Source organism: Barbus barbus, assembly GCF_936440315.1.
Source record: "Barbus barbus genome assembly, chromosome: 22".
NCBI classification, from domain to species: Eukaryota; Metazoa; Chordata; class Actinopteri; order Cypriniformes; family Cyprinidae; genus Barbus; species Barbus barbus.
In genome coordinates this window covers 26,144,853-26,257,352 of record NC_136750.1, presented here as the reverse complement: position 1 = coordinate 26,257,352, position 112,500 = coordinate 26,144,853, and the positions used below count along the sequence as shown (strand labels likewise).

General features: G+C 36.6%; 2 protein-coding genes and 1 pseudogene across 6 annotated transcripts in view; 1 reads left to right on the top strand and 2 right to left on the bottom strand.

Moving 5' to 3' along the window:
* Positions 1-3,492, bottom strand: part of LOC306888429 (SH3 and multiple ankyrin repeat domains protein 3-like) — a 211,001-nt gene extending 207,509 nt beyond the window's left edge. For all 4 annotated transcript variants that reach the window (XR_013785750.1, XR_013785751.1, XM_079446722.1 and 1 more), the window contains exon 1: positions 3,409-3,492. The gene's annotated coding sequence lies outside the window, so the exon portion shown is untranslated. The remainder of the gene's footprint in view (positions 1-3,408) is intronic.
* Positions 3,493-26,868: 23,376 nt separating this feature from the next.
* On the top strand, positions 26,869-101,402 carry LOC306888698 (arylsulfatase A-like; annotated as a pseudogene). The gene is made up of 8 exons: positions 26,869-26,948; positions 49,695-50,303; positions 91,022-91,210; positions 97,042-97,248; positions 97,408-97,626; positions 98,835-98,985; positions 99,058-99,182; positions 99,276-101,402. The product of its transcript is annotated as an arylsulfatase A-like (transcript).
* A 6,119-nt stretch (positions 101,403-107,521) lies between these two features.
* LOC306888482 (C-Jun-amino-terminal kinase-interacting protein 2-like) overlaps positions 107,522-112,500 on the bottom strand; it is a gene marked incomplete at its 5' end in the record, with an annotated part of 25,863 nt that continues 20,884 nt past the window's right edge. Inside the window, 8 exons of the mRNA XM_079446820.1 lie at positions 107,522-108,242; positions 109,199-109,297; positions 109,434-109,504; positions 110,042-110,164; positions 110,284-110,393; positions 110,596-110,768; positions 110,964-111,039; positions 111,794-112,500. The exon at positions 111,794-112,500 is cut by the window's right edge and continues 1,630 nt beyond it. Of these exons, the coding sequence (XP_079302946.1) occupies positions 108,170-108,242; positions 109,199-109,297; positions 109,434-109,504; positions 110,042-110,164; positions 110,284-110,393; positions 110,596-110,768; positions 110,964-111,039; positions 111,794-112,500 (1,432 nt within the window). The 3' untranslated portion in view covers positions 107,522-108,169. The remainder of the gene's footprint in view (positions 108,243-109,198; positions 109,298-109,433; positions 109,505-110,041; positions 110,165-110,283; positions 110,394-110,595; positions 110,769-110,963; positions 111,040-111,793) is intronic.

The window sequence follows — 112,500 nt, the reverse complement described above, 5'->3', positions numbered from 1 at the left end:
ATAAAATTAGTTAAATAAAATGAATGATAGAAAGAACACCAGATAGAACATACAGAATGATATATAGACAGAGATAATGACAGAGATTGGATGGATGGATGGACGGACGGACGGACGGACAGAATGATGGAGAGGCAGACAGAACGATAGAATGACAGACAGACACACAGGCAGGCAGGCAGGCAGAACCACAGAACGCCAGAAAACAGACAGAACCATAGAACGACAGACAGACAGACAGACAGACAGACACGCAGGCATGCAGACAGAACCATAGAACTACAGACAGAAAGACAGGCAGACATACAGACAGAGCCATAGAACGACAGACAGAGTCATAGAATGACAGACAGACAGACAGAACCATAGAACTACAGACAGAAAGACAGGCAGACATACAGACAGAGCCATAGAACGACAGACAGACAGACAGAGCCATGGAATGACAGACAGACAGACAGAACCATATAACTACAGACAGAAAGACAGGCAGACATACAGACAGAGCCATAGAACGACAGACAGAGCCATAGAATGACAGACAGACAGACAGAACCATATAACTACAGACAGAAAGACAGGCAGACATACAGACAGAGCCATAGAACGACAGACAGACAGACAGAGCCATAGAACTACAGACAGAAAGACAGGCAGACATACAGACAGAGCCATAGAATGACTGACAGACAGACAGACAGACAGACAGATAGAACGATAGAACAACAGACAGACAGATATAGATTGATTCAATAATTCTTCAGAAATTAGCTTTTTTGACTGTGGTAGAAGAAGAGTTTAGTTCCCAGAATGCATTACCTGAGTTGTTTTTCTTTGAATTGCAATTCAGTAAATTCCTTTTCCTCTCTTTTGAATTCAAATTTCAGTTTGCTTCCTGGTAGTTTAATTCTCCCCTGATGCACATCATCCTGACTTACAAGAGAGCAGCTGAAAACAAGCCAATAAGAATACAAGAGAGTGGAGAAAAAAACTTAGCACTGCCACCAACATCTCAAACACCATTTCAACCATATTTTTCGACTCATTTTCTTGGAAATCAGTGCAAAAGTGTCCGCTAGCCCTTCTTACTACTTCATTTCAAAGTAACAGGCCGTCGCCTGCAGACTCGAGCGCCGCCGCTAGAATAGAGTCATCATGCAGCGCAGTCAATTCAGAATGCGTTACATTTGCTACCTTTCAAATACACTTAATTCACACACTTTAACTCCAGAGGACACGGCTGCCTTCCCAAACAGACCAATAACAGCTCGGAGTCACGTCCTTAGCGGCGGTCAATCAGATCAATACCGCACGGGGCCCCATACAGAGCGCTCATTCTTCTCATCTTCACGTAATGACCTAACACCCGCTCCTCCACGGAGAGACGGAGGGGAAAAATGAGAGGTTCCTCCTCTCTGCGCTCCCACTGGAGGAAATTAGGCAAGTAAGCAATAGGATTTGAAAGGCTATTGTTGTCGGCATGGGCTCCGTTTCAACAGAGAGACTGAAACAAAATAAACTGCTTATTACTCAGCATTGAGGACCCTTGGAAAAGCGGCATGGTGAGAACACACGCAAACAACGTTTTAACATTTGTAAACTGACAGAAAGGCGCACAACAACTGGTTTTCAATGAACATCTACGTATTAGCATTCATGGACGATATTTAGGCTCTGTAAAGTGAACTATTGGACTGTACTTGTAACACAGGGTCAATAGGAAGTCGCATCAGATACAGAAACAGTGGGCTTTATTCTCCAGAAATTGCTCATTTTAGGGCAGTTAGTAAAAGAGTCACAGGTCTTTCCAAAGGAACCTTAATCTCAACAAGCATAACATTAAATAAAACATTAGGCTGTAATTTGCCATAAAAACACAATGAATGCTAAACAGAACTAGAAGTGGAACTCTAACTGGGATGCAATCACTTGAGGTTTGTCTCGAGCAACTTGTAATTTGGCGCCACTAGCACAGCATCAAAATGTTCAAAATCATTTGTCTAAAAGATGTTTAAACAAAATACTGAGTTTTTGTTAGATATCTGTGATATGTACATCTATAATAAACTGATAGGGGTGGGAACTGTAAAGAATTTATTGACTCTGGTTCAGATTCCTCTAACGATTCAAGTTACTTTAATGAATCTTTTGGTACGAATACATATTTGCAAAAATGCAGTTCCTTTGTCAGTAAATTAAAAACAAAACAAAAAAAGTTACAAGGATCTTTTATATTACATTTTAGTGAATGCATTCCAATAACGTATTAACTATAACTAAGTTAACCCTTAACTATACTCAACTATATATTAGCTAAAAATATATTAAACCAAAAGAAATGGCGATATATTTTATTCATTAATAGTTTTAAAATACTGCTGACAAAGGAAATAAATTATGCACATTTTTATAGGCTTAAAATGATAATTCACTTCATTTTTATTTTATTTTTCAATCTAAAGAGATGCTCCCTTTTGTCAGAAGGGTAAGGAGATTCAGCTCCAACAATGCAGTGGACAGCACCCCTCTGTCAATCTGACTGTCCATCGGCAGGGATACAAAAATGCAGAAGTGCAAACCTTAGTTTTAACAAAAGCCCTGGAGCAATTTGCGTCACTGCCAAACAAACTAGTAGGAGCCGATAAAATGGAGAAAGAGTACACATTGTCCATATACTACAGATATATTGGTTGAAAATTGGCAAACTTGAACTGCATGTGTTCACTGATTCACTAAAAAGAACTGAATAATTTGTAATTCATAACTTAAAGTTATTTGTTTTGTAATCAGACTATATTGGTTGTGCTATATACTTCTGAATCACTAAAAAGAACTGGCATATTAAATCATTCATGCAGGATTTCAACTACATCGGTCATACTGTTTGATTTGGTAGCTGTGTTGTGGTACCACTGAATAGTAGTGCAAAAAAGTTCAGTTTCTTCTGTATATGCATTGCCAGAAGTATTGTTTTATTTAAAATGTAACTGGTTCTGAATACGTTTATGCTTCCCAACCCTATTAATAAGCAGAAAGGACAGCAATGTGGGTAGCTAACAACAGCATACATTACACAGAACCCAGATGAGACGGGCCAAAAAAGACTTCAGTCACTGTCAAATTAGCATATTCTCATGAACTAACAACACAATTCTGATAATGAGAATATGCCACCATCATTGTCGAGTGTACTGAACAATATTGACACATAGCATCAATCAGATCCCCCGTGAAAATAGATGATGTTCTTTCTCTATGATGTTCTCTAGAGCTCTGTTACATTTGAACCAAGATCACGTAGCTTTGAAGAATGGCAGTTTAAACCAATCTTAAAGCGAGTGCAGCCGGACATGTTGATTAGTATGGAAGTTGTGTTCATACAGGCTGAGCGGAGAAACTAAATCTGACCTTGCAGGCACACTGCTTTAATCAGACATTAATTAGCAGATGAGCTCTGACGAGCTTTCCCCCTCTCGTCCTCTTGTGGGTGCTGCTCCGGCATATTGTGGGCATGAAATGAAAGCAGAAAAATACACACACACACACACACACACACACACACACACACACACACACACACAAACACAGTGATGATATATGAGCTAGGATATAAGTGGGGCTAACAAATATTCAAGATTTATTTCACAGTCCAATAGAAATGCATTAGAACGCTGGTGGAGCAAAACATCTACTTAATGAAATTAAAATCAAATACAGATAAGCAAACAAGCAAAAAGAGACTGAGATTGCGTTCATGCTGTGGCAGCCATATACATAGCACAATAATAAAATGTATTTAAACTTAAATAATTAAAACTTAACTTTAGTAAAAAGTTAAAAAGAACAGCATTTATTCAAAATAGAAATGTATAAGTCTTAAAGTCTTTAATATACTTTTTAAATAATTTAACACATGCTTGCTGAAAAAAAAATATTAATTTTATTTAAAAAAAGACAGAAAAAAAAATTACTTACGCCAAACTTTTTAACAGTAATGTATATTGTTACAAAAGATTTCTATTTTAAGTAAATGCTGTTCTTTTTTTTCCGAAAATTCAGCTTGCCATCACAGGAATTAATAATTTTTTAAAGTATATTAAAATGCAGCCTGTATCTATTTGATCAAAAATACAGAAAAAAATATATAATTTTAAATAAAAATGTATTTCTGTGACGCAGCGCAGAATTTTCAGCATCATTACTCCTGTCTTCAATGTCAGGTGATCCTTCAGAAATCATTCTAATATGCTGATTTATAATCAATGTTGGAAACCGTTGTGCTACTTCATATTTTTTTTGGGACCTGTGATTTTTTTAGGATTCTCTGATTAACAAAAAGTTAAAAAGAACAGCATTTATTTAAAAAATAAATTTTGTGTTACAATATACAATGCTATTCAAAAGTTTGGGGTCAGTACATTTTTTCTTCCTTTTAAAAAAAAAAGAAAAAAGAAAAAACGAAATGAACGAAAATGCCTTGTTGATGTCAGAGGTCAGAGGAGAATGGACAGACTGGTTAGAGATGATAGAAAGGCAACAGCAACTCAAATAATCACTCGTTACAACCAAGGTATGCAGAATACCATCTCTGAACGCACAACACGTCGAACCCTGAAGCAGATGAGCTACAGCAGCAGAAGACCACACCAGGTGTCGCTCCTGTCAGCTAAGAACAGGAAACAGAGGCTACAATTCGCACAGGCTCACCAAAATTGGACAATAGAAGATTGGAAAAATGTTGCCTGGTCTGATGAGTCTCGAATTCTGCTGCAACATTCAGATGGTAGGGAGAGGAATTTGGCATAAAGAACTTGAAAGCATGGATCCATCCTGCCTTGTCTCAACGGTTCAGGCTGGTGGTGGTGGTGTAATGGTGTGGGGGATATTTTCTTGGCACACTTTGGGCCCCTTAGTACCAATTGAGCATCGTTTAAACGCCACAGCCTTCCTGAGTATTGTTGCTGACCATGTCCATCCCTTTATGACTACAGTGTACCCATCTTCTGATGACTACTTCCAGCAGGATAATGCATCATGTCACAAAGCTCAAATCATCTCAGACTGGTTTCTTGAACATGACAATGAGTTCACTTTACTCAAATGGCCTCCACAGTCACCAGATCTCAATCCAATAGAGCACCTTTGGGATGTGGTGGAAAGGGAGATTCGCATCATGGATGTGCAGACGACAAATCTGCAGCAACTGCGTGATGCTATCATGTCAATATGGACCAAAATCTCTGAGGAATGTTTCCAACACCTTGTTGAATCTATGCCACGAAGAATTACGGCAGTTCTGAAGGCAAAAGGGGGTACTAGCAAGGTGTACCTAATGAAGTAAAAAGTGCTGTACTGACCAATCAGAACTTACAATCAAAACTATCCTTTTTATAAGACATCTGCTATATTATGATACTGTATATCCAGGCTTCATTGAAAAAGTATTATCATGATGATATACCGGAGAGTGTCCTATGTATGACATCTGCTCTCACCTGCCTCATTACAGCAACACACACATCACAGAGGGTCCTGATGGTGAACTGCTGGTGAGTTGGATCTGGCAGCTGTGTACCTGGGTCCCACTGATACAGACCACAAGCTAATTATAGAGAATTATTCAGATTTATCTGTCTCACTCTCTCGCTCTCAGAGCCAATGATCTCATCAACCCTCTCTTCTCAAAGTTAATCGCCAAACTGACTTTTGATTTAATTGCTCAAGTACAAGTCTCACTCAAACAAACAAATAAACACGCTGTTAAATACAAACATAACTAACATTGTAATGCATTATAATGATGTAATAGTGTAGCAAATTAGCTCAAAGTGAGATGAACATAATTAATCATAACGGGTTGTTATCAATTATATATTCATCTTCAGGAAATAACTGTAGCATTAATAGTACAATCAAATGATTTGTTCGTCTGCAGTATGGACAGTTTTAATCGTCTATTGACGAAAATGATTTCTCTGGCCACGAAAAATTAATTTCCTTACTAATACATCGCTCATAGAGCATGTAACACCGGAACGTTGAAGTGACCTCATTCTGTGAGCCGCAGACACAGACAACCAAGTGTGAATACATATGGATGCTTATTAAACTACACTACAGGGGAACATGTAACATTGAACTAAACACAAACATACACACATTAAACATAGATGCCAACGGAAGGAAGGCATGGAGAGAGAGAGAGAGAGAGAGAGAGAGAGCATAATGGCAGGATTTGCTCATCAGCTAAACACAACCTGTTAGACCCATCAAAGAATTACATCACCTTAATCAAAAGGGGTCGAAGCCTAGAAGCGCATCTAAATAGTTAACAAGCGGTTACATGCATATTGGTTTTGTTGATGCTGAGTAAAGTGTCCTGGTGCATGTATAATGCGTAGATCCTTGATGAATTCCTTTAGTGAAAAGCTTCGTCATTCCAGCCATGGGTTGATTGGTCCGAAGTTAAATCGCCAAAGTTACTGAACTCAAAACTGCCAGAAGCTCGGCCTCCCCCCTGAAAGGGGAGTCGCGAGGTTTCCATGGTGATGTGTGTCTCCAGGGCACTGAAGGTAAAAAGAAGAACTCGCCTTTTGGGTGTGAGAGAAGTTTTACTGGTTTCCCTGTAACACCCATTTTGGTTAGTTTGACCAATAACAAGGCACATAGTGGCACTTTCCCACTTTCAGCTGGAAAGTGTTTCTTTGTTCCACTTGACATCTTATTTGCATGTTTTATGACTGTTCCGCTCAATCGGTGTAATTCTTCCCACAGTACAGTAAAAATCGTATGATGTATTTCACGTTCACATAGTATACATCATTGTTTGAGAAATAAAGAGCAGATCATTTTGACATCAAGAAAGAGACATCTAACATATATTAAACCGGAGATCCATTCATACACTTGAAAATTAGTGTTTACAGCTTACTAATACAAATAATGAATGGCAACTAGGCTAATATAATAAGGAAACATACAAACAACACATGCATATACCAGATACATTTGTAACTGATTAATTATGGTCTAAAGAAAGAAAATGTCTCTATGTCTGTGTTATGTATCTTGTAATCGTGGGGGGTAGTCCACTGGCCAGCCAGGCCTGGTACCGAGGGTCATTTAGTTCTCTTGGAATGTGTTTGAAGTCCGATGGAGAGAACAGATAGTCAATTCTGTTTAGCATATGTTTAGCATAACTGTTAATGAAATGATATGCATGCACACATACAGTGTCCTCCAAAAGTTTAGAAATGCCCTAGGCAAACTTGGTTTTTGAAAGATATTAGCATACATCCTTATCATTTAGCGATGACTTTGCATTGATTAAGGGCTTTGAAACTACAAAATTATGAAAACATACTTCATGAAATAATTTTATGAATCCAGAGCTTAGAAAAATGGTAAAATACTACAGCTATAAAGCTATAAAATACCATATTTATGACATACAGTACAAACTGTGATCTCATTGGTCAGTTGTTTTGTCAATCAATCAGGTAAACTACACTACCATTCAAAAATTAATAAATAATTAAGATTTTGTCAGGATTTTAAAACAAGTCTCTTCTCACTAAGGCTGCATTTGATCAAAAATATAGTAAAAACAGTAATAATGTGGGCATCAAAAAAAACTTTTTTCTTTGCCAATACAGGAATTAATTACATTTTCAAAATATATTAAATAAAACAGTTCTTTAAAATTCTAATGATATTTTACAATATTACTGTTTTTACTGTATTTTTGAACAAATAAATGCAGCCTTGTTGATGGGAAAAAAAAATAAATAATAATAATAATAATTGACCAGTAGTGCATAACGTTTTTCAGACCCGGTAATCTTCAACTAAAAATCCTGTCTTGAATCTAATCCTGTAATTAAACTAACTGCACTGCTTATATATTGCCATTATAACTATATATAATAAAAAATAATAATTATTGCTGGTCATCTATTAAAATTCCAAGACTTTATACAGATAAGGAATTACATTGACATTGTCTAAATCCTTGTTTGCATTTCTAAACTTCTGGAGGACGCTGTATATCGCACAGTCTGCTTCAGCTCATACCGGATCACTCGGGTCACAATCTGGCAAGATACAATAACAAAAAAACAGGGGAATAATATCTACAGTATATGCACCAGCTCCAGATGCTGGAGAAGGTTGTCATTGGAAAATATAGAAATGAGTGAAGCTGGTTTTAACACTGTTAAGGTCAGTAGTAGCCGGGGCAGATTCACTTAGCCTTTTAATTCAGTCTTCACATCCCCAGGCATACACAAACACACACACACACACACACACACACACACACACATACATACAGCTCATATTGTAAAGCTCAGAAATGCTGGTGGGATTTGTAACAGTGCCATGCGGCCGGAGGTGCACAGACACACTAACACACTAATGAACTCTGCTGCTGACCAATAAATCAACTTCTCACCCACAGCTGAACAACTTCACATGTCAGATTCAAGGCCTCCAGGCACATGTAAGGATATAATGAGGTGAAGAATGCAGCAATAAGGCTAGAAAATACACAACTGTCTGTCTAAATGACTTAATAGTGCACTAATTTGTACATAACAGAGCTATCACACTGAAACCAGCCAATGGCACTTGCATAACTATTACCATTGCTCTTATTTATGGTTAGGAATGCTTTAAAAAAAAAATTTTTTGTCCCTGACACTAAATGTTAAGCATCTGCAATTAATTCAGCTCAAACGGCTTAAAGAAAGTTCACCCAAAAATAAAAATTTGCTAATAATTTACTCACCCTCAAGCCATCGAAGATGTAGCTGAGTTTCTTTCTTTATCAGAACAGATTCAGAGAAATTGAGCATTACGTCACCAGCGGATCCTCTGCAGTGAATGGGTGCCGTCAGAATGAGAGTTCAGACAGCTAATAAAACATAACAATAATCCACAGTCCAACAACTAATGTCTTGTGAAGCGAAAAGCTGCATACTTGTAGGAAACAAATCCATCATTAAGGTGTTTTAACTTAAATAGGAGTTATATGAATGAGAAATATTTTGATAAATGACAAAGACTCCATTCAAATAGTATTATACATAATTACAATCTCAAATGTTCTATAAATGCTTATACTTAAAAAGTTTAACAATACCATTGATACCTTTGTCCAACTGACCTAATAAAATGTTCTAGAATGTTTTACTACTTTGAATGTGCCATTCAAAATCAAACTGACAGCAACAATATCACATTGTCTCTGATTGGTGTCTCTACATTGTAAACGTGCTCTTGCATTACAATTTGACCCTAACAACAACCCAGAACACCTTAGCAAATATCAACCTCGAAGTAATGTGCTTAGAATCACTCAGTAGACAGAAGACTTCTATTTAGTACATTTACAATAGATTAAGGTTTAATATCCATGCCAAGAAATGGTGTAACAATAGCCCCACGTCCAAAAAACACAGTAATACAAGGTACAGTTTGGCACTTTTAGTGGTCTATTTATTTCTTTCAGAAGTAAATTATCAAAAAATAAAGTGTGAGTGTTAAATAAATTCTATTTTGTAACTTAGCACTTGTTTTTACTTAAGTTATAAAAGTGCCTGTTTTCCATCTCATCTTACATGCTTATCAGTTAACAAAGTCCCTGATCATTACCACTACCATAAACACTGTCTGCAACCAGTTTACTTAAAATGTCAAAAACAAACATCCGTCTCTCTCACCTCTCAACGAGCACTGACAGGAAAAGCTAAAAAAACACAATTAGCGCTGAAGAGCGACTAGCAGCTCTATTATGCAGAAATGCTAATCCATCTCCCACCGAGTCGGCCGTGTTGGAACAATTAACGAGTGGAGGGTGTAATTCCTGTCTTTGATATTGAGATTTTGCAGAGGAGGGACTTTAATCAAGATCAATTGCTTCAAAGCAATCAGGCATTTGCCTTGTTTTGTCCGAATGTTTCACTCCAAGTCTCTCTAGGGATTTTCTACAGGAGAAAAAAAAAATAAAAAGGAGTAATTGTTTCTTTCTTCTTCCTTTACTAACACTCCAGCCAGTTCAAATGTACAGTAAAGATATAAATGGGAAGTCTTAGCTGAAATTGTACAAATCAGCAAGCTAAAAAAATTGCTAGCATAAGCTATTCAACCACAAATGAGATTTCTTTAATCTCACAGCAGTTTCTTCTAGATACCAGACTACATTACTTTAAAGGAGTCTACCACCCAAGATTACAGTTACAAATATGAACCGCGTCCAAAAGGTAAAGGGGGAGGTGTTTCCACAATTTATAGCAATATTTTCAGTATTTCTCAGAGGTCGGGTTTCAAGTATAATTTGTTCGAAGTAATGGTGCTTCATATAACGTTATCCAAAGAAACAAGTGTTAATGATAAATCCCCTGCGATGTTTGTACTGGCTACTGTAAACAGACCACCAGGGCACCATACAGACTTTATTAAAGAATTTGCTGATTTTCTATCGGAAGTAGTGCTGGCTGCAGATAAAGTCCTAATTGCTGGTGATTTTAATATCCATGTTGATAATGAAAAAGATTCACTGGGATCAGCATTTATAGACATTCTAAACTCCATTGGTGTTAAGCAACACGTTTCAGGACCTACTCATTGTCGAAATCATACTCTAGATTTAATACTGTGATATGGAATTGATGTCAGTGGCGTTGAAATATTGCAGCAGAGCGATGATATCTCAGATCATTATCTAGTTTTGTGTATATTCCATATAGCTAAAGCTGTAAAGCCAGCTCCTTGTTGCAAATATGGTAGAACCATCACTTCTACCACAAAAGACTACTTTATAAATAATCTTCCTGACTTATCTCAATTCCTCAGCATATTCAATAGCTCAGAACAACTTGATGTAACAGAAACTATTGACTCTCACTTTTCTAGCACTTTAGATACGGTTGCTCCTTTACGCCTAAGGAAGATTAAGGAAAGGGTCCAACACCATGGTATAATGAGCACACTTGGGCCCTAAAGAGAGCAGCCCGGAAAATGGAGCGCAGCTGGAGAAAAACTAAATTAGAGGTATTTCGTATTGCTTGGCGAGAAAGTACCTTATCCTACAGAAAAGTATTAAAAACTGCTAGATCTGCTTACTTTACGTCTCTTTTAGAAGAAAACAAACACAACCCCAAGTATTTATTTAATACAGTGGCTAAATTAACCAAAAATATAACATCAGCATGTGCAGACATTACCCAGCAGCAGTAGTAATGACTTTATGAACTACTTTACTTCCAAGATCGAAACTATTAGAGATAAAATTGTAACCATGCAGCTGTCAGTCACAGTATCGCATCAGATAGTGCACTGTAGATCCCCTGAGGAACAATTCCACTCATTCTCTTCTATTGGAAATGAAGAATTGTATAAACTTGTTAAATCATCTAAACCAACAACCTGTATTTTAGACCCTGTTCCATCTAAGCTCCTAAAAGAGGTGCTTCCATAAGTAATAGATCCTCTTCTGAATATTATTAACTCATCATTGTCATTAGGATAAGTCCCAAAAACCTTCAAACTGGCTGTTATTAAGCCTCTCATTAAAAAAATACAACACGACCCCAAAGAATTAATTAATTACAGACCGATCTCGAATCTTTCTGTCAAATATATTAGAAAAGGCAGTATCATCACAACTATGTTCCTTCTTAGAGAAAAATGACATATGTGAGGATTTCCAGTCAGGTTTTAGACCATATCATAGTACTGAGACTGCTCTCATTAGAGTTACAAACAACCTGCTTTTATCATCTGATCGTGGTTGTATCTCTCTATTAGTGCTACTGGATCGTAGCACCGTGTTTGACACTATCAACCACAACATTCTTTTAAATAGACTAGAAAATGATGTTGGCATTAGGGGAAGTGCACTGGCATGGTTCAAATCATACTTATCTGACCGCCATCAATTTGTGGCAGTAAATGAAGAGGTATCATACCAATCACAAGTGCAGTATGGAGTACCTCAAGGCTCAGTACTTAGCCCCTTACTTTTCACACTTTACATGTTACCCTTGGGAGATATCATTAGGAAATATGGTGTTAGCTTTCACTGTTATGCTGATGATACACAACTCTATATTTCTTCATGACCTGATGAAACTTACCAATTTGCAAAATTAACGGAATGTATAGTTGATATCAAAAACTGGATGACTAGCAATTTCTTACTGCTAAATTCCGAAACAACAGAGGTGTTAATTATTGGACCAAAAACTTTTGCATGTAATAACCTAGATCACTGTCTAATACTTGATGGCTGCTCTGTAAATTCTTCGTCATCAGTTAGGAACCTAGGCGTACTTTTTGATAAGCAATCTTTCCTTCGAAAAACATGTTTCTAGCATTTGTAAAACTGCATTTTTCCATCTTAAAAATATATCTAAATTACGACCTATGCTCTCAATGTCAAATGCAGAAACATTAATTCATGCATTCATGACCTCAAGGCTAGATTATTGTAATACTTTATTGGATGGTCGCTCTGCACGTTTAATAAACAAACTCCAGCTGGTTCAAAATGCAGCAGCTTGAGTTCTTACTATAACCAGGAAGTATGAACACATTAGCTCGCTTCTGTCAACACTGCACTGGCTCCATATTAAACATTGGATAAATTTTAAAATCTTGCTAATTGCCTATAAAGCTCTGAATGGCACCTCAGTATTTGAGTGAGCTCTTATCGCATTGTAGTCCTTCACGTCCGCTGCGATCTCAAAACTCTGGCCATTTGATAATACCTAGAATATCAAAATCAACTGCGGGAGGGAGATAATTTTCCTATTTAGCACCCAAACTCTGGAACAATCTACCTAACACTGTTAGGGAAGCAGACACACTCTGTCAGTTTAAATCTAGATTAAAGACCCATCTCTTTAACCTGTCTTACATATAATCGCATTTCTATAATTCAAATCAGTTAAAGGATTGTTAGGCTGCATTAATTAGGTCAACCGGAACCGGGAACACTTCCAAAACACCTGATGTACTTGTTACATTGTTAGAATAATGGCATCTACGCTAATATTAGTTTGTTTCTTTCTTATTCCGAGGTCACCGTAGCCACCCAGATCCAGACTGTATCCAGATCAGATGGTGGATCAGCACCTAGAGATGACCTCTACAGCCAGGACACCTAGATGAGCCCCAGAGACTGATCCCCAGTGAAGACCCTGTCTCCAAGACGGCCATTGGGACAAGACCAGAGGAACCAGACGAGTCCTTTGCACGATCTGATTCTGCTTTAGCCTAGATTTAAACTGCTGATTTTGTCTGGCCAGAGGAGAATGACACTATTTCGACAAACTATTTCCCCGTCTAAATACTGAAAAGCTGATATAAAGCCACCCAGCTTTATATCAAGGCGATGTAAAGCTGCTTTGACCCAATTTGCATTGTTAAAAGCGCTATACAAATAATATTGACTTGACTTGACTTGACCAGTGGAGACTTTGGTTACCTCTTCTGCTTCTCGGTAAATCTCACGTGTGTGTCTCCTCCAGAATGTCAGAACAGATATCAACAAAGTCTTAAAGTGATAGTTAAAAATTTAAACTCTGTCATCATTTACCTCAAGCTGTTCCAAACTGAATTTCTTTCAGCTGTTGAACACAAAAGTCTATATTTTGAAGAATGCTGGTAACCAAACAGTTGATTTTAGCCACTGTATGAAAAAAAAAAAAAAAATGAATGGCTACCGTCAACTGTTTGGTTACCAACATTCTTCAAAATATTTTCTTCTGTGTTCAGCAGAAGAAAGAAACTCATACAGGTTTGGAACAATTTGAGGGTGAGTAAATGACAGACTTTTCATTTTTGGGTGAACTAGACCTTAACTATCCCTTACACTTTGCTCTGTTGTGACATGATACACAAAAGATCTCAATATAAACTCACCCAAGACCACATAAATTTTTTATAATTTTTTACTAATTAATTACTAATTTAAATTTTAATGAAGAACTGTGGGGGGTGGTGATGGCGCAGTGGATAAGACACATGCCTTTGGTGTGAGAGACCCGGGTTCGAATCCACTGTGAGACACCAATGTGTCCCTGAGCAAGACACTTAACCCCTAGTTGCTCCAGAGGCGTGCGACCTCTGACATATATAGCAATTGTAAGTCGCTTTGGATAAAAGCGTCAGCTAAGTGAATAAATGTAAATGTAAACTGTCATTATTTACTCTCACAAGTTGTTCCGAACCTGTATACATTTCTTTATTCTGCTGAATTCAGATATTTTGGAGGTAACCAAACAGTTGTTGGTAACCATTGACTTCCATAGTATTTTTTTTCACAGTGGGCTCTAACATTCAACATTCAAAAAATATCTTCTCTTGTGTTCAGCTGAAGAAAGAAATTCATACAGGTTTAGAACAACTTGAGGGTGAGCAAATGACGACAGAATTTTCATTTTTGGGGGTGAACTATCCCTTTAAGTGCCCTAAGCTATGAAATTGCCAACTCAGAGCAATATTTTCCTCTAGGATGATTGTTTTTGTTAGTCGAAAAAACTTCACCTAGACATGTATTTAAGAAACAAAATACCAAGTCTAAAGTGTCCCAGCCATTGAAGCAATAAGTAAAAATGGTCAATGGGTAATGACTGTTGAAATCACTCCCCAAGGGCTTGTAAAGGCTATACAGGTCTGCTCGTGACACATTCACAACACTCGGTGTTACAGGGCACAACATTAAAATCATCTTCTGCCGTGCACAGGTTCAAACCTCACTCGGAGCGAAGGCCAGTTATAGACTCTGGCACAAATCATGAGTTTGCACCTGTGCACTATTAACTGCACCCTCCCTGAGGACCATTTACTCGGATGGGGCTTTTAACTCAGTCTTTAGAGAGGAGTCTGTTCAGATGAGTTATTAAACCTTTCTGATTTCTTCCAGCACTCCATCTTCATGCCTTTCTTCAGCAAATTAAAGAGTTATAGTAAACCGAAAGCTGCTATTAAGTCTATTATGTTAAATTACTTAAATGCATTTACTCTCTCTTTCTCTCTCAAAATATATCTCTATATGCATGTATCTATATTTGACACTATCATTCCAAAATTGCAAGTTTGCCATCACAGGAATAAGATTCACTGTAAATTTATATTAAAATATAATTACATTTTATAAATATATTAAATATAACCTTTAAACTGTAATAATATTTCATAATATTAATGTTGTATACTGTATTTTCAAATAAATGCAGCCTTGGTGAACATAAAATATTTTTTGGGGGGAAAAATATGATTTAATTCAGCAAGGATGCATTCTATTAATAAAAAATGACAGTAAAGACATTTATAATGTCTCTCTCAAATATAGGTTATTTTGCTGAACTTTCTGTTCATCAAAGGATTCTAAAAATGCATTATGGTTTCCAAAAAAAATAAAAAATTCAACATTGATCATGATAGAAAGTTTCTTGAACAACAAATCAGCATATTAGAATGATTTCCGACGGACCATGTGTCCTTTATGTAATATAATTATATAAAATATAAAACATTTTAAAATAAACTTCTAATAAATAAACAGTATCTAAAATATATTACAATTTAAAAATACATTAAAAGTTATTTTAAGTTGTGATAATATTTCACAAATACTATTTCACTTTATTTTTGATCCAATAAATGCAGCATAATACAATTTGTGAGACAAAAACAATAGTTACTTTACTTTTATATATATTTTTTTGGTAACACTTTATAATAACGTCCAGTTATAAGTCATTTATAAGTGATTAGTTAATGATTAACTAATCATTTACAAAACATTCATAAGCGATTAATAAGTGATATGCTAACAATTTGTGTATGTTTTGTTAATTCATTTAAAAGTCATTTACAAGTAATTAGCTAATGATGAACTAATCATTTACAAAACATAACTATACATTCATAAATGATTAAGTAATATGCTAACGATTTATAAATCTGTCATAAGTTATCTTTATAAATAACATCATGAAATAATTAAACACATCCTTAGTGGTTAATAGTTACTAGTTAATATATTATTAATCACTTATAGATCATTGAAATGTCAACATTGTACTATTATCTCAATAAACATTACAAATCATTTACAAAGCTTTCTGCATCCCCTAATCTAAAGTGTAAACTAATCATCAGTTGTAAATGTTTTACAAACCTTCCAGGTTACAGGTTGTTTGTGAATATATATATATTTACGCACACACGACTGGAAACCATAAAGTTTGTAAAACATTTACAACTGATGATTAGTTTACACTTTAGATTACACTTTAGCTTTGTAAATGATTTATAATGTTTATTGAGATAATAGTACAATGTTGACATTTCAATGATCTATAAGTGATTAATAATATATTAACTAGTAACTATTAACCATTAAGGATCTGTTTGATTATTTCATGATGCTATATTTAAAGATAACTTATGACAGATTTATAAATTGTTAGCATATACTTAATCATTTGTGAATGTATAGTTATGTTTTGTAAATGATTAGTTCATCATCATCTAATCACTTGTAAATGATTCAAAACTTATTCTACAAAACATAGATAAAAATATTAACATATCAATTATTAATCATCTATGAATGCATAGTCATGTTTTGTAAATGATTAGTTCATCATTAGCTAATTACTTGTAAATGACTTTTAAATGAATTAACAAAACATACACAAATTGTTAGCATATCACTTATTAATTGCTTATGAATGTTTTGTAAACGATTAGTTAATCATTAACTAATCACTTATAAATTACTTATAACTGGACGTTATTATAAAGTGTTACCATTTTTTTTAAATATAATTTTAAGAATGTCCCCAAAAGGAGGTTTTGTCAAGTTTAGTTCACTTCTGGGTACAAAACTGTGCCTAAAAATTGGTTGAGTATGCACACACAGAGACAAAATGACAGACATTTCCATTTTCCTCTCTCACTCACTGTTTCTCTTTTTATCTCTCTTTTTGCTATTACGGAGGCCGGACCTTGGAACAGTTATTTAATTTAAATGCCATACAGTCATGTTGAGATGGATGGAAGTAATACCACTGATAATGACTTTGATAATGAAAGACTCTTAATCCGAAAAGTCAGAGAGAACTTGTGTGTTTTTGAAGAGCGAGACCAACCAGCAGCTCAACAGACGAGCTGAGTGTGTTTATATTCTGCAAATGGAACGTCTCTCGGACTGCTGGATTTCTGTGAATTGAAAGGTATCACGAAACGGCCACTCCATCCTGCTGCACAGAGAGAGGCAGAGAGCGGTCACATCGTTCAGTCCTAATGTGCTTACGGAGCCATGCATTCATTAACGTCTAAAACAGCAGAAAGAACATTCTCAGCTTCAGAGGGGGAACCGAATCAATTTATTTCTATTCCATTTATTAGCATTAATTCACACAATTGAACAGGCAGGACAAAGCCATTTTCTCCTCGCATAACCAGTCCCCAAAAGGAACAGAAGAGGAACAATAAAACAGAGATGATTATGCAAATTGTACCAACAGGTATATCAACTAAAAACTATGAGAGACATAATCCATAATGAGACAAGACATAATGGCTCAGTTCCAAAATCCAGCAAGCTGCCCAATAATTGCGTGTATTATCTCTCTGATCACTGTTTGGCTCATCTCATACCGATCTACAGGAAGAAACTGAAATCAGCTAAACCCGTTTTAAGGACTGTTAAAAGATGGACTAATGAAGCAGAGCGGGCTTTACAAGCATGTTTCCACCTCATTGATTGGAGTGTTTTTGAAGCTGCTGCCACCGATCTGGATGAGCTCACAGAGACTGTAACATCTTATATCAGTTTCTGTGACTCATCTAACGTACAACAACGACAAACTGTGGTTCACTGCAAAACTCAGACAGCTCTGTCAGGCCAAAGCAAATGCTTACAGGAAGGGGAACAAAGTCTTGTATAAACAGGCCAAATACACACTGGAAAAGGAGATCAGAGTGGCAAAGAGGAATTATTCTGAAAAAATAAGGATTCAATTCTCTTCCAGTGTGGAAAGGTCTGAAAGAGATCACCAACTACAAGACACCATCCCCCTGCACTGTGGAAAATCAACAACTGGCAGACGATCTGAATGAGTTCTACTGCAGGTTTGAAAAAACACCACACACCCGCTCTTAACACCTCCAGCAACCCCCCTCTCCCCCACATCTGCAATTCAGATCAGCGAAGACGAGGTGCGCCAGGTCTTCCGGAAACAGGCCCAGATTGTGTTACACCAGTCTGTCTGAAATCCTGTGTTGACTAGCTGGCCCCCATCTTCACACAGATCTTCAACAGATCACTTGAGCTGTGTGAAGTCCCGTCATGCTTCAAACGCTCCACCATCATCTTCACCATCACCATATAATGAGAACACTATTGTAATAACACGCTGTGAATTTTTAGAGTTTAGTTGCCGTGTTTCTTCACGTTGCGTGAAGAACGCATCCACAAAAGGAGTTCATTCAGAGCCGCGCAGACACGTTCATGTATTCGGGGCATTTTGTGCAGATTGTATAAATAACGAAGTGTATTCTATATGCGATAAATGATAAGTTAAGTCCCACTGATTATAAACCTGCTATTAAATACTTAATTCTACTGGTCATCTTCAGCGCATGCAGCTCAAAACAGAAATGCAGAACATTAATAACTATGTTATATACATAACATTATAATGAGAGCACTATTGTAAAAAATGTTGTGAATTCTTAGGGTTTCGCTGACGTTTAATGTTAACCATCTTTTAATCAAAACACAAAACATTATTTACCCCGTTTGTATCTGCGGGTCGTCCGTTACACATTTTCCCTGTGTGTTAACGTTAGTATTTATGACTGTGTCTGACTTGACTCTTGGTAATGTATTTTGCCCCGCCCCCAAACATATGAGTTGACTATCAGTCGAATATCGGCAAGATTCGAAAATTCCGATTTGACTATGAAAATGCTTAGTCGAGGACACCCCTACATTATTTTATCTTTGTTATTAAAAAATAAGAAAAAAGATACACATTAGAAATACACATATTATACAAATAAAACAAACAGTGCTTTATTTTCAGGTACAATGGGCATAGCAGGAGCATTCAAGAAATTGAATGAACAAATATAAAAATAAAACACTATAGATTGATTCCTATTAAAGCAACTGGTTTTTTTTTTCAGTCAAGAGTAGTGAGGTTTTTTTTTCTCTGTGTTTTGTTGTTTTAACATTAAAGAATAAAAATTCTGTCAACTGTCTGTCGATTCTGTCACAGTGTCTTATATTTATACCATCATTTACTCACTCAAAATTAATTTTTAATTTTAAGTTTCTTCTTCTGCTGAACATACATGCTATTGTGAAGAATGTGGAAAACCAAACAGTTGCTGGTCCACAGTGACTTCCATAGTATTTATTTTTTTCCTACTATCAAAGTCAATGTGGACCAGCAACTGTTTGATTACCCACATTCTTCAAAATATCTTCTTTTGTGTTCAGCACAAGAAAGAAATTAATACAGGTTTGGGACAACATGTGAGTGACTAAAAAATGACAGAAATTTAATTTTAGGGTGAACTATCCCTTTAATTACAGTAGGCAGCATGATTAGTTCTGTCCCCGAGCTAATATACAGGCACGCATCCGTTTTTCCCTCAACTGTTTAGCTTCATTTTAGACATAAAACCAACTGAATCTATATGTTAACCTTGTGTGTTTTGACAGTAGTAGCTCAAAAGATAATTTAGTTGAGTAATCAGGCGCTGTTAGACAGGCTTTTTAGTGCGTGCGCTTCAGGTGTACGGGCTCAGAAAAAACGCAGGTAAGACCAGCGTGTGAATGAAAAGTTTAACTTGCAAGGCTCTTAAACACATGCAAATAATGTACTTTTGTGATTGCGAATAGGTGGAGTGTCCTGTGAGAGTAACTCTACCGCTGAGTTAACACTGAATGGATGTAGTGTTGTACAGTATATTGAGACTGCGGCGTCAGAACTACAACTGATGGAATGTGCGCTGTACCACGATACTACAATATTTCTTCAAAAACAGATCGTGGAGACATTTTTACCATACACGATCAAAAATCGTCATATCGCATACCCCTACTCTGGACCCCTCACATCCAGCACACTCCCTCTTTGAACTGTTGCCGTCTGGTCGATGCTACAGAGCTCTGAGCACCAGAACGGCCAGGCACAGAAACAGTTTCTTCCCTCAGGCAATCCATCTCATGAACCCCTGACAATAACTGGAAGGAATACACACTATTTATACACTTATTTATTTAACACACATACTTAGTCTACATTTCAATTTGCACATAATATACCTGTACATACAATTGTCAATTTGTATATTTTTATTCCTTATTTACTTGTTCTATTTTTTAATTCTTCTTTTTATTATCTGTGTTTTTTGTTCTGTCACTGTCATTCTGTTGCACTGTGGAAGCTTCTATCACGAAAACAAATTCCTCGTATGTGTAAACATACCAATAAAACCTCATTCTGATTCTGATTATTGTTTTTTTATGTTTCGTATAAATACTGTCACATCTAGGATTTTTATATAATCATACATACATATACGCACTGACTATACAAAACAAAAAAAAGCCATTATGAAGTGCACTGACTCCTGAGTCTCCAGGCTCTTCTGTGATTGATAGCTTCCTGACCAATAAGCATCACTCTCCTATGGCCTCCATCAGCGAGAGTCAGAGGTTGTGAAGTAGGTCATGTTTGCCTGACACGTCCAATGGCATTTCTATGGTGACGGCTTGTTAGAAAGGGCTGTCAGGCTGGTGTGACGCAGCCCTGCTCCACCACTGAATGCTGTCTTGCCCCATTTAATGCCCTTTCTCTCAGTTGAACGCTGATGACATGCAAACTCTCCCATGGCAACCAATTTAGACGCCTCGGAAGAATCCATTTATCAATTAATAATGCCTAATACTTGATGGAAGGATACCAAGTATTTGAATTCCTGCTTGATGTGAGTCACTAATGAACGCAGAAAGTCTTTCAAAGAGACACATGCCACAAAATGAATCAAAGCGATTTATCCTTTATGTGACTTCTAGTTCAGCCATCATTTGCTCAAACTCTTGTCATTACAAAGATGTATGACTTTCTTCTGTGGAGCGCAAAAAAAATTAAATTAAATACAATTAAATTTAATTTAATTTAATTTTTATTTTAGTACCTTAAAATAAATAAAATAATTTGCAAGTTAATACAATTTAATAATTTATTTAACAATAAATACAATTTAAATAAAAATAATATTTAAAAAAAGCACATTACAAAATTACTAAAACATACTAAAACTACAATGATAATAAAAGCTAAATCAAAATATTAATAAATGATAATACATTTTCTATATTGATTTTTTACAGGTATTTTACTAGTATTATGAATTATGCATTTTATCTGGTTGTGTTTTGGGTTTAAACAGAAAAGGTACTGATAATATTCTGCCTGAACATTGTTTTTCGACTCATTTTTTCTTACATTGTATAAATGCCATATAAATAATACTAAAATAACACTGATCATAAATTCTTAAAAATGATGCTTCTGTTTCACAAGGTTCCAAAGTTGCGCAATACATTCAAAAAACATCATGCCATGTTTTTAATTGGCTTCCTTCTTTATTAGTCATGTGTTAAAGAGGCTCCACTTAACACCAACAGAGTTCAATTAAATCTAATAAAACACCTGCATGCACGCGAACGCACACATGCATGCCTGAATGCACAAACAACAAACGACTGTGTTCTGTCTGTCTGTCTGTGTGTGTGTGTGTGTGTGTGTGTGTGTGTGTGTGTGTGTGTGTGTGTGTGTGTGTGTGTGTGTGCGCGCAAAAAAAAAAAAAAAATGCGAGAGTGAGAATATTGTCTCATACTTGCTGCTGGACTCAAAATAAGTACGCTAAAAAAGCTTGACATCAGCATGTGTCCGTGTGCAACTTGAGACTATAGTACAGGTGAGAAGCACAGCGTGCTCACGTTCCCTGAGTACATTAATGGTGCTAATAGGATTACGCTTACCATCTGTTCCCTGTAGCATGATGCACACTATAAATAGCACTTCAGCGGCAGGAGACTATGGGATAGCCCAGGTACTTCCTTGCCATAAAACTGATCTCCTGTGTGACAAGAAAGATCAGGGGTCAGGGTTGATAAAAGGTGAGCCAAATTAGACAAATTAAACAGCATCTACTAGCTGCGTAGCTACAGATGAAGTGGCCTTAAGGTGTTTTTCAACACTTAAAGTCAACATGAAACCCATTTTTACTTCCCCAGTGTAATGTATTACCAAGTGCCAGAAAAAAAAAAAAAAAAAAAACCTTAAGAGTAAGTGTTTGATTTTATGCATTGGGAATTCAATAGCTTTTGAATGAAAAGAGACAGAGTTATCAAAAATAAACAAATATTATATTGCATTGTAGTCAAATCATAATTCAAATGGTCAATAAAAATGGCTTCCCTATGTGGATAAAACAAAATATATAAACTAGCCTATATAAAATAACAAAATTAAATTTAATAAAATTAAATTAAATATTGCATTGCCTTCAAATCATAATTCAAATGATCAATAAACATTGCTTTCAGATGTGGTTTAGCTAAACTACACAAAAAAAATTGCACTGCATTCAACTCAGAATTCAATTTCAATTTCAATTTCAGATCAATAATTTATTCCCATGTGGAATATATAAATAAATAAATAAATAAAATATGGTCCAGACAAACTTATCTGAGATAAACTATAAAACTGCTCAGAATAAGACCGAGAACATGTATATAAAGTAAAAAGATTAAATTTTTATTTCATATTAAGTGTGAATATGTGGGTGAAAGCAGAGCTGAGGGGCTAGCTTTGGCACAAACCCAATATTTTCCATAGAAAGTCATTGCTGGATGATTCTTAGACATTGCTGTGCCTGTAATGCAGCTATGGGCCGTTCGGGGTAATTACCGGAGCTCAGATAGGTTAGGCTATCCTCCAATAGTTTTGACCTAGAGCCAGCAGCATTGCATTCAAATCATAATTCAAATGATTGAATCAAAAATCGTCTCTCCATGTGGATTCCATGCCAGCCATCTATCTTGTGTTTAACAGCTTAGAAAGAGAGAAGAGAACCACAATATGTCTTGGTGTTTAACAGACGGGCCGTGCAAAACTCAATCAGAGTGCAGTGACTGCATCAAGCTAAATAATTCACAGCCAAAAGAAGCCTGTTCACCACACTGTCCCATCACTCTCCCTCTCACACACAACTTCTGTGTGTCTGTCTTTCCCTCCAAAGAGCACATCAGAAACTCACTGTCACACTGTGATCTACACAGCTGTCAAGCACCTTCCACAGTCCACCAGCCACTACTGAGACTCTCCGTCAATGCAAACAGGTGCAAAAGCAACTTTTGCTACATCTGCCAGTGGACAGTAAAGTTAGAAATATGACTTGATATCCTGTTCCCAATCTATATACACATAGACAGATAAAAACAACAGGGGTAGAGAGGAAAATCAGATGCGAGATAAAAACAGCATTTCATTACAATATCATTTTGCAATACAATTTTTTTCATTTTTCTCCTGAATGCTGGAAAAACAAACGTTGGCATATGCCAGCATCATACCATAGAGGGTTCATAAGTTCCACCTCATTCTTAGACTTCACTGACCACTAGAGGGAATAAACGAGGCAATCAGACACTCACATCACCATGAGTTATCTTGACTTAACAGGATATTACACTGACTATAGTAGCCTGTACAAACAGCTTTCAACTGTTTAACTGGTGGTTAAACAACAGCAGGGTCAGATCATTTCATTACTCTTTAGATCCTTTCCATGGCCGCCCACTTCACAGACAGGCTGATTCACAAGGGCATGTTCATAGATAATCGCTGTTGGTATTTCCTGTTAGGATTTATGTAATGCAAGAGGGAAAACATGTTCTTTTCTTTTTGACAAATTTATAGTTTTTATGAGAAACCCAAGTGTTTCTCAGCTTAATATGTCACTTTTTCCTCGAGAGGGGTCATGAAGAGCTATACCACGAAACTAAACAAAACAATTGCATTCAAATCATGATTCAAATGATCAACAAAATTGCTTTCCCAATGTGAAAAAATGCATGTTAATGCATGAATTCTGAACTAGCAAAATTGCAAATGTTTTTATTCCCATTAACTTTAAACACTATGAAAAATTTCATTAATTTAAATAAAGCTGAAATAAATCTGAAATAAAACTATCCATCCATCCATGCTGATTCCTGAGATGAAAACCTTAAGTAAACATCTAGTCATGTTCCTTTAATATATTTTAATAATAATCATTAATCATAATAATAACAATAATGATTTTGCATACTTCATTAAATAAGAAAAAATTGCTCTGACAATAATTTTATTTTTTTTGGCATACTCCATTAAATGTGAAAACAGTTGCTCTCTGACCGCTTTACTGTCACTGGCCACACAATGTTAATAAACAATCAGCAGAACAATTAACTGACCCCTAGGCTATTAAACCCACCAGCTGCCATGTCATTTGACCTTTATCTCTATATAGAGAGAAAAAGACAATGAAAGAAAGTTACTGAGTAATTGTAGGAAAAAGAGGAGCTTTTTAAAACCTCCAAGACAGACAGAGAAGCGTACAGAGAATATGATACATACAATCAGTGACTGGACACCAGACAGAGCGAGAAAATGGAAAAAGGAACACAAGAGAGAAGAGTAAAGATGGAAATAATGGGCCGAGCAGAGAACGGCACTTTATCCTTTCATAATATTCCAATCTGTTTGTGTGAAAGGGAAGTCAGAGATGACGGCATGACAGAACACACACAAGATCACTATAACCGTCTAGCACATTGCCAAACACACAAATATACACACTTGCAGAAATATTCATCACCAATTGCTGTATGCCGTCTGTGATGTGAAAGTACTTTGGAGGAAATGAAAGTTTCTTCTCTACGCTTTCCTTTACAGGGAGCCATCCAAATGAGACACTAACATGAGACATGCTGACAGGGCCTGCATTCAATGTGCAGGTGAGTAAGAAAGCTAGAAATGTATACAGAGCGCACAATGCTGATATTTCATTGCTTGTTTTTACCAGGCTCAACACAGCAGCTTTATCACTTCTTACCCTGATCCTGGAGCTGTGATTAACCGGAGCAATTCAACTTGACCTTCACCCGATTCTACTGTAGTGGACAATCAACCTGATCGATTTCAAGAAAGCCTTCTAACAAGGCAAGTGTAAGCCAAGTGATTTTTCTAGATAAACTACTGTTCAAAAGTTTGAGGTCAGTCATTTATTTTCAAAGGAATAATACTTTTATTCAGCAAGGGCACAATAAATTAATCAAAAGTGAATGTAGAGACTTGCGTTGTTACAAAAAAACCTATTTCAAATAAATGCTGTTCTTAAATTTGAACCTGAAAAAAAATGTATCACCGTTTCCACAAAAACCTAAGCAGTAAACCGTGATAATGACAAAAAAATGTTTTTTGAGCATCAAATCAGCATATCAAAATGATTATTAATATTTTCCATAATTTCTGAAGGATCATGTGACACTGAAGACTGGAAGTAATGATGCTGAAAATTCAGCTTTGCATCACAGGAATAAATTACATTTGAAAATATATTCAAATAGAAAACAGCTATTTTAAATTTAAATATATTTCACAATATTACAGATTTTACTGTATTTTTAAATGAGATAAATGCATCCTTGGGGAGCATAAGAGAGTTCTGCAAATAAATAAATAAAACCAAAATAAAATAAAATAAAATGTCAAAATAAAATTTCATAGAAATATATTAAATAATAATAATAATAATAATAATAATAATAATAATAATAATAATAATAATAAATACTTTTTAACAAACCGGGACTTGCAAACAAGTTCTTTATAAAGTAACACGACATTTACCATTATTTTTGACCATTTTCATTCTGCTTTATTGATACAATTACATTCCTTTTGATTTGAGTGCAGGTAAAAGCGTAAACAAATTATATAAAAACTAAATTATTTTACTAGGGGAAAAAGTGGTTCTCTTTATAAATCACTAAAATATCAATAATCTTTTTATACTTATTTTATACTTAAAAGCTTTTTTATACTTCTGTTTTAGTATCCAAATGTTAATGTGAAGAGTAGAAAAAAAAACTTTTAGATATCAATCTATATATGCGATGTACATCAGTTATGCTCATCTTTAGTATCTCCTTTGAAGTCATCTTGAGTAAAACAGCTCCATATTTAACAAAGCACAAAGACCTGAAGTGGAAGCAACGCAACACGCTTTACAGAATACAGATGTTTGATGCGCATAACCTCTATTTCAAGGAGGTGCAGTTGTGTTCTCTTCACAAAGAAAACTCGACCTCTTCTCATGCGGAGGATTTCACCTGTATCATTCCAAGCACTGATTCAGACACCAGTGTAAAAACAGGGTTTAACTACCCTTAAATCTAGTGAACGGGTGTGTAACAGTGCATCAAATGCTCCTTAATACTAATATGATATGTCTTGTTATTTCAGGAAGAACTTCAGTCTAAACTGACACCCTTGAGAGAGAAGCGTAGCTTGCTGTTAGCGGCAAAATTGAGCTTCGATCTGACTGCTCAACACATTAAGGTGTAAATGACGGTCCTGAAGAGCATTCTGCAGTAATCTAATGCAACAATTCTGTCGACACTGTCCTGATTATATCATTTTCAGCAGAACTGGGCTCAGTGCACAGAAAATAACATTACAGAGGAGTTTGGGCGTCCTCGCTTGTTTCTGCAAAATGAAGAGACAGCAGAATAATGCAGTGAGGGAGAAAGAGGAGGACAAGAGTGAGATGATGAGGGAAAAGATCAGTAGATTGTGAGCTTTCTGAAATAATCAGATCTACTATGGAGCCATTATTGGCTTTGGGTGCATCATTTCTGAAGGTAGGAGCAATTTTCTTCACCTTTTCTCTGATTTATCTATGTGACTTGCATTCTCATCACATCTGTAACACCTGTGTCTGTTATTCTGCATTTTCTTCAATTCCCTGCTGGAATAAACTCATTAAACAGCATTGTTTGTGTTAAACAGACACAAACCATGGTTCAACAGAAAGAATTTTACTTATTTACTTTTTCTGCTGGCTCAGTTGACCAGTTTTCTGCTTGCCATCCCAAAACAAAACAAAATGTCAAGCAATGCAAAAAACTAACTTACTGATAAAAAAATAAAAATTAACAAAAGTACAAAAATAAATAAAATAAAACATTTAATTAAAAAAATAATACAAATATTTAATTTTGTTATTTTAAAATGCATTTAAATATAAAAAAAAAAATAACTTCATCAAAACTTTTAATATCTATTTTGATTAATTTTGATTAATTTATTTTTGTAAATCGTTACAATTACAAAAAAATGCAAACATGAATCACTGGCCCAACCACAAAAATAAAAAAATGTTATACTATCAAAAATATTTACAAATAGTACAAATATATATATATAAATAAATAATGTAAGGATTTCTTTAAAAAAAAAATGCTGTTTAAGTTATACACCTGTAATATAACTTCATGACAGATATAAATACACTGATGCTAGAAAACAGCTTAGTAACTTTCAATTCATTCAAAGTGATGGTTCTAAAAATCACTTAACGTTTTTCAAGTTAAGAAAAAATATCTATTAAAAAATCTTAATCTCAATGAAAGTGGCAACAACGCCACAAAATGGTGTGTGTGTGTGTGTGGGGGGGGGGGGGGGGGGTGTGCAGTATGAGAACTTGCAATCTCTCTGTGGTTCTAAGCCCAAACTCAATGCAGTACTGAACAGAAAAAAGAAAGGTAAGGAAAGAAAAGAAAAGCCAGAACTCAGTGCAGCGTGTAAGATCCAGAGAGGATTTCACGAGCATTGATCAGTGAGGCAAAGCACCTCGGTTCAGAGTTTGAGCAGAGATGAAGGATGTTGTTCAGAGAGTGTACTAGTGACTAGTGTCAAGCTTTTGATAATAAATCATACAACAGCTGATGACTTTGAGACATTAGCGTCATAAAAGACCAGTTTATAATGACTTACTCTTCCGAGCTTCTGTAATCCTGGATCCCAACCAAAGTCTACAATACCTGGAGAAATGCATCAGTAGCCATTCATCTTGGTTGCTACAAAGTCTCCCAAAAGTATTTCATGTAAAATGATGCTTTCTAAAGCCATATGATGGTAGATGTTACATCTAACTGCCAAATCTAACCAGCAAAATGTTGACTTCTTGAACTTTCGCACAGTGTGTGACGTTTCGAGCGCGTAGGCTCTTCATCAGACTTTGAGCTTTAGTGTTGCCGACTTTACATTTAAAAGATTTTTTCCACTTGTTTTTTAGTCGAGCAGCAATTTGAGATTGATGTGCGTGCTTTTGCTTGCTCTTTGACTTCTTGAGCTCAACAAGGTCAAATAACCAATCTCTTACTGTCAATCACCTTACTAGCGTTACACTTAAAGACAAGCACCAACATAGGATAACTATTTTTTTAAATACAACCCATCTGGTGTTGAAGCTGCGATGTGGAGGTGAATGGCAGTGAACAATGGTCCACAGGCATTATCTGAGGATCAGGAATCATAGAGCACTGATATTTCCTTCTGCAAGGGGAGTATTTGGAACATCCTTTATAGAATATCACAGAGCAAGTTCCTCAGATTGTCCCATAATCTTGGGACAATCCTGGGTTTAACTGCAGAATCCTCCACGGTGATAGACTCAAGGTGTTGAATCGGATTCAGTCTTAAGAGTGCCACCTGCAAACTTTTACACACATTCTCCAAGACCGTCTGAGCACAGTTCTGTAATCAGAGTGAACACTATCCTCTGAGATCCATCCCAGCAGAAGCCTCTATAGTTATCGACCCACACAGCAAACGTACAATTGAGCCAGAGCATCTGAAATAGTTTCTTCTCATTTATGTTCATATGTTGTAATTTTTTTTTATATATCTCATGTACTTGCCTATAGAGCAATATAAGTAAAAGTGGCACAGCAGCTTACCCTGACTCCCACTCTCTGAACTCATGTCATATATAAGGATTTGTTTCCTCGTTGGTCAAATATAAAAACTAAGAAATAAAAATAACCGAGCCACCTATTTCAACATAACCCAGTCTCATTTCGATGTTAATTTCATTTATTTGTTATTTTTTTCTATTGCACAGTGTGAAATAGACGAGTTCAGTGTGGCAAAGACTCTATCAGTCTTATTAGTCACAGCTGAAGCTATTTCAGTTATAGCGAGACCACCTAGAGCGCACAACCCAAGACTGACTTCCAACCAAAAGCAGCCCAGTATTATTTCAAACATACAGTTCTCTCTTTCCTCTCATTCTAGCGTCACATGCTGTGCACAAATCAACCCGTCTCAATCACACTCAACCATTTTCTCACTATAAATGACTGTGTGTGCATATTATTCACGCTAATCAGTTGGCATATGAATAAACTGACGTCATCGGAAAGAAATATGGCCACTGTCGTTTTGTTCTCATTTTGATTCTTCACACTCAATGTGAAAGAACAAAAAAGATGAAATAACAAAAGACAAATACATTATTCTCCAACAAAAATGAAAGAAAGAGAGAGAGAAATCTTCAAAAATTGGTCTACAGTACAAAAGAGGAGAAAAAACAAACTATTCTAAAAGAGGGAAACATTGCACTCAGTAACTGTGAAGACTTGCGGAAAACAACAATATATCTAGTCACTAGCAGAGATTACACTACAAATAATTATTATCTGTCACTTTGACATGCTCTCTCTCTCATGCTCTATTTTTATCCATCAGTTAAATAGCTTGTTTAGTCTCACTATTCTTCTCAAACACTCATCTTTGCCCCATATGGTACATATTATACTTGAAAATTACATATTAGTACCCAAACTGTAGTACCTTTTGAAAAGGCTTTAGCGAGTTTTATTTGAACAATGTACAAACACAACAGATAAAGTAATGTACCATTATTAGCATTATTTGTAATACCAACTTAATTTATTCCACTTCAGAATCATCACACTATCTACTGATCACCGTCACAGAGTCTGAAGTCACACATCCTGACCGATGACTATCTTGTGTTCATTTTTGGGCACATTATGGCAGCAGATCTTCAGATTTTGGTCTGCAAGGACACTTTGTATGAGGTTAGATTAATCATTTATAATGATTAATCTAATCTAATAATTTACACATTTGCTTTAGGGAGACAAGACTGTATTACAGAAGTGTGACACCTTATAAGAATTAATTTGACATTTGTGATCAGAAAGAAAGAGAGCAAAGTTTGGTGACTCATCAGTTCTGAGATCACCTGCAAATATATTATTTAAAGAATGAGCATATCAGTCCAGCTAGAGTACTACAACCTTAATGTGATCAAAGTTTCATGCCCATTTAATATTACCACATATTAAACGCTTACACACTTTATAGCAGCAAAAATCTGAAACCTGTTGGGCCAAAAGTACACTTAAGTCAGTCAATACACTAAAGTTGAGAATGGTCAAAATTTGGATCACAGTACAGGAAGAATTTCTTTATTTATTTACTTATTGTATTACAGATTTTCAGAAATATGCAAATAAATCAGATTCAATTCTTGTTTTATTTTGTTGGATATCAGAGGAGACTGTTTTTAGAAGTCCAAAAATAATGTCAATAGCAAGTTAAGAATGAAATACATATCAGGTGATTAAAATATGAATCAACCTCTCTGCAAAAACCTTCAAGATATGCAGCAGACAGGAATAAATCTATAAAGTTTGGTGAATTATGTGCTACTGAAAAGGAGATTTCTGACTGAGAAAAAAATCATTTTGAGAAAGCAGCCTTTATCGTAATTGGAGTCTACAGATGCAAATAAATAAAGTGTAATAAAAACGTATGTGTCTTTTTGAATGTTCTCTTTCCACTAGTCTGAAAGAAGTCAGGTTAACATTTTAAAATGGTCTCGCTTGCCTTTAAAAAGTCTGAATATCATTGCATTACATAATACAATGTTAAACCATGTTGCATCTGCAAACAAATTATGCTAGACTCAGATCTACTTTACTTTTCTGAGTCATGTTTGCAAGACTTTTTCCCATCTGGTTAACCATCTGGCACCTTTAAAGCCCTGTTCACACTGACAGCAACTTGCAGCAACAAACCAAGCAGAAGTCATTCATTTTCAATGAGAGTCTGTGATTTCCAGTGGCATGAGAGTCAATGGCGGTTGGCGACGCGATACGGCATGTCCAACAGCTTGACGAAGCTGAGAAAAGTTTAACTTCATGCAAATGAGCAGCAACATCATGCATCAAGCTCACATGAGCTGAATCTATTGTTACTGTGAGTTATCTGACTGTAATATTTGTCTGTGCTCACATAAAATCACTAACAGTCAGGAATCATCACAATTCTGAGGCACATTGAAAGTCCTTTATCTTGCATTATGTGCTGCTGTAATTTATAAACAAAGGCTGCATCTGAATACATCCCTACTATACAGTAGGTGCAAAAAGAATTCACAGTATTCATAAAACAGTAGACAAAAAGAACCCAGATGAGGTACCACTGCGAAGATTTCTTAGTGCACAACAAACGTGCACTTCACTTTCCTTTGAGGCCATAGGAGAGAATTTGTGACGCAAATGACACTGTAAGTCACATGACAATGTAAATATTATGAATATAGTATGCCTGACTATATACTATATACAGAACATGCTTGTGTTAAAGTCAAAATGTATGTATTTATTCAAAAGAAGTACCTACTTAGACAGTATGCAATTTTGGACAAAGACAAACACTGATTCCTTGTGAATTTATTGGATCAATCTGTTAATAAATATTCGGTGTTTTAATAGTAGCCACAAGACATAAATATAGATGTTATTTTAAATGTGAAACAAAAATGCTTAGTAAACTTTCCTGTGTAAGGTTATGTCCAATTTTACAACACACTTGCCATGGCAATAGAACGCCATAAACTTTAAACCACTAAAATATAAGTGATTTCAACAGCTTTACAGCCCAAATAACACCAACGATTCAACAGAGGAGTTAAATGTGGTTTCACAAAGTTGTAAGTTTCACATTTAAGCTTTCAAATCCGTCAAAAATTGCCCTCATTCACTTCCACGGTAAGTGTCTCACTGTAACCTTGATTTTATCTTAAAAAAAAAGGAGAAATTAGAAATTAGTGCAAGTTATTTATTGTGGCATTCAACATTATTCCATTAATGCTGTCAATTGAGCTTAACTAAACCTACAATATTTCTTTAAGAGCACAAATGCCACTGCAGAAGTTAAATAGCAGAAGAAATGTGAGTTTGTCACATACGTTATGTCTAATAGGGAAGTGGGTTCTTAGGGCATAAGAAAGCTACTGCTCAAGCTTTATAAATAAAGCACCTCCTCGCTTTGGTTTCCCTCAAAACTACCCACATGCCCAACTTGTGGCCTCCTGCTAGATGTAATTTGGAAAGTACAATGCATATAAATGACACACAATATAATTATGGCAAAATATCAAGGCGTATCACACTAATGAAATAAAGGAATTAAAATTGTTATGCTCATGAATACACTCTGCATGAGGCTGATTGAAAGCACTTCATTATCCATTTCCATTAGCGGCCTGATTGTGTTTCCATGTATCAATCTGATTGTCGCAGTAAAACTAAGGCCAGTCTGTAGGTGTGTGTGTGTTTGTGTGTGTGTGTGTGTGTGTGTGTGTGTGTGTGTTTGTCTTGGAAGTCAGTTATGAGCTGATTACTGGGAGAGCTTCAGTTCATTTGCTGTGAAGTGTCAGTCTGACCTGTAAAGACCACATTTAATCTTATTTACATCAAACACAGCCAGAGAAAGATTCGCTAAAACATAGAAGGCAGCTGCCTATATAGACAGCAAGGCAGCATGAGATCCCTAATGTGACTTCAAAATCAAATACAAATATTTATATTTTAAAAGGAACGCTCCACTTTTTTGGAAAATAGGCTCATTTTACAACTCCCTTAGAGTTAAACAGTTGAGCTTTATTTTTTTTAGCATCTCGCTCAAAAAGGACCAAAGAGTTTCGATAATTTTCCTGTTTAAAGCTTGACACTTCTTTAGGTACATTGTGTACGGAGACCGACGGAAAATGACATGGCCGAAATGGCTAGGAACTATACTCTCATTCCGGCATAATAATCAAGGAACTTTGCTGCCGTACCATGGATGCAGCCGACGCAATGATATAACGCAGCGCCTGAAAGTGGTCCCCAGTTATATCATAACTAGTTACCTAGTTGAGGACTACTTTCAGGCGCTGCATCATATCATTGCGCCTGCTGCACCCATGGTATGGCAGAAAAGTGCAATTTTTTTTTAAGGTTTTCTGACCCCGAGACTCAGCTATTTTCTGCAATTCTCCAGCTGTGGTCCTTGGAGAATCTTTAGCCACTCAAACTCTCCTCCTCACCATGCATTAGGACGATACAGATACACGTCCTCTTCCAAGCAGTTTCGTAACATTTTGTGTTGATTGGAAATTCTTATTTATTGCCCTGATGGTGGAAATGGGAATTTTCACTGCTCTTGCTCTTTTCTTACAGCCACTTCACTTATTTGTGAAGCTCAATTATCTTTTTCTGGACATCATAAATATATTCTTTGGCTTTTCTCATTGTGATGGATTATTAAGGGAATTTGGGCTTTGTTTTCCTCCTATTTATATTTCTGTGATACAGGAAGCCATGGTTGGATAATTTCATGTTCATAATCACCCTGGAGTGCTCAAAATTGTGGATATGAATGGGAATATACTTCAGAGATATTTTACTTATAAGAATTTCTAGGGGTGCCAATAATTGTGTCCAACGCTTATTTGAGAAAAACATTTATTTCATAATGATATTTCCTCCAAGTTTAAAATTCTTATAATCCAATGAAAGATTTGATTTTTGTAATTTTTTGTAATTTGTTTTTAAATAAAAGATCAAAAGGATTAACAATGCAGATTAATTTTCACAGCCTTCTTTGATCATATTTACCAAGGGTGCCGATATTTTTGGCCATGACTGTGTGTATGTGTATATACAGTATAAATATAAATATATATGTGCACATCACAATGCATTCTAGGATTGCAATGCCGTCTAGATATGCGGCTCAGTAGGTTTTGGTACTTGCAGACCAAAGAGTTACAGAGTTAGAGAAAGAGCGAGGAAGAAAGCGGACATAACAAAAATAATTAAACTGAACAAAAATTCAGAGTAATTCAAGCATACAACCGCACTGGCGACATCAAAGTGATGCATCGCAGAACTGATACAATATGGATGACAAAAAAGTACAAAAGACTTGTTTTACTTTAAGCAGTAAGGAGAAATAGGGCAGTTTCATGTTTTACTCACCATTACAGAAGCCAAGCAAACAGCAGACAGGCCTGCTGCTCTCGTCACCATATAGATCCAAGTGTATTTGTAAGTAGAAGAGAGAGAGAAAGAGAGAGCTTAGCCATAAAGGAGCCCTTAAACTCCACTCACCTTTAAGATTTACTTGCTCTCTCTCTCTCTCTCCTTCTCTTTATCTCTGACCTACAACCAAATCGGGAGGGGGACTGGGTTGGGTGGAGACAGGAGGTTCCGATAGCTTGATATGTTACCATGGAAACAGAGGAAGAACCAAACACAGAGTAAAGAGAATAGAAAAAAAGGAATAAAAAAATAAAATAAAAAATAAAATCTCTAAAGGGGAGAATGTCAGACTGTGCACAGACTCTACACACACACCAACAAGGAAGGAAGGAAGGAAGGAAGGAACAATACACAAAGATGGATGGAACATCAACAATACATAGAAACATGATGGATGGATGGGATTGGATTTATTGCTGCCTTGATAGTAAGACCACATTATTCTCTAAAGTAGATTGGAGTTCTCTTTAAATACCATGGTATATGAATGTGCTAATCATATACTGCCATACCATCATCATATGATACCATTACTGTACACAAGAAGGGTTTTGACACTACATGATGGATTTTGGTAATGAGGCAGGATGCTTAACTAAATATTGAGGCAGTCATTGCGGATCCTGCATGAGCTGCTCAGACACGCACGAAAGAGTGTTTAAACAAGAGAATGATAAACCACGCTCACAAGGTGCTCTTGATTGCTTGCTGCCTATTTTGTAAGAACACTTTTAGCCTAAAAGCATGCATAAATTTGTAAGTTTTTACGCTTGATGATGAACATGATGCATAAGCGATTAGATTTCAGAGCAATGTTAATGTAGTATTTGTGTAAAAATGCTAACTATCTTAATGTACTGTTTTCAGCACACCCCACTAATTTCAATAAGAATAAAGAACAGTTCAAGGTTGCAAAGTTATGGATGAAAGAGTAACAGCACATTTACTTCATTACAGGATTTCACAAGACATTAGCTATTTAAAAGGTTGTTTGTCCCACCTTTGATTTTCTCCATCTGTTTCTCACACTGAAAAAACACATATGATAAATGCCTAGGTCAAAGTGGTTTAAAGTGGTTTTATTTACTTTCTCAATACACAATTCCTGGTGTTATTGTAGATGATTCAGTGGTGCATGCTATTCCAACCAAAACATCTCTTTGTAATGCTAATAATCAAAGTTTTGCTGCTGAAACAACTTTCCTTTTTTACTGAAGGTACTAAGACTATGCGTGCTATGTTAGGTAACAGATAAACAGCTGTAAAGGTGCAGTATGTAATATTGACAGCTAACAGGTGAAATGGATACTGCAGTACAAATTAAAGAGTTGTTTCTCACCAGGCCCGGCTCCAGAATAAAATTAGTGAGGGTGCTCTAACCTTAATATAAAGGTTTTAGTGCCGTCCATTGCTGTGGCACAAAGAGCGCTCTGATTTTAATCACTAAAAGCTGTCACTCATCTTAGTTCATCGCGATCTCACATAGTTACATTATAATCAATGAAGTTCTCTATGCTGTACAATGAATCTCTTACTTACATTGTGTTCACACTTTGTTATAATGAGATGATTCGTGCCGAACACAACACCTGCACAAAAACTCCAGCAATTCTCACGGTGACTGGATTCTAACTTAAATGCTTCTGATTGGCTGTTGGGTTCAAGAAACGCTGCAAAAACACGTTGAAATAGAAACCGAACTCCAAAGCACAAATGCACTGGTTAGTTTGACAAATCTGCAATGAAACGCCATTATTACAGCTTTAACTGAGAGTGCTATTGATTTAGTTTGAGGGTGCTTAGCATCCTCTAGCACCCCCATAGAACTGGGCCTGTTTCTCACTCTCTCCTCCTCAGACTCGGCGCTCACGCCAGATTGAGGACACCTAACAGGAACAAGCACAATTGACAATGGAAGGTGAAGAGCCTTATAGTTGATGAGTTGATTTACCTGCATTTTAATAATCCTCTGATCGTAGAGCTTTTTAGATGGATGCAGAGACTTTTCAGCTTAGGTAGCATTTGTGATCTCTGACCCAGTTTGTTTGCTGGCTTCCATGGCTGCAATAAACTCTGTTTTCCATTAACTGGCAACCTGAGGTGTCAAAATACTACATTTACATTTATTCATTTAGCTGACGCTTTTATCCAAAGCGACTTACAATTGCTATATATGTCAGAGGTCGCACGCCTCTGGAGCAACTAGGGGTTAAGTGTCTTGCTCAGGGACACATTGGTGTCTCACAGTGGATTCGAACCCGGGTCTCTCACACCAAAGGCTAAGAAGAGAGTCTTATCCACTGCGCCATCACCACCCATACTATTGAGTAAATTGGCAGTGGGCAGAGTCACACAGACCAAAAAAAAAAAAAAGACATTCCGACACAGAACAAACATTTCAAAGTAAAACAGCTTTCTACAGGGTTGTTTTTTTTAGAGAAACAAGTACGTGAACTTAGCATGTTTCATAAACATCTGCAAGCATATTATGGTATTTTAATGCTTTAGTACAGTGGGGAAAAACATCCCATAAAAGTTATTGAGTTGCTCTTTTTTCTTTTGTTCTTGATGAACAGACATTACAGCAGCTGGTTATTAGGTTGTTTTGGCTGCTATTTCTTTAAGAGCTGCCGCTACTGAACATGATCAGACACGCATCGTATTTTCTCTCACCTCTACCTTTTTCTGACCCTTTTCAGTCTCTTCTTAGGAGCTGACAAGCTGAATCGAGTGTGTTAGATAAGGGAGACAGTGCTAGGATGCTCCAGGAGAGTTTTGAAAACCATTTCAGAGACATGATCTTAATGTAACTCATAACATATTACATGCATGCACAGTTTTATGGCAGCTTTAATCGCCTTTTTGGTAACTTCATAACTTAACTGATCACGACATTGCATGCTCGTAGTTTCTTTCACGATTTGATATGAAATGACAGGCTATGCGCGTGCCGGCACCTTTGTGCGTGTATTGAAGAGCACGCGCTGCGAGCACAGTACTGTTTCCACGCTCGTTTGACTTGCGCCTGATGCCGAAGTGAAGCTGAAGCACGCATCTGAAACGTCTCCTGTTTGATGTGCTCGTAAATACTTTCTGTGACTGAATAAATGCACTTCTTGTCAAGAAAAAGAGACAGAATTAGCAGTTATGAGTGGGGTGGCCAACCCTAGGCCCTGCCCCTGCGTAATCGCCTGCTTCTCATGTTCTTTGTATGTTAAGGTTTTTTTCCTACATTTTTGCTATGTCACACCATAAGACATAGTCCAATTTTTATTTGTCAACTACCCATATATATATATACATAGACAGGCAGACAGACAGATAGAGTTTAATAAGGAAGGAGACCGGAAGAGAGGAATGAAAGGGGCCAAGCAGGAACATCTAGAAGACATGAGAGAAAATCCTTTTTTTCATTGCTGACAGTGTTTCATCAGAGCAGTACGGAGAGCCCAGGGCCTTTTATTAAAGAATGAAACTCTTGTCTTACATTTCAAAGGCAAAACGGTGCACACGCAAGGAAAATTACTTCTCAATTATGAAAAATGTACAGTTTGTTGACTATGAAGATGTGAAAAGATAAAAACGTGGCATTGTGCAGTGCTTCCCTTATTAAATTATTACCGTTTTAGCATAATTACACGTTAACATAAAATGCACAAATGTTTTGACTCAACTCGTCACTACACGCTTGCGGTATTGCCATTACTGTCAATAAACGACTATTACAATGTGTTAGCAGGTTGCCATGGCAACCTCATATCAAGTATTTCCCAGACGCTGCCAAGAGCGTCCTCCCTTTTTTATGTCTTGTCTTTTATGTTCACCATGAGAGCCGAAGCACTATCCTCTCATTACTATGACATTTTGCTTTCAGCTACATCCAAAACAGGTCATTCTCCTTATCAGCAAAGAGACACGTCGTTTCCCGCCGTCAGGTAAAAGCAAACGATCTGAGGGAGCTGCGAGCGTGGTGGGAGCGAAGGTGAAAACAAGTGTATACAGCCAAGTCTGAGCGGTCATTAAGAATTTAGGTGGCGTTGAGCAGGCTTGTGGAGGTCTATAAAAGATGCAAAGAGGAGAAGCAGCAGCTCGGAGCTCATTACTCCAGCTGATCAGATTTCCTGTTCTGGTTTGTTCACGATGCCACCAGGCTCACAGCAGGATGGCCCAACAAGATTTAGATAAGATGAAACCTGGGCATGCATTCACCAAAGGATCACTCACATTCTGTTCTTCATTTTATTTGGACTTTTTTGCACTGGTTGGATCCTTCTGGATTTGGAATAAACTAAATGTTCTCCCCATCTGAACTGGAACAGGACTGTGTATTGAATGTTTAGATCATCTGGCCTCTCACGAGTAAACAAGTAAACAATGAGTCATTTCTAACAAAATCAAAAATAACTTTATTAATCAGTATTTTTCTTGTTTTGCAGTCAAGATATCTAAACATCCTGAAGTCATGGTTTTATCTCTCAAATCAAATATTTTTGTACAACAGGGACATTTTTTGTTGTTTTTAAGAGCAAATCGTATATTATTGATAAAATGCTAAAGATAGAATGATTAATAGAAAATGGAAAAATCTATGGAACAAAAGAGCAGGGCTCACAAAATCGCTAGCCCGACGTCCCGGGGCTATTGTGTTCTCCAGTCAGGCTACCAAAATGTATCACTACCCTGTCCGACAGGCTACTTTAAATACAGGGCGCCCATGCAATGTTCCCTCTAAGCTTCTTCCACCGCGGACGCGCAGAAGAAATAATGTGCCTCGCGCACACACAAATGAGTTGGGAAGCCATTTGATTGAATGCCGCCAGTAAAAGGGAAAGAATAGCAATACTTGGGCAAACCGCTATAGAGCTGATGTCACGACAGAGTTAGAACCAGTGAATGCGGTTTACAGGTTTCATAGAAAGAGAACGATGTGCACCAGTGAGTCACTGTAGAAACTGAATACTTCAATGGTTGCGATGCGCTCAACACTAGAGACAATGCAAACACAATGACATGTGAAATAAAACGTCCTCATGTATTAAAGAAGAGTGGCTTGACTAAGTGCTGGAAATAGCGGAGGATGGGTAACAAAACTCTGAAACATGTACAGTCACACACAAGAGTATTGTACAAACTGTACTTCATAATGATGTTTAGACAACTATAGAAGAATTCATATGTTCACGTTTTTTTTTTTTTTTTATCTAACTTACAGATCTCAGCTTAAGTTTTGCTTCAGTTTGTATTCTATTCTATGAGTTTAAATAGTTTGTTTTGATAATATATTATGTTAAGACTATATTATAAACCTGATAAATAATTGACCTTGTTTTTGAGACTTTGAGTCTCTTGCTCATCAAGGCTGTATTCATTTCAAAAATACAGAAAAAACATTGATATAGTGAAATATTATTGCAATTTCTAATATTGGTTTTCTATTTTAATACCTGTTACTTTTTTCTTTGACTCTTTGATTAATAAAAAGTTTTATATAAAAGCATTTATTCAAAATAGAAATATTTTCTAACAATAGAAGTCTTTACTATCAATTTTATCCATTTAACACATCCTTGCTGAATAAAGTTTATTGAACATTCTCTAAACTTTTTTTAAAGTATCTTTAGAAAATAAAGAAAATAAATTCTGACCCCAAACTTTTGAATAGTTTATATTGTAACACAAAATCTCTATTTTGACTATACACTGTTGTTTAACTTTTTTTTTTTTTTTTATATCACAGGTCCCAAAAAATACAGTATAAAAAATAAAATAAAATAAAAAAGCAGTACAACTGTTTCCAACATTGATTAAAAATCAGCATATTAGAATGACTTCTAAAGGATCATGTGACTCTGAAAATACTGCTTTGCTTCACAGGAATTAATTACATTTTAAAGTATATTAAAATAGAAAACATTTAAATTGCAATAATATTTCACAATATTATTTTAAACCCCATATGATAAACCACTTAAATGAGCTTGTACCAGCTTGGAGCTACATTCAGTCGCTAGTTTAGCTAAATTGTCTATGAGCGACAAAGCCTAAGTGAAAGCATATAAAAAGATGTGACAAAGTTACTGCAATATAGAAAGCCCAATTAGGTTTTCATCATTTCTACTAGACTATCCCGCACAACTGTTTATTTAGCTTTAGAAAAGGGTGATGAGGGACAAGTAGTTTCAGTGAGATGGGAAATAGCTTGGCTGCTAATAACCGCTATCACATTGAAACTCAGCGGCATTAGCTTAATGAAAGTACACAGTGGTGCAGGGTTGTCCGTACCCATCTGAGAAACACATTCGGCGGCTACTCTCTTTTAATCTGTGTCACTGATCCCCTACAATCCATCCTATCCCTCTGGACATGCCAGAGCGTGTCTAGCCTAGTGACTAGCCTATCAAATTAATTAGCTAGCCGTACACACTGCATTAGCTAGCCGTGCACCCAAGCACCCTCTTATTAAGCTGAACAGAACTGCGGCTCTGACAAAGTAGCACCGAAGGGTACGCTAGCTCTGGCTGGTGCTCATGAGGGTGAAGTTTATTTAACAAAACAGTAGGGCGAGGACAAAGTTAGAGCTGTGTAAACAACAGTTAGCGCTCATTTAGCCACTTTTTGTTCACGAGAGATAAAAAGATGGGACTGGGGCAGGGCTGGGCTGAGGAACGCAGCTTGATTATGATTCATTTCAGAGGTAAGATAGGTTATTGCCCTCTCACGACTTTCTGAAAGCAAAAAAAGGCCAGCCAAAAGAAAGATTGAACGAACAGCCTTAGCTAAAGCTTCTGGCAGCTTTCATTGGAATAGGCTGGAAAGTGACATGCTGAGTAAAGAGCTGGATGGTGTGAATAAATGAGCCGAGTAAGAAGAGAGCGGATGGCTAATGGGAAGCAGAGGATGTGCTCTAGTTTGAATGAACATTAACCAGGTGAGATGACGAGCCTCTCTGGTTTCAATTACCTGTCCTAATAAGGGAGACGAAGAGGTTTGTTTTGGGATCTAGAGAGGAAGATGAGATACGTCAGGGAGGGCAGAAAACTCAGGAGAAAACCTTCTGAATGACATTGTCCATTAGAGCTTGTTTACCATAAAACACAACAAAAACTTGCTTCTTATGCTTGCATTTATGCACATAAAGAGTTCATTTGCAATTTGCAATGTATCTGTGTATATTCATAACAATATTGAGGTTCTTTAATTGCTCTTAGATTAATTTTTGTTTTCTTGCCATTAATTGTAATGATCCAGTGAGATTTTTGTTTGCACAAGGAGTCAACAGCCAGTGCTCCACACAGAGATCTGATCTCATCATCATTCAGTCTGTCTGGAATGACATGAAGAAACAGAACTGAGACAGACTAAATCCAGAAGAACTGTGGCAACGTCTCCGAGATGCTTTAAGAGAGCTACCTGCAAAGCTGCCTGAAAAACTATGCGCAAGTGCACCTAGGGCAAAAGCTGCTTTAAACGCAAAGGATGGTCACACCAAATGTTTATTTAATTTAGATAATAGAAGTTAATTGATAAAGAAAATCTATTTATAACATTATTTTTGATAGCATCTTCATTTTACAGCATTTTTTACACAAGTGCCTAAAACTTTTAACAGTACTGTGGCTTTGCAGGTAGGTTTCTCGAAGCATCTTGGAGACATTGCCACAGTTCGTTGCAGTTAAACAAATAAATAAGCAAACATACAACCAAACTTCATTTGCTAATATTGAAGGAGGGACCCGAGCCATATCAAGTGACCAAAATATCATAGATATTTTTATATCGGCTCTTTTAAGCAACAGCCTCACAACTACCCAGAACACCCTAGCAGCACTCTAAAAACCACTAAGTAAAAACAAAATGTAGTGGACGAGAGAAGATGAGAATAAATTAATCTTATATTTACAACTATTTAATTGCACATAAATTATTGCCAACAGTCTCAAAATGCAATGAGGTTTATTGGTATGTAGGTTTAGTGGTGCACACTGTTGGTGGCTGATTTTTAATGAATGGGGGCCTCACTAACAGCTGCACTGCATTGTGGGGTCATGCTTCTTATAGCTGATGTTGCTGGTTAAGACTTTAAACTCTGACTCTGGTCTTGCTCGCTTCAGCAAGCTCTTCAGATACACCACCCTGGACATGCAGGCCCTGTGTGAAATGCTCTGTTTGAGTCAGAAGATGCCAATAAAACCGCTCGTGGACAAACTTGTCACCTAACGTTATGCTAGAAAAACTGAACATTTGAACTCTATAGAAGCAGGGTTATTATAGTTAACTAAAACCACCATCACAACATCATCACGAGATGCTTTTAATTTAACTATCATTTATCAATTCAGAAATAAATGTTTAAAAAAACATTTTCCTTGGTGGAAATGCATTTAACACTGGGTCCAGCACTAGCTCTATCGGTGAAAAACTGGTAAAAGAGAGATTTGGCATCTACTGATCTCACATCTTGAAATTGAGCTAGCCAAATGAAAAGGCATTAAGTGTTCCCTCCACTTCTTTCTCAGCACATGCCATGTGGCGAATGTTTGAGCATCTACCCAGCCAAACAGACAGAAGCCTCGTCTCCGAACACAAGCAGCAGCAGGACAGAGTTTGGCCTTCTCCGTCTCTCACTCTGGCCTGCAGGCTACAACACAGACACATGGAGCAAGAATGAGGACAGAGAGAGAGAGAAACCTACCAGACAAACAGAGTGAAATTTGATTTAATGGCGGTGCATAATGTCTACAGAGACAGAGAGACAGACAACCAATCAATGAGAAAGTGATACTTGAAAGATTTTTTTCCTAGAAAGAGAGACAATACTGTTATGAAAGAAACTGAGAGGGAAAGACCAAGGCCATGTTTATACCGCAAAATCTGACTGTTTTAAATGACATTATGAATATACACACATATTTTTAAAAATTAAATAAATATTATTATTAAAGCAAATAATTACATAAATTTAATGAAATAAATAATATTTTCTCTGAAGTATTTTTGCCCAAAAATGACATTATGTACACATATTTTTAATAATTTAAAATGATAATAATAATTACAAATAATAATAATTATTGTTGTTGTTGTTGTAAAATTAAAAAGATTAATGTAAAGTAATAATAATAATGAATAATAATAACAATAGTTGTTATTAATATGATACAAAAAACAATAATAGTTATTATTAACAAATAAATATATATATATATATATATATATATATATATATATATATATATATATATATATATAGTGTATGTATGTATGTATGTATGTATGTGTATATGTATACAGTATCTCACAGAAGTGAGTACACCCCTCACATTTTTGTAAATATTTTTGCACACTTGTCTTTGTACTCCTTACCTGGTTGCCACCACACATGCTTGACACCATCTGAACCAAATAAGTTTATCTTGGTCTCATCAGACCACAGGACATGGTTCCAGTAATCCATGTCCTTAGTCTGCTTGGCTTCAGCAAACTGTTTGCGGGCTTTCTTGTGCATCATCTTTAGAAGAGGCTTCCTTCTGGGACGACAGCCATGCAGACCAATTTGATGCAGTGTGCGGCATATGGTTTGATCACTGACAGGCTGACCCCCCACCCCTTCAACCTCTGCAGCAATGCTGGCAGCACTTATACGTCTATTTCCCAAACACAACCTCTGTATATGACGTTGAGCACGTGCACTCAACTTCTTTGGTCGACCATGGCGATGCCTGTTCTGAGTGGAACCTGTCCCGTTAAACCGCTTGTATGGTCATGGCCACCGCGCTCCAGCTCAGTTTCAGGGTCTTGGCAATCTTCTTATAGCCTACACCATCTTTATGTAGAGCAACAATTCTTTTTTTCAGAGAGTTCTTTGCCATGAGGTGCCATGTTGAACTTCCAGTGACCAGTATGAGAGAGTGAGAGCGTTAACACCAAATTTAACACACCTGCTCCCCATTCACAACTGAGACCTTGTAACACTAACGAGTCACATGACACCGGGGAGAGAAAATGGCTAATTGGGCCCAATTTGGACATTTTCACTTAGGGGTGTACTCACTTTTGTGGCCAGTGGTTTAGACATTAATGGCTGTGTGTTGAGTTATTTTGAGGGGATAGCAAATTTACACTATTATACAAGCTGTACACTCACTACTTTACATTGTAGCAAAGTGTCATTTCTTCAGTGTTGTCACATGAAAATATATAATATTTACAAAAATGTGAGGGGTGTACTCACTTCTGTGAGATACTGTATATACAGCCATATCCATTAATAACAGTCTATTTGCATACACTTTTGCATACATCTTGTGAGAAGTTACAGAAAACAATCCACAATGAAACGTGCAGCATAAACTGTCCTTCACCTTCAGGAAAATGGACCAAAATGAGCTCATGGGGAGAGACAAATCCTTTGCTCATCTCTGCAGCTGCTCTCCTGTTTTTCACCTCTATTTTTCTCAACAAAATATTTTTCCTCTCATCGCTCTGTCGCCATTACTGCTACCTCTGTTCCCAAACCTGCTCGGGGTAATCGAGGGAGAGAGATGTTGCACATAGCACTCAGCAGTTGTATCGATTCCGGTAAGATCTTTTTAGGTTATACATGTTCTGTGTGTTGCCCCATTATTTAACCAAAGCAGACCGGAGGCCAGCGATGATTCCAGCAGCAGTGCCCGGAGCAGCCTCATTTTCATCCATTCATACTACACACTCATAACAGCGCTGGGAGAGAAGGCCTGCTGGAAATTCCTGCTGAATGTAGGACTCTGAGATCACTTAACAACACTAGAGATGCTCTATGGCTTTATCTGTTGAATCTCAGATAAAAGAGAGATCTCAAGATGAAGAAACCTGCGCTCAATATGCTTGAAAAAATAACAACCAAGGAAACTGATTGGTTGGAAAGATAATTTCCATTTTTCACTCGTATAGCACTTCACATATAAGGACTTTGTAAGTGTTATAAGTCTAAGGATTCGCCTCACATGGACTTTTTCACAATGTGTTGTGTTAAAGCCTAGAATTAAAATCCTTTTCATTTGTATCATTCGATTTACACTAAATATGTAACATTTAGAAGTTATTTTATATATTATTTGCAGTTATTAATAAAGATATTTAAGAGATATTGCTATTTATCAAGCTATAATTGATACTTCTCCAGATCCCTGTCATGTCTTCATAATGAAGCTAATTGTATATGCTACTCCAAATGTTATGACATCTGATTGGAACTGGTTGTGCAAGATCTTATTAAGGGGTTTCACAGCAAAAGCAGTACACTCTTAAAATAAAGATTCCAAAAGGGAGTTTTCATAGTGATGTCACATAGAGAGAGAGAGAGAGAGAGAAATGTTCTACTTTAGTGAACATTCTTAAAGGGATAGTTTACAAATAGTGATGCAAATAATAATAAAAGATACAAATAATGAACATTTATTTTTAAGAGTGTATATGAAATGTATAAAATATTGATACAAAATATTATTATTGCATACATATTTTGCACATCCAGTTTAAAAAGAGAGAGAGAGAATTAAAGCTATTGTAATTCCAGGATGCAATATTCTAAAATCTAGAAAAGGGAGAATCTGCTGATATCAGGAAGCAGAAGACATCAAAATCTGAGAAAAACCTTTTTTGGTAGGAGATATTACTTACTAAACCTTATATTTCTCACAGTTAGCTGCAAGGCAAGAAAGAAAGTTCTTAATACATACAAACCCAGCAACAAAAAATTTGTCCTTGAGCAGCTAAAAGTTCTCACAGACAGGCTGACAATATAAAGTCACCCATTACCTGATCAAAGGTCTCTGCTTGTGTTTAGTATTCTCACATACAATAGAGTGATATTTTCAGCAGGTTTCAATCTAAAGCCAGTGAGATGGTTGCGAATGAACCCATATTAACCTCTGTAATGGAGCAAAACTCACACTCCCATTCAAATGCAATTCATTTTGTCCTATTTTCCCAGTAACAGGACACCTGGATAATGGGAAGGGCCACTAAAATGTTACATATTAATTTAGCATAAACATAGTTCAGGAAACATTAAACAAATCTACTGTTTAAAGCAGGGGTGTCAAAGAAATTTATTTTACATAACACAGCTAATATTGCACTAAACACTTTATGCAAGCCATTTTCTTCATTTTTAACTTTGGTCTACCCATGCTCCTCTACAGCTAATAATGTCCAGAATCAATTTTTTGCTGTTTTAATAACCAACACTGGGGTAAAGCGGCATTTTGTAATTTACTAAATGAATCCACAAAGGTCTCAAATTACATTTACATACAAAACTGGTAACTATAGAATATTAATCAAACAACAGTACTGATGAGAAAAATAAACTTGCTGCTCTTGCTGGGAAAACTTAAGCTTTAATAAACCTTCTCAAACTAAACATTAATACAGTTAGGGTTAAGAAACAAAAGTACCCATCATTTTAATTACAGGCCTTCTCAGTCAATCTGCTTTAAAGGATCTCATTATTTATTTTTAAATGTTCTCTCATAAAAACAACAACAAAAAGCGTTACATTAGTAAAGTCGGTTAAACAATGACATGACCATATGTATCAATTACGGGTTAAGTTACATGGCTCATAAAGTCTACAAGACTAATTAACCTCACAAAAATGTGACTGCTTAATTGCAGACAGTGGAGGGTCACAGAGAAACACTCCATTACACAAGGATATTAGAGCTTCCTGTGCCTGAACCGACAGGAGAGGAAGTCAAGTAACTGCTGGACGGTTGTAGCTGTATGCTATAGAATCAGAATCAGAATGAGCTTTATTGGCCAAGTATGTTTACACATACAAGGAATTTGTTATAGTGACAGAAGCTCCACAGTGCAACAGAAAGACAGCAACAGGACAAGACACAGATAATAAAAGAATAATATACAAATATCCAAATAGGCAATGTACGAAGCAGCAAAAACACAATATATAATATAGACAACTATGTATGTACAGGTCAAGTATGTGCAAATTAGAAATGAGAAAATAAAAATAAAATAAGTGAGTGTGGTGAATGGATAAATGTATTATAGTTGTGTGTTCCACGTTTATTGTTGAGTGTTCATGAGATGGATTGCCTGAGGGAAGAAACTGTTCCTGTGTCTGATCGTTCTGGTGCTCAGAGCTCTGTAGCGTCGGCCAGACGGTAACAGTTCAAAGAGGGAGTGTGCTGGATATGAGGGGTCCAGAGTGATTTTACCAGTCCTTTTGCTCACTCTGGATAAGTACAGTTCTTGGAGAGTGGGGAGGGTTGTACCAATGATTTGCTCAGCAGTCTGGACTACCCTCCGTAGTCTTCTGAGGTCAGATTTGGTAGCTGAGCTGAACCAGACAGTTATTGAAGTGCAGAGGATGGATTCAATGATGGCGGAGTAGAACTGTTTCAGCAGCTCCTGTGGCAGATTGAACTTCCTCAGCTGGCGAAGGAAGTACAACCTCTGCTGGGCCTTTCTGACAATGGAGTCTATGTGAATATCCCACTTCAGGTCCTGAGAGATGGTGGTGCCCAGGAATCTGAATGACTCCACTGCAGTCACAGTGCTGTTCATGATGGCGAATGGGGGGAGAGCAGGGGGGTTTCTCCTGGAGTCCATGATCATCTCCACATTTTTGAGCGTATTAAGCTCCAGGTTGTTAAGACTGCACTAGACAGCCAGCTCCTTAACCTCCTGTCTGTAAGCAGACTCGTCACCGTCCTGGATGAGGCCGATCAGTGTGGTGTCGTCTGCAAACTTCAGGAGCTTGACAGAGGGGAGTTAAAAGCAGAGCTGAAGTCCACAAACAGGATCCTCACATAAGTCCCTGGTCTGTCCAGATGCTTCAGGATGAAGTGCAGTCCCATGTTGACTGCATCATCCACAGACCTGTTTGCTCTGTAGGCAAACTGCAGGGGGTCCAGTAAGGGACCAGTAATGTCCTTCAGATAAGCCGAAACCAGTCTTTCAAATGATTTCATGGCTACAGACATTAGAGCCACAGGTCTGTAGTCTTTAAGTCCAGTAATTTTAGGTTTCTTTGGGACGGGGATGATGGTGGAGCATTTGAAGCATGAGGGGACTTCACACAGCTCCAGTGATCTCCATGATCCACAGGATTTCAGACAGGCTGGTGACACACCGTCTGGGCCTGGTGCTTTCCTTCTTTTGTTCTTTCTGAAGACCTGGCACACATCTTCTTCGCTGATTTGAATTGTAGGTGTGGGGGAGAGGAGGGTTGCTGGAGGTGTTAAGGGTTGTGTGGAGAGGTGTTCAGGGCGGGTGTGGGGTGTTTTTTCAAAACGACAATAAAACTTGTTCAAGTCGTCTGCTAGTTGTTGATTCTCCAGAGTGCTGGGGGATGGTGTCTTGTAACTGGTGATATCCTCCATGCCTTTCCAAACTGAAGCAGGACCACTGGAAGATAATTTGTTCCTTAGCTTGTCAGAATAATTCCTCTTTGCCACTCTGATCTCCTTTTCCAGTGTGTATTTGGCCTGTTTGTACAGGACTTTTCCCCCTTTCTGTAAGCATCTTCTTTGGCCTGACGGAGCTGTCTGAGTTTTGCAGTGAACCATGGTTTGTCATTGTTGTAGATTAGATGAGTTTCTGTAGAAGTGTGCGATGAAGAAACTGATATAAGATGTTACAGTCTCAGTGAGCTCGTCCAGATCGATGTCCAGCGGCTTCAAAAACAGACCAATCAGTGAGAGAGAAACAGGCTAATACAATGGCTTGCAGTTAATGAAGAACATTTCTAGATCTGAACAGCACATCTTCTTTAACACAGTTACATCTGTACACCACCTTTCATTGATGTAAAAGCACGTCCCGCCGCCACGTGATTTCGCCGTCGATTCTGCGTCGCGATCTGCTCTGATCAGCGTGAAATTAGGCAGATGAATCGCGCTGTCTGGTATGTCACCATTTAGCCAGGTTTCCGTGAAACACAGAGCAACAGAGTTAGAAAAATCCTTGTTTGTCCGGGTGTTGCAACATCCCAGCAACACCCCAGCTACACTCCAGCAACATCCCACAAACACTCAGGCAACACCTCATTAACAACCCAACAACTCCCCAGCAACCCCTAGCAACATTCCAGCAACATCCCATCAACACCTCATCAAAATTCCAGCTACACTCCAGAAACACACCAACAACACCTCAGCAACTTCCCATCAACACAACAACAACACCTCAACATCCCATCAACTCACCAACAACACCTCATCAACACCCCAACAACAACCCAACAACACACCAACAACACAGCAACAACACCTCAGCAACTTCCCATCAACAACAACACCTCAACATCCCATCAACTCACCAACAACAAACCAAAAACACACCAACAACACAGCAACAACACCCCAGTAACACAGCAACAACACCTCAGCAACTTCTCATCAACACAACAACAACAACACCTCATCAACACCTCAACATCCCATCAACTCACCAACAACATCCCATCAACACCCCAACAACACACCAACACCCCCCCAGTAACACACCAACAACACCTCAGCAACTTCCCATCAACACAACAACAACGCCTCATCAACACCTCAACATCCCATCAACTCACCAACAACACCTCATCAACACCCCAACAACACACCAACAACAACCTAGTAACACACCAACAACACCTCATCAACACCTCAACATTCCATCAACTCACCAACAACACCTCAGCAACATCCCATCAACTCACCAACAACACCTCATCAGCACCCCAGTATTGCGGCAACCAACAAGCACCACTCACATTTTCTTCAGGACAAAAACTAGTTTTAACAGCCTCTGACAAAAATCTAATAAACTTGATCCAGTTATCAATTCACATAGTGGATAAAAATTTCTATTGACTGAATCCAAAGATATTATTTCAAAAGACAAAAGGCAGCTGCAGATATATTTGGGCAGTTAGCTCAAATTATTATTGTTCTCTTTCACAAATCAGGTCACTAGAGTAGTGGCCACGTTTTTCACAAACTCAGTATGGACATTTCGTGCAATACTGCTTTGCTTCATCGCACACTTTGAGGAGTCTTGTCTTCTCCAGTCATTCAACCTGACACTGCAATCGGATGCAGTCAAATGAGAACATCACAAAAGGAAGCTTCTGGCAAATCTGGCCTCATAGGGCGACTGCAGATGCCACCGGGAAGCATTTAAATACTGCTTAAGGTCTGAGCAGCACTGAGAGTGACAAAACTTCCCTATCCGTGCATACAGCGCTGTCTTCACAATCAACATTTAACTGAACGTTTTGAGTGTGTGTGTGTGTGTGTGAATATGTGTGAGTGTGTTTGTTGAGTAAGAGATTGCTCACCCCAGGCTTCAACAGCAGGCAATCTATGCAAGTCCACTCGCACAGCAATTCCACGATGGAAGTGACGGATCAAACACACACGCACACGCACACACATCTGCAGTGAGAGGTAAAAGACAGCTTGATTGCATCTGAAAGATATAATATGAACTCCTTCGGCAGCTCAGTCGAGCCCATGACATTAGAAGCAATTATCCCTGTGTGGAATCCTTTAACCACAAAACATCCAAATCACACATCCTGGCAGGATACAGGTGACACTGGCAGGTTACACTGACCTGTGAGATTCAAGTCATTACTAAAAACAGGAAAGGAACGTTAAAGTTTTAACCACAAGGTGTAATTATCCATCCATCATATTAAAACACAATCACACGCATGATCATACAAATCATGTTTGCTGTTTATTAAAGGGCCTCAGCAAGCTATAGAAAATAATGACGGACTAATGATGAAGAATTTCCAATTAACGTCCTTAAATTAAGCTAACTGAGTACATTGTGTTTGGATCGGTGTTGAGTAACCAATGGCAACAGAGCTACTTGTTGAGTGCCCAAGGCCACGTGCACACTGCAAATATGGTCGTCACTTCTTATGTAAGTGCTTAATCTCGTTCTGTAGACACAGTCATTGACATATACTTAGGACTGACAACAGGTGTGATTCTAAAAGAAATGTCAAATCGCTCTTCTATTCTTGTGATATTTGTGGGGGAAAAAAACCTTGTTTAGTACTCCAACACAGGACTGAATTTGGTACAGAAATTCAGGAACTAGCTTAGTTCATTCACAAAGTCTGTCTTAACAGTGTATTATTTATTATTTACTGCATTGTTAATTATTAATCTTTTATGAATTAACGTGAATTAACAGTATGGATTTATAAATTGATGTAGTCTAGAATCTAGATAAAGGCTGTAATAAATTGTTCATTTTTAAAAAATGAATTAAATTAACCTTATTGCAAAGTTATATATATAGAGAGAGCGAGAGAGCGAGAGAGCGATATGCACACATAGTTCACACTCAGTTCACACTCACATTTCCACACACTTCTACAAGCATTGGTGTTTCTCATACAACATCATATAACATTTCAGTGTGTGAAACTACATGTGCCTTGCAGCAGTAGACAGACTCGTATCATAACCGTAATCGACTTGAATGGCCCACGGTTTGTTAGACAAGATCCTCCTGGCACCTTGCATATTTTTGTCAGGTATGAGAGAAAAAAATTATGTATTTTCTAAGTTATACAGATATTCACATCTTCAGTCTAGCTATACACAACTCAATAACATTACCCACGGGGTTTTTTTTTTCCTCAGCTGCAAAAAGCATGTAGATCCAAATCCACACTTCACAATACAGTACATGCATTTTTTTAACGGAGTGCCTATTTACACTAAGTGCAAATAGCCCACCTTGTTGGCAAAGGCTATTTAACTCCGCCCACCAACATGTGATTGGTATAGTCAACAATGCAAAAAGACGCCTATCCATTTTCAGTTTCAGTGGCGTAACTGGTAAGGCAAATGCTTTTTGACGCGATCGACCAGAGTTCGAGCCTGCCTTTTGCCGAACTTTTTTTCTCCCTTTTCAAATCTCATATCGCATCGGAAAGGCATTTATTTTCAATAAAAATGAAGGAAATAATCAAAAAGTTGAAAATACAGTATCGGGTAGGTTTAGGGTAGGTGTAGGGAGGGCTTTATTGTCCCAATAAGGTGGCATCCGTTTAATAGCCTAATTTGAATTAAAACTATAATTTACACTCAATACGTTATTATTGCGTACTGTTTTATAATGTACTATAAATGTACATTTTGTAAAAAGTTGTATATATAAACGTGGGTTCAGTCATGTTAATGAATATTCTGATGTTAGAAATGGCTTATGTTTGGAGCTTTGTTTCAGCAAATGCTCTTTATGGACTGGGAAGGGAGTTCTGAGTTTTGAAAGTTACATTCAACTTTTATTATTTCAAAAGTCCAAGTAAAATTCAATTTCTATGATATTACCCCTTTAAAGATTGGATATTAAACACATGGCATGCACTACACAACACTAAGACACGCACCAAAACTGCTGTAGCTTCAGAAATATGCCTAATTTTCAAAAGCCACCGAACGATCTTACACAAAAAGGGGAGCTTAATACAATCCTCATTAAAATCTCTGACTGGGAGTTTAACCCACATTTAAGCTCCCCTAGAGAACAGGTTCTTGGCATTACCAAACACATTCATTTTGTGTTGTAAAGTATAATGTGGTTTTGCAGGGAGAGCAAGCGAGATGGAAAGAGACAAAGGCACGTATTCATATATGATCCTCTACAGAAATCATTGTGAAATCAGATATTAGGACTGACTGTGCGATGTAGCCTATTAGAATGCAGTTACATGCGCATACATTTAACATATGAGAGAAAAAATGTCCCTCTGTAGGGTTTAGTGTTATATATATATATGATATAGTTTAGCAATATCACACAAACAAGAGTGCTGTTTTTTTCCACGAATATCTGCATTATTGCAAATGTGGTATTTTTTTTTATGCAATAGGTTAAATAAACAAGAAAATGTAGACTCAATATTGCCAATATTGTCTGTTTTGCTCAATTTCATAAACTAAAACAGTGCCAAAAAAGTGACAGCAGAACTGTTGTGCTTTTCCGAGCAACACACAGCAGTGTTTTGTTACTGAATGAATTCACGATTTTTAACAAATGGAGTGAGTCAGTGATTCAGTGACCTATTCATAAAAACTGTCAAGCAAGTCACTGACTTGATTTGATTCTGAATGAATCAGCCATTTAAAACAAATCTGTTAAATAATTGACTGACCACCTACTGGTACTATTAGTTTCATATTGAGTATCATTTCTTTCTTTTTTTATCGTTTCATACTTAAAAATTAACTTTTTAACCAATTAATATGCATTTAGTAGCATTATTTATGCAACGTTGAATCAAAATACTTTCTAAAACTTCTTTTTGCAAGGTCTATTCAATGCTTTTCTCATCTTACACAATAATGACTTTAAAAGATTGATTAAAGGTGTCATAGAATGCATTGATTCAATATTTTTAATTGTTCTCAGATATCTACATAGAAGGTATGTGGCTTAGGTAAGGGCAAAAATTCTCCAGAAACGGTTTTACATGTCCAATTACAACCCTAGGATTTGTCCCTAGAATGAAATGGTCTGTTATTACCTTATTTGGAAGGGTTATGAATAATAATGTTGAGTTCTGCTCTGGCTCATTTCAGGAGCTCACATAGCAAACAGATCTCTACTCTCTGGCGTGAACGATGGAGAGATTAGGCATCCGACCTTATATGTTTGAGCCTGTATCAGATGAAGACACAGATTTTGAGCGATTTTGCAAGAATGTTTAGCGTCCGTGGTATGAACATGATCGCTGGTGGAGTGAACGAGGCTTGAGCCTCTGTGTTGCCAGATCCAGCTGTTATAGGCTTTTTTGGACTTGTCTTTCACTCTTTTTGACACTTTAGAAAGTTAATAAAGTAGGACGTTGCAGTTTAGGGTCAGCGATATCTTTATCTTAACTGCAAAAGATTTTAAATAATTACGGTTTATTTTTATTTATTTATCGGGTTTTGTTTGTCTTAATAGCAATATCTGGCAACACTGCATCGATGATTCCGCTGTGCAGGTAGGGTTGGCCTAGAACATGGGCTGGTATAGACCCTTTTTCTGTTAGTAAACATTGTGATGTTTCTCTGTGGGCGGAGCTTAGGTGGAGGCAGAAAGATTCCACTGAGCACTTCTCTGACGCTAGCTATGAAGTTTGTTAGCTTGTTTTTTTAACAATAACTGGAGAAATTGTGTTTTTACCTGCATATGTAAGGTCACTCACTGTCCGAGACCGCGATTGTTTTTTGAAAAGGTTAACTTTAACGGTTGAAACCAGATTGGGCGACCCGCACACGCTTTAACTCATAGGATGGACAATCTGACAGGATTCATCAAAAACAAGCAGAGTTTATTTAATAATCTTGGTTGCACATGTCTGAATGTTTATCGCCTATATGCATGTGAGCCTGTGAGTATACTGTATACACACTCTATCCAGCCCCTGCAGCTCTCATCTGCTCTAAAAATTAAACAAACTCATTAAAAGCATGTTTGTGTTAACGTCAATGTGCAACATAATTACAGCTGAGAGACTATCACCAAGCACAGAGTAATATCCCTGCCCATCATCCACGTGCTGTTAAATTTCCAAGAGGAGTTTTGCCAATATCAGTGCACCAATCTACAACTACAACCATCATCACAGTAAACATCAGTCCTGACACCTTCACCAATTGTTTTTCTAGCTGCATATACACATACCTCCCACAGCAGAGAGAGCTGTAAGCATGAAATAGCTTTCTAACCAACAGAATGCAAATAGGTTTTGGTGTTGTGCCGTTCTTCACGGTTCAAGGTGTTGGAGCTGAACAGTGGTTGAGCTGTGGCCTGTAGATGAAAAGAGCCTTTGCTCCATACAGACACATTAGCATGTACAAGGACAACAGGTGCCCGTGCTGGATTCACATTATTATGCATCAATTTCCATCAGAATCAACAATAAAGAGACAGGGGAAAAGGTTGTTTAAAACCAATTATCATCCCGTTTGGCTTTTGAAGCCTTGAAGAAAATATGCTATGCTAATGCTATTTCAGCATTCAAAAGTCATTTCTAATTGGAGAACTTCCTTCAGTGCGTGCTTTGGGATTTTTCTCCCCCTTTTATGGTCTGCCAGGTTTAAAAAAAATCAATCAATAAATCAATAAATCTGATTGCTTACAAAACTAATAATACACCTTGCCCAACATTCTACAACCTCAATTATTTTCAAAACAAAACAGAAAACAAATGGTATAGGATCCTACACGATCTAACTGTTTTCAGCCTTTTTTTTTATACCAAGGACCCTTAAATATTAAACAAACAGATATATGTTATGCATACAGCATATTTATCATTTTATGGAAGCAGACCAATTTTTACTGCGTGATAAAATGGTGTGAAAAACAAAATATGTTGTAAACTTAGCTTTTATATAGTTACTGTACTGAAGCCGAAGTATTAAAATATTATCTGGAAAATATTGACTTTGTATTAAGTTAACGGTATCTGTATTAATGTTAGATGAATAAACCCCAAGATAAATTTTTCAATTAAATTATTTGAATAATATTTAAATACGCACAGCAAGTTGATTGATAAACATTGACTTGTTTTCTCAACAAAGCTATATTCAGATTAGTTTTTTTTACCGTTAAATATGTATCAATACAATAATCAATTCATTTAGAATAATCCAATTTTTTTCTAACCAGTCTTTAGAAACGAGAATGAAAAAATGAAACCAAAACATTTCTAAATACTATAAATATTTGAAAAATCATTTTGTTTTAAATATATTTAATTGATATTTAAAGTAAACAACTTAGACATACCTAAAATATTTTTTTTATTTATGCATTTTTTTTTCAATAAAAAATTCTACAGACTGCTTCAAATTGCTCATAGAACTGTAGCGTCTTGTTTACCTTTGTATTGTCTTGATTTGGGCTCCTGGCCAACTGTGTTGAGATTCCCAGCGCACAGGAGGAACTAAAAGACAGAAAGGGGCTGATGGGAAAGATAGCCAAAGGTCTTCCCACATTCCTTTGCCCAAAGCAAAGCTTAAATTTCAACCAAAACCCTCAGACAAGGAAAACAATGAACTATTTAGTCTGAGACTCACTTTCGACCATTTAGCATGTTCGGTATTGAACACACATCACAGTGAAACCAGCGTTAAATAACAGAAGATGACAAATAAGCAATTGTCACGCTGCCGGCCTGACTTGACTCGCAGATCTTCAGCATGAGAAATGCGTTTAGCCTCAACCTCTAATTATGAAAGCAAATAAACATCTGGTTGTTCCGGACACGTTTATAGGAAACGGTAGCATTTACGGATGAGATGATTGCCGAAGCCGCATTAACCCTCATTCTGACAGATGTTTCGTAAGTGTTTGGAAATGGCTATGATTGCCGTCAAAAGCAGCAAAACGCAATTAGCCTGCTAATCAAGGAGCCAAAACTGTGGCGGAAGTCATCTACAGCAAACGCACTGTGTCCAATTATTTACCTCTCCTACATTAACACTGACGGATAGTACTAATGAAGCCAGCACCACAGGCTGTGAGAGTGTGTGTGTGTGTGTGTGTGACGGAAACGGAGAAAGTGAGAGAGGTAATAAGCCTTAAATACGATTAGTGGGATGCGTCTCATAAAGATGACCCATGGCTGCAGAGACTCCACTGCAAATAAAAGCAAACCTGAGCCAGACGCCGAAAAGACTGACATTATGACACCATGATAAACACTAAAATAATTAGCGCGGCATACTTAGTCATTAGCATTGAATATAATGCCTCATTATTATTATATTGCTCATACTGAGTGTTAGGGATTTGAACAAACCCCTAATCCTAAGGATTAAACTTCATAACTCATCCCACATTGTTCCAATAATTACACTATGTAGATTATGGGAGGTCGAATCCAGCTTGCAACTTTTCCCAATCCAGTTTCTCCTTTCTCTCTCCTGATCATTTCCTTTCCTCAATCTGCTAAAATAGAATAATGCCAATGCAAAAGATAAGTAAAGGCAATGTCAATATAAAAAAAAGCCTAAAACAGGTTTATATTTCAGTTTAGTTTCCCCTTTCTCCTTATCATTTCCCCTACCTACAATTTGCTAAAATCAAATAATGCAAATGCAAAATATTAATAATGGAAATATATAAAATAAAATAAAATAACTGCAATATCAATAAAAAAAAACTAACATGTAAAATAATGATGGAAAGCATAATTTGTAGCCCAAAAGATTTCAGTGTAGTTTCTTGTCTCTTCTGATAATTTGCTCTCCTCAATCTGCTAAAACAGAATAATGGCGATGCAAAAAAAAAATTTTTAAATAATTAAAAAAAAAAATAATAATAATAATAAAACAAAATAAAAAAGCCAACGGAAAAGTTAAATAACAGAAATGTCAATAAATAAAATAACGTAACAGATCCAATGAAAAAGTATAATTTGTTGCCCAAAAACCTGAGGCTTACGTTTCCTGCTAGTTGTGACAAAGAACAGAAAAGACAGAAATCAAAATGAGAACTGTGCAATTATTGTGTTTTATATAAATCATCAGAAATCATCAGAAGTGAGGCTTTTCATCAAGAAAAACACTTCAGCATATGTATCATTCTCTCTACTGCTTTTATACAAAAAGAGTAAAAACTCACCATGGAAAACAGTTACATGTCCAGAGTAGGAGTGCATGTGTGAGTAATGCACATGCAACATGTGTACATGCATTGAAGATGAAAGCATGTATCTAATGTGTGTGCGCGTATGAGAAAAAGACAAAGAATGTGAACGGTATGCATTTCCATGGGAAACTTTCTACCCTGTGTGCACTCGTCATTTACTTATTAACACACTGCAAACAGTCCTTGAGTTTACTCTTCTAGTGAGTGACAAGATCAGTTTGAGTCAACAACAGAATGTAGGACAGAAAAAAGAATAGATCTAGATCAATCAGACCCTCAGAAATCTCCAGAAACCTCCATGAATAAAAGCCAGACACTTGAGCACTGGGACAAAATTGAAAAAAAATCAAGCATTAAGCATTTATTTTGGATTAATCTGTTCAACATGTTCAGAGGTCTGCATGCAGCCACCTGCTGCTTCTGTTTTCTCATAAAATGTGTATTTTCCCTTGTTTGTCAATTAATGTGCCAACAATATCAGAAAAAAAATCTTTTGCTTTTTAAGGGAAATGTCTTTCTCATTTTTATTCCAAATTTTGATAGAAATGACATCATTGTTATATCTGTATATATAAATAAATAAATAGATGAATAAATAAATAATCTCTGATATTATAACATGACAAATATAATAAGACCTTCAGAATGAAGGATGATTTTAATATTAATTGATATAAAAAATTTATAATTCTGATGTTATTGACGAAAAGTAAAGACGCACCTTTGAAAAATCATTTTTATCACCTTCTGTCAGAACATGTTGGTATTGTTTTTTGTATATTAAACTTAATATTTTGTATTATAAATACAATTTCTAATTAACGTAATATTTATGTAAATACAAGTGATAATGTCAGCTTTGATACAGAGAAAATCAAAGGTTAAAACTTTACAATAAGGTCTCATTAGTTAACATTAGTTCAATAATTACAGTAGGTAACATGAACCAATCAATATTAATCAATCAACCAATCAAATAATAAAAGAAAAATTGAGGGTCTTGCACACTTTTTCACTTCACATATGACATGATTGCAACTAACCTAAATTCTTCCAAGAGTAAAAATTTGGTATTGCAATTGATTTGCTCCATTTCCCAAAAAAGGGAAATTTAGTTAATAAAAACACAATTGTGCATTTACTAATGTTAATATACCCAGCTTTACTTGCACATTTTTAAAACCAAATGATGAAATGACATGATTTATAAATGCTGTATTGTTTATCGTTATTTCATATGTTAGTTAACGAATGTTAATGACTGAAACCTTATCATAATGTTTTAACAAAACTGAAATGATGCTTCTCGTGATCATCTCTGATTAATATCAAAGTGGAATTGTTGCCGTTTAAAAAATGAACAGCAGGTAAGCTTTGTTTGGTCTCATGTCTCAAGAATCGGTGCAATGTTTCACCTTCTCAATCCATTTATCGAGGAGCTCTTTAGGAGTGTGTGCTCCATTGTGCTCAGATCTTGTGTTGTGTAGTGGTGTTATTTGTGGGCAGGGTGAGAGCTCTCTCACTGTGACATTTAAACCCGGCAGTGCAGTGAGTCCTGCACTCACTATAATTGAAACAGATGGAGAATCTGAGGCACAGCCGCAGGACACGAGCTCTGAGTCTGCACACACACACACACACACACCGCTAAACATTTACTGCATTTATCTGCTAAGACAACCATCACAATTACTATTGCTCATACTTGATCCCAAACATCAAGTATTAAACTTTGGCACACAACTTGTCTCCTGTAATGTTTGTGCTTAGGATATGAACGATATATCAAATCGCGCAGCTTGTTGCACCATTACTTTTCTAAACAATATAATTCATGATATAAGCCTGGTGGACATTAAAAATGAGGGAAATAATCCAATATACTGACATTGAAGGAGCGAACTGAGCCATATATAAAGACCAGAGTATATTAGATACTTGGAGCAGTTAGCAACCACATAGCAAGAGGCTAAAAACATTACTTTAGAGCTCACAAAGCAATAGCCCAACAGTGTGAGGGTAACTTCTGCATGGAAAAAGAATACTACGAATTTTCTAAAATTAAAATTAAAATTCAATTCAATTCAATTAAAAATTTTAAAAATTAAATAATAGCCTTGCAAACTTAAAAATAAAAATAAAAAGTTTTGACTATGCAACCACCTACACAACACAATTCTCCTTCAGAAGTACAGAGCAAATGGTCTAGTGTGCTTGTAAGCAGCTGTTTTCTGTCATACTAAATTGCTACTAGGATTGAAAAAACAAAATCTAGAACTTAAAAGGGGAAAGGAATTTAAATAAATCCATTTTGGAGTTTTAATTAATAATTAATTAAATATTTAATTTGTTTTCCTTTTAACAGTTTTTTTAGAGAACCATCTCATGTACTAGTGTTGATCTAAAGAACATTTTAATGCATTATGACAATCAACTTTTTTTTTTTAAAGGAAGACTAATATACTTTCCTAAACATCTTTCTATATTATAAGCACTATAAAACAGCATATTATGGTCTTTTCTTAAATAGCACTTCATTGTCCAGATAAAGTTGGACAAAAAACCCCAAACCGGATGCTCCAAAAAGAACGAAATAAAATAATAACAACAAATGCCAAAAGCACTCAACTGCAATAGACTTAAAAACATCATCATCTTGAATGAAACAACATCTCATCACACTTTACCTTGAATACGAGCAGAGTTTAAACCGAATAATCCAGAACGCTAGTCTTTGCTGTTGCAAAAGGTCGTAGATCAGGAGCACAAAGTTCAGGAATAACTCGACTCCATCCGCTAACTGACTCCTATGACCATCTAAGAGAGGCAGAGAAAAGGAGGGAGAGAGGAGGTGGAGGAGGAGTTGAGCTATTCACCTGTGGAGCAGCGATCAGATGCCGATGAGCCGCAGCATGAGACCCATTGACAAAGAGTGGTGAAGCTGGTCCCAGGTCAGTGAGCAGGCCGCTGTGAGCTCACATTGCCCTCCTGTATGCAGCTGATAGCAGGCAGGGTAAGAGGATCCGTACTTAGTCAGGGATGAAAACAATACCTGCTCGCTCAGGCTACACCGTTCGGTGGGGGTGGTTTATAGGTGGTGGCAGTGTTTTTCTTTGGTGGCGGGGCAGTCAGTGAAATAGACCTGTCAACACATTGCTGTTATGTGAAGATAGGCTTCCTTTTTGACCATACCCGAGCACAAACACACACACACACACACAGAGAGAACAGCGGCAACTATATTCCGTCTTTGCTAAATTGCTGCAGTAGCTGCCAACATCCAGGGTGAAATACACATACATAGTTTTAGCTGAGTCACATATGGGTTAATATATCTACTGTACAGTGTTTGAACTGACAAATGCGTGCGAGTGTTGAATGAGAACACTGTCTTAAATTTGAATTCTCAGAAAGAACTGTAACATACACCTTCATTCATAATACATCCTTACTTCCAGACGCTCTTTGTATCCGTGCCTTTATCTGGGAGTGTTCGGAGTGACATACTACTCATGCAATTGCTGCAGTATGCATTACTACAGTATGAACATGTTCAGTATGTATGGAATGCCCAGATGACCTGCTACTGTAATTTGCTGAAATGCAACCAGAGCACAAGAAGTGCTGTAAAGCCAAATTTTCCAGTGTTATATACCATTATTTAGCATCACTCTTTAATTAGAAGCAAAAATCAATAGAAATCTTTAGTGTCTCTTTCTTGACTTTCAAACTGAAATATATTTAGATAAAATGGGTAAATAACATTATTCTTTCTCATGCACCTACACTTATGTTTTCTACATCAGATGCATGAAGTGAGCTGTGATGCAACCAAACTAGATCACTTCCATTATAAATGGCAAAGTAGAACCATGTTTCTACTTCTGATGCACTATAATTCAGTGTGTTTATTTCCCCATCCACTGGAATTAAAGCAATGATTTATTGACTTACCATATGTAAGAAGTTTTCTTTTCTTTTTTTTGAAGGAAATTAATATTATTATTCAGCAAGAATGCATTCAACTGATCCAAGTGTAACAGTATAAAGATATGTATAATGTTATAAAAGATTTTTATTTCTAATGAAGTCTGAATTTCTAATAATAATTTTCTATTCATCAAAAAAATCTGAAAAAGCAGCAGTTTCCAGAAAAATATTAACACAATTTTCAACATTGATGATAAAATATGTTTCTTGAGCAGCAAATCAGCATAGGATCATGTGACACTGAAGACTGGAGTAATGATTTATAAATTATATAATTTAGAATATATTCAAAATTGTAATAATATTTCACATTATTATCCGTTTTTGATCAAATAAATGCTGCCTTGGATAGCTAACCGCCTTTTTAAAAACAGTACAAAACTTGATACAATATCAATATAAAAAAGTATTACGAACTATTAATTAAATATTCAAATATAAAATTAATTCAAATCAAAAGAGTGAAACAGCAGATTGTTACAAAATTCTGTATTTCCATTGAAAATTAATCAAATGGTAAACATAACTTGATAAACAAAACGTATGTTGTAAACATAACTTGAAGATACTTTGACAATTTGTTCTACAATGTAAACTGCACACACCCATGCTGAAAATGTGAATTTTGAAGCTTTATTTTTGAAAAAGTATGTTTTTCTAATTAGTAACTTGATAAGATAGTTTGGGATGTCAGTGTGTGCTGTTATGTTGTACAACAAAACATCAAAGTATCATCAAATTATGCTTACCACAGGATTTATTTATTATAAAAAAAAAAAAAAAAAAAAAAAACATTATAAAACCCCAAAGGAAAATCTCAAAGGAATTAGCTGCTAATCAATGTCCACGTGTCTGCTGGACAGTAATTTTACAGCATGCAGAACTTTATGGACTATCATAACTCTGAAATGAGACGCATAAAACTTTAACAGGAGGTGATACTATTCCCTAGACGCATGTTAGGTCACAGTGACAACAGAGGAGAGGCAAGGTCTTTGCGGTATAAATATTGCCACTTAAAACTGTTTAATATTATAATATAAACAAGCACAAACTGTTTTGTGCACCCACACATAAAAGTTTCCAATAAATATGCAATAAACTTGTATTTTACCAACTTTGAGGAATAAAGTTAATATCTATACAGAGACGCATTTAACAAACCTATTACACTGATGCTAAAACATGAAGAAATATAAAATGCATTGCTATCATTTCAAATGAGCATTTTACATTACGAGTGTGTGAGAATGGTTTCAGGCAGACATTTTGCAGGTATGGAGTCAAAGCCTACCGCTGTCAGACACGTTTGACTTCAAACAGAGCAGAAAAAGATGGACTAAATTATGCATGATGGAACGGAGAGTGAGAAAGAGAGAGAGAGAGAGAAGCGTCCTTTGAGATGCCTCTCCTGAGTCCTGATATGTCATGAACTCAGGAACAGTGGTTCAATGACCCAATGACAGTTCACAGACTCTGTCTAACCTTTGACCCACAGCTCAAACACCCCTGAGAGAGCAATTCAAACCAGCGCAACCTTAATGTTAACCTACCATGACCCAGTTAATATACACTCAGACCCCTGACCATTACCATGGGGGCATAAAGTCATTAAAGGAATGGAATGTAAATGATAATGCTACAGTAGCTAGTCAATCTCTCTAAACGCACAGTAATACTACAGTCTAAGTTTAATGAGTGATCCGGGCTAGGAAAATAAGAAAAAAAAAAAAATTAAAAATAAAATAATGCAGCCTAAAGGCATAATGTAGGCCTAAAATAATGTATAATAATGTAAAATATAAAACAGTATATAATATATAACAAAGCAATGCAATATAATTTTGTAATTTTAATATACTATAATATAATATATACGGCTTATTTGTTTTATTCTGTTTTTTCTATGTAACTCTTTCTTACTGTTCAGCACTTTGGTCAGCTTTGCTGTGTTTAAATGCACTATAAAATAAAATGTACTTACTATTAAATTATATAAACATATACAATTTGTGCTATAACTTGTAAACAAATTGTTTTGCTTGAGACAGTTAGCAGGAAGGAAACCAGACATCCATGAGTAACTGTACACATGCTTTGCTTGCCGATTTATGTCAGTAAAAATGGACAGAAATTCTGAGCACACAGTCGACATCCTTTTGCCCACTAAAAAGGCACTTCCTGTCTAAGCAGGCAGTTCATGATCATAATTAATATCAGGTCTAGTCCACATAAGTCATCTTGGGAGATTCTTATGTTTAAAGTTTAAAAATCAATGAAGAGATTGATCAGAATAAAATGAACAAAAATTCATATTTCATGTTTCATTGCCTGGCAAAGACAGGAATACCTGTACCACTGAATGAGCAGGAACGGCAGCACACTGAGCTGCCAAAGTGAATGATGGGAAATGTAGTTCAAACGGGAAAAAGTAAAAAAAAAAAAGTAAAAATGCGAAATTATTGCAAATATTACCATTTATTATGATCAATAGAATCAATTAGCGTAGAATTCAAATAAATTATTTTTGTGGTGTTTACGCGCAATTATCTCACAGCGTGTGTGGACCAGAGTTTTTGGTGAAGAAACAGCTTTAGATACCTGCTGAAGACCTCCTGTGGTTTGCTCAGACGTCTCAGACTGATATTTCTCCCTAAGGACAGAATGTTTATCTACTTCCGAATGAATTGCCATAGAGAGGGAGATAATCTTGTAATAAACACTATTTACCGTATAGAGAATTTCACACACGCTCACATTTCCTGATCCCTTTGGGCACACAGATACACCACAGTGTGTGCAACAACATGTAATGCCCACTCAATGAAACATTAATCCTGGCATTTCAAACACACCCCTTCATACAGTATATCGTGCAAAAAAGATGAATGATTACCACATTCATTTACCATGGAATTACACAATAAGCTAAGGCACTTAAAAATACCATTTCCACAAATCTACAGATACCAGTGTTTATAATCACATAGTAATGCTAGTAATTGAATGTAAAATTACATTAACATACACCATACTAGCCCAAAAAACTTAGTAGTACCATGGTACTTTTTGGTTCAGAACACCATTTATAATTAAATGACATATTACCCTTTGTGAAAGTGCTCTTTAGCATACTTTAAAAAAGGAGCACTTATGGAAATATTATACTATATAGATGTTATATTAAAGAATATACTTAAATGCATGTATACTTAATACTTAAACTGCATATAATGTTTCAGATGTGAATTGCAATTAAAAGATTGCAATTAAATGTATTATATTAAATGCAATTAGCTGAACTTTAGTAAGAGAATAAGAGCAATAAGAGAATCATGGTATAAAGTACCATGGTTTTACTGTTTAACACCATCCCAGAGCCAATGTACTGTCTTTGTAGTTCTTTTGTAAGGTTAGACACAAATACACACTGATCATCTGTTCAGAGACTCTGTAAAAAGGTCATTTACAAGTAGAGCGGAAAAAAGTTGACATGTCTTTGGTTCCATTTCCTGTCTGAGACTCTGTGACAGTCTGAGCCCGGCTAGTAAACATCGGAGAAACTTTCACACTCTTATAATCACAAACACAATCCAATCATTTGTTGTCAAGGTGTTTGTTTTCTCCTTCAGAGTTCCCTAGAGAAGCACATTTCTATTCCTCCGAATCCACCGGCATTAGAGAATACACATTTCCCTCACGTCCCACCGCGCGTGTGTGTGTGTGTGTTTTCGTTCACTATTCCACAGCACGCTAACCTGCAGAACAGAAAACTGACAGCGCTATGCTAACAATCCCAATTGTTACAATGGCAACGCCACTTGCCGCTATGCTAATGTTTACAGAAATGCTTGAACCTTTCATACTGACACCTGAAGATGGAGTGAATGAGAAATTGGGTGAAAAGGGTGAAATGTTGAACAGCAAGGAGAATGGGGCAAGGGGAACAAGGGGACGATTGCTGTTATCAAGTTGGACAGGTAGAAATTGAATCAGCATTGCTAGCAGTGGAAGGGTAATTGATTCTCAGATGAGGCCGCTTTAGGATCCAGTGAGAAAGAGAAGGCAAGAGAAAATGAAAGTTGGGGATACTTGAATAAGACAGATTAATAGAGGAACAGAAGATGCTTACACTGCAATAAATAGCAGATCTTCTTCATTAATGTCTTCAAATACAGGTAAGATGCAAGTAGATAATAAAAGTAAGTGGAACATTGAATTTGAGGTATTCACAAAAACGAGTTCATTAAGCCCTCCTCTAGAGATCCCAACACTCCAAATAGTAACTAAACATCTAAAATGAACACTTTATTTGTATGCTATACAAAGAAGCATCTCTCAGACAGCACACGATCCTGATATACAGATTACAGTTTTTCTAAATATGGTCTAAATATGGTGAGTATTCACACAAACACTATCTGAACAGTTGAGGAAAAACATCTGATTTGTAACACTACATTAGATCCGTGCATTACAGTAGATCTTAATAGATAGGCCGCTATAATAAACAGCTATATTGTGATTATTAATAGTAATTATCATTAAGAAAAGAAGTGGAGGGAAAGATGCAATGTTAGGTGATTTTGCTTTTGGAATTCCCAAAATCTTTGCTGACTCCATCAACTTCAAACGGGTGTAGCTCAATCATTTTTTTTTCCAACAAATCATACATCATTTTTAAAGGTTTTTTAATGGAGATTGTGAAATTAAAAAGAACTCCATTTTGAAAATTTGCTCATTGCAACTTATTTTGCCAGTACAGGACACACACACACACACACATATATATGGAACATAAAAATATATATACATATAGAAATATAAAAATATATTTATTTTTATATTTCTATATCATCAATAATATATCACAACATAATGTGTATAATTAATGACATTTTTATATTTATTTTTAGTTTTTATATTGTCTTATAGAGAGAGAGAGAGAGAGAGAGAGAGAGAGAGAGAGAGAGAGAGAGAGAGAGAGAGAGAGAGAGAGAGAGAGAGAGAGAGAGACTTTGATCTCTTTAATCACCAGAAAAAATGTATCCGTAATTTTTTTTCCTTCAAAGGATCAAGATATATTGTACAGGTGTATCAAAAAAATATATATAAAAAGTCAAAAACTGATATCATAAAACTAAAGAAACATCATATTTTCAATGTTCACACTGTTATTAATGTCCCACCTGTTTTTAAAGGTTTATATATCCATTATTAAATTATAAAAAGCCAATTCAACCTTTAAACATGATTTTATCAAACCCCTAAAAATCAACGTAACATCAGTCTGTCCCATTCCAATCATCTTATTTTTCTGTGACAGCCAAATAGCCAACTTTGCTTGTCCAAAAACTAAATTCACTAATACATGGATGCCCTTTTTGGAATGTTTATATTTAGGACCATAGATAAAGAAAGTTTTTGTAAAAACCTCCCATTACATCACATTATAATTTTGATATTATTCTCTCTTTCTCTCTCTCTCTATAGCCTTCATATAAAAATATATGATTCACTCATAATTCATCATACAGGACATCCAGTTGTCCCCACAATCAGCTGGCTAAATTTATCAAAATATAAAAATGCAGAATGTTTTCTGCAAGGGTTATGTTTAGGGGAGAGGTTAGGGGATGGAAAATATGATTGGCTCAGTATAAAAACTATTATACCTATGAAAAGTCCTCATAATGATAGATGCACCTGTGTGTGTGTGTGTGTGTGTGTGTGTGTGTGTGTCTCTGTGTGTGTGTGTTTACCGCTTCAGCCATATCTCTGGACTGTAGAGGATGAGCAGAGACATATCCCAGTGTTCTGCTCTGCTGCTCTTAATGAGCTTAGTCCTGTTGCTGAAATCGCTCTCTCTCCATTTCTCCTCTTTCACAAATACATACGCACAGGATGAGAGCCAGACACAGAAATTAGCAATAGGAGGAGAGCAGCATATGTTCATTAAAAAGATTAAATAACAAGCCACATCCATTCGTCTGCATAACTTCCTGACTCCAGTTTCACTTTCCGTTCACAGTGAGGAGACTGGAACACCGACATCCTCTGTGGTTTGTGGCTTTCCTTCTACAATAGTATTGCAGTGGCTGTAAAATAGACTTGAGATTAAGACTGGACATTTTTAGATACTAGATTTTATAAAATGTATGTTTCTACATAACCATAAACAACCTGTCTGCCCATAACAAAACATAAAACCCTGCCTGATATTTGATGCATTTAACAGTGAATTAGTACATTTATTTGCCTGTGCATATATTATATTTATACAACTGTATATGTACATGCACATATGCATACATAAACCATTCAAAATAGTTTTTTCAAAGACTGCCGAAGTATGTTTTACTAGAAAATATGGTAACACTTCACAATAAGATCTCATTTGATCAAATTAATGCATTAACAATGAATATATTTTACAGCATTAATTAACCTTTGTCAGCTTTAGTTAATAAAAATATTCATGTTCATGATACAGTAATTCACAGTGCATTGACTGAAGTTAACAGAAACACCTTTTTGATCTTAAAAAGATTAACCTTAACTAAAATGATTAAAAGCTGTAGAACTATTGCTCAAAGTTAGTTCATGTTAATTAATGTAGTTATGATGTTACAAATAAAACCTTATTATAAAGTGTTACCGAAAATATTGTTTCATGGATGGTCTTTGTGCTTCAAAATTTCATGTACAGTATAATTCAGTGTTACTTGTTATTTCTTTGTAATTATCAAATTTACTAGCAATTTCTGAGTGAAAATTGTTTCAAAGCCATTTTTTCCTGTCTTGCACACAGTTCCAGTTTTCTACACTTCTGGTCTACATTTGGTAAATGCACTGCTTCAAAAATCATTGGCTCTCTAAGATAAATGCCTTGTGCTTTTCCCGATTGGTAAGAGTCTCTGGATGAATACATGTTAATACAAAAGCTACACATAATAGAAACTTTTAAAATGCTGGTTTAGTTCAAACTAAAATTACACATCTGCATCCCTCAAACACAGTCAATGAAAGTCAATTAACCAATCAAGCACACATCTCACAGCCAATTACATTCTCATCTGAGAAGAGGAAGAAAAGCAACGTATCGACTAATAATCTGTCTGGTTTTACAATTCTGTACAGTCGCTTGGAGAATAAGAGTGACACAGTAATTGACCACAGATCTGATGTTTCAGCTCAAAGAGGGTGATGATCAAGATATGCTCTCTATCTTACACACACACACACACACTAAAAGCACTATGAATAATGAAGGGAGACATGTGGAGAGAAAAACACATCCTTGAAAGAGTAAAGACCTTCTCTCCTCCTCCTCCTCCGTCTTGCCAGTGTCATACTAATGAGACTATAGTCATAAAAAGATGAGTAGACAAATAAACAAAAATAATAAATAAAACAATCAAAGGAAAGAAAAAAAGGAAGAGAGCAAGGGTGAAAAACACAAGCTACACCATGACACCTCTGATTACAAGTGCAGCTTTGACACAAGATGATAAAGCTCCGGTTAGACAATACTTGTTTCCATTAATATGGAAATGGACGAAAGCAAGGGTTTTCTACGATCAGACGAGCAGAATGACAAACAGTTAAACATAATAGATGCTGGCGTTCAAGATAATAGATGCTGACAGAGTTATTTACAGGAACGGTGACTTTGAGTTATTAATAATATTCAACTCCAGCGGACCTGTTGACCTCAAGTTGTCCACAAGTTGTCTGGTCTCGTTCTTACAAAAATTAGAGTCATGTTAACTTCTAAACAATATTTCATGGTAATGTCCTGCATGTAATGAAGATTTTAATGTTTTTAATTAGAATCCATTATCTGTGATCTAGCTAGAATACCACCGTGTTCCTGAAGTAATGGTACATCAGTATGTAAATTTAGTGTGTTGACCTTTTTCCACTTAAAAATTTATTTGTTTGAAATTATACACCCAAATGAGATGAAAACAAGCGACCATAATCAGTGGTCTACAAAAAAGATGAGAAAGGTCAAAATCTCATGGTGGACACTTGTTGAAATATCCTATATATATAATAATTATTTTAACCTGTGTCCCATGGTATGCTAAACCATAAAAATAAAAATGTAACCATTTTTAAATAAAATTAACTGTGTAAAAATAAATTTCTAAAATTAAAAATAAATAACTCAAATTAAGAGTGAAAATGCAGTTAAGAATTATATTTATCATAATTATTTTTTACCTGTGTCCCATGGTGTGCTAAAACAAACAAAAAATTATTAGTAGGTGAAAATGCAGATAATAATTATAATTATTTTAACTTGTGTGTCACACAGTGTGCTACAACATACAAACAAATAGTATATAAAATCTAAAAGGGTAAAATGCAGATAATAATTACATTTATTATAAACAATTTTAACTTCTGTCTCAAAAAATTACAATAAATGATTTATAATATAATGTATAACATATAATATAAAAAATACTGTATTTAGTTTGACAAAATGCATCAATACTTATATTTAAAATTTAAATTGTCTACTAAAAATGATATTATGTAGTAAATATTTTAACCTAAATCAAAATAATACCATGGATTGCCACAGGTGGCTGTTTACAAAACAGGTGCATGACATGGATGTGTCTGTGTCTCATAATAGTTTAAACTAAGTGGTATTTGAAGTATCACAGGGGCAAGAAAGTCCCAAAAGGATGACAGTCATCATTACTCATATCAACTAAAGAGCACACACAACATGCTGTTTACACCCAGCAAGAGACAAGAAACACTTACAACAACAGTCATTACAGCAGCCTCTCAGTGTGTGTGTTTCTGTGAATTTAGATGCACTGAGACGAAAGTCAAAGACTGGCCCAAAACACACAAGAGCGACAGGCCAGCACAAACAAACACCTGTTCTATCAGCCAATGGGTCAAAGACGAGACGTTCTATTTTGGTGTTCACATCAAATTAAATTGACAAAAGTGATTTTATATACATAAAAGCATATTAAATGCAAGTATCTACTTTAATTTTATAAATAACTTGTGAAAATAAAAATGTCATGTTTCGTCATTATTCTACGGAAGCGTATTGCATTCACTTGAGGAAAAAAAATCTACTCTGTTTTTCTGAATTAACGAGTTAATTATCTCAGAATTACGAGATAATTTTTCATGAAAAAAAAGTTTTTGCTCTGTTTTTCTGAATTAATGACTTAATTATCTCGTAATTCTGAGTAGGCTCTGTGCAAAATTCACAGATTGAAATAAAATGAACTTTAACTTAAATAAAATAAAATAAAATAATTTAATTAAATAAATATTAAACTTAATTAAATTTCCAATTTTCATTTAGCTTAACTTGATGCACCTAAATAACTGAAACTGAAATAAAAACTAAAAACTATATAGACAAAAACACACACAGAAAAGCAACTAAATAACTAAAAATTCAAACAAAAACAGAAAATGTATCCAAAAAGTAATTAAAAGTATTAAAGAAAACTATAATAGTATCTCAAGAATACTCCAATAATACACCATAGAACTAATACAATTCTGTAAGATTTAAATTAAATTAAAAGCTGTTTGCCAATGGGACAGAAAGATAATTGAATAATATTTAAAATGAGTAAATCAATAAATGAATCCTGTATCTTAAGGATCTTAAGATGTATTTAGTGTGAAAACAAAAATACTAAAATACAAAAAAAAAATTTTTGCAGTTATGGTACATAGTACCATAGTAATGTCATCAACCCAGGTGGTGTACCATGCAAGCACCACAACGCTGCTATGCAATCAAAGTACAAAGATAGCATAGCCATCTGATGCAATCACTGTCCTACAAAACCGCCAGTATAGTTTAAGTGAAAAGTGCCAAGCTTGTGGTGACTGATGGTGTTGGTGGTCTGAAGGCAGATTACCCTCTGCGTATCATGTGCTTGGAGCACTTCTCATTATGGCCGGCTGATTTATGAGAACATTTTCCTCTTAATACTAGTCAGCAGACATGCACAATACCCTCCGCAGGAATCCAGAGACTTCTAACTGTTCTCTGACTCTGAATGTTCAATAAACATGACAGCAGTGGCAAACGCCCGGCAGAGAAAACGGACGATGGGAACTGAATCCCATCCAGAAAGCTAATGAAGCTGTCTGTACAGGCAGATGGTGCGTTTAATTTGGGTGATAGCTGATGTTGGACATGAGGTAACATCTGGAGGCGGGTCATGGTTTGGACTTTGTAGTCTTTCCAATTTGCCCCCCAGGTAGGAGCTGAGGGGGTCAAAGGAATCAAACTGCCCAGCGTTCAGACTCGGAGACAGCCTGTCGGTTTGCTTCAGACAGAGTGAAGAGGGTCAGGAAATAAACTTTTTTAGTGTAAAAGATGATTCAAATACAGCACAGAGGTCACTGGCTCTGCTCTAAACGGGGTATTTGGTCTGCAAGATCATTTGTTAACCAGGACCACAAAACCAGTCATAAGGGTCAATTTTCCGAAATTGAGATTTATACATCATCTGAAAGCTGAATAAATAAGCTGAATAATAACTCATGGCAATTTATTCACAGTGGAGGAGCGAGTTCTGTGATCCTACGAACCCGGGAACGTGCTGCTCACGTGGCCAGACACATGATTGTCTGCTGTAAATAAAATGAATTTTATTTACAAATTTATTCTTATTTTTCTGTAAAATGTATTTAAAAATACTTATGTAAAATGTATTCTTTTTATTCCAAGCATATTTTATCATATATAATCCAATTTATTATTTGATTATATAAATCTCCTGTTTAAAAATAGGAAAATAGACGCGGTATATATCCGTTTATAATACACATTTTAAAATTGTTTTGCACACCTGCTGCTGCCATAATAAAGACCCATTTCGAATGTTTACGTGCTTTTCTTCTTTTTCTGCTCCCAGGAGCCGTGCTGGAGCAGTTATGAAGTTCTTTTAAATACTTTCCAGCATTTCAGAAATACATATGTATGCAAATTACACCGACGAACAACAATTACTGTACGGTGTTCAGAGAACCGTTACAGTACGGTGTGCGGAAAATAACAATTATTAAATTAAATAGAAATAGATTTAAATTATTATTATAATTTTAATATAATATTATTATTATAATTGTTATTATTATTATTATTATTGTTCATAATTAGACATATTACCATGTAATATTTTACTGTATAATGAAAAGGTATTTAAGATACATTTACTATACAGTATAACTGTAAAATTACAGTACTAATATTTATGGCTGTCCTAATTTCTTAATTTTCAAATGTTGAACTATTGAATTCTATTAAAATGGTAATAAAAATTATTATTATTACAATTATTATTACATGTTATGTTCAAAATAAAAAAATACTATTTTAATATGTAATTGTATAATAAATAAAAATTAGCAGAAGAAAAACTAAACCATTTTACGTTACTGAACTATTTTAAAATTGTAAAATTGCAATACTACTATTTATGGCTGTATTAAATTATTCTTTTCCAAATGTTAAACTAATCAAATTATATCTAAATAATAAAAATATTATTAAATATTAAATAGAACTATTGCCATTTTTAAATTTCATTGACAATAACAAAAAATTATTTTGTTAAATTTTGCCAGTTTTTTTATAATTTAATATATTAAGCATTTATTTTTGATGAAAAACCACAGGGGAGACCTTAAAGCTTTTTATTTGTTTATGAAGTTTGTGAAGATGTTTGACGCATGTTGCATTAAGCGACCCAAACTCAGAGCAGAAGCAGAGGTGAGTTTGTGTGGAGCATCATTTACTGTAAACCGATACACTGAAAACACCATCATGAGCTGCTCATGTGTAAATGATACACACAAAACATTTATTTATTTAATTAAATAACAGTCTTTGAGATTTGAGAATCGCAGTAAGCAATATGCCATTTCAGTTTTATTTCAATTAATCGCACAGCCCTTTGGCTTTGCAATCACTGTAATTATATTTATTTGGTAGCAAAGAGAAGTACGCTAAATTAGCACACTTGATGTGATTCCAGTGACTCGAGTACAATCACACACACACACCTGCATGTAAAGATGGCCTCTCTCTCTCACACACACACACACACACACGCATATTAATCCCAGCACCGCTGCACACCAAAATCAGATCCAGAAAATGATCCAAGCTAAGCAGCAACTGAAGTTAGATGAAATTGCTCTTGCTACCCAAATGACTCTTTCAACATTAACAAGAGTGTGCTGTTGGGCTTTGTTGCATAACCTTGCTCTGAGTGCCAGAACCAGCCAATTACAGCCAGAGATTAGACTAATGGATCTACGCCACAATATGAGGAAGTGTATTGTTCATAGCACCGTGGGGAAAATCACGCCACTCTCCCAAAACAAATAATATCAGTAAGAGCCTGAAGCATAGCTGCGTGGAATCATGTACTGGCATAAAATCATAGAGCAACAGGATTCAGAAACACAGAATTTCAGGTACAAGTTAAATACAATATGACTCTATTAATGTTTCACTCTGGTTATAAAAATCCTGATTCCCCAAGATGCACTGCTTAATTAGTTTGGTTTCAGAGACTTAAGCAATCGTTCTAACAATCAGCAAAAACTACTAACCAGGAGCGACACAGTCCAGGCAGGTTTCTGCTGTTATACTAATGATTTTATCCAAATCAAGAGACCTGCCGACAGATCGTCAAGAGCTGCAGACTGTGATTGAGAACTCATGCTATTTTTGATCATGTAATTTCATTGAACACATTGGTTACAACTAGATCTGATGAAGTGGCTCCATCTAGTGATCCAAAATCAAGATGGAGTTAGAAATTAACACAATTATAAAATGAAAAGCATGTTCCTGCAAATGACTGAATGATATCTGGGACAATTATATGAGCAATGACCAACAAACTTCCCTATACCATTATTCATGAGTCATGATTTGGGCATGTGTATGCTGGTTTTGGTTGGTCAACTAGTATTGCCCCACAAGTCAAGCTGGTCTACCTGCAACAATAAACAACTTAACCAACATCAAGTCATGATTTCCAAAGAGAAAAAAAAAAACATAACTACTTGGCAAATGTAAAATTTAAGTCACTGTGGTTAAATAAGTATATTCAATTATTTAAAGAAGTTCAATTATTAAAAAAAAAAAAGCTTCATATTTTAATGGGGACTGTTTTCAACATTTCTAATAATAAGACATTTTTCTTGAGCAGCAAATTAGCATATGTGACCATGGACCACAAAACCAGTCATAAAGGTACATTTTTTGTAATTGAGATTTGTACATCATCTGGAAGCTGATTAAATAAGCTTTCCATTGATGTATGGTTTGTTATGACAGGACAATATTTGAACGAGATAAAACTATTGAAAAAACTGAAATCTGAGAATGCAAAAAAATCAAAAATTTGAGAAAATCGCCGTTCAAATGAGGTTCTTAGCAGTGCATATTACTAATCAAAAATTAAGTTTTGATATATTTATGGTAGGAAGTTTACAAAATATCTTCATGGAACATGATCTTTATTTAATATCCTAATGATTTTTGGCATAAAAGAAAAAATCGATAATTTTACCCCAAACAATGTATTGTTGGCTATTGCTACAAATATACCCCAGCGACTTATGACTGGTTTTGTGGTCCAGGGTCACATATTAGAATAATTTCAGAAGGATCATGTGACACTGAAGACTGGAGTATTATTTTTTATTGCAAAAACATTTCACAATCATTCTGTTTTTGATCAAATGCATCCATGGCATAAGAGACTTCTTTTCAAAATCTTACTGACCCAAACGTTTGAACGATAAATGTGTAAATGTAACCAGATTTTACCATCATTGCCAATTTAAAATCAATTAAAACCATCTTGGAATTTAATCTGGTCCAAACTGCAGCAATAAGGAATCTAAAGCGGTTTTTGTGAGGCTTTTTAAATGTTTAGCAACAAATTACTCCAAAATGACAGTAAACAGCCTACTCAATTATATTTAAATAACAGATTGACGCATAATGAATGAACAAAATAACTATCTGTCGGTGGCCACTCAAAATTAGTGTTTTATGTTTGTGCCTAAAGCCTAATATACTCAAGCCTAAAGAAAGCACATTCACTTGGGTCATGAATATTTGTTCGGCATCATAAACGTTGACAGTATCCACTCATGTTGCATCACTTCATGGTTTGGTTTTCATCTCAGCGCTGCTGAAAAGACCAGTGTGGTAACACCTACCAGAGTCTCTGAGGACATCAGCCACACAAAGCCATCGATTCCTCCAGAAGTCATGGGTTCTCACACCTGTGGGCTCAGCAGCATCAGGACCACGATTGTTAGATTCCAGTATGGTCCCCTCGTTTCTGATGGTCACATCTTTGACCTGTTAATTACAAAACCCAAACATTCTCAACACTCATTACAGACAATCACACCCAGTGTGATTTCAGAATATCATAATTATCCATTCTTCTTTAATGTACTCCAGCTAATTTATTACTTACTTATTGCTTCTAATTACTTCCATTTATCTGCATATAGATTAGACACTCATTTTTGCTTCATGCTTTACACATACCACAATAAATTGTGGATTAAATTCACGTTTCTTTTGTGTGCAATGGAGTATTCCATCAATTGCATGCTCCAACTGCAAATTATGCAAATAGAATGCGGATGTATAAATACACTACCATTCAAAAGTACTATTTTTAATGTTTTTGAAAGACATCGCTTATGCTCACTAATGCTGCATTTATTTTGATCAAAAATGCAGTTTTTACTATCAAAACAGCTGTGCTGCTTAATATTTTTGTGGAAAACATACTTTTCTTTTTCAGGTGAAAAATATAAAGTTGAAAAGAACAGCATTTGTTGGGGAAAAAAACTTTATACATGTCACATTATAAATGTCTTTACTGTCACTGAATAAAAGTATTACTTACAGTAAAAAAAGACAATAAAAAAACAGTACAAAATGTACATGTATAAAATTGACCAAGTGACTTTCTAACCAGCTAAAATTTGACCACACCCCCTGTATTCTATTGGTCAGAAAAACAGACAGTCCTGCCTCAAACTCACACCATTGGTTGAGATAATGTCAGGATACTCAAACAAAACAGAGCAATGCTTTGATAGCAGCACAGTCGATTTCTCATAGGCTTACTCATAGATTTCTCTGCAAATTAAATAAATTACTTCACCCATTCAACTTTGGCATGAACTGCTGTATTTATCATTTCAATATTTATCATCCAGCCAATACAGATTTCCTACTGAATTTTGATTATAAACCGTAAACCTTGTACAGTGAACTCACCAATGCTCGATGCTCAATGCTGGATGCCTTTCCTCAATCTCCCTTCTCTATTTTTAATCTGTTGGTGATAAAGTCTGCCCCTTCTATTCCTCAGAGAAGCTGTGAGTGTCAGAGAGAGAGACAGAGAGAGTGTTTAGGGCTTATCACACTTTTCCTTCAAAAAAATAAGTGCTTTCTCTGGCGTTGTGTTGAAGAGAAGCATTTCCTGATGTTCTCCGAGAGTGAGATTGGGTTTGATGATGTAAACCCATCCGTTACAATGCCATGTGGGGATTGCCGACAGGAAGTAAATTTTTCTACAGACCACCACACCCTCTCGTGTTAGTAAAGAAGGGAGCGACGGAACAAATGTGTGTGTGTGTGTGTGTGTGTGTGTGTGTGTATGTGTGAGCCTCAAAGGACAGATCTAGACAGATTGGTCTTTTCCCTTGGACACACACCCCCAACTGAGAAACATGAGTCAAGCAAGACTAAACTGTGATAACAACATAGAAAATTGCTCAATGTCACACACACACCAAGCATCCCCCAAGGTAACATTATTAACACTGCAATGTGCATACATGAGTAGATTTGGAAATTCTCTGGAGAAAACGCAAGTGGTGCCATGCAAAACTCACTGTCATTTCGATAAGGTGCTGTAAACAGTACACATGGCAGCTGGAAAGGTATTCTGCATTGTTTCTCAGTGGTTGCTTACTGGCCCAAGTCAAAAGAGTCAACAGCCAATTCTCTATGGCTTTATTTACACTGCAAGAAAAATTTGATTTTTTTTTATGTTACATGTGGTCAGATTTTTCAGATTGCACTCACTTTTGCTTGCACGCTAATTATCATTGTCATAGTACCACTGATAATTAGCATATATATATATCATGCATGACTTTTTAAAAATATTAATTTTTTGTGATCAACTTTTTATCCCAATTAAATATAGTAGTAGCATACAATACATACAGTGGGGAAAAAAATTATTTGATCCCCTGCTGATTTTTTTTTTTTTTTTTTTTTGCCCACTGACAAAGAAATTATCAGTCTATCATTTTAATGTTTATTTGAACAGTGAGGGACAGAATAACAACAAAAAAATACAGGAAAACGCATTTTTAAAAAAAAGTTATAAATTGATTTGAATTTTAGTCTAATAAGTATTAGTCGAGTCTAATAAGTATATGACCCCTTCGCAAAACATGACAGTACTTGGTGGCAAAACCCTTGTTGGCAATCACAGAAGTTATACGTTTCTTGTGGTTAGGCCACCAGGTTTGCACACATCTCAGGAGGGATTTTGTCCCACTCCTCTTTGCAAGTCATCCTCTCCAAGTCATTAAGGTTTCGAGGCTGACATTTGGCAACTCGAACCTTCAGCTCCCTCCACAAATTTTCTGTGGGATTAAGGTTTGTAGACTGGCTAGGCCACTCCTTTGTTGCCTTGGCCGTTTGTTTTGGGTCGTTGTCATGCTGGAATACCCATCCACGACCTATTTTCAATGCCCTGGCCCTAACGGTACATGGCCCCATCCATCATCCCTTTGATGCGGTGAAGTTGTCCTGTCCCCTTAACAGAAAAAATCCCCCAAAGCATAATGTTTCCACCTCCATGTTTGACGGTGGGGATGGTGTTCTTCGGGTCATAGGCAGCATTCCTCCTCCTCCAAACACAGCGAGTTGAGTTGATGCCAAATAGCTGGATTTTGGTCTCATCTGACCACAACACTTTCACCCAGTTCTCTGGCAATCACTGGCACACTTCAGACAGGCCTGTACATGTGCTTTCTTGAGCAGGGGGACCTGCACGGAGCCCCAGAACAAGGGAGATTGACAGTTATTTTGTGTTTCTTCCATTTGCGAATAATCGCACCAACTGTTGTTCACCTTCTAACCAAGCTGCTTGGCAATGGTCTTGTAGCCCATTCCATCCTTGTGTAGGTCTACAATATTGTCCCTGACATCCTTGGACAGCTCTTTGGTCTTGGCCATGGTGGAGAGTTTGGAATCTGATTGATTGCTTCTGTGGACAGATTGTCTTTTATACAGGTAACAAACTGAGATTATGAGCAATCCCTTTAAAAGAGAGTACTCCTAATCTCAGCTCCTTACTTGTATAAAAGACACCTGGGAGCCAGAAATCTTGCTGATTGATAGGGGATCAAATACTCATTTGACTCATTAAAATGCAAATCAATTTATTACTTTTTTTAAATGCGTTTTTATTATTATTTTTTATTCTGTCTCTCACTGTTCAAATAAATCCACCATTAAAATTATAGACTGATCATTTCTTTGTCAGAGGGCAAACGCACAAAATCAGCAGGGGATCAAATAATTTTTTTCCCCACTGTACATATTTATGCATATAACACAAAAACAATTAACACAAATTTTTTACACAAATAAAAGTATTTCATACAGTATGTGCACCAAGTCAAGTCTATCCCAAGGCTATATATTAATAATTTTATGTTATATATTGGTGACTCATTATATTTGATTTTATATAGTTATATTCATATATAGTTATAATAAAAAAAAATCATACACAAATTTCAATAATATAAAAAATTATTATTATTATTATTATTATTATTATTATTGTTGGTCAAGGTATATATTTTAAAATAATCATGATTGTTTGTCTGCCTCAATTATTAACATACTATCAAAAAACAAATTTGGAGTTCATACAATTTAAAATAAAGTATTCTTCATTTAACCAATTAATAAAAACAAAATCAATATCTTGGAACAACTTCTGACATAACCCATTGCACAAGAAATGGAAAAGAACAAAAATCACAGAAATTCAATTCTGATGATTTTGAATCATGCTTGTGAAAATCAGATTTCATGTGTTTTTTCCCCTATTAAGAGTACAAAAAAGTATGTCTAAATAAGGTCTTTTATTATTCTAGTTTCTACGGCTCAGGTCTCTCCCTCATTACGTCTGTAGGAGTTTTCACCTGTTTTATTGTAAAAATTTAAATCAGATTGTTTGGTAAAGTAATAGCACACTTCTTAACTAGCAAAATGATTAGGAATCATACAGTCTGTAGCACATACAATAATATAATAAGCAAACATGCCAAAAAATACTACAAATATCCATGCCCACTGACAAGGACACAAACTAAAATGTTCTGTCAAAGTGCAGACCTACTGCTCAGCACAAAGCACTTAATAGAACTGGCCCAAGTACAGAGCCTTGGGGGTTACCCGTTAAAGTACTACAATAATAACATCATAACACTGACCTTGAAGTCTGTCTGCTTTTTTAATAATCAGTTATAACTTTTATTTCCCATGTCTGCAGGACTCACATGCACCCGCACGAACCACAATATCAGACGAAGCCCAAGTGTGATTGAAACAAACTAATTGCTAATATTTAAAGACATTTATTTAAATAAGTTTCCCATCGGATTGATAGGTATTCCCTACGTTAGTATGTTCAGTGCTGCTTCTTGTCAAAGTCTTCATATCAACATCTTTAAAAGGTCAGAGTTGTCCTTTTTGTCACATGGCCCTGAAGAATACCACCTCGACTATTCTTCACCTCTATCATACCTGCTGCAGACCCTGTCCAGAGATTTCCTCTCTCGCTCTCAGAGCGGGTCTGACATTTTATCACTGCTGTGTCAATGTGCCACTTCATGTCTTGCTCATAGCGTTTCTTTTTTTCAATCCAAAAATCGCATACTGACATTTCGTCATTTCTGGGTCACCCCAAGCGTCACTCTGATATCAAAGCGAGCACTATTTGCTTGTTCACGTAACTGAGTAACAGGCTCAAACGGTGTCCAACAATAAAACCGCCCCAATCATTTGTCAGTCTGACGGAGACGAGAGAATTAGCATTTGTTTGGTACGCAGCCGTGTTGCTGCCGGCCAGCTTTTCACTCCAGGTGTTTAATGTGCACCTTTCAGAGGGTGTCTCCCCTGTCAGCTTTAAATATCATGTGTTTGATGTGTCATTGGACGTTACAAGACTAATTTCAAGCCGTCTTGTGCGGTTAAAACTAATCTTGACTGGCACAAAATGAATGACTAATGGCACTTCTTCTATCAAATGAATCGCCAAATGAAATTGGACATATTGCTGTATAAACTGTGGACATTTCCAGTAAGATACAGAGGTTATTTCACCAAGATTTAGTTATTGCACCTTCATTTTATTATCTTCTCCTCCTGTCGCCGCCCCAGACACTGCAGTGGTTGATTAAGAGGAGAGGCGAAGAGGTTACAAAGAACTACTAGAAGTGTGATGAGGTGCACCTGAAGTTATTAGTACTTTGTCAACGCTGCTATAAAATAGTGATGGGTCGTTCTTGAACGAAGGGGGTACTTAGACTTGCTAATGTCATTTTTACTGATCATGATGAAAAGGCCAAGTGCCCAAAATGCATTTGAGACAGATAGCAATCTGATCATTTAAACCACCACCAGCATCATAGAAGTGGACTATGTTAGCACTTGATTAGTGGATCAGAATTTATTTAAGTTTTATGCACATATAGAAAGTCCTCGGCATTGGAGTCATATTTAATTTTTCCATGAATGAAAATGAGGCTGTGGGACAGACATACAGTTTTGTTCAATGGGTTGTAGTTTTTTTTTGCTTTTGATATTTGAGCTGATGCAATAGTGAACACACATCTTTACAAAACAATTCCTGGTACCACAAAACTCCAGAAAAATGTTCTGTGAAATGTAGACATGACCCATTAAAAGAACTGTGGAGATCTCTATTACAGCCTTCTGTTTATTCACAGAAAAAAAATGAAAAAATCAAATATGGCATATATAATACATACCGTCACACTTCTACTGTGATGAGCAAGGAGACGCAGGAGTGTTGCCATTAACAGCCTTTAATTAACCAAAGTAGCAGGAAACACACACGTAGAACGGGATAGACATTTAACACCAGACGCTGGAAACAAAACTGAACACTCTTTAAATACACCACAAACGAGGAACTAAACGAGATAACCAACACAGGTGGGACTCATAGAACTAAATGGAGAAAGGAACGGGACAAACACATGGGGAACAAAAACACAACACAAGCCTGACATGACGCCCACTCCGGAAGGCACATCCTCACGCCATACATCATCAAAGGGGTGGGAGGTTTGGCGCCTTGGAGATTCCTCAGGACAGGCTTGGAAGAGACGGGATGCCTGTAAGGCGTTCCCAGATCCAGGCACTATGGCAGAGCAGGCAACTCGGGAGGCCATGGCGGAGCAGGAGACTCGGGAGGCCATGGCGGAGCAGGAGACTCGGGAGGCCATGGCAGATCAGGAGACTCGGGAGGCCATGGCGGATCAGGAGACTCGGGAGGCCATGGCAGAGTAGGAGACTCGGGAGGCCATGGCGGAGTAGGAGACTCGGGAGGCCATGGCGGATCAGGAGACTCGGGAGGCCATGGCGGAGTAGGAGACTCGGGAGGCCATGGCGGATCAGGAGACTCGGGAGGCCATGGCGGAGTAGGAGACTCGGGAGGCCATGGCGGAGTAGGAGACTCGGGAGGCCATGGCGGAGTAGGAGATTCGGGAGGCCATGGCAGAGCAGGGAGCTCATGAGCCATGTCGGAGCAGGAGACTCGGGAGGCAATGGCGGATCAGCCTTCAAGGCCGCGGCCCCAGCCCCCGCCCTCTACGGCTGGAGCCATACTACTCCCCCAAAATAATACTTGGGGGAACTTAGGGGCTTAACTGGGGGTCAGGAGCCCTCCCTGGGCTTAACGGGGAGTCAGGAGCCCTAACATGACTCTGGTCAGGGGCTGGAGCCTGCACTGGAGCGAGCTCTGGGGCTGGAGCCGATTCAGAGGCGAGAATGAGGGCTGCTAACAGTCTTTTCCTCCTCATGCTCCTTTGTCGGTTGGGGGTGAACTGGACTGCCGGAGGGCTTGACGTTGCGGCAGCCGGAGGGCTTGACTTCGGAGCGGCTGGCGGGCTTGAGTCAGCGGCGGATGGCGGGCTTGACTTCGGAGCGGCTAGGAAGATTACTGGAATGCAACTTAAAGAGATAGCACCCAAAAAATTAAAATTCTGTTATGTATGGGCCCTTATGTCATTCTAGTTTGTTATTTATTCAGTGGAACACAAAAGGAGAATTATTAAGAAAGAAAGCTTAAACTGTTTTTTTTTCATATAATGATCTACGTTTTTTAAAAATTAGTAAAAAAGGCACCAAAAAGTAGACCCTACTACCAATGCACTATATTCAAAATCTTCTGAAAGTATATAATGCGAGGAACTGACAAAAATGTAAATCATAATTCAGTGACCAATTATTAGGATTATGTATTAGGATATTTTGCCGGTTTTATTATTCACCAGGCAAAAACTTGAAGTTAGATCACTTTTAGAAGTAATAGTTTATATTATAACAAATTCTTAACCTGAAATATGCAATAAAAATAAGCAATAAAAGTGATGGCAAACATACCAAAATGGACAACATCTGTTAAATTGATCTTTCTCTCTCCTTTCGCTTATCTGTTAAAATACAATACAATACAATACAATGTAATAAAATATTTATTATAAAATATTTACTTTATTAGATATAAAAAATAAAATATTAATAAATATTTTTATTTTTATATTATTATTATAAATGCCATAACTTTAATCATCATTCTTCAAGCTCATTGCCTTTAAAGAAATAATGACTATAAAATGGGAATGAGGGTGTCCAGAGAAATTATTTGATGCTAGAGTTGCATTTTTCTTTAAATGAGCTCCCTCTTCCAACATCATAAAGAATGTAATTTGTGCATAATAAACATATATCACGGTCTTAGTTTAGGTTACACAACAGATTTGTTTCAGGATTTACGTCTTCGAGTGCTTCTGCTTCAGCTCCACTAATAGACATACAATTACAGAATGTGCCATCTATAACTGCGCTCAGCTCTAAGAGGATAAACAACATATCTAAGACAGACACAGAACTAGAAGAAAAAAGAAGCTCAGAGAACTGAAACAAAGCATTAAAACTCAAGTAGAGATCCCTTAAGTCTCTAATGAGCATCCAGAGTCAGTCTCAGACAGCACAGCCCGCCCACAGACCGTCTGATGCACGGTACACACAATAATGCTGAGGGGGATTTAAAACAGAGCTTTATGCTGATTGGCTGGGTCTGAATACTACATATCTTCAAAATTGATTAGGTGGTTGCCTGAGTGACTAGACAAAATCAGTCGGAATCCCAGTACAATTTTAGGCTGGTTTCTGGTTCATCTCTCTCTGATTTGATGCGTTGAACACAGGACACGTTCGGAAGCAGCTAGATGGAGCACAAAAAAAGGACCATGGGTCTTGACAAACATTTTCAAAAACTATTTTAAATATTTTTAGCTATGCATTTTAATGCCGTTTTTACACATTCTATTTTAAAACAGTATTAAAATGTATTTTAAAAGCTAAAAATATTGTTGATGGATGGATGGATGGATGGATGGATGGATGGATGGATGGATGGATGGATGGATGGATGGATGGATGGATGGATGGATGGATGGATGGATGGATGGATGGATGGATGGATGGATGGATGGATGGATGGATGGATGGATGGATGGATGGATGGATGGATGGATGGATGGATGGATGGATGGATGGATGGATGGATGGATGGATGGATGGATGGATGGATGGATGGATGGATGGATGGATGGATGGATGGATATAAATGCTAACTGATCTCTGCTTCAAACGAATTTGTGTATTAGATTAAAATATCTGGATTAAGTTGTCTAAGATTACTGCGCGTTCTCGTGTTCCCCGAAAAGGGCAGATGTATCGATACTTGAAACCCCGATCAGCAATGTAGCGATTGGCTGGTGGCAAGACAGCATAATAATGTCATCATATAATTAAAAAAGATACCTGACGAAAAAGTTGCCAAATTTCAGGACCTTTATAAGGAAACAGCCAAGCAAACAATACTACATAAATGTTATAGGCTAACAGATAAATTAAATGTGCACGGTTTTTTATTTATTTTGTAATTTTTTTACATGATTCCCAATTATTTATATTCATGATTTATTTGTACAGGCTTTACATTTTTATTTCAATGTTGTAATTAGCAATTCATTAAATTTGATCTTTGAAGCAGATTTCTTATGTGACAGCATTAATTAAAGTTTCTTAGATCAAGTTATCTGCATCTCCTGCGCTCCATCAAGCCACTCCCATAATCATCACTCAAATTAATGCACGACTCAGATTAACTGTATAGCATGTGTGTAAGACTCCAATACAATTATAATGTAATTATCTAATCACTATTAAATCTTTCAATGAGTAAAACTGGCTGTGTCTATGGTATTATAGACTATACAACATTGTTATATTATTTTCAAATTATTTTTTTTATTATTATTATTTTAAATTATTGTCCCTGGACCAGTAGTGTATTCTTGTAATAAAGTAGCGGTGGCTGGGACATATTTTAAGTATCAATTCTGCTTAAAAAGGTGTGATCTAATCCTGTTTACATGAAATAAGCCTGCTCCCGAGCAGGTTTAAGCTTACGGACCTGTTGCTATGACAGCAAGTCCAAGATGAGCTTTGTAGAACCAAATCAAGTGAAATCGGCAACAATCAAATCCAGCTAACTGAGTTAGCAATGATGTATGGTTTGTTAGGATAGGACAATATTAGGCTGAGATATTTGAAAATCTGGAATCTGAGGGTGCAAAGAAAATCAAAATATTGAGAAAAATCGCCTTTAAAGTTGTTCTTTAAAATTAAGTCTTTAGCATAGCATATTACTAACCAAAAATTAAGTTTTAATATATGTACGGTAGGAAAATTACTAAATATCTCCATGGAACATGATCTTTATTTAATATCTTAATGATTTTTGGCATAAAAGAAAAATCTATAATTTTGACCCATGTAATGTATTGTTGGCTATTGCTACAAATATACCCCAGCGACTTATGACTGGTTTTGTGGTCCAGGGTCTCACACACACATACATATTATATATATATATATTGTTTTTTGTTTAGTTTTTTTCCAGATGGAAAACACATTTTCCACAATTGTCTTTATTAGATATAATCGGACGATGTCTACAGTGAACCATCGCGATGGACAATGACATTGGGAGGGGGTGGGGCCTAAATCCGTATTCAGAAAGGCACGAAAAACGAATAACGCATTTTAAGGAGCCACTAAATGGACATGGTTAGCCGCTTGCTAGCGGTTGCCTGTTGGCTCAACATCGTGATGCCTGTCAGTAATCGGCGATGGACGATCATCTAACGGCCCAACCCTACAGTCTATTATTGTGGTATCATCAATTTCAAGTTTACCTGCTCCTAAATGTCATAATAAAAATTAATAAATGAAGCCAAACTGTGGCAAGTCGTTTTACATGCAAGTTAGATTCTTTAGTGGGCACTTCTTGGCTACACTGAAGCTGCAAAGTGCACCAGACGTTATGCTGATAGTCAAAGCTTGGCTCTGCGAGACTAATGAGCGTCTGTCTGCAGGATGCTCTCAAAAGCATGTTTAAATCACGCACATTCAATGCAAATGGCGGCTGAAGTGCCAGACACGGACTCATTACAGAAAATTACCATCAGCTGATCTTTGATCTTTACAAAACCTTAACTTCCTGCTTTGGTGAAATGTGAAGATTTTCTTTGCAATGGCGTATTTTACTACCTACAGCAAATCTAAAAGGTCAGGTTTGCTCTACTCACACTTACTTAACGAACTCGTTAACACAGAATCTGAGATCAAACAATGACCTGGAAGGAAAGAAGTCAAGTGGCCGAAGTTTGGCTAAGTGAGATGAGATAGCATCCTTTCCCTCAGGTGTCCAAGCTGACTCTACACCGCGGCTAGGATTTAACGCCCCAAGAATCAATGCGGTGTGCCAAATGTATCAGTGGCAATGCGGGCGTGATATAAGGGCCTGCTCTTCCTCCTCCTCCGCCAGCAGGAATGCAGCCAGACTCAGTTAAAGTCATCTAACATGTCCGCCGGTCACTAAGGCAAAGATAATTGTCTTTTCGAGACATGATAAATAAACAACAAACAAACAAACAAAAAAAACTGCCTAGGATGGAAGCAAAAAGGTGTGCAAAGGAGAGAGAGAAAGAGAATATTTCAACAAAGGGCAAAAGGGAGACAATTTTGAGCATCTCACAGTTTCTCATTCGCGATCTCATTCTCTCTCCACCTGCCTTCATTACTCTAATACCACACACACTCATGCCAAACTGAATGTAGGTCATCTCCGGACGGCCATGTGCAAGTGAACGTTAAATCAAAACAATTTATCAATGTGCAGATCCTTGTGCGCTACAACAGAAATGAGCATGAGTGGAGGGTCACATAATACACCCCTCACATTTAATGCATAAACACAAATCACACCACACACACAAGCATATAGAAGTAGATTTCTATATTTACCAAAAATGTGATAAGTGCTTGCCTGTGCAGGACTATTCTTGTTTATTTCACTTAATTATTTTACTTATTTCAAATAAATTGTGTTCTTCTTAGCTTTCTATTGATTAAAGAATGAGACTGTGATAAGTAATGTTTCTTGAGCAACACATCAGCATAGAATGATTTCTGAAGAATCATGTGATACATAAGACTGAAGTAATGATGCTGAAAATTCAGCTTTGCATCATATGAATAAAAACATTTTTTAAATTGTAATAATACTTAATTTTGCACAGCTTTTACTGTATTCATGATCAAATAAAGTCAGCCTTGGTGAGCATTATAGACTTATTTTAAAAAATATCTAAAAAAAAAAGATTATATATATATTTCTGACCCTAAACTTTTGAATGGTAGTGTATAAACTAAATACAAATTTCTACAAGAAGCATTTTAAACATGCATCTATCTATAGCTTCAACTTAAGATTTTGACAAACTTCTCATTTAAAAATGATAGGCATAGGAATTGATTTCAAACACACATTAAAGTCAAAATCAAATTGCAATTCTGCGTTCTGTTTGCTACTTCAAATATAATTTAGTACTTCCAATGGTGCACAATCCTGTTGCTAAGGTCATCACAGTGTTAGCACATTGCTATGTGGTTTCTAGATGGTAATGACATTCTGGTCACTAGATATATCTCAGGTTCTTCCTTCAATGCAAATCCAAGGAATTTTCCACAAACCAAAGAAATCTGAATACTGAATAGCAACAGTACACCTCTCCTCAACGAGATTGATGATCATGGGAGATTTATTATTGGATTAAATTTTGATTGAACCATTTAGTGCAGTGGTTCTCAACCTTTTCCACATGAAAGCCCTCCACTGTCCAACACAATATTCAAAGGTCCTCTGCCCAAAAATTATTGATATGAAATAAATGAATGATGATTCATTTTGTGATCCCAGAAGTTAAGCACTGAATGTTCTTCAGTAGTTATTCAGAGAAATACGAAAGATTTTACATCAGTTTTTTTATTCAATTCATATATCAATACTAATTTCCTGCAGCCCCCTTGGAAATTTACTGAGGACCCTTAGTGGGCCCCGGCCCCATGGATGAGAACCATTGATCTAGTGTTCTGAAAAGAGTGAGGGTTCATGCATAATAAATCTTACTATGCATGAAATGCTTTGAACAGAGGCCATTATGTTAATTAATTCCACAAGTCTACACATTTTTGGCATTTCCTAATTCAAGTGTATTGATTTTGTAATATTTCTTACTCCTGCACTGAAATCTTCTTCAGGTAAGGGCGTCTAACCACCCATCTCTCACTTCTGTGTGCGTGAACTGTGAAGGCAGTGCAATTCAAATGCAGAGCGTGTTAGATTTCCCCCTCTCCCTGAAAATCGGCACTGACGTTCACCTCCTCCAGCTAGTGGGGCAATCTATTTTATCCCCCATTCATTTAATTGACTGATTGTCACGTTGCATCACAAGCAAAGCAAGCACAGGGTGATGTAAAGGACAGCGGTTGGACACTGCTCCCCTGCTCTCACTGACTCTAATGAGATATTAATGATCGAAGCCATCAATCACTGCAGCTCCAGTGTGCTGCAAGACTACAGTGAGCTCCAGCGCTTATGAAATAGGGACCCACAGTGGTAGAGGACAGAACTGCAAACAGATTGCCATTTCGAGTGGGACTGGACTTTTGCTGTGCAGCATTTAGCTCTCAAAATAGTTTATGAATCCTATGTGAATCTACACAGCAGCAATGAAATGCTTTTAAAACATCCACAGAAGACTGCAGTTAGCCTAACACCATGTTGAAGATGAAGTTTATTATTATGACAGATTAAATCACCTGCCATTGGTTGGTCAATATATAACATTTATAACCCAAATTCAAATATAAATTATTGGCATCAAAAACACTCCCTGCTGAAAAAAATACAATTAAATTATAACAGAAACAATCACAGAAATATGAATGGTTTCCACTACTGATACCATTGCAAACCATCAACTATTAACCATTAAAACCATTCAAAATGCTTCCATGTAGTGTGTTTTGGGACATATTCCATTTGGATGTAATGGTTTTAGCCACTAATAAAAGGTGACAAATTACCAATAGAGACCCACAGGGACCAATACAGTTTCCATTAAAACCAATACAATTCCTGTTATAACCAGTAAAACCATTACAAATTCTGATGGTTTCTATTGTTGTTGTTTTTTCTAAGCAGACTGAGACCATAACTCCATAGCACTTAAATACATTTATGCCTTTGACACGGTCAACAAAGGTGACTTAGGGCCTACCAAATAATAAGACAATCTAAAATCATTATTAAAATCTTAATTTTCAATACAATTGCTGATATGATATTGATAATGTAGCCTAATCATAATGACAAAAAAGAATGCAAATGCATTTTACTATTGGGTTTCAAACTTTTGGACATCACTGTATTTTCTAAAACAATGCAATTTATTTAAAACAGTGAAACAATATACACAACTACACCTTTTTAAATAAAGGTTGATTTTTTTTTTTACGGTAACATTTATATTTGCATAAAATTGCCCAATTTTATTAGTTATTATTAGCTGTTTTTAATGATGATATTTATTTCCTCATTAAACGGTGAGTCTCAGCTCACACAAATATGGAAATAGACTAATATTAATATTTACTCACCATCATGTTTTTTCCAGTGGAACACACTTTTGAAGAATGTTGTAACTTTAAAAAGTAAATGTGATATATTCCGTCAAATTGTGAAAACACACGCAAATCATAACCCACGCGAAACAACTATTCAGAGCAAACTTCATGATGCACGCCGTTTCTGGATTAATAAACTACATATCCCATCAGCCCCCTGACCATAAACTACATATCCCATCAGCCCCCTGACCATAAACTACATATCCCATCAGCCCCCTGACCGCGTGCCGGTGATCACATGATCCACATGTAAGACGCCAGCGAGATGTAAATAACAGAAGGAAAGCTGCGAAGAAAGGAGTGCATCTGAAGCTCATAGCAAACCGAGCACCCGATGATTTGGGTTACGGTGATCTGGGCTGTTTTGGACACCCGAGCTCTCTCACCCCGAATCTAGACAGACTAGCAGCGCACGGGCTCCGGTTTACCGACTTCTACGTCACGAGTCCCGTGTGCAACCCTTCCAGGTAAAACCAAATCCACCTGCTATCAGTATACTTTCATTATCATTTGTGTACCTGCTTTTGAGGATCTTTAAATCACCTTCCAGCCTCCGGGTTTTTAATGTAAGTTAATTAAATTAGAAATTGGAAATATTATTTATAAATGATTATTATTGCTATTTTTTATAGTTTATATCTAGACATTTTAGGCTGGTCTGAAGTTTTTGTCTGGCTATCAAAAAATGTCCCTTGATTTATTGTCTTGTTGAAAGTTCTTGTAATTTAATTTATTGACTGATTAGATTTCTAGATGTTTTATATATCATAAACAGTGCTACTAGTAGGCTTACTATTTCTGTAGTAATTATAAAATTATTGTTGTTATTATTAATTATTTTAAAAACATTAATATTAGGCTTACTAGTTATGCTATTATTATTATTATTATTATTTATTTATTTTTTAATTGGGGGGGGGCTTGGCTATCATAAAAACACTGTCCCTTAAATTAATTGTCAAGCTGATTAGATGCCTTATATTATCACCGAAATAATATATATTTGATAATATAGTGCCTGACACAGAAGATGGTGCCAGAATGCAAGGTAATATTCACTGACTTTGGTTCGAAAATAATGTAACGTAATAAAAAACGTAATATTAATATGTAATTTAAAGAAATAGTTTAATTTAGCTCAAAGGGAATAATTTATGATTTTATAGAGATTTGAACAGAATCAGTGTTACGGCGATTCACTGAACGAGCCGTATAACAAACTCTGCACTGGATATTAAAATCCAAAATATAGTGAAAACACTATTTAATAGCACCGTAACAAAATCGGCAGATTAAGACATTAACTTGTGAGCACAAAACACAAGGTACTTCTCTTTCAATATAAATCAGATTTTATTTATATAAACCTTAAACGTAAACTAATCTAACACATGAACACAAGCATTCACACAGTCACACATTCACAGAAAGAGAGAAAGTGAGGAAAGGATGAGTTTAAGAGAATGAAAATGTGAAATCCCAAGTTTACAGCAATATGTTCAATTGCATAGACCTGAACAACCATCAATCACTTATTTAACCCTCGCTTTGAGTTTCTCAATGAGGCTAAGATTTATATTAAAGTCACCAATTCAGTTAAAACCTGGAGTTGTTACTTGTTTGCTTTGCCTGTGTTAAGGGGTTTCCTTTGTGTCGTCATCCTTGCAGACGGGGGTTCCCTGAAGTGTCTGATTGGTTGAGAGTTCAGTAGTCGTTGAAGTGATGTCTTGGGAAGCCGATGGAGTTGTGGCTGGTAGAAGTTTTGAGGCGGTCACAGACTCCAGTTGAACTCGGAGACGAGGTGTGGTGGCAAAACTTAACTAAGTACATGAAACTCACAACGGAAAAGAAAAGGATGTAAAGAGACTAGGTGGGTTTTCTTCTCATTTTTAAGAAGAAGAGAGGGTTTGATGGTGTCCTGAGTTTTTAAACTCGGCTTCTGGACACATCCCCCTCTGGTGTTTTAGATAGGCTATTATCTTAACTAGGGGTGTTCCTTCCATCATAAATCAGCATGTTATCAGTCACATGGTCCAAATTTTACAGGCTCTTGCAAAGTATACTTTTGGACATGATTTCTATAACAAGACCAGTGTTGGGTAAGTTACTTTCAAAAAGTAATTAATTACAGTTACTAATTACTTCATCAATATTGTATTTAAATTACTTTACTAATTACTCTATCTGAAAAGTAACTTAGTTACTCAATAAGTAACTTAATTATTCAAATCGCTAATTAGGCTACATCTTAAAATCCCTATAAACCTTAATAGAAATTAAACTCTATATTCTTTCAATTCGAGTCAAACATATAATATTTTAGCCTTTTAGCTTTAAAAGAACTGTAATACTTAAACATTTTTATGAAAAAAATGTAACCACCTTTGGTTAACAAATAGAAATACTCTGCAAAATATCTGAATAACAAAAAGGCTTAAAAGTTAAACAATACATTTCAGTTTGGCAAGATGTTCAGGAAAAACCCAACTAGTAAAATCTGTACAGGTTTATGTCAAAATAACACGTTAACTGAAAGAATAAATTACAGAAATGATCTTCTCTGCTGAATAATGTCAGATCGCGCTGTTCTTATGAGGTAAATTTCTCATAGCAGGTCTTCTTTCAAAAATGATGAATATTAGATTTTTTTTTTTTTCTTAATATTTTACTTTTTTTTTTGTATCTAGGTGAGGGCATATGCGCGCAGGTGACTGCATATAATGAGCTCAGACACGGGAAAGACTGTACCTTGCTTTAGTTTCATACGGATTGCATAATCAGAAACATTAGTTTTTAATTTGAATTCGTTCAAGTGTCAAGTAGACACTTCAAGATTTTTAGATTCTATTGATTTTAGCCTTATATGTATCTGAGTCAGAGCCGGCGCCAGGGCACCTCCATCTGTGATTGCGTGCAGTTTCTGACGCTCGCTAAAGCGTGCAATCGCTTTCTTATGTGCGCTGTTTTACCGGTTTCACTTTCGCTTTCGAAACGATCACGTTCAGCAAGAAGGGGAGAGGATGGAAAGTGGGGGGCACCGTAACTCTGCCCGCGAATGCCCCCTCTTGGTGCCGGCCCTGATTTGAGTATTTAAGGTTTCTCTGTGAATCAGGAAAATCTGAAAGTGAACGCACCCGCACGCGGAGGGTTAAAGCCGCCGCATTCAATATCTTTAGACGGTAAATTTAGATTTCAAATTCAATATTGCTTTTAGAACTGTTGAAATTATTTACTGTATGTAACGCAAGTACTTTATAAGTAACTGTAATTAAATTACCTAAAAATGAACAGTAATCCCTTACTTTACTTTTTCAGTGGATAAGTAATTTAATTACAGAAACGCGTTACTTAGTAACGCGTTACACCCAACACTGAACAAGACTATGATGCATTTGCCAAATAATTGATTGGAAGAAACATTTAAAGCATGATTTTTCACACTCATACATGCCAAACACGCATCTGAATCCTTCAGCTATTCAATAGTGATTAAAAAAATCCATACATAATATTTGATTAAAACATGATAATCTAATGTGTGGGTTAAAAACATAATATAGGTTGTTTCTATGCAGAGAAATAACTAATAGGTCATTTTAAGATGATTTTTAGTGCATATGAACAGATTGTCTCTAGTGTGTAGTTCTATGGAGAATAAGAGGCATGTTCTGTGACGACCAGAGAGACGTTAAAAGGTCTCCTAAGGAATTCAAGTCTTTGTCTTGTAGGGATGGGCGATATCTTATCGTTTGCGATATACCGTTGAAAATTCTCCTCACGATAAAAATTTGACTCCTCAAGATAATAACGATAAGTCTAGTTGATGACGTAGTTTTGTGCGCGCCCGATTCACTGTTCACGTGCGGAGTGAAAACAAGCATGGCAGAAGGCGGACGTGAGGCTGACAGTGCGTTCACACCGGACGCGACTTGCGCGAATAAATCGCGCTATTCGCGCGTAGTTGGACGCGTGAACATTTTGGGTTTACTCGCTTCATTCGCGCGTGAAATTCAGTGCACAACATGGGCGGGGCTTCTGCCAGGCGCACATGTATGACTGACACAGAGAGCGTATAGAATTTCGCTCTAAACGCTCAATTCGCGCTGCGTCATTTGCGCGAATTGCGCGGCAGGATGTCTATTCGCGTTTTTGCATTGACTTAACATGTAAATCACTCGCGCTTAACGCTTCATTCGCGTCTGGTGTGAACGCACCATGAGGAGGAGCTTGTTGTTACGCGAGGAGCTACCTCCACAATTTGGAACTGGTTTGGTTACAGAAAATCAGATGTGGAGCAAACTACCGTAATATGCAAAGTGTACAGAAAAATGGTGGTTACAAAGAGTGGAAACACGTCCAATTTGAATTTGACAAAAGATGCCATACTTTTAATAGTTAGAAAAATGCCATTACAAAGGTAAAAACTAAATTCCCTGTAAATCACTTTGAGTCAAATATCACCTCGTAATGGGAAGGTTCATTTTTGATCAGAATTGTTGATTATTGATTTGAAGGTGCTGCTAAATTTTTGACCGTGCTCCTAAATATTTTAAATTAGAAGCACAAGCGCTCCTAAAAAGAAAAGTAAGCGTAGAGCCCTGAGAAATATTTCTCATGTATGTGACGAGCCCCAATTTTAAGTTTTCTTTTTTTAATTATTATTATTTTAAGTTGTTTCATTATCATGAAAAAATGCAAGTGATCCGCGCGAGCACCTCACTGTCATGCATGCGCATTCTTTTCCGCACAAACACTTGCATATGAATAATAATCTAGACTCTAGAGCATAGCTTCATAAACTTGTTTTAATAAATCGCTTATGCATTAAATAAAGATACAAAACAGGTTGTTAAATATGCTGAATATATTGTTCAAATATTTATAAAATGTGAAACTGTAGCTAATCTTATTCGCAGTAGCGTTTTGCATCTGCATAACATAGTGAATTATTTTTAACAGGCAATGATACAAAATAAAACCAAACAAGATTTGTAATGAAGAAAAAAAAAATGTAGACAAATAAGAATGATGTAGCCCACATCTCTTGAGCGTCTCACACAGCATGCGCGTGAACACGCAAAATCTTGCTCTCTGCATGAATGCAACGCAGATGGCGACATAAGTTTGTTTGAAACACATGCAAAGTTTAGATAAGATAATATTAACAATGAACATTATATGACATTTAAAATAGTTTTGGCGATTTTTCCTTCAGTCCGCCTGTGCATTTCTGACCCAAACAGCAAAGCAGTCTAAATCTTCGCGATGTTCTCGTTAAATATGACATTTCTGAGATATTACAATGAATTAATTTCTAAAATGTTATGATATTGAAAGCCTGAAACAGATCACAGCAGTATAGCCATACACAGGCTTTCAGTCATCAGCAACGTGGTAAACGTGTGCCAGTAGTAAGCCTATGCATATGATTTAATATGAAGCGTCCGTAACGCATTATTATGGTTGATAAGAGCAATTAATGGAGATGAGCTGTTGATCATAATTAGCATGGCCACAAGTTGGCTGTGTACAGAAAGTTTCAAGTTAATTGCATTAATAATACTATATGAAATAAACTTAATCTTTAAAACTTAATCTATATATATATATATATATATATATATATATATATATATTATCGTCATTTGTATCGTTATCGCAATAAATACCTGAAATTATCGTGATAAATTTTTTAGGCCATATCGCCCATCCCTATTGTCTTGTATGGGGGAAGACCCTCCCAAGAGAGTCTGTAGCTCGTGATTTTCTATTACAGGTTTACATGTGACCATCAGTCTTGATTACTTGCCCCAAATTTGACAGTCTCCTTCCTGAATTGGAATTATCAATAAGTGTTCTTTTGTCTCAAGGTTGTCAGCTGTTCTGTGAAAGAGGCTTGCTGGTTAGTTTGCTTGCTTCAGACTAGTTGGAGCTAGGAATATGATTTACAACGTCCTGTTTCCTTGGGCCTCTCTGTGGGATTCCAGCTCCTCATGTTTCAATGTTCTGATGCATCTTAAATTTGTCTGATTCAGTCTCTGATATCCTACAATATTATAAATATACTACTAATCGGCCTTCTGTTTCTTCAGTATTTAAAACGTATGTTCAGTAGACCTAATTTTTATAAAATTGTACATACACTCCAGACCGCATGATAAATGCAATGTGCTCAACGTAACCTTCTATTTATCTTACAATGAATAAACCAATATCAACCTGGTTAGTCACCCTCTGCTAATGATTTATTGTGCTAATGTGCAAAATTTCCTTTTACATACTGTTTTTTTTGGTCCAGGGCAGCCTTGCTGACGGGCCGCTATCAGGATCTATCCGGGTATGCTGTATCCGGCCTCAAAAGGGGGTCTCCCGCTCAACGAGACCACTGTAGCCGAGGTGCTGAAGTCTAAGGGTTACACTACAGCCATAGTGGGCAAATGGCACTTACCTGCCCACCCGACAGGGCTTTGACAATTATCTTGGTATCCCGTACTCACACGACCAGGTCATTATATTTTCTTGAATTATTCTGAGTTTTATCTGGAAAGCACCAAAGAAATTGCAATATATATATATTTTAATGCAGGCGTGTCATCTGATTTCTAAATATTAGTCTTAATTTTGTTGCTGTCTTTCATCATTGCATTATATCTCTCTATCAAAGGGTCCCTGTCAGAATCTCACGTGTTTCCCTCCGGATGTGAAGTGCTATGGCTTCTGTGATCAGAATGTCGTAACTGTACCTCTCATGTTTAATGAGAACATCAAGCAGCAGCCTGCAGACTTCCTGCAGCTGGAGAAGGCCTAAAGCGAATTTGCCTCTCAGTTCATCAATGATGCTGTCCGAAATAACCGCCCGTTCTTCCTGTACTATCCTCCACATGTGAGTCAAAACTACAGTCTTAATCAAATAAACTAACCAAGACTCACAGCACTTACATATTATTGCTCTTTTAGTTTTGATTGCTTCTATCGCTTTGGATAAAAGCATCTGCTAAATTACTAAATTGTAATTGTTTGCATGTCTCTAAAAGAGTTTGAAAAGGAGTATTAGATTATTTCATATTACAGAATTTCTACAGTATAATGTTTCTTGTAATGCTTGTTATTGAGAAAATAAGTATGTAAATTATTTATTATAAATTTAATTCCAACTTTGGATAAAAATGCTATAAATAATGAGTTGAGAGTGTTAAAGAAAATGGTGCTATGAAATTAAATTATCGTTTAATAATTATTTTTTGAAGGCAGTTAAGGCATCCCATGAAGCATTGCGGATGTTGCTGTCAAAATAAAAGTTTTTGTTTACATAATATATGTGTGTACTGTGTATATTTGTGTATATATAAATACATACACATGCATGTATATATTTAAGAAAAATGTTACGTTTATAAATTAAATGTATATATTAAATAAATTATATAAATATATATACATGTAAATATTTTTAAAATGTATGCTATGTGTGTGTATTTATATATACATAATAAATATACACAGTACACACACATATATAATGTAAAGAAACAGTTTTATTTTAACTAGATTATCTTAGATAGATAGAAAAATATAAATTCTTTGGAAGTTTAGGGAGGATTACTTGATATTGTCATTTGCAATGCTTCATGGGAGTGTCTGATTACCTCTTTTGGCACAATTCCCATTTCCTTGGTAACACAGCCTTTTTTTTGATTGGACGAACCAAAGAGGATTGTGGGTAGTGTAGTTCTTCATTGAGAATGAACATGACTTGAACAAAACTAAATTATAAATTAAATAATAATGAACTAAACAATTCAAATTAATAAATAAGTTAAATAATAAAGATTAATTTAAATGTAGGGTTTTTTTTCAATTTAAATAAAATTAAAATCAGAAGTGATAATCAATCACACTGATTTTCTGAAGGTTTCTATAGTGTTTAGCATCATTTAACAATCTCAAAGCTCATATTAGGTCTTTCTTGAAAGATTTACACAATATAGTCAAAATAAGTGGTATTTTTGCTTCCAGAATGTGTTATGATCTCTTAGGAACACACTCAAAGTATGTACCTAATGGCTTTCTGCCTGGTCTCTGTCTCTCCAGCACACACACTACCCTCAGTATGCAGGCGCAGACTATGCAGGGAAGTCTCCTCGTGGGCCGTTTGGTGATGCTCTGAGTTTGATGGAGGAGACGGGTGTGAGGAGACGGGTGTGATCAACAACACTCTCGTCTTCTTCACTGGTGACAACGGGTAGGTGTTTCTCCTTAGGCCGTGCTTTGTGCGTTTCTATTTCTCTTAACATCTATGTGTGTATATCTATAGGCCAGAGCTCATGCGGAAGTCTCGTGGAGGAAACGCAGGACTGATGAAATGTGGCAAAGGCACGACTTATGATGGAGGAATGAGAGAGCCGGCCATCGCATATTGGCCTGGATCCATCCAACCAGGTAAACAGCCCAGTGTCTGAATCCAGCTACAAGAAATATACAATGATTTATGAAATTGCAGACATGTAATTAATGTTTTCCCATCATTCAAAGGTGTGACCCGTGCTCTGGCCATTCTGCCCACCTTTGCCAAACTGGCTGGAGCTGCATTACCTGACGTTCAACTAGACGGGGTCAAGATGACAAACATCCTGTTGAATCATGGAGCAGTACGAGAAAATAATGATCAAAAGTTAAATATATTTCCATGCATACATTAGTGTTTGGGCTTGGTAAGATTTGTAAAACATGTTTTTGAAAAGTCTTTTCTGTTCACCAAGGCTACATTTATTTATCAGAAAAACAGTAACATTGAAAAAAAATATTCTTTTTATGTACTTTAAATTGTAATGTATTCCTGTGATGCAAAGCTGAATTTTCAGCATCATTACTACAGTCTTGAGTGTCACATGATCCTTCAGAAATCATTCTAATATGCTCTATTTTGTGCTTTTTGTGCTACTTCTATATCTTTGTGGTACTTAGACTTTAGTGTCTGTTTCGATCAGTTTAATGCATCTGTGCACAATATAAGTATAAATTTCTTAAAAAAATAATACTCGCCTGACCTGAACCCCATAGAGAATCTATGGGGTATTGTCAAGAGGAAGACGAGACACCAGACCCAACAATGCAGATGACCTGAAGGCCGCTATCAAAGCAACCTGGGCTTCTATACCACCTCAGCAGTGCCACAAACTGATCAACTCCACGTCACGCCGAATTGAGGCAGTAATTAAAGCAAAAGGAGCCCTTACCAAGTATTGAGTACATATACAGTAAATGAACATACTTTTGCAGAAGGCCAACAATTCACTAAAAATGTTTTTTATTGGTCTTATGAAGTATTCTAATTTGTTGAGATTGGTGAATTGGTGGGTTTTTGTTAAATGTGAGCCTGCGTCCTCAGCCCACTCCTGTACTCCCTGTACACAAACGACTGTACAGCAACACACAGCTCCAACGTCATCGTCAAATTTGCTGACGACACAACGGTGATAGGCCTGATCACTGACAACGATGAGACGGCCTACAGAGAGGAGGTGAGAACCCTGACTAAATGGTGTCAAGAGAACCACCTCTCACTCAACATCGACAAGACCAAGGAGCTGGTGGTGGATTTCAGGAGACAGAGCAGAGAACACACACCCATCACCATCGACATGACACCTGTGGAGCGAGTAAACAGCTTCAAATTCCTCGGTGTTCACATCACTGAGGATCTCACATGGTCCGCTCACACAGATGCAGTGCTGAAGAAGACACACCAACGCCTCTTCTTCCTGAGACGGCTGAGGAAGTTTGGAATGAGCCCCAGCATCCTCAGATCATTCTACACCTGCACTGTGGAGAGCATCCTGACAGGCTGCATCACCGCCTGGTTTGGAAACAGCACTGCTGGCAACCGCAAAGCTCTGCAAAGGGTCGTGCGAACTGCCCGTCACATTGTTGGAGGTGAGCTTCCCTCCCTCCAGGACATCTACACCAGGCGGTGTATAAAGAAAGCCCGGAGGATCATCAATGACTCCAGCCACCCGTCCCACAGACTGCTCTCTCTGCTGCCCTCAGGAAGACGTCTCCGCAGCATCCGATCCCGCACTAGCCGACTGAGGGATAGCTTTTTTCCTCAGGCTATCAGGCTAATGAACAGTAAAAACTAATACACCCTACAGCACACTCCCACTTTACAATATACCACGCACTGCACTTTAATTCCAATACAGTTCAAACTGGACTACCAGTACACTACTGCACAAATACAACAATCTTTTTGCCAGCACTGGATACCATCCAATGCACATCCATGACATTTGCACATCCGGTTTATATATAATCTGCTGCATCTTCGCATATTACTGTGTGTATATAACGTAGAATGTGTACTACATACTGTGTATAATGTGTATCGGTAACTGTATGTCTGTCTAATAGTACACTATGTGTACTGAGTATATGTATGTGTATATTACACATTGTCATCTGTATAAGTCTGTACGTATGTATGGTAATGTCTATATGTAAATTGTTTATATGTAAATTGTCTATATGTAAATTGTTTCTGCAGTGTCTGGAGCACGCTCTCAAGAATTTCACTCACGAAGGCACACGTGCTGTGGTGATGTGACAATAAAAGTGATTTGATTTGATTTGAAATCATCACAATTAAAAGAACCAAAGACTTAAACTACTTCAGTCTGTGTGCATTGAATTTATTTAATACACGAGTTTCACAATTCGAGTTGAATTACTGAAATAAATGAACTTTTCCACGACATTCTAATTTATTGAGATGCACCTGTATGAATGTTTGTCGTACTTTGAGTTTCATTCACTATCAGTCTACTTTGAACACTGAATCGTAATTACAGAGTGATTTTTAAAAATAAAAAATTTTCTCAGAAAATTGTTCCAATTGCAAATGTTTTGGTATTCAACAATGCAACACCACAAAAACAGAAGAAAAGTCAAACTTGATAAAATTTCACACAGAACTCAAAAATGGACTGGACAAAATGATTGGCACCTTGTCAAAATTGTAAGAAATACAGGTCCTTTTCAAAAAATTAGCATATTGTGATAAAGTTCATTATTTTCTGTAATGTACTGATAAACATTAGACTTTCATATATTTTAGATTCATTACAACACAACTGAAGTAGTTCAAGCCTTTTATTGTTTTAATATTGATGATTTTGGCATACAGCTCATGAAAACCCAAAATTCCTATCTCAAAAAATTAGCATATCATGAAAAGGTTCTCTAAACGAGCTATTAACCTAATCATCTGAATCAACTAATTAACTCTAAACACCTGCAAAAGATTCCTGAGGCTTTTAAAAACTCCCAGCCTGGTTCATTACTCAAAACCGCAATCATGGGTAAGACTGCCGACCTGACTGCTGTCCAGAAGGCCATCATTGACACCCTCAAGCAAGAGGGTAAGACACAGAAAGAAATTTCTGAACGAATAGGCTGTTCCCAGAGTGCTGTATCAAGGCACCTCAGTGGGAAGTCTGTGGGAAGGAAAAAGTGTGGCAGAAAACGCAGCACAACGAGAAGAGGTGACCGGACCCTGAGGAAGATTGTGGAGAAGGACCGATTCCAGACCTTGGGGGACCTGCGGAAGCAGTGGACTGAGTCTGGAGTAGAAACATCCAGAGCCACCGTGTACAGGCGTGTGCAGGAAATGGGCTACAGGTGCCGCATTCCCCAGGTCAAGCCACTTTTGAACCAGAAACAGCGGCAGAAACGCCTGACCTGGGCTACAGAGAAGCAGCACTGGACTGTTGCTCAGTGGTCTAAAGTACTTTTTTCGGATGAAAGCAAATTTTGCATGTCATTCGGAAATCAAGGTGCCAGAGTCTGGAGGAAGACTGGGGAGAGGGAAATGCCAAAATGCCTGAAGTCCAGTGTCAAGTACCCACAGTCAGTGATGCTGGTGTTGGTCCACTGTGTTTTATCAAGGGCAGGGTCAATGCAGCTAGCTATCAGAAGATTTTGGAGCACTTCATGCTTCCATCTGCTGAAAAGCTTTATGGAGATGAAGATTTCATTTTTCAGCACGACCTGGCACCTTCTCACAGTGCCAAAACCACTGGTAAATGGTTTACTGACCATGGTATTACTGTGCTCAATTGGCCTGCCAACTCTCCTGACCTGAACCCCATAGAGAATCTGTGGGATATTGTGAAGAGAAAGTTGAGAGACGCAAGACCCAACACTCTGGATGAGCTTAAGGCCGCTATCGAAGCATCCTGGGCCTCCATAACACCTCAGCAGTGCCACAGGCTGATTGCCTCCATGCCACGCCGCATTGAAGCAGTCATTTCTGCAAAAGGATTCCCGACCAAGTATTGAGTGCATAACTGAACATAATTATTTGAAGGTTGACTATTTTTGTATTAAAAACACTTTTCTTTTATTGGTCGGATGAAATATGCTAATTTTTTGAGATAGGAATTTTGGGTTTTCATGAGCTGTATGCCAAAATCATCAATATTAAAACAATAAAAGGTTTGAACTACTTCAGTTGTGTTGTAATGAATCTAAAATATATGAAAGTCTAATGTTTATCAGTACATTACAGAAAATAATGAACTTTATCACAATATGCTAATTTTTTGAAAAGGACCTGTAATTGCTTTCAAGCATGTGTTGCCCCTGTAAATTGTATTTAGACACACCTGTGGGCAATATAGTAATCACACTTGCAACCAGTTAAAATGGAGAAAAGTTGACTCAACCTTTGTGTTGTGTCACACTGAGCATGGAGAAAAGAAAGAAGTGTAAAGAGTTGTCTGTGGATTTGAGAGAAAAAAATTGTGGACAAACATGGACAATCTCAAGGCTACAAGTCTGTCTCCAGAGATCTTAATGTTCCTGTGTCCACCGTGCGCAATATCATCAAGAGGTTTACATTACATGTGACAACCATAATCCTTCTGGGAGAACGTATTGTGGACAGATGAGACAAAAGTAGAGGTTTTTGGTAAAGGACATCATGGCACTGTTTACAGAAAAATAAATGAGGCCTTCAAAGAAAAGAACACAGTCCCTACAGTCAAACATGGGGGAGGTTTTGGGGTTGCTTTGCTGCTTTTGGCACTGGATGCCTTGACTGTGTGAACGGTATCATGAAGTCTGATGATTACCAAAGGATTTTTGGGGGCAACGTAGTGGCCGGTGTCAGAAAGCTGCGTCTCCACCAGAGGTCATGGGTCTTCCAGCAGGACAATGACCCGAAACACACTTCAAAAAGCACTCAGAAATGGTTACAAACAAAGCACTGGAGAGTTCTGAAATGGCCAGCAATGAGTCCAGATCTGAATCCCATAGAACACCTGTGTAGAGATCTCAGAACAGCAGTTGGGAGGAGGAGAATTTTTTTGGGTTCTGTGTGGAACTGTATCAGATTTGACTTTTCTTCTATGTATTTTTGTGTTATTCCAATGCAAAAAAATAAAATAAACGTGTGTACCAAAACATTTGCAACTGCAACAATTTTCTGAGAGAAGGGTTGCATTTTCTGACAGAATTGCAAGGGTGCCGATATTTTTGGCCATGCTGAATGGCAATCCATTTATTAGAGAATATGGAAAAATGTTTATATTAATATAATAATTAAATGTATACTACCACATTATATTTACATGGTCAAAATGAAACTGCGCAAATTAAAAAGCTATATTTTATTTTGTACTCAATGCGTGTCGAAGATCAACACGGAAGATAAAATTACAGTTGAACCCCTGATGTCACATGGAATATTTTAACGGTGTCCTTACTACCTTTCTGGGCCTTAAATGTGGTAGTTGCAATGTTGTCTATGCAGGGTCAGAAAGCTCTCAGATTTCTTCAAAAATACCTTCATCTGTGTTCTGAAAATAAACAAAGGTCTTACATGTTTGGAATAACATGAGGGTGAGAAATTGACAAATTTTCATTTTTGGGTGAACTATCCCTTTAAAGACAGCCAAACATGTAGATGACAAACATGACAGAGAGAACTTACAGAGCTGCCGTCCACCAGCATCAGTCCCACAAGCGGCAAAGTCTGCCCTTTGCCAAATAAACTCAGAAACAGTTATTATAGTTAACTGAAACTAAGATTTAAACCATAAAAAAATTGCAGCTCGTTTTAGTTCAGACACATTTTCAGAACATCTCATTTTCATTTACTGTGTGTACCAAAATAAACTAAATCTGCAATAAAAAAATAAAAGGAAAAAATTATAAAAATCACAAAAACAACAAAGTGACTAAAACTTTAGCTAAAATTAATTTCAAATGAAAACAGGAAATATAAAAATAAAAACTAGAATCTAAATTGTACTAAAAATAACACTTCTCAGAAACACTTTGGAGACATCAAGCATATAGTATTTTATTCATAAGACCAAATCCATGACAAGGCAGTGAGATTTTTTTTTTTCTTTGTTTGTTTTCCTTACAAGTTGTAATTTTTAAAGATACAAGATACATAGTTTTGTCATACTGAAGCTGTTTCCGTTATACAGTGAAGGACTGAATAATGTATGTTTAAGTCCAGAACTTTGTATTTCAGCTACCCAAGCTTAAGTAATCAAGAAGTATTAGACGCTCTGCCTGAATGTGTTAGGGGTTTCACAGCCAATTTGTCACTACAAATTGCTAAATTGAAGGCTAAAATATTCAAGATATTCATTTACCTTATGAACACACAAAAATTGTCATGTAACAGTCATAACTAAAGTTTTAGAGCTCTGATTGATATAAATGATTGGCCATAAATGAGACAATTGCTGATTTGACCCATTAAGTGCAATGACGAATGAGATTTTGGGCATTCGATGCGTGTCTGTTTGTGAATGAAGATCTGTTAGAACGTCAACTATTGCATGTTATTCCACACATAGTGACTGACCACACATCCAACAACAGATGTATACCAATGAAAAGCAGATAAAGGAAAGATACAAATACCAATTCAAAGCTATTTATATCTTTTCACCCCATCACAGTTGGCTTTTGGTTGTGAGATTGTTATCATCAACATTATTATTAATATTATTTCTTTTAAATTTACATATTTATCTCAATAACATACTCAGAAAGGACACAGCATGGACATCCTGACTCTAGAATATTTACAGCAATCTAACTGAAAACAAGACACATTTAAAACATGAAACTCCTTCCGCGAGTGTCACCGTCACAAATGAACGGGTAACCATGGAAACAGATTGCGGGCTGCTGGAGGATACAATCACGTGAGCAGGGAATGTTGGGCTGCGTTCAAAATAGCATACTACCATACTATGCATACTAGTATACCGCAGTGCAGTGTGCACGAAAAAGTCAGATGTTTTGCCAAAATGTGCAATATAAAAGAGCACAAAGAACAGGATAGTAAGTCCCTCAAGTACAAGACATTTATTATTTTGACAGACTGACAAATCTTAAGACAGATTTCTGGGTTTAAAATGCAAAATAGCAGGTTGTTTACACAGTATGCAGTACGCTAATATTTCATTCCAAACGCAGCCCTCCTTTTCTAGATAATAAACCAGGAAATTACCTGACAGGATGTGATGAAAAAACTGTCATATCTGTTTGATGTAAACTGAAATATGCCATCTCTTCATAAATCTGACCTATCCATGTCAACATCTTAGCCAGTTTTAAATAAAACTACATGCATTTTCCTGTAGTATTACCTGAATGTCTTCACATCATGATTGTGAGCTGTTGCATGGCTCTGGATTGCATTCATCAGACTGAATGAGGTAAATATTAATACGTGTTTATTGTGTGAAGCCAGCAGAGGGATCTGCTCCGTTCAGTCTCAGCAGCGCCGGTCAAGGTCAGGACAAGGTCTAAGTCAGAGAGCTGAACAACTGCGTCTACCAATCAGCACGATGCACAAGGATTGTTTTCTGATGTCCTGAGCTTATTATATAAATCGCATGGCATCTACATAAATGGCATTCACTTATTCATTGCTTCACAGGACAGAATTGGGGTATTTTATAATATGAAGCAATATTTGTCCTGCAGATATTACTGGATTAAATTATCCAGTCCACTGGTAAAACATTCCTGCATTCAGTGCGTTTCCCAACAAACGGGGACTTTTCATTTTACTCGCTGTCTATAAGCATCATATCTCTCTGAAGTATCTACCTGCAAACGTTCAAAGCATGAGAGGTGAGCTATATCAGGCTTAAAAGCTAAACGCGTCAGTCCAACCTGACAATCATACAAGACAGCAGATAATGGTAAGCAGAGGGGCTGTCAGGTTTGAGAGCTGGAGAAATATTATTTGACTGAATGCCCTAAGGCCTGTGTTATAGCATAGCCAACTGGATGAATCACATAATGTCGATATCTGAGTAATATTTTACCCCAAAATAAATTAAGAGAATATAAATTTTATCGTGCACAAAGAAAATAAACCATATTTTATGATCGTTTCATGACAATTCCAATGACATTACCTCACCCTCTATTACTGTAAAGCTAAATAAATAAATAAATATTATTATTATTATCTGGATGCATTACAGTAATTGTGGATGTTAAATACTGAGATGAAAATATTGCATAATATCATCATCTTTGCACAAAATAGAATATCTTGTTTATTTTGGGGTCAAAAATGTTCCAGATATGACAAGATGAGATTTATCGAACCATCTCTAGATCCATCTACACCCAGCCTGCCGACCGGCTATCCATCCCACTTTCTCATTCGCAGACAGATGGCGCAGGATACTTGCATACCGTGATGTAATGAAGCATTTGTTTTCACCTACAGTCATCCCTATTTGTACAGTATTTACACTGCGGTAAAATCAGAAACGTACATTAAACCTTCTACTACATCGGAACAGACAATCTGTAGACCTATCAACGATTCCAGGTCACGTCCTACTGCCTTGTCCTTTTTAGTACAAACCCAGTACAGCAATGTATCAGAATCAGACAAATACATATTTACAAACAATCCTGGTCTTCAGATTCAAACCTCTGATCACCTTTTGCTTTTAGACGTTGTGTGTGTGTTTGTGAGCATAACCCTCAAAGCCATGCAATCAAACGTGTGAAGTCATATTTTACCTTTTCTACACCAGGACTATATAAAAAAAGAAATCAAACTGATGTATCCACCCCAAAACCATGTCCCTAATTATATTATATAGTAAAAAAGTTAAATAAACAAGCAATCCATCTCAATTAAGAGAATAAATGAACTGATAAACATTGAAATAAACAGACAGACCACTAAGAGCCTATGTAAGGTATTCAGCTCAGTTCATGTCGAGAGAACAAGAGAAACTGAGGAAGGGAATAAAGAGATGAGGCCTATGTTACATTTGAGAAGGCTGCCAGGCGCCTCGTAGTGGCCAAGCCCAGGAACAGACATCTGTCGTGAGGGACAGCAGTTGCCATGGTTACCCTTTCCTCCTTTACTCAAGGTAGATATCTTCGGTAGGACAGGCGTATTCTAAGTGCTCCTGGTAGTACTCCTGGAACGCCCGTCTGAAACAAGCACATGATCAGAACATACACGTGTGTTGAACTTTGTGAACATGGATTTGTTTTGCTTGTGTATTATATTGCTAAAAATGGCAGGCTTTCACATTTAGTTGTAACTGCTATAATATAACTCTCTCTCTCCATACATATATAGACATATACACACATGTGTGTGTGTGTGTGTGTGCGCATGCATGCATGCATGCATGCGTGCGTGCGTATATATATATATATATAAAAATTTGTATATATGTATATATATATAAAATTTTAGGCAAATTCAAACCCAATTTGATCATATTTAGGAATTAAGCAGGTTATTCATATTTAGGTGGAGCATTTTGTTTGTATGTTTCAGGTCAATTTCATATAAATTTATTTATTTATTCATTCATTCATTTATCTATTCAGAGTGGAGCAAGTTATTGCATATTTTGTTTGTTTGTTGTGTTCAGGCACTGAAACCATTTGTTCACAATCAAACAGAATTTAAAAAAATACTTTAAATAAGGTCACACTATAACACTGTACAAGTGAGCAGGTTGATGAGCTTCTGTCTTATTTGTACTTGTCCATTTTTCCTTGTGTAATTAACATGAAAACAAAGTATTATCATAAAAACTTTTTTAGTTTCTGTTCTTTAACTTTTTCCCCTTCATTTTCGTGCTAAATGATAAGGCTAAATAATGTATATGTTCATAAGGTCATATTATGTAATGCGGCAGAGATAGCTGCCTCCTGCTGGGGTCCATAACTCCGGTCTCCTGTCTGCTCCAAAAGAGAGAAGCTTTAATAATTCACCCAGCAGTCTGGCCTGTGCTCTGATAATGAAGCAGAGACCGTGCTGATAATGAATTAACTCTCATTAACTTCTCTTCTCCGCTCTTCTTTTCTCGCTATTCTCAGTGTCAAAAGTTTCTTGTAAATGTTATTGTGACGTTTAAAAGCATTACACTCACCCCACACACTCGGCTACATGTCTCATGGAGTCCTGAGAGACGAAGACGTGACATGCAAACCTGTTAAGCATCGGGTGCTTAGTGATGAAACCAAAATAACTACAGAAAGACACAGAGAGAGGGATGAGTCTTATTTTGGCCTGTAAAATTTTCCAAAACTTATCAAATGCATGAAGACTTGTTTTAAGGTTTACTAAAAGAAATAGAAAGTGGTAATGTATGTGTGTGTATTTACCAGTTGTTTTTAGGATGACATCCACAAAAGGAGATGTTTTTCATTTGGAAGAAGTGACTACATCTGTCAAACTATAAAAAGAAATGAGAAGGGGAATTATAATAAATATCAAAATCCAAGCAAAATGCAGAAATTTAGATAGTCTCACAATGTATGCTGCTGGTGTGTTCACGGTGTCGGTATGTGTGTGTGTGTGTGTGTGTGTGTGTGTGTGTTCACTACTCTCTGCTGTGAAATGTAAAGCACAAATTCCGAGTATGGGACGCCACACTTGGCCACGTCCTTTCACTGTCACTGTCTATTTAACAGCCATGTATTTAATGTGTTTTTTTTTTTTATTCATTTACACGAGATGAAGACTCGAGCCAAATAGCAAATTAAAAAATAATGATAATAAATATTAAAAAGTCTATGAGATGACCAGCTTAATACTACTAGCTTTTTAAACTCCATTTATCATATATTTTGTTTTCAGAATAAATTATCATTGCTGACTGCTGATTGGGTAAACAAGACTACTGTCATATCCAGCAGGGCAAAATAAAAAAAAAATGTTGCACCTTTACATTTTTTCTATTTTTCTCTCTCTCTCTCTCTCTCTCTCTTACCTCCCCTGAAAAGTCATATTCATCATCCAAACTCATGACTAGTTTCACACCCTGCAGACTTATTTCCAGCTCACAAATAGATGGGGGATGAAGATGCACCGTCCTCTTCCTTGCCATAGCAATCTGAAAGACAAACAAACACATTAGTTCTTGTTTGCATCATAAGATGTATCCTTGTGCATTCATTGAGTGCTATCTCACACAAGTAAAGCACAAACTGATACATTTCCTGTTTACGTTACCTTCTGCATGGCAGCACACAGGATGCCATTGCCTTGGTGATAAGGAACTTCCACCGAACCCAGGAATTGCACTCGGAAGCTTTCCATCCAAGCAGGGTTCCTCTTCATTGCTATGGAAACACGCGTATACAGACAATGCTTGACTCGTCAAGTGCTTTAACAAAGACACCAGATGTGAAGGCCAAAGAAAAAGAAAACAGTCACATATTGCTTACCAGAATGACTCTTTTACAGAAGTTTATACATGTTTTCCCCCCAAAAAATCCTGAAAAATAAATTATATTTTGAAAACTGTATTTTCAAAATTCTTACTCATCAGGTCTTTTGTTTGGCCAACAACCTCGTGGGCGTAGTATGCTGGGAAAATCCCTCTGGCCCCTGTGCGCATGTTATACCCACGGTACCAGTAATCATCCTCCTCTTCCTCAACGAATAATGGATCATCAACGTCTAACTCCAGCTCATCTGCATGTCGTGGGATGAACCTGCAGCGTGGGCATTAAAACTTGCATTTGCATTGCATGCAAAAGATATTATGAGCAGTCAATTAACTGTTTTAACAGATACAGAAAAAGAAGAGTTCCTTGAGGGTTTGTGATTGGACTTTAAACCAGACTGGAGCTTTTTGATTAGAGCTACTGTAGGTGTTTTTAGGTTATGGTGTGGGCAGCATTGCTCACCTGAAGACCGCTCTGTGAGTCTGATCTCTTTCTTCTCCGTTTATAGTGCACGAGAAAAGCCCAAAGGACTCTGTGCCTGAAACACACATAATGCAGATGCATTATGTCACTGTATACTGAGATATAAGCCCCAAGGTAGTGTGTGTGTGTGTGTGTCACAGAGTACTGCAAAACTCATTTAGAAGCAGGTCATACAAAATCCTTCATCTTCTGATGTCATCTCATTAGGATTATTAAATATCCTATCTGTTCAGCGAGACAGGCTCATAAATTATGTAAAATGATCATCTAAATCTCTTAAACTGTACTAAAAGTGCTCAGAATGGCTCTGTGAATGGGAATGAATTTATTTTGGTAATATTCAACAATTTATTTTGTGTTTCCTCCTTGAGCATATTTGTACATTAAATCTTTACAGTAGCTTTAAAAATGTTGCTGTGTTAGTCATATTACTTTAATCCAGCGAGAGAGCAAACAATAACAAAGGATGGATATTTGGCACTAAGAAATCTTTCAAAGAAACCAAAATTAAAGTATCATTCACAAAAACAAAAATTCTGTCATTTACTCACCTTCATGGCATTCCAAACCTGTATAACTTTCTCTCTTCTGTTTTTGTCCATGCTGTGAAAGTTAATGGGGTCCAAAACAATACTGGACCACATTTACTTTCTTTGTATGGACAAAAAACGCTTGAACACATTTTTCAAAACATCTCATTTTGTGTACAGGTTTGGAATGAAATGAAGGTGAGTGAATGATGACAGAATTTTCATTTTTGGGTGAACTGTCCCTTAAATCTATTGTGCACGGTGTTAAATTTCACTTACTGGAGGACCGTGACGTGCTGTTGACAAACACATTGAGGAACTTCTTTGAGAAAGGTAAATCCGCCTCAGGGGAGGAGTCTTCTTCAGAGGAGCTTAACAGAAAATCAGGTCTCATGCCTCTTTCCATCTGGCCCTGGCCGTAAATATCATCATCTTCATCGACAACTTCGTCATCACAAATAGTAGAGAGTCCATCACTGTCCTCGCTAAGAACAGAGGTACAGCGCTTCAGGCTCACCAGCTCAAGCGTTGTGTTTTCATCCACCACTAGGGTGTACTTCATTGAATCGTACGCCAAGGAGTCATCGATGGGCCGGTCGGAGGTTGTGTTCCTCAACTCTCGCACACTCTCATCAATAGGTGGGGAGCTGTCCAAGTAAGTCTCGTTTCCGTATGGTGAAGGTACCTTGTGAAGATCTTCCAGAAAAGGGGAGGTATCTTGCTCATCTTCATCGTTATCTGTCGAGTACGTAAGACTGAAACAGTGATTGGTCTGTGTTGTTGGGAGGTCCAGCGTTAGGCTGTTTTTGACTTCTGTGATTCGCTGCAAAGTGATCTGATCGACCCGTGTCTCCCGTCCCTCGTCCTTGTCGCTGATTATGCTCTCACTCAAGCTGGGAGACTCCAGCTCCTTCATTCTCTCCATCATTAAGTCATTATTTGGCTCCTCCTCTTCTTCTTTCTGCTTGTTTTTTAATGAGTACTGG